The sequence below is a fragment of the Pseudorca crassidens genome, chromosome 15, assembly GCF_039906515.1.
Source record: "Pseudorca crassidens isolate mPseCra1 chromosome 15, mPseCra1.hap1, whole genome shotgun sequence".
Lineage (NCBI taxonomy): Eukaryota > Metazoa > Chordata > Mammalia > Artiodactyla > Delphinidae > Pseudorca > Pseudorca crassidens.
In genome coordinates, this window is record NC_090310.1 from 30,456,045 (window position 1) to 30,600,223 (window position 144,179).

General features: G+C 39.4%; 1 protein-coding gene across 3 annotated transcripts; it reads right to left on the reverse strand.

Annotated features, from left to right (window-relative positions):
• Positions 1–3,004: 3,004 nt before the first annotated feature.
• On the reverse strand, positions 3,005–78,716 carry ATF7IP2 (activating transcription factor 7 interacting protein 2). 3 transcript variants are annotated; one of them, XM_067706653.1, is made up of 12 exons: positions 78,603–78,716; positions 65,224–66,080; positions 64,088–64,212; positions 60,183–60,317; positions 59,524–59,622; positions 48,953–49,113; positions 29,657–29,727; positions 28,491–28,552; positions 27,985–28,051; positions 10,065–10,267; positions 5,152–5,237; positions 4,271–4,550 (listed from the first exon to the last, which is right to left on the reverse strand). In XM_067706653.1, exons 2-12 carry the CDS (start codon positions 66,068–66,070, stop codon positions 4,484–4,486), a joined length of 1,923 nt encoding a protein of 640 aa, XP_067562754.1. In that variant the 5' UTR covers positions 66,071–66,080; positions 78,603–78,716; the 3' UTR covers positions 4,271–4,483. The 3 variants fall into 3 exon arrangements, with proteins under 3 accessions (XP_067562753.1, XP_067562754.1, XP_067562755.1); XM_067706652.1 differs by lacking the exon at positions 10,065–10,267 and having other exon boundaries at positions 3,005–4,550; XM_067706654.1 differs by lacking the exons at positions 4,271–4,550; positions 5,152–5,237; positions 10,065–10,267; ... (1 more) ...; positions 28,491–28,552; positions 29,657–29,727 and adding an exon at positions 38,923–39,006.
• Between the last annotated feature and the right edge of the window lie 65,463 nt (positions 78,717–144,179).

Sequence of the window (144,179 nt, forward strand, 5' to 3'; positions counted from 1 at the left end):
GAGGCTGTCGAGGAAGTGGGATTCACGCACGTCTCATTCCGGGTGGAATCTGACCTTTGACCACTTAGTATCTTAACACGGGCATCCAGAACATCTGCACAATGTTCCAGAAGTTCAAGATACCTATTAGACCCTTACCCTAAATAACTCGTTTCAGCCGATCCCTTAAAGACAAATATTTCCTTTTTGCATCAGTCATAATTCTCGCCAGACCATAACCTTGTGGCTTTTGCCTTTATAAGCCCCTGATTCCCTCTTCCCCAGAATACTCTTTTGGTTTTACCTGAATCTGTGACTCCCGAATTGCAATTCTTAGGACCCCAAATAAGGCTCTTTGTTTTCTGAAGCCTTGATACTGATTATTCTTCAACAGCTGCCATCTACCAGTTAAAGATAAAGCCACCATCTGATGTCACGATGTCGGGCACATCTCACTGACAGAAGACATTGTGAAATGACTGACAGAGGCTTTGCATCTTCCATGTTGGGGGCATAAAACCACCCCCCCAGGCCAACATGAGTGTCTAGGAACACACAGGAGGCCCCACCTCTGCAGCATATGGGGTAAGGGCCAGGTGTCCACGTTTTGAACAAATCGTGGTCCCAGGGAAGAGTGCTTGTGTTAGTTTCCCTAGGGCTGTTGTAACAAATTACCACAAACTTGGTGGCTCAGAACAACAGACGTGTATTTTCTCATAGCTCTACAGACGTCTGAAATCCAGGTGTTGGCTGGGCTGTGCTCCCTCCAGAGGCTCTTCCAGCTTCTGGTGGCTCCGGTGTTCCTTGGCTTGTGGCTGCATCACTCCAATCTCTGCCTCTATCTCCATATTGGAAACGTGTTCACATTATGATTTTTAGAAGAATTTTCTTCTATCTCCATGGCCACCTCTGAGTGACATGCCATCTCCTGCTGACCCTTTGGCCCAGTAAATTAGCAGTTACCTCGGAAACAAGGTATTTCTAATTTACCCATCCCCAGCAAAGGTTTTACGTTTTTGCTTTCTACCATTTACTAATAAAGGACTTGCTTTGTCCTAGGTATTCTATGTTACATCGTTAACTCCTTACAATGACCCTGAATCAGGGCTCTTGAGCTCAGGCAGCAGAACCAGTTAAACAAGGAAAGAGAGGGAGAAAGAGGCAGAAGGAAGCAGTCAGCACTGCCTTCATTCTACACATTGAGAAAAAGCAGGCTCAGAGATGCTGACCTCACGGTAAGTGTTGGAACTGGCTTTCAGACTCAGGGTCTGTCTGTGAATTCCTTATCCCACGAGAACAACGTAGGAGACATTCAGTGTCCAGGACAGGTGGACAAGCTACTGCCCTGATACTCAATTCCCGGGGTGAGGATGCGCCTACTCTGTCTGGGGGCCCTGTGGTCTTGGTGAGGAAGCCATCAAAACCATAGAACTTGGAACTGATTACAGGGGCTAGGCTTGGCCCAGTGTGGGAGAGCTGGTGGAGAAGCCTATGCAAAGTGTTCCCTCTGGGTCTAGTGTTGAGTCTGGAGTCGCCAGAGGTCAGCCAGGTGGCCGTCAGGAAGGAAGGAAGGAAGGAAGCGGACAAGTACGCACTGGAAGCATGTCTGTGTGTGACTACCTCCAGCCTCGAAGCCACAGGAAACACAGCCTATAGGAAAGGCACAGAGCAGCACGCAGAGGTGCCCTTCACTTGGCCAGGCACTTGGCAGGAGCTGTGGGTCTATGAGCCAGCAGAGCATAGAAGCCTCCACGCTCTGATGCCCCGTGTCTATCTTCAGAACATAAAACACAGAACTGATGTTTTGCTTCTGCTCCAAAATGCATGCAGTGTCACGTGACCAACGCTAAACTTGAACCAGCCAGGGAAGGACATCCTTGGAAAGGTAGTTCCAGCTTAGCGACATGGACATCATCCAAAGCCACTACACCTACCCTGAGTGTCAAGAGTAGCGGAGTATACCTCTCACTGACCAAAAATGCCAGAGGTTTACTTTCTTGTTCGCCTTGCAGCTTTGACACATGCCCTAGGATAAGCCAATCTGATATGTGTCTGGGCTTTGATTCTGGAACCACAAGGCAGCAAGGACAGTGGGAAAGGCTTTCTGTTCCGCCCATTGTCCCCACGAGGCCGCACAGCCTGTGTATACAGTCGGAACCCAGGACCAGGGCGCCGCATGTGAATGGGCTGGGTCTCTGTGACTCGGGCAAGCCAACTAAGCTCCCTGGACCTGTTTCCACTCTTTAAAATGGGCAGAAAATATCTTAACATATTATTATGGGGTATAAATTGCATAAACTGTCTCAGGTTTGAAACCTCATGGGAATTTGTTGCAAAGTATCTTTTTTTCCCCTTTCCTGTTTTCCAAGCCAGAGTCTCTCAGCTCCCTGCTGATTCCAGGAACGGCCCCACAGCCTTTTCTCAATATATTCAATTTTAGCTCATCAATCAGGAGTTTGGGTCTGTTGCTTCAAGGAGGCATAAAGGTTTCCCACCAAAAGCGCATGAAACGTTTCCTGGGTGGAGGTGGGGTGTTTACCTTGTACTATGTAACTGTACACTCCTGGGTCTTGTTCTCAGGCCGGTTCTCTTCTGGTGTCCCTGATAGGTAACAGTTGAGGATCTTGCTCCTGCCCCTCCAAAAGGCAAGAAATATTAATGCTTTCTGGGCCACCAGCTGTAAGATGCTTGCTTGCTATCAGCGTTCCTCCTCATTCTACTATTGTGAAGAGCTCTTTTGCTTAAGACTTGTATACCTATCAACGTTCCAGAAGATCTGCTGGTTGGGATGCAGTTTCGCTCTGCTGATGCACACCAAAGTCTTGGCTTTGGGCTTCGCTCAGTGAGTGAATGGCTAGTTGATGCCAACCCAAGGGTGCAGTTGTCCTCAAGTGAAGCCCTTGTCCTGTGCTGCAGGACACCCTCCACTGAAATAGAACCTCACAGAGGGCAGCTCATCTCTTCAAATTCAGGTCAGAATTTGGCTCTTTCAGTCATAATGTTTTAAAAGGTAGACACAGGAGACTGAAAAATAACATCTTTATTTATGACTGAAGATGTGACAGCATTCACAAAATGCCAAGGAAAGCCATTCCTGTTCAATTTTTTAAATCTCAGAGCCTCTGAGGCCTGAACTTTCACTATATACCAGAAGAGAATGCCTCTCTTGAACAGACTTTCACACTAACTGTTATTTTTCTGTTTTCTCAGTGTCCTAGTATTACTCATCCACGGTTTGTCCCATTAGGGACTGACTTACACTTACCCAGTCTGCCCACCCGTCAAGTTTCTTGGGCTACTTGTAGGAGCCACAGCTCACATCAGTGTTCCCTCAGACAGAGGTAAGCAGGACATCTATGGGAGCCCCTTAGTGTTATGTTGTAATGACGGTAGCCAGGAAATAAGCAAAGGGTCTCATTAGGGAATCAGCAAATTAAAGCCTTAAATCTAAGGCAGACAACTCCATTTTCCTCCACTGAAATAGCAGGTTGGGTAATTTTTTATTTTACAAGAGATACTGTATTTTTTGTGTACACAGCATACGTTTAAGTAGTTTTATTACATATGTAAGTATACAAACCGATTTCGGGAAAACCTAGACTATTTCCCTAAATGATTGACATGGCCTAAAACAAAAGGGGGGAGTAGGGAGGGGCACAAATTAATAGCCCTTAGAATTTGAACAGAACGGGAAGACATATTTTCATAAAATCTTGGTGTAGATGCACCCCAAGGATGATCTGGCCTCAGTAAAGAGCTGAATTTTCCTGTACCTATACTGACCACAAGCAGGTCACCAAAAGCTGATATTCAAGAGAGGAAATAGTGGTTGCTTGCATCCTAGGGCTTCTGATAGAAGCAGCAGCTCCATAGTTACCGAATGTATTGTAACTAACACAGCTTAGCGACATGGGTCCATGATGGTGTATGTCTTAGAACATATCCATTGGAAGTATTTATTGAATGCAAATCAGAAATTCATGAAACTAGAGGCCACTTACAACATAGGGAAGAGGACTGTCCCTGTATAAAGGGTTCACAATCTGAACTGGCCCTTTAAGACATTGAATAGGGTTAGAGACCCATTGTAAACAAACAACTGAAGTATGAAAAAAAAATGTAGTACAATATATAATTATCAAATACTTTTCTTACTTTTAGGTAAGGTTTTCAGAAAACCCAGGAATACATTTTATATCACAAAATGGTCCATATCGCCCAAAAATGTCTTTTGACTGGACAGTAAAATAATATTTGTTGGAAGTTAAAAAATGAGATAAAGTACAGGCCATTGGGAGTGGTAAAGCTTTAATTTCTCCAACTTTCTTCCAGCTCATCTTATTATTAGGGATGTCATGGCACAGGAAGATGTGGTAGCTTTCCACGGGGGCACACTTGGGATTGATTTTGGTTATGTTCCAAGTCAGGGCAATGCCCTTGGGTCTCAGCACCCGTTTTACTTTGAGCTCAGGCTTCTGGGGAGGAAGTGTGTCTCGGATTTTGTCTACCAGTTCGGGTAGTAGTGGTGGTAGTTCTGGGAGAGGTGGCAGGTGCTCAAAGGATTCAAGAACCTAAAACACATTTATAAAAAGTTTAGCAAGCTGAATTGGTGGGTTCTGATTTTTTTTAAGTGGTCAGCTGCAGTTCTACAATATATATTTCCCATTCCTCAATCCATTTATCAAAATCATGAGAACAAAAGGATGCTTCAAGGATACGTGAGGCTGGATCCAGTTTCTTTCAAGCATAAGCTTCTTTAAGAGTTAAGATCTCTACACTCTGGAATATCACTAATCCAGAATGGGTTAGGGCCCAGACATTCTGGAGAAATATTCCATCTCATTTCCAAACCTGTGTTCCCAAACATGAAAAGTGTGAGTGTAGGAGAACACCCATTTCCATCCACCTTCATCAACAATGGTTATTATTCTTAAAAATCTTTTCCAATTTGTTGGACTAAAAAATGTAGTTGTTCTAATTCTGTAGCTTCTGGAAAATTCAATTAAATTATTTTAATTGAGTAAATAAGTAGACTCACAATAGCACATTTGAAAAAGCATATTAAAGTGCTTTCTAAGATGAAATGTAACCCAAATGTTTCTTTATGAGTAAAATGGATACTTCCACTCAATTTGGAACGAATATCCCTTACAGAACATTTCATATCAGTACCTGGGCTGCATTTTGTGCCTCTGGGGTTGTCTCTTTTGAGATTGAAATAGCTTTCGTAGGTGACTCAAGCATGGATACTGGACTTTCTGTGAACAACAGAAGGTTTAAAAGTAAAATGTATCTACAATAATCAGTCCCATAGCCTTTAAAGCAAACAGTAGTTTACATCTTGGGTAGTAATTAAATGTGAACTAAAATTATAAAATTGTGAAATAAGAAGATAACTTTTGATATGCAAAGGTATCAAATATAGAGAATTTTTCTTTAATGTGACAAAAATTCCTCAAGGTAAACACTAATGTCATGATGCAACTGGGAACTAGGAAAAATTACCCATGGTAGAGGGATTCCTGCTTAGCAGTCTTAGAGGCAGATTTTGCTCTGTTAGGTCAACAAGGATGTTTGCAAACACAGAACTGTTTACAATCCTATAAGAATGTGTGATACAAACAAGGCCTGGGAATTCAAACTAAAACTCATGCAGGCTGGGGTTGGAGGTATCCCATGGTAGCCTAGAGGGAATTAGACATCAATTGTGGACTGCTGAAAGGGAGGGGAAGGGAGGAGAGACAGAAGAGAGAATGGAAGAAAGAGAGATGGTTAGAAGAAGAAAAGGAGGAAAATAGAGAAAATGTGGGTGTGAGGGAGAGAAAGAAGGTTTAGTAGGCACAAGAATGGTTTGAGGACAACTGGGGAAAGTACCATGGGGATAGTAAGAAAAGTGCATCCATGTTGGAAAGTAATAGGACCAGACAGCTAAAAATTTCAGAAGTTTGAACATATCTAATAAGCAGCAAAAATCATTTTTAATCCACTGTGTGTGCAGTGATATAACTGTTTAACGTACTTTAAGAATCTCCCCCAATAAAATTTTTTACTTGTATTTTTCTTTTAACTGACAAGGATAACTGAGATTCTACACTGTTTCAAAGATAACTTATTAATCGCTTTATTTACTGGTGTTAAAATACGTTTTTGTAAAGGTAATGATTTTACGCTTTTAATTGTAAGAGAATCGATGCATGAGAGATTGGTTCAAAATGGCAGAGTAAAAGGATGTGTGCTCACTCCCTCTTGCGAGAGCAGCAGAACCACAACTAACTGCTGAACACTCATTGACAGGAAGACACTGGAACTCACCAAAAAAGATACCCCCACATCCAAAGACAAAGGAGAAGCCGCAGTGAGGCGGTAGGAGGGGCGCAATCACAATAAAATCAAATCTCATAACCGCTAGGTGGTGACTCACAAACTGGAGAACAATTATACCACAGGAGACCATCCACTGGAGTGAAGGGTCTGAGCCCCATGTCCAGCTTCCCAACCTGGGGGTCTGGCAATGGGGGGAGGAATTCCTAGAGAATCAGACTTTGAAGGCTAGTGGGATTTGATTGCAGAATTCGACAGGACTGGGGGAAACAGAGACTCCCCTCTTGGAGGGCACACACAAAGTAGTGTGCACATCAGGACCCAGAGGAAGGAGCAGTGACCCCACAGGAGACTGAACCAGACCTACCTGCTAGTGTTGGAGGGTCTCCTGCAGAGGCGGGGGGTGGCTGTGGCTCACCGTGGGGACAAGGACACTGGCAGCAGAAGTTCTGGGAAGTACTCCTTGGCATGAGCCCTCCCAGAGTCCACCATTAGCCCCACCAAAGAGCCGGGTAGGCTCCAGTGCTGGGTCGCCTCAGGCCAAACAACCAACAGTGAGGGAACCCAGCCCCACCCATCAGCAGACAGGCAGATTAAAGTTTTACTGAGCTCTGCCCACCAGAGCAACACTCAGCTCTACCCACCACCAGTCCCTTCCAACAGGAAGCTTGCACAAGCCTCTTAGATAGCCTCATCCACCAGAGGGCAGACAGCAGAAGCAAGAAGAATTACAATTCTGCAGCCTGTGGAACAAAAACCATATTCACAGAAAGACAGACAAAACGAAAAGGCAGAGGACTATGTACCAGATGAAGAAACAAGATAAAACCCCAGAAAAAGAACTAAATGAAGTGGAAATAGGCAACCTTCCAGAAAAAGAATTCAGAATAATGATAATGAAGATGATCCAGGACCTCGGAAAAAGAATGGAGGCAAAGATCGAGAAGATGCAAGAAATGTTTAATAAAGACCTAGAAGAATTAAAGAACAAACAAACAGAGATGAACAATACAATAACTGAAATGAAAAATGAACTAGAAAGAATCAATAGCAGAATAACTGAGGCAGAACAGATAAGTAACCTGGGAGATGAATGGTGGCATTCACCGCCATGGAACAAAATAAAGAAAAGAGAATGAAAAGAAATGAAGACAGCTTAAGAGACCTCTGGGACAACATTAAATGCACCAACATTCTCATTATAGGGGTCCCAGAAGGAGAAGATAGAAAGGACCCGAGAAACTGTTTGAAGAGATTACAGTCAAAAACTTCCCTAACATAGGAAAGGAAATAGCCAGCCAAGTCCAGGAAGCACAGAGTCCCAGGCAGGATAGACCCAAGGAGAAACATGCTGAGACACACAGTAATCAAACTGACAAAAACTAAAGACAAAGAAAACTTACTGAAAGCAACAAGGGAAAAATGACAAGTAACATACAAGGGAACTCCCATAAGGATAACAGCTGATTTCTCAGCAGAAACTCTACAAGCCAGAAGGGAGTGGCATGATATATTTAAAGTGATGAAAGGGAAGAACCTACAACCAAGATTACTCTACCCGGCAAGGATCTCTTTAGGTTTGATGGAGAAATCAAAAGCTTTACAGACAAGCAAAAGCTAAGAGAATTCAGCACCACCAAACCAGCTCTACAACAAATGCTAAAGGAACTTCTCTAAGTGGGAAACACAAAAGAAGAAAATGACCTACAGAAACAAACCCATAACAATTAAGAAAATGATAATACGAACATACATATCAATAATCACCTTAAACGTGAATGGATTAAATGCTCCAACCAAAAGACACAGGCTCACTGAATGGATACAAAAACAAGACCCATATATATGCTGTCTACAAGAGACTCACTTCAGACCCAGGGACACATACAGACTGAAAGTGAGGGGATAGAAAAAGATATTCCATGTAAATGGAAATCAAAAGAAAGCTGGAGTAGCAATACTCAGATAAAACAGAATTTAAAATAAAGAATGTTACAAGAGACAAGGAAGACACTACATAACAATCAAGGGATCAATCCAGGAAGAAGATATAACAATTTTAAATATATATGCACCCAACATAGGAGCACCTCAATACATAAGGCAACTGTTAACACCTATAAAAGAGGAAATCGACAGTTACACAATAATAGTGGGGGACTTCAACACCTCACTTACACCAATGGACAAATAATCGAGACAGAAAATTAATAAGGAAACACAGCTTTAAATGACACATTAGACCAGATAGATTTAATATATATTTATAGGACATTCCATCCAAAACCAGGAGATTACACTTTCTTCTCAAGTGCACACGGAACATTCTCTAGGATAGATCACATCTTGGGTCACAAATCAAGGCTCGGTAAATTTAAGAAAATTGAAATCATATCAAACATCTTTTCCAACCACAATGCTTTGAGATTAGAAATAAATTACAGGGAAAAAATGTAAAAAAACACAAACACATGGAGGAAAAACAATACATTACTAAATAACCAAGAGATCACTGAAGAAATCAAAGAGGAAATCAAAAAATACCCAGAGACAAATGACAATGAAAACATGACGATCCAAAACCTATGGGATGCAGCAAAAGCAGTTCTAAGAGGGAAGTTGATAGCTATACAATCCTTCCTCAAGAAACAAGAAAAATCTCAAACAATCTAACCTTACACCTAAAGGATCTACAGAAAGAAGAACAAACAAAACACAAAATTAGTAGAAGGAAAGAAATCATAAAGATCAGAGCAGAAATAAATGAAATAGAAACAAAGAAAACAATAGCAAAGATCAATAAAACTAAAAGCTGGTTCTTTGAAAAGATAAATAAAATTGATAAACCTTTAGCCAGACTCAACAAGAAAAAGAGGGAGAGGACTCAAATCAATAAAATTAGAGAGGCTTCTGGGAAGATGGCGGAAAAGTAAGACGCGGAGATCACCTTCTTCCCACAGATACACCAGAAATACATCTACACGTGGAATAACTCCTACAGAACACCTACTGAATGCTGGCAGAAGACCTCAGACCTCCCAAAAGGCAAGAAACCCCCCAGGTACCTGGGTAGGGCAAAAGATAAAGAATAAACAGAGACCAAAGGAGAGGGACCGGACCTGCACCAGTGGGAGGGAGCTGTGAAGGAGGAAAGGTTTCCACACACTAGGAAGCCCCTTCGCGGGCGAAGACTGCAGGTGGCGGAGGGGGAAGCTTCAGAGCCGCGGAGGAGAGCACAGCAACAGGGGTGCGGGGGACAAAGCAGAGAGATTTCCACACAGAGGATCAGGGCCGACCGGCACTCACCAGCCAGAGAGGCTTGTCTGCTCACCTGCTGGAGCGGGCGGGGCTGGGAGCTGAGGCTCGGGCTTCGGTCAGAGCCCAGGGAGAGGACTGGGGTTCGCAGTGTGAACACAGCCTGCAGGGGGTTAGTGCACCACGGCTAGCTGGGAGGGAATCTGGGAAAAGTCTGGACCTGTTGAAGAGGCAAGAGACTTTTTCTTCCCTCTTTGTTTCCTGGTACACGAGGAGAGGGGATTAAGAGTGCTGCTTAAAGGAGCTCCAGAGATGGGCGCGAGCCGCGGCTAAAAGCACGGACCCCAGAGACGGTCATGAGACGCTAAAGCTGCTGCTGCCGCCACCAAGAAGCCTGTGTGTGAGCACAGGTCACTATCCCCACCTCCCCTCCGGGGAGCCTGTGCAGCCTGCCACTGCCAGGGTGCCGGGATCCAGGGACAACTCCCCCGGGAGAACGCACGGCTCACCTCAGGCTGGTGCAACGTCATGCCGGTCTCTGCTGCCGCAGGTTCCCCCCACACTCCATGGACCACCCTCCCCCTGGCCTGAGTGAACCAGAGCCCCAGAATCAGCTGCTCCTTTAACCCCGTCCTGTCTGAGCGAAGAACAGACGCACTCCGGCGACCTACATGCAGAGGCGGGGCCAAATCCAAAGCTGAGCCCCTGGGAGCTGTGCGAACAAAGAAGAGAAAGGGAACTCTCAGCAGCTTCAGAAGCAGCGGATTAAAGCTCCACAATCAACTTGATGTACCCTGCATCTGTGGAATACATGAATAGACAACGAGTCATCACAAATTGAGGAGGTGGACTTTGAGAGCAAGATTTATGATTTTTTCCCCTTTTCCTCTTTTTGTGTGTATGTGTATGCTTCTGTGTGAGATTTTGTCTGTATAGCTTTGCTTCCACCATTTGTCCTAGGGTTCTATCCATCCATCTTTTTTTTTAAATTCTTTTCTCTTATTTTTTATTTTAATAACTTTATTATATTTTATCTTACTTTATGTTACTTTATCTTCTTTCTATTTTTCCTTCCTTCCCTCCTTCCTTCCTTCCTCCCTCCCTCCCTCCCTCCTTTCTTTCTACTTCTACTACTTCTTTCTTTCTACTTTTTCTCCCTTTTATTCTGAGCCGTGTGGATGAAAGGCTCTTGGTGCTGCAGCCAGGAGTCAGTGCTGTGCCTCTGAGGTGGGAGAGCCAACTTCAGGACACTGGTCCACAAGAGACCTCCCAGCTACACATACTATCAAACGGCAAAAATCTCCCAGAGATCATCTCAACACCAGCACCCAGCTTCACTCAATCACCAGCAAGCTACAGTGCTGGATGCTGGACATGCTATGCCAAACAACTAGCAAGACAGGAACACAACCCCACCCATTAGCAGAGAGGCTGCCTAAAATCATAATAAGTCCACAGACACCCCAAAACACACCACCAGACGTGGACCTGCCCACCAGAAAGACAAGATCCAGCCTCATCCACCAGAACACAGGCACTAGTCCCCTCCACCAGGAAGCTGACACAACCCACTGAACCAACCTTAGCCACTGGGGACAGACACCAAAAACAACAGGAACTATGAACCTACAGCCTGCAAAAAGGAGACCCCAAACACAGTAAGATAAGGAAAATGAGAAGACAGAAAAACACACAGAAGATGAAGGAGCAAGATAAAAACCCACCAGACCTAACAAATGAAGAGGAAATAGGCAGTCTACCAGAAAAAGAATTCAGAATAATGATAGTAAAGATGATCCCCAATCTTGGAAATAGAATGGACAAAATGCAAGAACATTTAAAAAGGACCTAGAAGAACTAAAGATGAAACAAACAACAATGAACAACACATTAAATGAAATGAAAAACACTCTAGATGGGATCAATAGCAGAATAACTGAGGCAGAAGAACAGATAAGTGACCTGGAAGATAAAAACAGTGGAAATAACTACTGCAGAGCAGAATAAAGAAAAAAGAATGAAAAGAACTGAGGACAGTCTCAGAGACCTCTGGGATAACATTAAACACACCAACATTCGAATTATAGGGGTTCCAGAAGAAGAAGAGAAAAAGAAAGGGACTGAGAAAATATTTGAAGAGATTATAGTTGAAAACTTCCCTAATATGGGAAAGGAAATAGTTAATCAAGTCCAGGAAGCACAGAGAGTCCCATACAGGATAAATCCAAGGAGAAATATGCCAAGACACATATTAATCAAACTGTCAAAAATTAAATACAAAGAAAACATATTAAAAGCAGCCAGGGAAAAACAACAAATAACACACAAGGGAATCCCCATAAGGTTAACAGCTGATCTTTCAGCAGAAACTCTGCAAGCCAGAAGGGACTGGCAGGACATATTTAAAGTGATGAAGGAGTAAAACCTGCAACCAAGATTACTCTACCCAGCAAGGATCTCATTCAGATTTGATGGAGAAATTAAAACCTTTACAGACAAGGAAAAGCTGAGAGAGTTCAACACCACCAAACCAGCTTTACAACAACTGCTAAAGGAACTTCTCTAGGCAAGAAATATGAGAGAAGGAAAAGACCTACAATAACGAACCCAAAACAATTAAGAAAATGGGAATAGGAACATACATATCGATAATTACCTTAAATGTAAATGGACTAAATGCTCCCACCAAAAGACACAGGTTGGCTGAATGGATACAAAAACAAGACCCATATATTTGCTGTCTACAAGAGACCCACTTCAGACCTAGAGACACATACAGACTGAAAGTAAGGGGATGGAAAAAGATATTTCATGCAAATGGAAATGAAAAGAAAGCTGGAGTAGCAATTCTCATATCACACAAAATAGACCTTAAAATAAAGACTATTAGAAGAGACAAAGAAGGACACTACATAATGATCAAGGGATCGATCCAAGAACAAGATATAACAATTGTAAATATTTATGCACCCAACATAGGAGCACCTCAATACATAAGGCAAATACTAACAGCCATAAAAGGGGAAATCGACAGTAACACATTCATAGTAGGGGATTTTAACACCCCACTTTCACCAATGGACAGATCATCCAAAATGAAAATAAATAAGGAAACACAAGCTTTAAATGATACATTAAACAAGATGGACTTACTTGATAATTATAGGACATTCCATCCAAAAACAACAGAATACACATTTTTCTCAAGTGCTCATGGAACATTCTTCAGGATAGATCATATCTTGGGTCACAAGTCAAGCCTTGGTAAATTTAAGAAAATTGAAAGTGTTTCAAGTATCTTTTCCCACCACAATGCTATGAGACTAGATATCAATTACAGGAAAAGATCTGTAAAAAATACAAACACATGGAGGCTAAACAATACACTACTTAATAACGAAGTGATCAATGAAAAAATCAAAGAGGAAATAAAAAATTACCTAGAAACAAATGACAATGGAGACACGACGACCCAAAATCTATGGGATGCAGCAAAAGCAGTTCTAAGAGGGAAGATTATAGCAATACAATCCTACCTTAAGAAACAGGAAACATCTCAAATAAACAACCTAACCTTGCACCTAAAGCAATTAGAGAAAGAAGAACAAAAAAACCGCAAAGTTAGTAGAAGGAAAGAAATCATTAAAATCAGATCAGAAATAAATGAAAAAGAATGAAGGAAACGATAGCAAAGATCAACAAAAATAAAAGCTGGTTCTTTGAGAAGATAAACAAAATTGATAAACCATTAGCCAGACTCATCAAGAAAAAGATGGAGAAGACTCAAATCAATAGAATTAGAAATGAAAAAGGAGAAGTAACAACTGACACTGCAGAAATAAAAAAGATCGTGAAAGATTACTACAAGCAACTCTATGCCAATAAAATGGACAACCTGGAAGAAATGGAAAAATTCTTAGAAATGCACAACCTGCCAAGACTGAATCAGGAAGAAATAGAAAATATGAACAGACCAATCACAAGCACTGAAATTGAAACTGTGATTAAAAATCTTCCAACAAACAAAGCCCAGGACCAAATGGTTTCACAGGCGAATTCTATCAAACATTTAGAGAAGAGCTAACACCTATCCTTCTCAAACTCTTCCAAAATATAGTAGAGGGAGGAACACTCCCAAACTCATTCTATGAGGCCACCATCACCTTGATACCAAAACCAGACAAGGATGTAACAAAGAAAGAAAACTACAGGCCAATACCACTGATGAACATAGATGCAAAAATCCTCAACAAAATACTAGCAAACAGAATCCAACAGCACATTAAACGGATCATACACCATGATCAAGTGGGGTTTATTCCAGGAATGCAAGGATTCTTCAATATACGCAAATCAATCAATGTGATACACCATATTAACAAATTGAAGGAGAAAAACCATATGATCATCTCAATAGATGCAGAGAAAGCTTTTGACAAAATTCAATACCCATTTATGATAAAAACCCTGCAGCAAGTAGGCATAGAGGAAACTTTCCTCGACATAATAAAGGCCATATACGACAAACCCACAGCCAACATCGTCCTCAATGGTGAAAAACTGAAAGCATTTCCACTAAGATCAGGAACAAGACAAGGTTGCCCACTCTCACCAATCTTATTCAACATAGTTTTGGAAGTTTTAGCCACAGCAATCAGAGAAGAAAAGGAAATAAAAGGAATCCAAATTGGAAAAGAAGAAGTAAAGCTGTCACTGTTTGCAGATGACATGATACTATACACAGAGAATCCTAAAGATGCTACCAGAAAACTACTAGAGCTAATCAATGAATCTGGTAAAGTAGCAGGATACAAAATTAATGCACAGAAATCTCTGGCATTCCTATACACTAATGATGAAAAATCTGAAAGTGAAATCAATAAAACACTCCCATTTACCACTGCAACAAAAAGAATAAAATATCTAGGAATAAACCTACCTAACGAGACAAAAGACCTGTATGCAGAAAATTATAAGACACTGATGAAAGAAATTAAAGATGATACAAATAGATGGAGAGATATACCATGTTCTTGGATTGGAAGAATCAACATTGTGAAAATGACTCTACTACCCAAAGCAATCTACAGAATCAATGCAATCCCTATCAAACTACCAATGGCATTTTTCACAGAACTAGAACAAAAAATTTCACAATTTGTATGGAAACACAAAAGACCCCGAATAGCCAAAGCAATCGTGAGAACGAAAAACGGTGCTGGCAGAATCAGGCTCCCTGACTTCAGACTATACTACAAAGCTACAGTAATCAAGACAGTATGGTACTGGCACAAAAACAGAAAGATAGATCAATGGAACAGGATAGAAAGCCCAGAGATAAACCCACGCACATATGGTCACCTTATCTTTGATAAAGGAGGCAGGAATGTACAGTGGAGAAAGGACAGCCTCTTCCATAAGTGGTGGTGGGAAAACTGGACAGGTCCATGTAAAAGTATGAGATTAGATCACTCCCTAACACCATACACAAAAATAAGCTCAAAATGGATTAAAGACCTAAATGTAAGGCCAGAAAGTATCAAACTCTTAGAGAAAAACATAGGCAGAACACTCTATGACATAAATCACAGCAAGATCCTTTCTGACCCACCTCCCAGAGAAATGGAAATAAAAACAAAAATAAACAAATGGGACCTAATGAAACTTCAAAGCTTTTGCACAGCAAAGGAAACCATAAACAAGACCAAAAGACAACCCTCAGAATGGGAGAAAATATTTGCAAATGAAGCAATCGACAAAGGATTAACCTCCAAAATTTATAAGCAGCTCATGCAGCTCAATAACAAAAAAACAAACAACCCAATCCAAAAATGGGTAGAAGACCTAAATAGACATTTCTCCATAGAAGATACACAGACTGCCAACAAACACATGAAAGAATGCTCAACATCATTAATCATTAGAGAAATGCAAATCAAAACTACAATGAGATATCATCTCACACCAGTCACAATGGCCATCATCAAAAAATCTAGAAACAATAAATGCTGGAGAGGGTGTGGAGAAAAGGGAACACTCTTGCACTGCTGGTGGGAATGTGAATTGGTACAGCCACTATGGAGAACAGTATGGAGGTTCCTTAAAAAACTACAAATAAAACTACCATATGACCCAGCAATCCCACTACTGCGCACATACCCTGAGAAAACCATAATTCAAAAAGATTCATGTACCAAAATGTTCATTGCAGCTCTATTTACAATAGCCCAGAGATGGAAACAACCTAAGTGTCCATCATCAGATAAATGGATAAAGAAGATGTGGCACATATATACAATGGAATATTACTCAGCCATAAAAAGAAACGAAATTGAGCTATGTGTAATGAGGTGGATAGACCTAGAGTCTGTCATACAGAGTGAAGTAAGTCAGAAAGAGAAAGACAAATACTGTATGCTAACACATATGTATGGAATTTAAGAAAAAATAAGTCATGAAGATTCTGGGGGTAAGACAGGAATAAAGACACAGACCTACTAGAGAATGGACTTGAGGATATGGGGAGGGGGAAAGGTAAGCTCTGACAAAGCAAGAGAGAGGCATGGACATATATACACTGCCAACTGTAAGGTAGATAGCTAGTGGGAAGCAGCCGCATAGCACAGGGAGATCAGCTCGGTGATTTGTGACCGCCTGGAGGGGTGGGATAGGGAGGGTGGGAGGGAGGGAGATGCAAGAGGGAAAAGATATGGGAACATATGTATAACTGATTCACTTTGTTATAAAGCAGAAACTAACATACCATTGTAAAGCAATTATACTCCGGTAAAGATGTAAATAAAATAAAATAAAATAAAATTTGAAATTAAAAAGGAGAAGTTACAATGGACATAGCAGAAATATAAAGCATCATAAGCGACTACTACAAGCAACTCTATGCCATTAAAATGGACAACGTGGAAGAAATGGACAAATTCTTAGAAAGATATAACCTTCCACGACTGAACCAGGAAGAAATAGAAAATATGAACAGACCAATGACAAGTAATGAAATTGAAACTGTGATTAAAAATCTTCCAACAAACCAAAGTCCAGGACTGTCCAGGATCAGATGGCTTCACAGGTGAATTCTATCAAACATTTAGAGAAGAGCTAAGACCCATCCTTCTCAAACTTCCAAAAAACTGCAGGGGAAGGAACACTCCCAAACTTATTCTACAAGGCCACCATCACTCTGATACCAAAACCAGAGATACTACAAAAAAAGAAAATTACAGACCAATATCACTGATGGATATAGGTGCAAAAATCCTCAACAAAATACTAGCAAACAGGATCCAACAACAAGTTAAAAGGATCACACACCATGATCAAGTGGGATTTGTCACAGGGATACAAGGATTCTTCAATATAGGCATATCAATCAGTGTGATACACCATATTAACAAATTGAATAAAAACCATATGATCTCAATAGATGCAGAAAAAGCTTTTGACAAAATTCAACACCCATGTATGATAAAAACTCTCCAGAAAGTGGGCATAGAGGGAAACTCAACATAATAAAGGCCATACACAACAAACCCATAGCAAACATCATTCTCAATGGTGAAAAACTGAAAGCATTTCCTCTAAGATGAGAAACAACAAATGTATGTCCACTCTCACCACTATTATTCAACATAGTTTTCGAAGTCCCAGACACAGCAATCAGAGAAGAAAAAGAAATAAAAGGAATACAAATTGGAAGAAAAAAGTAAAACTGTCACTGCTTGCAGATGACATGATACTAACATAGAGAATCCTAACAATGCCACCAGAAAACTACTAGAGCTAATCAATGAATTCGGTAAAGTTGCAGGATACAAAATTAATGCAAAGAAATCTCTTGCATTCCTATACACTAACAACAAGAGATCAGAAAGAGAAATTAAGGAAACAATCCCATTTACCACTGCAACAAAAAGAATAAAATACCTAGGAATAAACCTACCTAAGGAGGTAAAAGACCTGTACTCAGAAAACTATAAGACACTGATGAAAGAAATCTAGGATAACACAAACAGATGGAGAGCTATACCATGTGCTTGGATTGGAAGAATCAGTAGTGTGAAAATGACTCTACTACCCAAAGCAATCTACAGAATCAATGCAATCCCTATCAAATTACCAGTGACATTTTTTACAGAACTAGAACAAAAAATCTTAAAATACGTATGGAGACACAAAGGACCCTGGATACCCAAAGCAGTCTTGAGGGAATAAAATGGAGCAGGAGGAATCAGACTCCCTGACTTCAGATTATACTACAAAGCTACAGTAATCAAGACAATATGGTACTGGCACAAAAACAGAAATACAGTTCAATGGAACAGGATAGAAAGCCCAGAGATAAACCCATGCACCTATGGTCAACTAATCTATGATAAAGGAGGCAAGGATACACAATTGAGAAAAGATAGCCTCTTCAATAAGTGGTGCTGGGAAAACTGGACAGCTACATGTAAAAGAATGAAATTAGAACATTCCCTAACACCATACACAAAAATAAACTCAAAATGGATTAAAGACCTAAATGTAAGACTGGACACTATAAAACTCTTAGAGGAAAACATAGGAAGAACACTCTTTGACATAAATCACAGCAAGGTCTTTTTTGACCCACTTCCTAGAGTAATGGAAATAAAAACAAACATAAATAAATGGGACCTAATGAAACGTAAAAGCTTTTGCACAGCAAAGGGAAGTATAAACAAAACGAAAAGACAACCCTCAGAATAGGAGAAAATATTTGAAAATGAACCAACGGATGAAGGATTAATCTCAAATATATAAACAGCTCATGCAGCTCAATGTTAAAAAAACAAACAACCCAATAAAAAAAATGGGCAGAAGACCTAAATAGACATCTCTCCAAAGAAGACATACAGATGGGCAAGAGGCATATGAAAAGCTGCTCAACATCACTAATCATTAGAGAAATGCAAATTAAAACTACAGTGAGGTATCACCTCCACCAGTTAGAATGGGCATCATCAGAAAATCCACAAACAACAAATGCTGGAGAGGGTGAGGAGAAAAGGGAACGCTCTTGCACTGTTGGTAGGAATGTAAATTGATAGAGCCACTATGGAGAACAGTATGGAGGTTCCTTAAAAAACTAAAAATAGAACTACCATATGACCCAGCAATCCCACTACTGGACACATACCCTGAGAAAACCATAATTCAAAAAGAGTCATGTTGCTCCGCAGCGGGAGAGGCCACAACAGTGAGAGGCCCGCATACCGCAAAAAAAAAAAAAAGAGTCATGTACCACAATGTCCATTGCAGCTCTATTTACTATAGCCAGAACATGGAAGCAACCTAAGTGTCCATCGACAGATGAATGGATAAGGAAGATGTGGCACATATATACAATGGAATATTACTCAGCCATAAAAAGGAATGAAATTGGTTCATTTGTAGAGACATGGATGGACCTAGAGACTGTCATACAGAGTGAAGTAAGTCAGAAAGAGAAAAACAAATATCATATATTAATGCATATATGTGGAATCTAGAAAAATGGTACAGATAAACCTGTTTTCAAGACAGAAATAGAGACACAGATGTAAAGAACAAACCTATGGACACCAAGGGGGGAAAGTGGGGGGGTGTGGTGGGATGAACTGGGAGATTGGGATTGACATATATACACTAATATGTATAAAACATAATAAGAACCTGCTGTATAAGAAATAAATTTTAAAAATTGTAGGAGAATCTATACACCCTTTTTATAACTGGTTAATTAGAACTAAATTTGTGAAATCATAATCTGCAGCTTAATCAATGCACAAGAGCTGATACAAATAACCTCCTTTAAATTTTCAAGTGAACAGTTTCATACAAAAAAAAATTCTAATAGATATAACTTCCCATAACTAACATTCCTTCTTTCAAGGTAGTAAGTCAACAAGCCCTTGGCAAATTAAAACAGGCTAAGACAGAAACTCAACTTTATAATAAGAGATAAAACAGGATTTTTATCCCAAACCAGTTTATGTTTAGATCCTTTGTGTCAGCAATGTCAATGTCTTGTAAATACTCTGCAGCTTTTACCCTTATCTATATAAAAATGAGTAACGGTTACTTTTTTAAATTTTATTTTATTTTTTTGGCTGTGTTGGGTCTTGGCTGCTGCGCATGGGCTTTCTCTAGTTGCAGCAAGTGGGGGCTACTCTTTGCTGTGGTGCGTGGGCTTCTCAGTACGGTGGCTTCTCTTGTTGTGAAGCACAGGCTCTAGGTGCGCAGGCTTCAGTAGCTGCAGCACATGGGCTCAGTAGTTGCGACACACGGGCTCTAGAACGCAGGCTCAGTAGTTGTGGCGCACAGGCTTAGTTGCTCCGCAGCAATGTGGGATCTTCCTGGACCAGGGATCGAACCCGTGTCCCCAGCATTGGCAGGTGGATTCTTAACCACTGCGCCACCAGGGAAGTCCAGTAATGGTTACTTTAGCACTTTGTATTCTCAAAGCAACAGGAGCCAGTACCCGATTATTTTAAAGTTCCTCCTCATTAAACTGCTAGGTGAGAATTGTGGCCTCTGGTCTCAACTTACCCCTTTGGTGTTTGACCTTTCAGATCCTTTGCTGCATGTATATGCACATGTAGACGCACGTTCACTTATGTAAATATTTATATGATAGACATGATTTTTAAAGTTTGCATTTAAAAATTAACTATTCAGATATAACTTACATACAATAAAATGTACCCATTTTATTTTTTTAGATTTTTTTGGTGTGGACCTTTTTTTTTTTTTAACATCTTTATTGGAGTATAATTTTGCTTTACAATGGTGTGTTAGTTTCTGCTGTATAACAAAGTGAGTCAGCTATACATATACATATATCCCCATATCTCCTCCCTCTTGTGTCTCCCTCCCACCCTCCCTATCCCAGCCCTCTAGGTGGACACAAAGCACCGAGCTGATCTCCCTGTGCTATGTGGCTGCTTCCCAGTAGCTAGCTATTTTACATTTGGTAGTGTATATATGTCCATGCCACTCTCTCACTTTGTCCCAGCTTACCCTTCCCCCTCACCATGTCTCAAGTTCATTCTCTACGTCTGCATTTTTATTCCTGTCTTGCTCCAATTTCTTCAGAACCATTTTTTGTTTTTTTTTAGATTCCATATGTATGTGTTAGCATACGGCATTTGTTTTTCTGTTTCTGACTTACTTCACTCTGTATGAGACTCTAGGTCCATCCATCTCACTACAAATAACTCAATTTCGTTTCTTTTTATGGCTGAGTAATATTCCACTGTATATATGTGCCACATCTTCTTTATCCATTCATTTGTCGATGGATACTTAGGTTGCTTCCATGATGTGGACCATTTTTAAAGTCTTTCTTGAATTTGTTACAATATTGCTTCTGTTTTATGTTTTGGTTTTTTGGCCACAAGGCATGTGGGATCTTAGCTCCCCAACCAGAGATCAAACCCACACCCCCTACATTGGAAGTTGAAGTCTTAACCACTGGACCACCAGGGAAGTCCCCAAAATGTACCCATTTTAAATGTGCCATTCTTTGGGTTTTGACAAATTTACAGTTGTGAAACCACCACCAAAATCAAGACAGAATGTTTTTATTACCCCAAATAGTGTCCCTTCTGGTAATATGGAAGAACAAATCTGACTCCACATTGGATCTGTTTCTTTTACTTTAACCTTTGTATTCTATTGATTTTGCTACAAGTTAAAAATGTTGCCGGTAGCCTGAAATATACAGGATAGCTCTTTCTCAAGGCCCTGACCTTAAAAGGTATAACACTTATCCATTTAAATAGAGGTAAAAAGTTGTAGAACAGAGAATAACATTTGTCTTGTTGGAAGTTTATAGCAACATTGTGAAATGACCTACTGGACAGCTAGCTGCCAAGAACAAAGGATTCCAGCCCCAAGACGTTTGTAGCAACCAACCACACACCCTTCCTCTTTTAGTATAAAAGAAGCCTGAATTCTAATTCGGAGAAGATGGTTCTTTGGGACACTAGTCCACCATCTTCTCGGTTTGCTGTTGCCATTCCTTGACCCAACAATTCATCTCTTGATTTATTGGCCTGTTGTGCAGCGAGCAGTATGAACTTGGTCTTGGTAACATTCTCAATCCCTCTCACCGCTGGCCCCATGAAATCACAGGTCTGTTGTCACTATAGATTGGCCTTTTCTAGAATTTGACATAAAGCAAATCACACAGTATGTACAATTCTTTTGCCCAACATTTTGTTTCTGAGATTCATCAATGTTGTTGCATATAATAATATTTTGTTCATTTTTATTGTTGAGTAAGTAGTACTTAGCTGTAGAGATAGATATGCCACAACCTATTTATCTATTGATGGACATTTGGACTGTTTATAGTTCAGTGCTATTATGAATAAATTGCTATGAACATTTGTGTAAAAGTCTTTGTGTAGATGTAGGTTTTCATTTGTCTTGGATAAATACCTAAAGGTGGAATAATAGTGTCATTTGCTAAGAGTATAGCTAATGTTTTGAGAAACTGCCAGACCACTTCCAAAGTGATTTCACCATTTTACACTCCTACCAGCAAAACATGAGAATTCCAGGTAACTCCACATCCTCACCAACACTTTGTATATTTTCAGTTGTTTTCATTTTAGCCATTTTAGTGGATGTGTTGTGGTATCTCATTGTGGTCTTAACTTCCCTAATGAATAACAATGTTGAGGATGTCTTGTGTTTATTTGCCATCCCCATATCTTCTCTAGTGAAGTGTCATCTACTTGCTTTGGGTTTAATTTGCTCTTTTTAATGTAGAATCTTAGATTATTCATTTTAGACTTTCCATTTTTCCTACTATAAACATTTAATGCTAGCAATTTCCTTCTAAGCACTGCTTCAGCTGCATTCCTCAGATTTTGATATGCTGTGTTTTCATTTTCATTCAGTTCAAATTTTTTTTTTTTTTTGCGGTATGCGGGCCTCTCACTGCTGTGGCCTCTCCCGTTGTGGAGCACAGGCTCCGGACACGCAGGCTCAGCGGCCATGGCTCACAGGCCCAGCCACTCCACGGCATGTGGGATCTTCCCGGACCAGGGCACGAACCCATGTCCCCTGCATCGGCAGGCAGACTCTCAACCACTGCGCCACCAGAGAAGCCCCAGTTCAAAATATTTTTAAACCTTCCTTTTGATTTCTTCTTTGACTCATGGGTTATCTAGAAATGTAATCTTTAGCTTCCAAATATCTAGGGATTTCCCAACTAGCTTTCTATTACTAATTTAATTGTATCTGTAATCATACAGAGTATGTTCTCTAAACTTTTACATATACTGAGACTAGTTTTGTGGTCCAGAACCTGATATGTTTTATATGCACTTAAAATGAATGTGTATTCTTTTGTGGCTGGGTTTGAGCGTTCTATAAATGTCAAGTAGGTTAAGTTGGTTGATAGTATTGCCCAGGCTTCCAAAATTTTACTGACTACATATTATATCAATTACTGAGAAGGCAGTGTTGGAACCTCCAATTATAATTGTCTACTTATAATTTCAGTCCGATCAGTTTTTATATCAGGAATTTTGAAGTTCTACTATTATATGCATAAACGTAGGTTTAGTGTGTCTTTCTGATGAAATGATTGCTTTACTGTTACAAAACAGCCTTCTTTATCCCTGGTAATATTCCTTGTTCTGAAGTCTATCTGATAATAATATAGTCACTCTAGCTTTCTTATGATTAGTGTTTGTATGCTTCTTTTTGTTTTTTGCGGTACGCGGGCCCTCACTGTTGTGGCCCCTCCCGCTGCGGAGCACAGGCTCCGGACGCGCAGGCTCAGCGGCCATGGCTCACGGGCCCAGCCACTCCACAGCATGTGGGATCTTCCCGGACCAGGGCACGAACCCGTGTCCCCTGAATCGGCAGGCGGACCCTCAACCACTGCGCCACCAGGGAAGCCCTGTTTGTATGTTTTTGCATGGCTTATCTTCTTACGTCCCTTTAATTTTAACCTATCCATATATTTATATTTAACATACATCATGTAGTTGTCACATAGTTGGGTCTTGTTTTGTTACCCAGTCCAACAATGTGTGCTTTTTAATGGAGTGTTTAGACCCTCTATACTTATTCTAACTATCAATATGGTTGGGTTTAAATCTACCATCCTGTAATTTGTTCTCTATTTAGTGTCATTTGTTCTTTGCACCTTCTCTTGGATTGAGTATTTTAAAAATTCCATTCTACCTCCACTATTGGTCTATCAGCCATACTTGCACTTAAAAAAATATTGCTCTAGGCACTGCCGTATGTATGTATCTAGTATCTTTAATAACGTATAGTCTATCTTCAAATAACATTATACTACGCACAATGTAACACCCTTACAGCCAGCATACTTCCATTCCTCTGACCATCTTTCACACTACTGTTGGCATACATTAGCTTCTACATAAATTATAAACTCCAAAACATACTGTTACATTCCTCTGTGTAGATCCACTTTCCATCTTATATTTTCCCTTTGCTTGAAGAACTTCCTTTATTTTTGACAGTGAAGGTCTGCTGGCAACAATTTTTGTTTATCTTAATAAACAGAAGTCTTAATTTTGCTTTCATGTTTGTAAGTTATATTAGCTGGATATAGAATTCTAGGTTGACAATTATTTTCCCCCAGCCTTTTAATAATGCCATTTGATTTGTTTTGCATAGTTCCAATTGAGATAACTGTGCATTCTTTGTTCTTCCCTATATATCTTATATATATGGTGTCTTTCTGATTGCTCTAAAGTTGTTGCTGTTAATCACTGGTTTTCAGGAACTGATTATGATGTTCCTCGATGTGGTTTTCTTTGTATTTATCCTGCCTGCAGAGTACTGAAGTTCTTGGTTATGGTGGGCTTGTACTTTTCATTAAATTTGTAAAACTTTTGACCATACATGTATGTTAGACCACTTGATATTGTCCCACAGTTTACTAAAGGTCTGATTCCTTTTTCCCAGTCTTTTTTCTTTTCTTTTCATATTCTTTCTTTAATTTGTATAGTTTCTTTCCAAATTATACAGTCATGTACTATTTCTTCCAGTATACCAATTTGTTTTTCTTTCTCTGGTGTTTAATAATATTTATTAAATATATTTATTAACATTTGATTAATTAATATTTATTAATATAATAATATTTATTCCATTCACTGAACTTCAAGTATTTTTATTTCATTTGGTTCTCTTTTATATCTTTTATTTCTCTTATTATGTTCATGTTTTCCTTTAAATCTCTGAGTGTACTTCTATCAGTTCTTTTAAGGTCCTTGTCTGTTAATTCTGTCAACTGTCATTTCTAAGTTTGTTTCTTTTGACTGATTTTTCTCCTGGTTATGGATTCCATTTTTCTTCCTCATATCTCGAGTGACTTTTTAAAATTGGATGATGGATATTATGAATTTTACATGGTTGTGAGTTGAATTCTGGGTTTGGTTTTATTAGGGCAATGCTAGAGTTGCCTTTGCTCTAAGATGAGTTTACACCCGTATATTCAGTAAGAATCTACCACAATGGCTGGTCAGACCTGAAACATTTCCCGCTGCTGTTTGAGCTCTGGAAATTGTTTAGTGTAAAGGTCCTTGGTCATTCTCTGCCCAGACTCATGCAATTTCACTCTGCATGTGTGACTTAATATTTCCGCAAAGACTCAAAAGGACTCCTATGCTAACCTCTTGGAGCTCTTTCTCCAAGTGGCTTCCTCATCTGATAGTACTCTTCCCCTCATTCCAGTTGCCTCAGCCTCTCTGAATGCCAATCTCTCTTTACCTCAGCAAGACAGCCATTCTCTGCTTGGGATCTCCATCAGTGCACCACAATCTAGGAAGAAAGCTGGGGCAGCCCATAGGGCTCATCTCATGCATTTCCCTTCTCTCAGGGACTGCAGTCCTGTACTGCAATATCTAAAAAATTTTTTCTTATATCTTGTTTAGTTTTCTACTTGTTTACTGAAGAAAAGTTAAGTCTGAGCCCACTTACTCCACCATGACTCTACATATATACTTTTATAACTTTTTTCTCTTGTTATATTATTAACATGTTTACATCAATACATATACTTCCTCAACATTATTTTTAATGGTTGAATATGGTTGTACCATATAAATCTAATTTTTGTAATTAATTCCTTATTCCTAGAACTTTAAGGGTTTCCAAAGTTTTATATTTCATGAATAGCACTGCAATGAACATTTTCGTATTCCCCTATACTTTATTTTCTTCAGGTAACTATTCAAAGAATTGAGTCACAAGGCTTGCATATTTGTAAAGTTTTGATATTGACAGAATGTCTTCCAGAAAGATTAATTTACACTCTTATTCACAGTATATAAACTTACATTTCTTTTAAAACTATTTAGTGGAAAATCTGCATTAATTCAACCCTTTTTTTTTGGAACATATGTTGTGTGCCAAGCACTGTGCTAAAAAGATGAAAACATACAGATTAATAAAAACATTAATGCTGCTGAAACGAATTTCAAGTCCTTTTAGGAAAACAGATATGTACAGAAACAATGAAATAAAGGTATAATATAGGCATGCACAAAATACCAAGGGTAAGGAGAGCAAAGATGACAATTTCTGCCAGAACAGTTTGTCACAAGTGTCTAAACTGAATATTGAAGGATGAGAAGTGGGGTCATCAGACAAGCCTGGGGAGGTACAGAGGGGAGAGCACTCCTGGCAAAGAGAACAGGATATGTGGTGATGGCAAGGAGAGAAGAAGCACTACCTACTGAGAAGCCATCAAAGAAGAGGTAAGGAATCTGTAGAAGATAAATCTAGAAACATTTTCAGGGTTTAAGTCATTAAGAATTTTGTATATCTTGTTAAAGAATTTGGATTTTATCCTAAAGACAAAAACATAACCAGATTTGGATACAGGAAATAATATTTTAGTGGCAACTTAGAAGATTCATTAAAAGCAGTAAGTTAGGACAGAAATATTAGTTATTAAGTTATGGCAATAGACTACAGATGATAGAATTCTGAAATAAGGAAATATATGGACTACATCTGTTAGCTTTTCGGGAGACAACTGATGAGCTTGAAAGCTGACTACACAGTGGAATGAGGCATATCTATGAGTCAAAAGTGACTCTTACTTCCAGCTTGAGAAACTGGATGAGTTGGTGATACCATTCATCAAGCCTGGGAATATGAGAAACGGTCCAAGTTTCATCTGACTAACTAACTATACCCTTATTCAGAACTGAACATTTTACAAGACAGATTCACATTCACATTATCATGAGTTAGCATCATGAATTGGCATGATTTATCTTTCCAACTGCTCGATTTCAAAGTGAACCCCCCTCAACCCCATTACAGGTATAACTTATTTTATCAAACACTGAATGAATCTATGTTTTTATTTTACTGCAACTCGAATACTGTATCGTGTACTTTAAAAAATATTTAGTAATCTTAATTGTTAATATTAATGTTAAAATTGTTAATCATTAATGATACTTCATTATGGACTCCAATTTCATTTTTTAATTCATTCTAATCTTCATGAAATTGGAAACTGAAGGGTTTTTTGATTCTATCATGGGGTGCCTAAAGATTCCAATGGTTCCAACCTTTGTTTGGATCCACAGTTGAGATCAGAGAATGAATTGGACTATATAGTTCCTGTAGTAATCTCCATTTTTAAATATTAATTTACTAATGCTAATAAGTGGAATCAAATATTTCATCAAGAGTACCATAAACATTCAGGTGCAATTAAGAGATGAAACCTTATGATTGATTACCAGCCCCAGAAGACTCTATTTTACTTCTTTTTGTTTAAATCTGAGAAAGAGGGCACTGCTGTCACTCTCCCTCTGCATTTTCATGTTATGCCCTAGCATCCTCTCATAGCCAGTATTGCTATGGTTAAGGAAAAAAGTGTGTCTCACAGGTAGAAAAGAGATTTCTAATAGTCCCAAGCAACCCAGATGTCTTTCAGTGAGTGAATGGATAAACCATTACACATCCACACCATGGAATGCTAGTCAGCAATAAAAAGGAATAGTTACTAAACAACTTGGATGACCCTTGGGGGAAATTAAGCTAAGGGAAAGAAGCCAATATCAGAAGGATACATATTACATCACATTTATATAACATCCATGAAACAACATATAATTATAATAGTGAGGAACAGATTAGTGGTTGCCAGGGTTTAGGGACTGGGAACAAACTCTTAAAAAAATCCTATAAAGGGATAGCATGAGGGAACCTTGTAATGATAGAACAGTTGTATAATTTGAGTGTGGTGGCAGTTACATAAATCTACACACGTGATAAAACTGCATAGAGCTACTAAATACACACACTAACACACACAAAAAAACTTCATAAATGGGTCAAATGTATTTTGAGTTGTTACCCTTCCCTCTTTCTTGAAAAAGACAAATCCTTTACCTGTGTTGCAGTGTGACAGGCCTTCTTTCGTTAGATCAATCACAGAATCAAGTTTCTTCTCTTTAGCCTGAAAAGTTGTTAAAAAAATAAGATTTTGCCTCAACAGAAAATGTTTTTAAAAAATAAAACACATATCATTTAAAATTACTATTTAGAAGCTAGAGATTGAACATTCTATAAGTCTTACAGCTTAATTTAACTCTACTATGAAAGAGAAGCTCGTGAAATACTATATGGTTTCTGTGAATATAACTAAGCAGAGTCTAAATGAGTTAATTTGGTAATAAATATGGTTGTGAAATACGTTTACCATTAGCTGTTTGCTTTTTAATGTTTAAGCTGGACTGAAACCTGGTCACGCTAACTAGGAGACATTAATTTCTCAGAGAATGAATCTCCCAAAGAATGAATGACAAAGATGAGTCATCCAACATGTAGCAACACTAAAGTTCCTAGAACTAACGTATTCAAATAAACAATATTCAGAGACAATATTTAATACCTACCATAGCTTCAGTTTCAGCATCAGGTGAATTGTTAGAATTTCCTGATGTAATTTTTCCAGTATCTGAAAGAAAATTATTAAAATATGAACATTTGACAAGTTTATTAACTATTAAATATTTATGGACTTTATAATATGTGAATGCTGAAATAATAATAATGTGGATGCTACTTAACCATTATATAATCATGGTTGTAACTCAAAAATGTAACTCAATCGACTTTACTTATTCCAAAGACCAATGAACCAGTCCAAAAAAAGCAAACTCTAATTTTGGTTCAAAAGATTTTTTCCTTCTCTAACTTTACAGCTATATTAGTAACTCTTTTTTGAGTATCTATCTGTAAACCACTATAGCATTTGAGGAAATAACTTGGAAATTTACACATTTTTTATTCATAGTATCTTTAGACTAGACCACCTGAGATGGCTGAGGAGGATTCTTCACAGAACCAGTAAAAGCCTCAGATAAATGCTTAATATCCCTTAACTATCTGATTTACAATGTTAACAGCCCAAATCATAGTGGCAATTAAGTAGCTATATAAGTGCAGACAAAGCTTTCTGAAATTAAGATGCAAATTAAAGTCTCTAATGTATATTAAAAATGAAAAGGAAATGGGGAATTTTGAAGGAGAACTTATGAGGCAAAAAAGATAGCTATTTTAAGGGAAAGGAAATTTATTGGAAATCTAAGGTTAAAGATTTTTACATTAAGTGTAATGAGAAACTCTAAAGAGTAACAGAAGTATTATTTATAAAAGTTTAAAAAAATCAAAGATACTAAAGATTAGACAAACTAGTAGACTATAACTCGATAAAACAAAAGACAAACAAAAAATAAACCATCACTATCAGCAACAAGACCAGAGTAAACAAGTACAAATAACGGATATGAAAGGTTAAGTAGTTTTATAATTTACAAAGCCATTAAACACAGTAAAGAAACAAAAGGCCATAAATTGATAAACACAAAGTTAACAAGAAACCTCAATTTTATTAAGCAATCACTGATTTATTCAGGTAATATTAATCACAGATATAAATTAAACATTTTTGAGAGTAGAATTAAAACTTTTATTTTATTAAAAGATAATATTCAATTCTCTATTTTAAACAAATACTGATTTGAGGCTTTCTGATTTGCTAGGTCATATTTTAAGATACCTGTTGGATCTGATGTAATTGGAGTTGTCAAATTAGGACTTTCCACAGAAATCAACATGATATCATCTTTACTGAAATAAATAAATAAATAAATAAATAAAATAAACGTGATTATGCTGAGATGTGCAATCAATGGTTTTAATTCTTCTAATTTAACATTTCATAACTGATATGTTTTAATCTAACAATGGGGAGGATGTGGAATGAAAATGATAAAACCAAGTACCCAAGAAACCCTGTGTATAGCCAATTATTTATATGACCGAAAGTTCATGATATACAATAAACATAGACCCTTAACAGTAGAGGGCTTCCCTGGTGGCGCAGTGGTTAAGAATCCACCTGCCAATGCAGGGGACACAGGTTCGAGCCCTGGTCCGGGAAGATTCCACATGCCACGGAGTAACTAAGCCCATGTGCCACAACTACTGAAGCCTGCGCACCTAGAGCCTGTGCTCCACAACAAGAGAAGCTACTGCAATGAGAAGCCCATGCACTGCAACGAAGAGTAGCCCCCACTCGCTGCAACTAGAGAAAGCCCGCGCACAGCAGCAAAAGACCCAATGCAGCCAAAAATAAATAAATTTATTTAAAAAAACTTAATAGAAATCCATTTACAATAAATCCAAATGTATGAACTATAAGTATTCAACATATATAAATGTACAAAATATACAAAAGTCACTCTAGCACATATACTTGCCTTCTTGAAAATGAAACAATGTATAAAAGAAACTGATTAAAACCTTGTTACTGATGTAGAACTACAAAAAATAAAGATATTAAAAAATTAATTCTGCCACTACTCTATATCACTATAGTAGCAATATTTACTATGCAATGATGATAAAGGATGCTGATTATGGTTACAGAATATTCTGAGTCATGAGACTGTCTTTTGCTCCCATTTGACCCCGACTCCACTTTTTTGAATGTGACATTTAAAATCAGAATTTTTGTTAAGAAAACCTTGACACAAATTTCAGTAAGCCCATTTAATTTGCTACATGAATTTTCTACACACAGGGTTGTACCATTTTCTCATAGATGTTTTTAATTTTTAGCCTTTGTATTTGGCCTATGATCCATTTCAAGTTATTTTTGTGTATGGTGTAAGAGTTGAGGTTCACTTTTCCCCTCTGGTTATTTCAGCAACAGTTGTTGAAACAACTCTCTCTTCCCCATTAAATTACCTTGGCATCTTCGCTGAAAACCAATGGACTCTATATATACTCTCTAATTTGTCCATTGATTTATATTTCTATCCTTATGCCAACACCATTCTCTTAATTACTATAGCTTTATAGTAAGTCTTGAACTCAGGTAGTGTATGTCTTCCAACGTTGTTCTCTTATAACACTGTTTTCACCTTCTAGGTCTTTTGCATTTCATACAAGTTTATGATCAGTTTGTTACTTTCTACAGAGAAGGATGCCATGATTTTGTTTAAGGGTGCATTAAATATACAAAACAATTTGGGTGAAGTGATATTAACAATGAATTTTCTGATTTGTAAACATGGCATATCTCACCATATATTTATGGCATATCTCACCATATATTTATATTTCCATTAATTTTTCACAGCAATATTTTGTACTTTTAAAAATTATTAACTGGGTTTTTTTTTACAGCAGCTTTAGGTTTACAGCAAAATTGACTACAGCGTTTTCCCATATACCCCCTATCCCTCCCACACACAACCTCCCACACAATCCTTTGCCAGTGGGTACTGCTGTTACAACTGATGAAACTACGTTAACATCATTACCCCCAAACTTCATAGTTTACAATAACATTCACTCTTAGTGTTAGGATATTCTGTGGATTCTGACAAGTATATAATGACATGTAGACACCATTACAGTATAATAAAAAATAGTTTCACTGCCCTAAAAATCCCCAGTGCTCTGCCTATTCATCCCTCCCCACCAACCTCTGGCAACATTTGATCTTTTTACTATTTCCACAGTTTTGCCTTTTCTAGAATGTCATATAGTTGAAATCATACAGTATACAGCCTTCTCAGATTGGCTTCTTTCCCTTAATAATATGCATTTAAGTTTCCTCCATGTCTTTTCATAGCTTGATAGATCATTTTTTTTTAAGCACTAAACAGTATTCCATTGCCTGAATGTACTGGGTTGGCCAAAACGTTTGTTCGGTTTTTTCCGTAACATGGATCTAGTAGTGCTTAGATGTCTTTAACTTCATTCAAAACAATTTTGTTAGATTGTATTGTGTCAGCTGCCATATCAGCATGCATTTAAAAAAACTTATCAAAATTGGTAAATTTATGTGAAGCCATTTTGATATTGATGGAAGAAAAAAGCAACATTTTCGGCACATTATGCTTTATTATTTGCAACTGAAATGCAAAAAAAGATTTGTGCAGTGTATGGAGAAGGTGCTATGACTGATCGAACACGTCAAAAGTGGTTTGCAAACTTTCGTGCTGGAGATTTTCTTGCTGCACGATGCTCCACGGTTGGGTAGACCAGTTGAAGTTGATAGAGATCAAATCAAGACATTAATTGAGAACAATTAATATTATGCCAGGCAAGAGATAGCTGACACACTCAAAATATATCAAGCATTGAAAATCATTTGCACCAGCTTGGTTATGTTAATCGCCTTGATGTTTGGGTTCCACATAAGTTAAGCAAAAAAAAAACTTCTTGACCGCATTTCCACGTGCGATTCTCTACTGAAACATAATGAAAACATTCCATTTTAAAAACAAATTGTGACGGGTGATGAAAAGTGGATACTGTACAACAATGTGGATGGAAGGGATCGTGGGGCAAGTGAAATGAACCACGACCAACCACACCAAAGGCCAGTCTTCAACCAAAGAATGTGATGATGTGTATATGGTAGGATTGGAAGGGAGTCCTCTATTGTGAGCTCCTTCTGGAAAACCAAACAATTCCAACAAGTACTGCTCCCAATTAGACCAAAAGAAAGCAGCACTCAATGAAAAGCATCCGGAATTAGTCAACAGAAAATGCATAATCTTCCATCAGGGTAACCCAAGTCCACATGTTTCTTTGATGACCAGGCAAAAACTGTTACAGCTTGGCTGGGAAGTTCTGATTCATCTGCTGTATTCACCAGACTTTGCACCTTTGGATTTCCATTTATTTCACTCTTTACAAAATTCGCTTAATGGAAAAAATTTCAATTCCCTGGAAGACTGTAAAAGGCACCTGGAACAGTTCTTTGCTCAAAAAGGTAACAAGTTTTGGGAAGATGGAATTATGAAGTTGCCTGAAAAATGTCAGAAGGTAGTGGAACAAAATGGTGAATATGTTGTTCAACCAAGTTCTTGGTGAATATGAAAAATGTTTCTTTTATTTTTACTTAAAAACCAATGGAAACTTTGGCCAACCCTATACCACATTTGTTTACCCATTCACTTACTGAAGGGCATCCTGGCTGCTTCCAAGTTTTGGCAGTTATGAATAAAACTACATTTTATATGATTCCATTTTCTCTCCTTTCTTAGCAAACTACACTTCTGTATTTAGTGGTTGCCCCAGAGTTTGCAATACACATTGACAACTAATCCAAGTCAATTGTCAAATAATACTATACTGCTTCACAAGTAGTACAAGTACCTTATAATAACAAAATATTCCTAATTCCTCTTTCCTGTTCCTTTTCAATCATTGCTGCCATTCATTTCACTTATATATAAGTGCGTGAATGCAGCATGCACACACACACACACACACACACACAAGCATACATAATCAAATACATTGTTGCTATTAATTTGAACAAACTCTTGTCAGTTAAATCAATTAATAATAAGAAAGATAAAACATTCTATTTTATCTTCACTCATTCCTTCTCTGATGATCTTCCTTTTCTTTATGTAGATCTGATTTTCTGACATACTATTTTCCTTCTCCGTGAAGAATTTTTAACATTTCCTGCAAGGCAGATCTACTGGCAACTAATACCTTAAATTTTTGTTTGCCTGAGAAAGTCTTTTTCCTTCACCTTTGAAAGATAATTTCACACTGTAAAGAATTTTAGGTTGGTAAGTTTTGTTCTTGCAACACTTTAAATATTTCACTCTACTTTCTTCTTGTTTGCATAGTTTCTAAGGAGAAGATGAATGTAAGTCTTACCTTTGCTCCTCTACACGTATGGTGTTTTTCCTTGGCTTCTTTCAAGATTTTAGCTTTGATTTTCTGAAGTTTAAATATGATATGTCTAGGTGTACTCTTTTAGGTATTTATCCTGCTTAGTATTCTCTGAGCTTCCTGGATCTGTGGCTTGGTGTCTAACATTAATTTGGGAGAAATTCTTAGTCACAGTTACTTCAAATATTGCTTTTGTTCCTTTCTTTTTTCTTCCTGGAATTCCCATTATGCATATATAACTCCCTTTGTAGTTGTCCAAGTTTTTGGATATTCTGGGTTGTTTTTGTCTTTTATTTTCTCTTTGCTTTTCCATTTTGGAAGTTTCTATTGTCATATTCTTAAGGTTGGTGATTCTTTCCTCAGCCATGTCTATTCTACTAATGAGCCCATCAAAGGCTTTCCTCATTCTGTTAGTAGTTTTGATCTCAACCATTTCTTTTTCTTAGAATTTCCATCTCTCTTCTTACATTACCTAACAGTTCTTGCATTTTGTCTACTTTTTCCATTAAAGCACATTAATCATAGTTTAAAAAAATTCCTGGTCTAGTAATTTGAACATTCCTGCCATATCTGACTCTGGTTCTGATGCTTGCTCAGTCTCTTCAAATTGTGTTTTCTGGTTTTTAATATGTCTTTTTTTTATAATATGTTTTTAATATGTAACTTTTTGTTGAAAGGTAGACATGATGTACTGGGTAAAAGGAACTATGGTAAACATGCCTTTAGTAATGTAGTGGTAAAATGTGGGGGAAGGGGAAGCATTCTACTAGTCCTATGAGTAGGTCTCAGTCTTTTAATGAGCCTGTGCCCCTAGAGTATGAAATTCACTAATGCAGCCCAGTCTCCATACCCCTCTTAGGTGGGACAGGATGGCTAGAGGGGGCTAGAGTTGGGTATTTCTCTTCCTCCATGTGGAAGGCTGGAGGGAGTAGGTATTAGATATTTCCTTTCCTCCAGGTAGGTTAATCTCTGGTAATACTTTCTCCTGATGGCAGGCCTTGTTAAGAACAGAGTGCTCTGGTGTATTTCAAAAGTTTCTTTTTATCTTGCCCCCTGCTGGAAGCATGAGAGGATTTTTCTTCAATATTCACTGCAAAGATCAGTAGAGCTCTAGAGGTAAAACTCACAAAATTGTGCCCCTCCCTTACCTGGACCCCCCCCCTTGGAGTTTTTATCTCTGAGATTTATTTACTCTGAGCCTCCAGCAATTACAATTTAGGTTTCCCTACCCCAGCAGTGGTTGCCACGGAGGTTTTTGCTCCACTTCCAGGGCATTTTGATTCTGTTTCCACCTGTTTCTGTCTCCAAATTGGGTGTCAGTAGTTTGCTCTATGACCTTACTTCTCTGGTGGATCAAAGAAGAGTGGTTTTTTTCAGTCTATTCAGCTTTTACTTGTTAGTATGGAGTGATGACACCTTACAGGCTGGACCAGAAATCTTGTTTTGGAGTTAGGTCTTATATGTATTTTGGTAATTTACCCCTATGAATATCATACTCTGATATTACTGTAAATGGTATTAATTTAAAATTCCAACTGTTTGTTGCCTGTACACAGAAATACTACAGACAACCAGTATTATAACATATATATACACACCACATAGTACAAAGGAATAGTGTGATATATACATACATATATACCCTATATAGAAACAATAAAATATTTTATATTTATCCACATATTTATAATTTCCAGCACGCTTCATAACTTTACCTTTGTATAGATCCAAATTTCCATCTGATATTATTTTCCGTCTACCTGAAGAAACTCCTTTAGCATTCCCTGTAGTGCAATTTTGCTGCTGATGGATTCTTTCACTTTTTTTGAGTATGAAAAAGTCCATTTTCTTGTACACGTCTGAAAGATATTTTCACTGAGTGTAGAACTGTAGAAACTGTAGACAGTTCCTCTTTTATTGATTTAGAGATGTCTCTCCATTTCAGTACTTTAGAGCTGTCTCCTTTTCGACATCTCTAAAGTTTGAATAGTTTACAGTGAGAATTCTCATCTTATTTTTTGTTCCTTTCTATGTAATGTGTCTTTTCTCTCTGGCTGCTTTTAAGATTTTGTCACCATTGATTTTTAGCAGTCTGGTTATGATGTGTTTTTCCTTTATGCTTCTGCTTAGCTTTGTTAACCTTTCTTTCTTCCTTTCTATTTATGGGTTTAGAATTGGACAAATTTTAGATATATTTTCCTGCCCCCCTGCCTAGTGATGACTTCAATGATATATACATATATTAGACTACTTGATACTGTTCTACAAGTCTCTGATGCTCTGTTCATTTTTTTGTTAGCCTGTTTTCTCCCCATGCTTTTGTCTGAACAGTTTCTGGTATTTCACTGATATTTAAAAAGCCAGTAATTATTCTGTTATTAATCCTATCCAATGTACTTTTCACTTTATTGTCTTTCTCATCTCTAGAAGTACAATTTGGGTCTTTTTTTTTACATCTTCCATTTCTATCACGTTGACATTCTCCTCTATGTTGTTAGATATGAATAATATACTGATAATTGCTATTTTATGTTGTCTGCTAAGTCCAACAACCATATAAATTCTGTTTCTATCATTTTGGTTTTCTCCTTGTTATGGGTTACTTTTCATATTTTGCATGCTTGGTAAGTTTTTATTAGATGTCAGACATTGTTAAATTCACACTGTTGGATGATGTTTCATTCTATCAGAGTGTTGGACTTTGTTCTGGCATACAGTTAAATTACCCATGATTAGTTCTGACTCCTTTGAGTCCTTTTAGCTTTCTGGGGTAGGTCCACTGGAGTCTTTTAGTCCAGAATTAATTTAGCCTCACTACAGCTATACCCATCCAAGGACTCTACCTGTTGGTGCATGCTAAGTCTCTTCACTACAGCCAGTGAGAAAGCAAAATGTTCCCAGCCCTGTGCAACCTCCAAAAAATGTATGGCCTTCTTCTTTTCAGTGGTTCTTGACCCAGCCTCTTGTAGTTTCATGCTTTGCACATATAGATCTGTATTCAGCCAATGATTCAAGGGGTTCCCTTTGCAGATCTCCAGAGCTCTACCTTTATGCAATTACCTCTCTTGCTTTGCCTCACAAATTCTAGATAATTCATATTCTCCAATATCTGATCTAAATGCACCAAGACCAGCAGGCTGTTTGGGCTCCTCCCACCCCTGCTTTTCAACTTGGGAAATGCCTCCAGGCAGAACTGGCACAATGGTAGGGTGCATTTCTTTTGTTTCTTTTCTCACAGGGATCATAATTGTGTGCTCCCTGTTGAACAATGTCTAAACACAATTTCTTTTCTTTAGTCTAGTTTTCTGTTTGTTTACAGCAAAAGAACAATTCCTGTGCAGTTAATACTTCATGAGCAGAAGGATACATTTCCCACACACTGATTTCCATTTTGTGAAATCAACTGTTTTTCATGTACCCTTTTAAACAAATTCAATAATTTTTTCCATATCAAATTTATCAATAAAAGATTCTGACAAAAGCTATTATTTCTAAGTTCAATTAACAACAAAAAAGTTCAGATCTAAATTTTATCAATAATATTTTACTCTTCTACTCATTTTTGGCCTTTAACACAGCTTACAAAGTTTATTTTGTATATACTTTTTTCTACTAGTATTCAATAATAGTCATATAGTGGATGAAAGACTAATAGCTGTATTTATTTTGTTGCTTAACTACAACTATAAGCAACTCTTTTCATTATACTATAGTCAAAATCTCTTATCAATCTCAAAATTCTTCATTTAATATTTCTATATTTCTAATGTTTTAAATATCTTTATTTGCTGCTACAGTATTTCAAATATAATGTTATTAAGGAGTCTAAGACATTAAGCAGAAAGACTAAAAATCAGAGTGAAATTTTTGGCAATCTCATTGGAATTTTGGGCTGAGGAGGTAAAGGTAAAGATTTAGAAGCCACCGAGGCGGAGAGGCCCTGGTGAACACTCCAAGCTTTCAGCTGGAATCCACTAAGGGCTACATCTTAAAAGCCAGAGTGAAGTAGATATAGGAGACTTACCAAAATAACAACAGGCCTGAATTTATACCATTACCTGAGCAGATTAGGTGACCAGGCCCTACTCTACCTGCCAGAGAACAGAATAAATCTCGTCTATAGAAAGATATTATTCAGAGCCTCACCAATTCTTCAGAAACTATCAAGCACACTAACAGACAGAATCAAATGACTAGAAACAGAGAAAAACAATAGAAACATATGTACAGATGACTGAGGTACTGGAGTTATAAAACAAGGACATAAAAAAAAACTGGGCTTCCCTGGTGGCACAGTGGTTGAGAGTCCACCTGCCGATGCAGGAGACACGGGTTCATGCCCCTGTCCAGGAAGATCCCACATGCTGCGGAGCGGCTGGGCCCGTGAGCCATGGCCGTTGAGCCTGTGCGTCTGGAGCCTGTGCTCCACAATGGGAGAGGCCACAACAGTGAGAGGCCCACATACCACAAAACAAAACAAAACAAAACAAAAAAACCCCAAAAACTATGATGAATAGTTTTAAGAATACTGAGGAAAGATGGGAAAATAGTCAAAACCAGATGGAACATTCATCAGAAAAGCATAATCTATGAAAAAAAAGACTACACTGAAATTAAGAAGAGTCAATACATATAAAGGCACTATTATGAAAGTGGAAAGACTTGGAATGGGAAAAGATACTTGTTGTCAATATATCTGATAAAAAACTTAAGACAGGCAACTCAAAAGAAAAACATGCAAAAGTCTTAGAGAAACTTTATGAAAGAAGATACCCAAATGACTAACAAATATAAAAAAAGTGCTTAATTTCATTATTAGAAGGAAACAAATTAAAACGAATACAGGCATACCTTAGAGATATTGCAGGTTTGATTCCAGACCACAACAATATTAAGCGAATATCTCAATAAAGTGAATCACTTGAATTTTTTAATTTCCCAGTGCATACAAAAGTTATGTTTACTATACTATAGTGTGCTGTATACTATAGTCTATTAAGTGTGCAACAGCATTATGTCTAAAAAAACAATACATACCTTAATTTTAAAATATTTCATTGCTAAAAAATGCTAACCATCATCTAAGCCTTCAGTAAGTTGTAATCTTTTTGTTGCTGGATGGTCTTGTGTTGATGCTGATGGCTGCTGACTGATCAGGGTGGTGGTTGCTGACGGCTGGGGTGGCTCTGGCAATTTCTTAAAATAAAACAATGAAATTTGCTGCATGAATTAACTCATCCTTTCACAAGTGATTGGTTTTCTGAAGCATGCAATGCTGTTTGATAGCATTTTACCCACAGTAAAACTTCTTTCAAAGTTTGAGTCAATCTTCTTAAACCCAACCACTGCTTTATCAGCTAAGTTTATGTAATGTTCTAAATCCTCTGTCGTCACTTCAACAGTCTTCACAGGATCTTCATCAAGAATAGATTCCATCTCAAGAAACCACTTTCTTTGCTCATCTGTTAAAGTTTATCATGAGATTACAGCAATTCAGTCACCTTCAGGCTCCACTTCTAATTCTAGTTCTCTTGCTATTTCTACATCTGCAGTTACTTCCTCCACTGAAGTCTTGAACCTCTCAAAGTCATCCATGAAGGTTAGAGTAAACCTCTTCCAAACTTCTGTTAATGTTGATCTTTTGACCTCTTGCCATGAACCATGAATGTTCTTAATGTATCTAGAATGGTGAATCCTTTCCAGAAGGTTTTCAAATTACTTTGCTCAGATCCATTGAAGGAATCACTATCTATGGCAGCAACAGCTTTACAAAGTACTTAAAATAATAAGCTTGAAAGTTGAAATTACTTGACCCATGGGCTGCAGAAAGGATGTTGTGTTAGCAGGCATGAAAACAACAATAATCTCATTGTATATCTCCATCAGAGTTCTTGGGTGGCCAGGTGCATTGTCAATGAGCAGTAAACTTTTTTTTAAAATAAATTTATTTATTTTTGGCTGCATTGGGTCTTTGTTGCTGTGCGTGGGCTTTCTCTAGTTGTGGTGAGCGGGGGCTACTCTTCATTGTGGTGTGCAGTCTTCTCATTTCGGTGGCTTCTTCTGTTGCGGAGCACGGGCTCTGGGTTCTAGGCACGTGGGCTTCAGTAGTTGTGGGACACGAGCTTAGATGCTCCGCAGCATGTGGGATCTTCCCAGACCAGGGATTGAACCCGTGTCCGCTGCACTGGCAGGCAGATTCTTAACCACTGCACCACCAGGGAAGTCCCCTTTGAGCAGTAAATTTTGAGAGGAATCTTTTTTCTGAGCAGTTGGTCTCAAACATTCAGTTGAGTAAAATATTCAGTAATTCAAGCCTGGATATGCTGTCAGCCAGGCATTGTTCTTCTACTTATATAGCACAGGCAAAGCAGATTTAGCATAATTCTTAAGGGCCCTAAGATTTTTGGAATGGTAAATGAGTACTGGCTTCAACCTAAAAGTCACCAGCTGCACTAGCCCTCAAAAAGAGAGTCAGCCTGTTCTTTGAAGTTTGAAGCCAGGTATTGACTTCTATGTAGCTATGAAAAGTCCTAGATGGTATCTTCTTGCTATTTAAGGTTGTTTCTTCTACACTGAAAATCTTTTGTTTAATGTAACCACTTTCATTAATTATCTTTGGTAGATCTTCTGAATAGCTTGCTGCAGCTTCTACATCAGTATCTGCTGCGTTACATTGCACTTTTATGTTATAGAGATGGCTTCTTACCTTAAACCTCATGAACCAACCTCTGCAAACTTTTTTTTCTGCAGCTTCCTCCTCATCACTCTAAGCCTTCACAGAATTGAAGAGTTAGAGCCTTGCTCTGGACTAAGCTTTGGCTTAAGGGAATGCTGTGGCTGATTTGACCTTAAACTTTCTCTATATCAATAATAAGGCTATTTCGCTTTCTTATCATTCATGTGTTCTGGAGTAGCACTTTTAATTTCCTTCAAGAACTTTTCCTTTGCATTCACAACTTGGCTAACTATTTGGTGCAAAAGGCCTAGCTTTTGGCCTGTCTCAGCTTTCAACATGCCCTCCTCACTAAGCTTAATTTCTAGCTTTTGACTTAAAGTGAGAGACATGTAGGTCTTCTTTCACTTAAACATTTAGAGACCATTGTAAGGTTATTAACTGGCCTAATTTCAATATTGTTATGTCTCAGGGAGTAGGGAGGCCTGAGGAAAGGAGACAGATGACATCAGTGGAGCAGTCAGAATGCACACATTTATTAAGTTGCTGTCTTATATGGGTGTGGTTTGTGGCAACCCCCAAAAAGTACAATAGTGACATCAAAGATCACTAATCACAGATCACCATGACAAATCATAATGGAAAAGTCTGAAATATTGTGAGGAAAAAAAAATATTGTGAGAATTGCCAAACTGTGACACAAAGTGAGCAAATGCTATTGGAAAAATGGTGCCAACAGAATTGACGCAGGGTTGCCATAAACCTTCAATTTGTAAAAAACCACAATATCTGTGAAGCAAAATAAAGCAAAGCACAAAGAAACAAGGCATGCCTGTATGTGATGCTATAAACATACCAGTGTGGCTAAAGTGAAAAAGGCAGATAATACCAAGTGTTGGCAAGGATATAGAATAAGAAAAACCTCATATACTCTCATTGGGAGTGTAACTTGATAGAACTTCTTTGGTATTTAGTAGTATCTATTAAACCTGAAAATACACATACCCTATGACCTACCAATTCCACTTCCAGTCAAAGGTCCAACAGAAATTTACCTATGTATATTCACCAACAAACACGTAAAGGAATGTTCATAGCAGCACTAATCATAATTTCCCCAATCTGCAAATAACTCAGATGTCCATCAACAGTTGTGAATGGAATAAGCTGTGGTATATTCATATGATGGACATTATATAGCAATGAGAATGATCAAATTATTGTTGCTAAGCAACAGCATGGATGAATCTCTTAACACATAAAGTTGGGCAAAAGAGGCAAGACACCAAAGAGTTCATTGAGTATGATTCCATTTATATAAAGGGGAAAAGTAAACGAAAACAACTTATGGTGTTAGAGGTTAGGATGATGTTTACTGAAGTCAGTGTGGTAGGGGTGGGACTTGTGACTGGCATGAGGCAGAACAGATGCCATTGGTGTTGTTTTTTGATCTGGGTGATAATTACAAAATGTGTTTACTTTTTCAAAATTCACCAAACTATACATTTACTGTTTGTGCAGTTTTCAGTAGGTATTATAGGTCAATTAACTTTATTTTAAAAATTATGTGTCTGTGTATGTATGTATGTAAAGCTGCTAATGCTTATCCTGAGAAATTCATTTATACATCTACACACTAAAGATTGGAATTCCACGAGCATTTAATGATACGTAACTTTCATGAAACTGTTCCACTGACTGCTTCCAATGATGGCTCTTTTTTTAATGAACCGTATCTGGGAGGAAAACTGAGGACACTGATGATTTTCATGGTCTTCTAGATGCACCTATTTTTCTCCTTGTATTCTACCTTGGAGAAAAACTTCTGTGTCTAAAATCAGTAATTAAAATTCTCCAGGTAATGTTATAATGTAGTACATAGTTCAATAATGGGATCTGGAGACAAAACTGTCTAGGTCTAAATCCTGGCTCTGCCATTTACTAGCTCAGTGTTTGGGGGACAGGAAACTTGGTTTCCTGATCTGTTAAAGAGGGATATGTCATAAACGTGAGATTAAATAAGTGTTAATAATGAGTAGGAAGGAGCACATGAAAAACAGTGGAAAATTTCTTATAATACTATGGCTGGTAACTACTTTTTTCTCCTTTGTATCTCTGTAAACATTTCTTCACATGAAATTCAATGCAAGACTTATTTTTCAGACAATATTAATGTTTCATTCCATCAACACTGGTGAAGTGGTCTGTTCTTGGGTGCCTTAGACCTTGATGCTTACTTTTCCTCTTTGGAAAAGCTTGCATATGAAAGCCTTTTCTTTCTATTTAAGCAAGTTCCTTCATCAAATATGTGTTCTGGTCCACAGGCCTTCTCTTCTATGAGCTTCTTCAGCTCAGCTGTTACTGCCTTTCCCATTTTCTTCACATTCTAAAAAGAAAATGCTTAAACTTCTAAATCGAACCATGACTATAGACATAGAAAGTTAGTAGTGGCACTAATTCCTTCAACACTTGGGGTATCAGAAGAAACAATTATAAAGCCTCCTGGATTTCTCTAGAGTTATAATAATGGAGAGAAAATAGATCCAATGAAAAGAGGAGACTGGAAAATTAAAAAAACTGAAACTAAGAACTAAATACCTGAGTTTAACAGCCACTTGGATACAGCTAAAGAGAGAATGAACTAGAAAATTGTAGCAAATATCCAGACAAAAGCATGGAGAACAAAATAGATGGAGTGTACACAGAAGAGTATAATTGGAATACCAGAAGGGAAGAAGAGACAGAATGGTGCAGAAGCAATATCTAAAAAGATAATATCCAAGAATTTTCCAAAGATAATGAAAGATATGAAGTCACAGATTCAAGAAAAACTATGAGCCCCAATTAGGATAAATTAATCCCCCCCCACCGCCAGCATCATAGAATATACTGATGAAAACCAAAAATATATAGACTATCTTGAAAGCAGCTAGACAAATAGACACCATCCTCAAAGAAGGAACAAGAAGATGGATATCTAACTTTTCAACAGAAATTATAGAAGTCAGAAAACAATGTAATGACATCTTGAAAGTGCTAAAAATAACTGCCAACCTATAATTCAATACCTATGTTGAAATATCCTTTAAAAATAAAGACAAGGGCTTCCCTGGTGGCACAGTGGTTGAGAGTCCGCCTGCCGATGCAGGGGACCCGGGTTCGTGTCCCGGTCCGGGAAGATCCCACATGCTGCGGAGCGGCTGGGCCCGTGAGCCATGGCTGCTGAGCCTGTGCGTCCGGAGCCTGTACTCCGCAATGGGAAAGGCCACAACAGTGAGAGGCCCGCGTACAGCGCAAAAAAAAAAATAAAGAAAAAAAATAAATAAAGATAAAATGAAGTTATTTCCAGACAAATAAAAACAAAGTTTATCCTGAGCAGAATTTTTAAAATAAATGATAAATGGAATTATTCAGGCAGATGAAAAATTATCCCAGATGGAAATACAGGAAGAAATAAAGAGCAACAGAAAGGGTAAATACACTTGACCCTTGCACAATGAAGGCATCAGAAAATCCAAGTATAACTTTCGACTCACCCCCAAACTAGTAATAGCCTACTGTTGACTAGAAGGCTTACTGTTAACATAAACAGTCGATTAACACATACTTTGTATGTTATATATATTATATACTGTGTTCTTACAATAAAGGTAGGAAAAAAATTAAGAAATCATAAGGAAAATACAGTTGCAGTAGTGTCCTCTATTTATTGATACTATAAGTTTATGCTGTCTGTTTACAAGATGAATTGTCTGTCAGTACCTATATCAATATTGTCCTAATGATATAAATACCATAGATGTTATATGTATTACAAACATTAGACATCAAAAATGAAATGAAAATGTGAAAAAGAAATTATTTGTTTATAGGTACTATATTTATTGAAAAAAAATCCATGTATACGAGTGGACTCGAGTAGTTCAAACCCTTGTTGTTCAAGAGTCAACAACTGTATTTGGGTAACTCTAAGTGAATGACTGTACAAAGTAATGATATTGTCTTATGAGATTTAAAATAATGTAAAACTTAAATGCATGAAACAAACAATGGGAGGGAGCACTAAATGGAGTTAAAAGTGTTCTAAGGTCAAGCATTGCCTATAAAATGGTAAAAGTAGCAATTCATATTAGACTCTAATGTTAGACTCAAGAATACATATCATGATCTTTAGGATAACTTCAAAAGGTACAATGAAAGATGTATAATTAATGAGGTAATGGGGAATGGGAAAAAGAAATCCAAAAGAAGGCTAAAATAAGTAGAGAAAGAAACAGACACAGATAAGGGAAAAGGACCATAAAATAATGTAACAAATAGAAAACAAGTATTAAGATTATAGTTATGACCCCACATATATCAGTAAGATTACATTAAACATAATCTAAAATTTCCAATTAATAATTATTTTCAAATTGGATTAAAAATACATATTCAGCTTAATAAATAATTATAAAGCTAGCATCCATGTAGCCACTACTCAGATAAATACATTTTAACCTTTTTTTTTTTTTTTGCGGTACGGGGGCCTCTCACTGCTGTGGCCTCTCCCACTGCGGAGCACAGGCTCCGGACGCACAGGCCCAGCGGCCATGGCTCACGGGCCCAGCCGCTCCGCGGCATGTGGGATCTTCCCGGGATCTTCCCAGACTGGGTCACGAACCCGTGTCCCCTGCATCGGCAGGCAGACCCTCAACCACTGTGCCACCAGGGAAGCCCCAGATAAATACATTTTAAATTATCAGCACTTCAGAAACCCACGTGCCTCCATCCTGAATCATAAATCTCCTCCATAAATAGCATTTGTGGTACTAATCCCCTTGTTTTACTCTTTAGATTTACCATCTAGCTTTGAATTCATAAATAATGTACTTTTTGCTGGCTATTTCTGAACTTCATTTGAATGGAATCATACTATTCCTTGTGTCTGCCTTTCAGTAATGTTTTTTGTGGGAGTAACATACTGTTACATGTGACTGTAGTTCCTTCACTTTCATTAATGTACAAAATTCTACCGTATGGACTTACAGCAATTATTTTTCTTTTCAGCTGTAGATGGACTTTTTTTCCTCCTGGTTTTTGGCTATTATGGAAAATGCTGCTAATAAACATTCCTCTAGATATGTCCTATTGCACATGTGAACATGTCTCTAGCTAGGGTATATACCAAGGGATAGGACCGCTAGGTCAAAGGATATTCAGATCTTCACTATTTCTAGATAATGCCAAATTTTTTCTAAAATACTATACCAATTTACTCACCCAACAAAATATTAACTAAAACCAATTCCTTTTATTTCAAAACCTCACCAATACCTGGTATTGTCAGATTTTAAAATGTTTTACTTTTCCTTACCTGATATGAAATGGTATCTCATTGTGGTTTTAATTTGCATTTCCCTGATTACTAGTGAAGATGAGCACCTTTTCATATGTTTATTTGCCATTTGGAATTCCTCTTTTGTGAAGTAGATGTACAAGTCTTTTGCCCATTTTTCTTTTGCATTATCTGGCTTTTACTCATTGATTTGTTGAAGTTCTTTATATATATTCTGGGTACTAGTCCTCTATAGGTTATATGTGCTGCAAGTATCTTCTCCCACTTGATGGCCTGTCTTCTCACTATCTTTATAGTGCCTTTTGAGAAAAGAAGTTTCTAATTTTAATGTGGTAAAATTGATCTTTTTTTTCTTTTATGGTAAGGGTATTTGTGTCTGAAGATATCTTTCCTTATCCGAAGTTCATGAAGACATTTTATGTTACCTTCTAAAAGCTTCATAATTTTCCTTTAGATATTTAGTTCCTTAATTCACTTGAGATTGATGTACAGGGATTGGACTCAGGGATCCAATTTCTTTTATATTTCTCACAATATGAACAGCAATATGAATTTACTAAAGTCAATCATTTCCCAATTGATCTGCCATACAATCTCCAACACAAATCACATAATACATTATAGGTATAGGTTTCCAGACTCTCTGTTACACAGCTCTGTTGTCTAGCACTTGCCAATATCACATTATCCTAATTACTGCAGTTTCATAATGTCCTGACATCTGATGGCAAACTCCTTCCATTCTGTTTCTCTACTTAAAGGGTATCTTGGCCTCTTAACCCATTGCATTTATATATACATTTTCGAATGAAATCAGCTTGTCAAGTTCCATAAAATTACACACTGGGAAACTGACTGAAACTGTCCTCTATAAACTAATTTGAACAAAAGTAAAAGCATTTTTAATACTGTATTGTCCAAACCATAAACATAGTACGTTTCTCCAATGAATTCTTCTTCAATATCTCAAAGTTTCGAAATTTTCTTCAGTTATTACATGCCTCGTTAATTGTATTTCTAGGTACTTGATACATTTAATACTATAATATGTTTAAAAAATTTTCATTTCCGAATTTTTTATATCTTATAGGAATACAATTGATTTCTTATATGTTTGAGTTTAGCAATCTTGCTAAACTCTTATTAATCCTAATAATTTATCTATAAATTCCTTTGGATTTCCTACATATATACCCCCAATCATCTAGGAATAGTAATAATATTTATTGTTTCTTCTTTTTGAATCTTTTACATTTTTCTTTCTTTTGTTTTTCTGATTTTTGCATTAGCTAAGATATCCAGTATAACCTTAAAGTGGTAACAGCAGGCATCCTTCTATTTTTATCTCAAAGGGAATATTTCCAATATTTCACTATCAGATTTTAGGGTTTTTATAGATACTCTTTATCAAATTAAGGAAGGTACCTCCTATCCCAAGTTTGCCAAGAATTTTTTTTTAATCATAAACATGTATTTTATAAAATTCTACATCTATTTTGAGCTGATGATGACTCTTCTCCTGGCACATTATGTAAGTTGACTTGCTATTGTTAAACCAATGTTGCAGCATTCCTGGAACAAACTCAACTTTTATAGACTGTTGAATTTGGTTTACTAGTTTCTGTTTAGGATATCTGCATCTATTTTGTGGGTAAAAGTAAACTGTGATTTTCCATTTCTGTAAAATTTTTAAATTGATTTTATTATCAGAGTATCAGAGTTATACCAAATTTTAGCATCTAGTCTCATAAAATGAAAAATATTCCCTCTTTTTTTATTCTTTGGGATAGTTTGTTTAAAAATGGTATTGTTTCTTTCTTAAATGTTTTATAAAATTCACCACTGAACCTACCCATCAGGGTCAAGTTACACAATTGTTACACCTATTCTCACACTCACCATGGGCTGAAACAGTTTCATAAATTGCACATTCTTCCTTCATTATAGAGCATGAGGTGAATTGTTCATATCATGGGTATAAGCCACTGATAAAGTTAACATATCAGTCTATAAAATGTTACTTTAACAGCGCTTTCACTTCCATCAACAGCATTTTTCTTTTTTGTCACCTTATGAGTTTCAGCACAGGCATCAAGTAAGTGGTAACAACAAACACTCACTGAAATGTGACTCTTTCCTTTGTCAACTAAATAAGTGCCTTCTTCACAGCAGCTTCCTGGCTCAAAACTAAAATGCAGGCCTCAATATCATGGAATATTAGGGTTTCTTCTGAAGAGCCAGAACTGCATGTGAATTCCCAAATACCAAGAATCTCCTGTAAATGGTGTCGATCTGTAATGCTTCTCTTTCATTTTATAGCATCCTTGAGTATGCATAGTTATTTGGGGGAAAGAGTGGTGTTCTCCAAACAATGGCCATCATTTAATTCACTTATTTTTAGTTATAAATTTTCCTCTTTTTAAAAGCTGACATATAATTTAACATATAAAAGCAAAACCATAGGACATTTTAGGGAGTGAAATGTTAACAATAAATAATATTATAAAGCTCCAAAACTGTTGAGAATCACCAGTCAAGAGAATTCATTAAAATGTCCCCATCCCCCTATCCTTGAACATCAATCCAGGCCAGGATCACCAATCAAGGGTCTTTGTTAAACTAAACTATTTCTTCCCTATCAGCCCCAAATCTTCTATTAGACTAGATTGGAGATTAGGTGTCTCAGCTGCTTTGTGATCAATCAGACAAATAAGTTAACCTATTCACTATAGTTTGAAGTTATCATGATACTACTTTCCACATTCAGGGAACTAATTTTAGACACTTTTCTCCTAGTCTTACTCCTCTGTGTAATTCTTTAAAACCACTGTTTCATAGGGCCTTGATTCTTCCATGTGTAGAAGTGGAAACTACTGGAGTGATCCAGTTGATCACTCCAGTTGCCATACCAAAGATGGAAAGCATCACAATGAAAAACCTGATCACCTAACCAATTCAAAAGTTTATTTAGTACAGTTAAAACAACAATAAAAGCTTTTGAGAACCAATTTCTTCATAATGGACAAAAATAGCATTCATATAAATATGAAGCTTTAAGGTATTTTATGCTTGAGTATATGTGTTTACAAACATATTTAGATAAGTTTATGCATTTTTATAGAAATGCCTACCTTTCAGAAACAGCCTCATTATGTTCCCATGACAAATTAATCTTTTCACTTGCTTTTTCTGAAGGGTTAGAAGGTTCAGAGTTCACAGAAGTTTTTCTTTCCTGTGGACTATTAACTGACTCTGGATTCTTATCCAAATTCATAGTCTCTGAATTTGCAACCTGTTAGTTGGGTGAGGAAAAAGCAGTTGAGGGGAGGGTTACCAATTGTGCTCTTCCAACAAAATTGATGATAGGTTAAAATTCCACTTGGAAAGTGTTCTCAAAATATTCTTGCATACACACAGTAAAACATATATTAAATTATATGTATATCAATGGCTGATGACCATGATTGCAGTTACTCTGCCAAAATGAATTTTAAAAAATACTTCAAAAGAAATAAAAATAATGACAGCACAAATCAACTTCCTAGCTTGAACGGAAAGAAGGAGAAACAAATACCTAAGTACTTAGACAACATTTTATTCCTATTATACTAAACTTTAGGAATAAACATTAGACTTCAACAAGGAAACTTTTACTTTTGTTATACTTCTAATAAGAGTGAAGACCAGAAATAAATCAATTTTCCAAGTTGCTCTTCTAGTTGATGAGTTTTGGATAGGCTAAGAATTTCCCCAATCAAATCCTGGTTCCTTTTTGCTAAAGTTTCTCCTTCAATTTATCTTTTCTCTCTCACATTTTACTGTAAGAAGCAAGAAACCAAGCCAAACCTTCAACATTTTGCTCAAAAATCTCATCAGCCTAATAAACACTCAAGTTTATCATTTACAAATTCTGCTTTCCATATCACTGTAGGTAACATTTCAGCTAAGCTTCCTGCCACTATGTAACAAGAACCCCATCCCCTCCCCAATTTCCAATAACATGTTCCTCTTTTGAGTCCTCACCAACAGTGCTTTTAAATATCCGTATTACTGCCAACAGTTTATGAAGATTTAGGTATTCTCTTAGACTATACAGGGTTTCTCTACAATGTTCCTCATTTCCTCCTGAGCCCTCACTTGCAGACTTTATCATCTATATTTCTATAATACTAAGAGTCTGATCAAGGCAATCCAGGCTTTTGAAAAATCATGCGCCTTAATATTCTTCCAGCCTCTACCATTCCAAATCCACTTCCACATTTTTAGGTATCGGTTACAACAGCATGCCATACTTCCTGGTACCACATTCTATATTAGTTTTCTGAGGCTGCGATAACAAATTACCACAAACTGGGTGGTTTAAAACAACAGAAATTTATTCCGTCACACTTCTGAAGGCCAGAAGTTTGAAATCAGTTTCATTAAGATCAAGTTGTTAGCTGGCTGCATCCCTTCTGGAGGCTTCAGGGGAAAAATCTGTTTCCTTTTTTCCAGCTTCTAGAAGCTGCCAGCATTCCTTGGCTTGTACCCCTTGCCTCCATCTTCAGTGCAATCATCCAGCCTCTGCTTTCATTGTCCCATTTCCATCTTGTCTTTAACCTTCTTGACTCCTTTTTATAAGGACCCTTGTGATTTTATTGAGCCCACCAGGATAATCTTCCCATCTATAAGCTTCTTTTAGCATATTAAGTAACATACTCACAGGTTCCAGGGATTAGGTCGTGGACATCCTTTAAGGGCCATGATTCACCACTATCAACCATCTTGACACAATTAGCATAGAAGTGACATTTATAGAATATTATACCGAATATTCTTTTCAAGTATACATGAAACATTCAACAAGGGAAAGCATATCTTGGGCTATAAAATAAGTGTCAGTAACTCTCAATGTTGCAATTTTACACAGTATGTTCTCTGACCAAAATGAAATTAGATATCTATAAAAATAAGATACCTAGAAATGTGTGGAAATTAAACATATCCTTCTAAATAACCCATGGGTCAAAGAACAATACCATAAGGGAAACTGGAAATTATTTTCAACTGATGGAAAACAAAAATACAATATAATACAGATTATATTATACTCTCTACACTGAAAAGTACATAATATAAGCATTAAGAAGATGCTTAGACGGTGCTTAGAAAGAGCAGTGCTTAGAAGAAAATTTATAGCTTTAAATGTTTTCTAGTAGAAAAGGTTAAAAATTAATGCTCTTTGTCTCTTAAGAAGCTGGAAAAAGAAGAACAAATTATATCCAAAGTAAGACTGATCAAGAAAAAAAGGAGCCACTTCAGTTTTAATCAGAAACTGGCTGAGGTTGAGTCCAGATCCTAAGCATTTTAAAGCCTAGTTATTCAGAAGCCAAATACACCAGAAATACATCTACACGTGGAACAACTCCTACAGAACACCTACTGAACACTGGCAGACCTCAGACCTCCCAAAAGGCAAGAAACCCCCCCCCCAAGTACCTGGGTAAGGCAAAAGAAAAAAGAATAAACAGAGAAAAAAGGATAGGGACTGGACCTGCACCAGTGGGAGGGAGCTGTGAAGGAGGAAAGGTTTCCACACACTAGGAAGCCCCTTCACGGGCGGAGACTACGGGTGGCGCAGGGGGAAAGCTTCGGAGCCGCGGAGGAGAGCACAGCAACAGGGGTGCGGGGGGCAAAGCGGAGAGATTCCCACACAGAGGATCGGGGCCGACCAGCACTCACCAGCCCTAGAGGCTTGTCTGCTCACCCGCCGGGGCGGGCGGGGCTGGGAGTTGAGGCTCAGGATTTGGTTGGAGCGCCGGGAGAGGGCTGGGGTTTGCAGCGTCAACACAGCCTGCAGGGGGTTAGTGCACCACGGCTAGCCGGGAGGGAGTCCGGGGAAAAGTCTGGACCTGCCGAAGAGGCAAGAGACTTTTTCTTCCCTCTTTGTTTCCTGGTACACGAGGAGAGGGGATCAAGAGCGCTGTTTAAAGGAGCTCCAGAGACTGGCACGAACAGCAGCTAAAAGCACGGACCCCAGAGACGGGCATGAGACGCTAAGGCCGCTGCTACCGCCACCAAGAAGCCTGTGTGCAAGCACAGGTTACTATCCACACCCCCCTTCCGGGGAGCCTGTGCAGCCTGCCACTGCCAGGGTCCCGTGATCCAGGGACAACTCCCCCGGGAGAACGCACGGCGCACCCCAGGTTGGTGCAACGTCACGGCGGCCTCTGCCGCCAGAGGCTGGCCCCACATCCACACCCCTCACTCCCCGCAGCCTGAGTGAGCCAGAGCCCCCGAATCAGCTGCTCGTTTAACCCCGTCCTGCCTCAGCGAAGAACAGACGCCCTCCAGCGACCTACACACAGAGGCGGGGTCAAATCCAAAGCTGAGCCCCGGGAAATGTGCAAACGAAGAGAAAGGGAAATCTCTCCCAGAAGCCTCAGAAGCAGCGGATTAAAGCTCCACAATCAACTTGATGTACTCTGCATCTGTGGAATACATGAATAGACAACAAATCATCCCAAATTGAGGAGGTGGACTTTGAGAGCAAGATTTATGATTTTTTCCCCTTTTCCTCTTTTTGTGAGTGTGTATGTGTATGCTTCTGTGTGAGATTTTGTCTGTATAGCTTTGCTTCCACCATTTGTCCTAGGGTTCTATCCATCCGTCTTTTTTTTTTTTAATTTTTTTCTCTTAATAATTATTTTTTATTTTAATAACTTTATTATATTTTATCTTACTTTATGTTGCTTTATCTTCTTTCCTTTTTTCCTTCCTTCCCTCCTTCCTTCCTTCCTCCCTCCCTCCCTCCTTTCTTTCTTTCTACTTCTACTAATTCTTTCTTTCTACTTTTTCTCCCTTTTATTCTGAGTCGTGTGGATGAAAGGTTCTTGGTGCTGCAGCCAGGAGTCAGTGCTGTGCCTCTGAGGTGGGAGAGCCAACTTCAGGACACTGGTCCACAAGAGACCTCCCAGCTCCACATACTATCAAACGGCAAAAATCTACCAGAGATCTCCATCTCAACACCAGCACCCAGCTTCACTCAATCACCAGCAAGCTACAGTGCTGTACATCCTATGCCAAACAACTAGCAAGACAGGAACACAACCCCACCCATTAGCAGAGAGGCTGCCTAAAATCATAAGTCCACAGACACCCCAAAACACACCACCAGACATGGACCTGCCCACCAGAAAGACAAGATCCAGCCTCATCCACCAGAACACAGGCACTAGTCCCCTCCACCAGGAAGCTGACATAACCCACTGAACCAACCTTAGCCACTGGGGACAGACACCAAAAACAATGGGAACTACGAACCTGCAGCCTGCAAAACAGAGACGCCAAACACAGTAAGATAAGCAAAATGAGAAGACAGAAAAACACACAGAAGATGAAGGAGCAAGATAAAAACCCACCAGACCTAACAAATGAAGAGGAAATAGGCAGTCTACCAGAAAAAGAATTCAGAATACTGATAGTAAAGATGATCCCCAATCTTGGAAATAGAATGGACAAAATGCAAGAAACATTTAACAGGGACCTAGAAGAACTAAAGATGAAACAAACAACAATGAACAACACATTAAATGAAATGAAAAATACTCTAGATGGGATCAATAGCAGAATAACTGAGGCAGAAGAACGGATAAGTGACCTGGAAGATAAAACAGTGGAAATAACTACTGCAGAGCAGAATAAAGAAAAAAGAATGAAAAGAACTGAGGACAGTCTCAGAGACCTCTGGGATAACATTAAACACACCAACATTCGAATTATAGGGGTTCCAGAAGAAGAAGAGAAAAAGAAAGGGACTGAGAAAATATTTGAAGAGATTATAGTTGAAAACTTCCCTAATATGGGAAAGGAAATAGTTAATCAAGTCCGGGAAGCACAGAGAGTCCCATACAGGATAAATCCAAGGAGAAATACGCCAAGACACATATTTATCAAACTGTCAAAAATTAAATACAAAGAAAACATATTAAAAGCAGCCAGGGAAAAACAACAAATAACACACAAGGGAATCCCCATAAGGTTAACAGCTGATCTTTCAGCAGAAACTCTGCAAGCCAGAAGGGACTGGCAGGACATATTTAAAGTGATGAAGGAGAGAAACCTACAACCAAGATTACTCTACCCAGCAAGGATCTCATTCAGATTTGATGGAGAAATTAAAACCTTTACAGACAAGGAAAAGCTGAGAGAGTTCAGCACCACCAAACCAGCTTTACAACAACTGCTAAAGGAACTTCTCTGGGCAAGAAACATGAGAGAAGGAAAAGACCTTCAATAACGAACCCAAAACAATTAAGAAAATGGGAATAGGAACATACATATCGATAATTACCTTAAATGTAAATGGACTAAATGCTCCCACCAAAAGACACAGGTTGGCTGAATGGATACAAAAACAAGACCCATATATTTGCTGTCTACAAGAGACCCACTTCAGACCTAGAGACACATACAGACTGAAAGTAAGGGGATGGAAAAAGATATTTCATGCAAATGGAAACCAAAAGAAAGCTGGAGTAGCAATTCTCATATCACACAAAATAGACTTTAAAATAAAGACTATTAGAAGAAACAAAGAAGGACACTACATAATGATCAAGGGATTGATCCAAGAAGAAGATATAACAATTGTAAATATTTATGCACCCAACATAGGAGCACCTCAATACATAAGGCAAATACTAACAGCCATAAAAGGGGAAATCGACAGTAACACATTCATAGTAGGGGATTTTAACACCCCACTTTCACCAATGGACAGATCATCCAAAATGAAAATAAATAAGGAAACACAAGCTTTAAATGATACATTAAACAAGATGGACTTAATTAATATTTATAGGACATTCCATCCAAAAACAATAGAATACATATTTTTCTCAAGTGCTCATGGAACAATCTCCAGGATAGATCATATCTTGGGTCACAAGTCAAGTCTTGGTAAATTTAAGAAAATTGAAAGTGTTTCAAGTATCTTTTCCCACCACAATGCTATGAGACTAGATATCAATTACAGGAAAAGATCTGTAAAAAATACAAACACATGGAGGCTAAACAATACACTACTTAATAACGAAGTGATCACTGAAGAAATCAAAGAGGAAATAAAAAATTACCTAGAAACAAATGACAATGGAGACACGACGACCCAAAATCTATGGGATGCAGCAAAAGCAGTTCTAAGAGGGAAGATTATAGCAATACAATCCTACCTTAAGAAACAGGAAACATCTCAAATAAACAACCTAACCTTGCACCTAAAGCAATTAGAGAAAGAAGAACAAAAAAACTCCAAAGTTAGCAGAATGAAAGAAATCATTAAAATCAGATCAGAAATAAATGAAAAAGAAATGAAGGAAACGATAGCAAAGATCAATAAAACTAAAAGCTGGTTCTTTGAGAAGATAAACAAAATTGATAAACCATTAGCCAGACTCATCAAGAAAAAGATGGAGAAGACTCAAATCAATAGAATTAGAAATGAAAAAGGAGAAGTAACAACTGACACTGCAGAAATAAAAAAGACCATGAAAGATTACTACAAGCAACTTTATGCCAATAAAAGGGACAACCTGGAAGAAATGGACAAATACCTAGTAATGCACAACCTGCCAAGACTGAATCAGGAAGAAATAGAAAATATGAACAGACCAATCACAAGCACTGAAATTGAAACTGTGATTAAAAATCTTCCAACAAACAAAGCCCAGGACCAGATGGCTTCACAGGCGAATTCTATCAAACATTTAGAGAAGAGCTAACACCTATCCTTCTCAAACTCTTCCAAAATATAGCAGAGGGAGGAACACTCCCAAACTCATTCTACGAGGCCACCATCACCTTGATACCAAAACCAGACAAGGATGTAACAAAGAAAGAAAACTACAGGCCAATACCACTGATGAACATAGATGCAAAAATCCTCAACAAAATACTAGCAAACAGAATCCAACAGCACATTAAAAGGATAATACACCATGATCAAGTGGGGTTTACTCCAGGAATGCAAGGATTCTTCAATATACGCAAATCAATCAATGTGATAAACCATATTAACAAAATGAAGGAGTAAAACTATATGATCATCTCAATAGATGCAGAGAAAGCGTTCAACAAAATTCAACACCGATTTATGATAAAAACCCTGCAGCAAGTAGGCATAGAGGGAACTTTCCTCAACTTAATAAAGGCCACATATGACAAACCCACAGCCAACATCGTCCTCAATGGTGAAAAACTGAAAGCATTTCCACTAAGATCAGGAACAAGACAAGGTTGCCCACTCTCACCAATCTTATTCAACATAGTTTTGGAAGTTTTAGCCACAGCAATCAGAGAAGAAAAGGAAATAAAAGGAATCCAAATCGGAAAAGAAGAAGTGAAGCTGTAACTGTTTGCAGATGACATGATACTATACATAGAAAATCCTAAAGATGCTACCAGAAAACTACTAGAGCTAATCAATGAATCTGGTAAAGTAGCAGGATACAAAATTAATACACAGAAATCTCTGGCATTCCTATACACTAATGATGAAAAATCTGAAAGTGAAATCAATAAAACACTCCCATTTACCACTGCAACAAAAAGAATAAAATATCTAGGAATAAACCTACCTAAGGAGACAAAAGACCTGTATGCAGAAAATTATAAGACACTGATGAAAGAAATTAAAGATGATACAAATAGATGGAGAGATATACCATGTTCTTGGATTGGAAGAATCAACATTGTGAAAATGACTCTACTACCCAAAGCAATCTACAGATTCAATGTAATCCCTATCAAACTACCAATGGCATTTTTCATAGAACTAGAACAAAAAATTTCACAATTTGTATGGAAACACAAAAGACCCCGAATAGCCAAAGCAATCTTGAGAACGAAAAACGGAGCTGGCAGAATCAGGCTCCCTGACTTCAGACTATACTACAAAGCTACAGTAATCAAGACAGTATGGTACTGGCACAAAAACAGAAAGATAGATCAATGGAACAGGATAGAAAGCCCAGAGATAAACTCACCCACATATGGTCACCTTATCTTTGATAAAGGAGGCAGGAATGTACAGTGGAGAGAGGACAGCCTCTTCCATAAGTGGTGGTGGGAAAACTGGACAGGTACATATAAAAGTATGAGATTAGATCACTCCCTAACACCATACACAAAAATAAGCTCAAAATGGATTAAAGACCTAAATGTAAGGCCAGAAAGTATCAAACTCTTAGAGGAAAGCATAGGCAGAACACTCTATGACATACATCACAGCAAGATCCTTTCTGCCCCACCTCCCAGAGAAATGGAAATAAAAACAAAAATAAACAAATGGGACCTGATGAAACTTCAAAGCTTTTGCACAGCAAAGGAAACCATAAACAAGACCAAAAGACAACCCTCAGAATGGGAGAAAATATTTGCAAATGAAGCAATTGACAAAGGATTAATCTCCAAAATTTATAAGCAGCTCATGCAGCTCAATAACAAAAAAACAAACAACCCAATCCAAAAATGGGTAGAAGACCTAAATAGACATTTCTCCAAAGAAGATATACAGACTGCCAACAAACAGATGAAAGCATGCTCAACTTCATTAATCATTAGAGAAATGTAAATCAAAACTACAATGAGATATCATCTCACACCAGTCAGAATGGCCATCATCAAGATATCTAGAAACAATAAATGCTGGAGAGGGTGTGGAGAAAAGGGAACACTCTTGCACTGCTGGTGGGAATGTAAATTGGTACAGCCACTGTGGAGAACAGTATGGAGGTTCCTTAAAAAACTACAAATAGAACTACCATATGACCCAGCAATCCCACTACTGGGCATATACCCTGAGAAAACCATAGTTCAAAAAGAGTCATGTACCAAAATGTTCATTGTAGCTCTATTTACAATAGCCCGGAGATGGAAATAACCTAAGTGTCCATCATCGGATGAATGGATAAAGAAGATATGGCACATATATACAATGGAATATTACTCAGCCATAAAAAGAAACGAAATTGAGCTATTTGTAATGAGGTGGATAGACCTAGAGTCTGTCATACAGAGTGAAGTAAGTCAGAAAGAGAAAGACAAATACCGTATGCTAACACATATATATGGAATTTACGAAAAAAAAATGTCATGAAGAACCTAGGGGTAAGACAGGAATAAAGACACAGACCTACTAGAGAATGAACTTGAGGATATGGGGAGGGGGAAGGGTAAGCTGTGACAAAGCATGAGAGAGGCATGGACATATATACACTATCAAACGTAAGGTAGATAGCTAGTGGGAAGCAGCCGCATAGCACAGGGAGATCAGCTTGGTGCTTTGTGACCGCCTGGAGGGGTGGGATAGGGAGGGTGGGAGGGAGGAAGACGCAAAAGGGAATAGATATGGGAACATATGTATATGTATAACTGATTCACTTTGTTATAAAGCAGAAACTAACACACCATTGTAAAGCAATTATACTCCAATAAAGATGTAAAAAAGAAAGAAAGAAAGAAAAAAAGGAAATACAGATTATACTAGTATCAGAAATGAAATAGAGTATATCACTACAGATCTACAAAGGTTAAAAGTACAAGGGAATTTTATCAATAACTTTATGCCAACAAAATCATCAACTTAGATGAAATGGACAAATTCCTTGCTAAGATAACTTACAAAACTAATATACAAAATGAAATAGGAAAATCTGAATTACTTTATACCTATGAAAGAATTACATTTTCAGGAAAAAGTCTTCCTACAAAGAAAGGTCCTTGCCCAGATTTCAGAGGTGGATTCTATCAAACATTTAAGGAAGTGATAAAAATCTTGCACAAACTTTCAGAAAACAGGGAAGGAAATGCTTCCCAATTGATTTATTGAGGCTAGCGCAAATATGATACTACAGGGAATAAAGACATAAGAAAAAATGCAGTGAATGTATACTTATGATTATTTTAAATTTTTTTTTTTTTTTTTTTTTTTGCGTTACGTGGGCCTCTCACTGTTGTTGCCTGTCCCGCAGAGCACAGGCTCCGGACGCGCAGGCCCAGCGGCCATGGCCCACGGGCCCAGCCTCTCCGCGGCATGTGGGATCCCCAGACCGGAGCACGAACCCGCATCCCCTGCGTCGGCAGGCGGACTCTCAACCACCACGCCACCAGGGAAGCCCTATTTTAAATTTTATATAAAAAATATAAACAGATACTAAACTCTACTTAATGATACCCATGCTGAAATATTTTGGAAGTGTACACTGCAAAGTGTATTTTGATACAAAATACGTTAGTACTTATGAATGTACCAAATATGAACATGGCTTAGGGGATGAGTAGGCTGGCAGATACATGACAAAAATAAATTTATTAAAAGAGTAAAGGTAGAAGTTAGACGTTGATTATACAAGCGTTCACTGTAAAATTCTCTCAGCTTTTCTATGTTTGAAATTTTTCATCATGATAAAACGGCGGGGAGGGAGGCAGTACAGGCAATCACAAATCACCTCTCTACTCACTTTATGAAATAAATACAGGTGGCATTTACTTTTGGCTATCTGAGGGTATCTTCTCCAGAGATAGAGTCAGAGGAACATTCTAAGTATAAATTTATTGTCTTTTAAACCTATGTCTTCGTTGGAAGTATATTCTGCTCTTACAATCCAACTACTTATAATGTGGGGCAAGTAAGTTATTAAAACTCCTATACGTTTATACCAACCTTACAAGCTGTATTGCTGGATACCACGTTTGGTTCCACACAATTCCTTCGAGATAACATTACTGTTCTAATACGTCTTTGAAGTTTTTTTATTTTTGTCTAGAAGAGAAAAACAAATAAATACAAAACCAGAGTACCAAATAATATATCATATAGAGGTGGAGAGAAAAATATTTGCCAATGTAATTTTGTGAGACTTAGGCATCCACCAAATAAATGAGAAATTCTTATGTAAGCCAAACATTTAAATCAGGTTTGATCTACTATAAGATGTTCAACAATAGAAGATTAAAAAAATCAAACTTCTAATTGGTCCACAATAAAATTAATGTTGGTAGAAACACCAATTAGCAAGTAACCCTAGAAGAGTAAAACAAAACAAAAAACCTAAAGAAAGTTTGAAACAGGTTATACAAGCTCTAATATAGAATATATTTTGAACTGACATAGAATGGCTGATGGTTCTACAAGTATTTCTCAAGGGCCAATACAGCTGAGATATAATAACTTATATTACCAATGGTATAGCACATCAGGGTTGTGGCCAGGGATCAGATTTGGGTCCACATTTACTGTTTTCCTTTCCTAATATGTAAAATATCATTAAATTCTACTTTTTAAAAGGACTCAAATGAAATAAAATGAAATTAGAAACTTACAAAGAGTTCATCAGCTATTGCTTCATGTTTACTCCTGCACTGTGTCTTCCCAATGCGTTCAGTCAATTCTTTCAGTTTGTTATCAAATAGTTTGTAATTTATACTACAGATCTCCTGTCGAATCAAATGTCCGACCTAGAATGTTAAAATAAAAACCAAAACACTCCACGTTTCAAATTTAAAAGCAATTTTATTTTCTACTTCTTAAAAACAGCTTTGCTCTTTTCTGGATTTACTGTAACTAATAACAGGTACTTTATTTATGTATTTATATTACTATGTCAATATGGTTTATAAAAGTTAAATAGCAAATTCAGCAGAACACATCTAATATTTAAATATATGGGTAAGTCAGAAATTAAATTTATTCTCCTAGTGTTAATTTTAGTTTCCTACAGTTTTGGTTGAATTCCATAATACAAATTAAAGGAATAGTAAAAGTCTATATATATCCCATTTATACTTTTTAATGACCATAGCTGAAAACTAGTATTCTATGAAAAGGGACTCCACTTATCTGAAAACCAGAGCCCAGTGAAAATGGCTGGTTGATCTGTAGTAGACAGAAAGGAAATTATGAAAATTTGAGCCTTGACCCCACCATTAACAAGCTATATGACCTTCGGGAAGTCACAACATCTCTGAGCTTCATTTGCCTGGTCCACAAATGGGTAGATGTCATACAATGTTGAACAAGTGATGCTCATAGGATTTTCATAAGAACAAAAAGATAATATGCATAAGAGCTCCATAAAATGGAAAACACTGAATTGAAATGAAAGAAATAAATATACAAGATAATCTCCTTTAGTTTTTTTTTGCAGGGGGAGGGGATGACTTATTGTTAAAGTGAAAAAAGCAATTATGTGACTAATGCTATCTGGCATAATGCATGCTATTCTATCAGACTATAGTAGTTAGCACATGAAACATTAATGAATTTCATTATCTGGCTAGTTTTCAGAAAATAGGTTGGCCTATTTTCAGGTAGCATAATTAATCTCAGTGCCTACTGATATTAATGGCTTTGCTGAGCCATACATTCAGAAATATCCACTGCAGGTGTTTGCTCAATGTATATGCCCCTTTTAGCAACTTTCACAACATAGTAGGTAGTCTCTCTTAATAACAAATTCTGTCATGATATATTTAAGGTATTTATTAGTAATATTTATATCTTCCCATATCATCTTGTTTCTTGGTGCTCAAAACTGTAGCACATAGTTTCTATGTTAAACTCCTTTATACTGATGTCACCCAGATGATTAGTCATATTCAGTAATTTTATTTGATTATTCCCAAGGTTTTTCCTTTTCATTCCCTATTGTTCTTGATCTTCAACATTATCATCTACTCGATTTCTTGTGTAATGCTTCATTAACATTTCTACAGTGGTTTCTCAACATTATTAGACATGATTGTCATTTGTACTCTCACAACTTTTAAATATCTGATTAATAACAGCTCAAAACATATGTATTATGTAAATAAGTGCTCAGAAAATCATGCTATTTTTATTGACAGCCATTACCTGTCCCCATGTGTGGTTTTTATGGATTATTGCATGCTTGCCAGTTCACTGGCTGAAGTCAATACGTGAAGTTCATACCCTGATGAATCTTGGAATACAAATTTAACTGTTTTGAATACGGAAATACTGTTTTGCTAAGAAGCAAAAGCCATACAGTGTTCGTCAAACTTCCCTGGTAAGGAAGAATCATATGGAATACTTGTTAAATTCACAAATTCCTAGGACCTACCCTGATTCACCAATTTCCTGAAAAGAGGCCTGGCACCACTAATGATTCTTATCGGGTAAGTCTGAGAAAAGAGAAGCTTAAAACAATTAGTAGTGAGCTGAAGACACCACAATTTAAACAAGTACTCCTGGTGATTCAGATGGAGGCAGACTCTTAAAACTTGGTTACTTTGGATTAACTGCCCTCCAAGGCATGCGTCCTCTAGTGTAGAGTACACACTTGTTCTCATTTAGTGGTTATGGTCTTCATACAGAAGGAAGACACAATAACCTCCACCAAATACCTCATAAATATCTTCTGCAGATGGTAATGTGTCAAAAATTATAGAATCAGATGAAGTCCTAGCTACAATTTGCAGATGGTAGGCAAAGTGGCCTAAAGATTGGAGAAAAACTGGAAATTATGTGTGTATGTGTGTGTGTGTGTGTATATATATATATATATATATTTTTTTTTCCCCTATCGCCTCAACTTTCTCCAATGGTGGGTAGGGTTAACAACTTGGACTTCGGAAGAAAAACCCCTCTACTTCAGTAATTTAATTGGAATCAACCAGGCCAAGATCCTTCTGAAACCTCAAAAGATAAGAGTTAACTGCTCTGGGACTCTCTCAGTAGGGAAGAACAATATCAGAATGGGAGGCCCTATTCCGCTGGGATTCAAACAAGAAAAACAAACAGATGTGGTTTAGAGAGTTAACTGTTCAGACAGGAATTAAAATATCAAGTGAGGGAGAGCTAGTTACTGAGAGACAGATAAAAGATAGGAATTAGCTAAATCCCACGCTGTCGCCCGACAATGTAAGAAACTTCTGGTGGTAGTGGTGGGGGAGGATAACAAATAAACTGCATTCCTTCAACCTCACTGGCAAGGACCATATTCTTTGTTAACTTGGACCAAGTATTTTGTGAGATAGATAATAGTAGTGAATGAAAACCCTGATTTTTCTGTGCCAGTGAAATTAAAATGTTCAAAGATTAAATTTTGTATTTATATGTCCGTATCAGAACTTATTTCTGAAATCAGCTACTAATCACTGGGAGTAACACAGCTGCAATGCCCAACTTCTTAAGCTAGATCCATGTTTAACATAATTCCACTACCCCATCCCTGCAAACAATAGAATATTTACACATTTTTTTATTAATGTCTCCTTTGGTCTTGCAGAAGAAAATAAGAAGTAGAAAGGGGAAGTATTGACTCACCTTTTAAGCTGATTCTGCATGAGTCTTTCAATGGTTTCCATTTATTATGTGAATATATGTTGATATAACATGTAACTATGTAATTGTAATGGCCTGTTTTAGAAACAGTGTTTTTGTTTCTGAAACAGCAGGATAGTTTGGATTGGGACATTTTTTGGTCCACTATAGCTGACGACAATCTATCACATAATGACTTTTAGTTGTGGCATTTCAGTGGTAATAAAATAGCAAAACATGATCATCAAAACAAGTCCTGATACAGGACCTACTAAAATTGAAGCTCATTACACTTAAAGTCAGAGTTGATCAGACATTAATGGAAACTGTAGTACAATGAGATGAAATGGGGCAAAAAGAAAAGGAAAAGTACACTTAAGGATGCTATAAAAGCAAAACGTCAGATAATGCACCATATCTGTGTAAATTAGGGTAAGTAAACCTTTCCCTAATTTCTTGGAAATTAGGGCAAGTAAACCTGAATGTAGCAGGACTTTGTAATGAACTTCCGGGTTGCCTGGGTCTATGAAGTAGTGGTCAATTGTGATAATAAACAGCTATAGCTGCAGATCAAGAACGCCATGACCAGTACAAAAGAGACAGAATTGTTCACAAAGCTCAAGGTCAGGTAGTGTCTGACTTGAAGAGATTTGAGCATAATATTGACTAAAAAGCCCATTCTCTTTCTACCACAGCACTCTACCTTCATGTGATTCTGTAGGTTACTCTGCATAGGATCATTTTGAAGGATCTAGAGATGTTTTGGTGATGTAAACAATTATTTTTCCCTAATATCTCCACCTGCTAATAATTCAGTTTTCATATACCTGCCCTGCATCATGAAAGTTATCTGTACTCATTGTTTAGATCAATTAACTTTTACCATTTTTTACTAATCAAAAGTAAAAGTTTCTGAAGCAAATATTTAAGCCCAATATTTTACCTGTTCCAGCAATGCTGTTTGCTTTCCCAGAGCTAGAGAAATATTTTCATTAACTTGCTCTGAAGTTTTCACACGCTTAACATTTTCTTTGTGTTCTGAAAACGTCCTCTTCTTTTGATTATGGCCTTGGGGAAACGGAAAGATGAGACAGAAAAATACTCCTTCCAACGAAGGAAACAGGGGAATTCTCTAATTTAGGGACCCCTAAGCAAATTAAAAAACTAAAATGTGACCACAGCAGCATTTTTTAGAAAATGTATAAAAAATTCTGACAAACTAATCCTTAAAAAAAAAGAGTATTTTAGTCCTGGTCTCAGATATACTTTCCTTCCAGAGTATTTAATATACACTTAATACTAACAAAAACAATAAATTACAGCATTTGATCTGTTTACAGTTATTTACTTGGTGGTCTTACATTATTTTTAGAGTTACTTAGGCAGTCCTACATATTTTTAATAGGTGATCCTACTATTATTTTTAAGCAATTTAAAATTCACCTTGTTAAATGATCACTCTGTAGCATACACAAGAAAACAAATACAATTTATCCTAGTAAATCAAGTTTTTCTTATATTTCATTAACCTACAAAAACACCCTTTTAATGAAATTTACTTGTGCTATTTTAATAACTTTATAACCCTAGAACTTCATTGGTTAATTATTTGATGTGTTTCTCACTCTACACACAAACCTGTATGTATTCTTATTATCTATCCGCTTACACTTGACATGTGATATACAGGCCAATTCTATGGAAAGAAATGGGTTCAACTATTTAAAAAACCCACTCTGCCTTTCAACTAGCCTCCTTATTAATTTAATAAAACTTCAAAAAAAAGAAAAAGGTGTAAATGAAATAAACCAAGCAATTTCTATAAACCACCTTTTGATTTTGTTGTACTTTCAAAGGAAAGTGATTGATTCCTTCTTTGCCAGAATTTACTTCCCTTTGGACATAGAGGATACCATTCCCCCTCCCCGCCAAGAATGGTTCAGAAATAAGATACTCTGAAATAATTATCACTTACTGTTTTCCTGTTTATGTGTACTCTACTGTTTCTGAGATTATGAAACTGCCCAAAGCAAAGTAACTATTTTAACTTCTCCAAGAGAAACGTAAGTATGCACTTACTGTTATTACTATCAGTGTCAAATGAGGACAGCCACTTTGCATCTGTACTTTCACAACTTAAAATGCTGGAATGACAGGTTCTACAGGATTCTTCACTTTTCAAAATGTCAGCAGCACAGTTACTAGAAATGACTGAATTTACCAAGTTAGGTATTTTATCAACAGGCACAAAAGGGATATCTGAATTTAAAGTTAAAGTGTTATTTTGTCTTTTATCACGAAACTCAGAATTGGAGTTTGTTTCTAAATAGGAAACTATCTTGTCAGTTCTCTTATCATCCAAGGTATTGGTTATTGTAGACTTTGACATCTGAACTACACCACTCAATACACTGGATGGACAGCAAATGGATTTCAGATTACAATCCTCTTCATGTTCAAAAATGGATCGTGTTACAATTGCCTGACATTCAAAATGGCTTTCAGAAGTGTTTTGTGAATCTTCTGCGTCTTGTGTGAAGAGTTTCCTGGGAGATTCTACTGTTTTACTTGGCTTTTCATAAGGGTACACAACTTGTTCTTCAGTGTATTCTAATCTTGTTTTCGAATCAACAATTTCTAGTGGTTTTATTAAGTTCTGAGAAAATACTTTACTTTTTGGTGCACATACTGAATTTTTTATAGAGTCCAAAGAGGAAGCATCATTTTCAGAATGTCTACATTTGCTACTTATGACATCAGTACTTGAATTCTGATTACTACTTGACACATTATTCCCAATTGCTGCTGTTTTTAGTGCTTCAACATTCTTTGACTTATTCAGGATCTCTGCTTGCTTCCGGCAACTTGCAGGCATTGTTTTTCTTGCTTTTAAAATCTTCCGTTTACTTCTATCTGGACTTGCCATCTTTCATATCCTAGAATTTAAGATACCATATTTAAATGAATATCTCTAGCAGACAAAAGTTAACATTTACTTACAATATTAAAATAATGCCGAGACTAATCTTTCCAGATTTAGATAATTATTTTTATTGAAAAATATACCCATTTTCATCTGTCATTGATAATTTTAATTTTGTTCTATAACTCTATATAAAGTCAAAATTTATACTGTCAGTAAGCCTCTGTTTGATACTAAGTCTGATAATTTATCTGGCCACTTTTTGTTATATCACCTCACTACTATAACCATTAAGTTCTGATTTAAATAATCCAAGTAGGCCATACTTTAGATAATCTAAAGATTAAGTTGCATTTCTTCATAAAAACAAAAAACAATGTTTTGTGTGGAATGTTCCATTTTCTACATACCGTGGCACCTTTTTAAAGCTTTCCTAATGTTCAAATTTCCAAATTAATGGTACTGCACGAGTAATTCTCAACAATCATCAGTATGAAATGAGCACTAAAATACACAACGTGATGCTAGTTCAAATAAGAAAGCCAAGTTAGGTTTCAATACATCCTTAATTCTGAATTATTTCTGTTAATTTAGAAAAATCTACTACATAGAAGGGAAAAATATTTTAGTATTTATTTCTCAGTACCCACATCAAGCCTGATCTGAACCATAGGTAAGTAAATGGTTTAAAAGAAAGGAAAACTGCCAAATTACAAGGCACTTAAAGGCATAATACAAGCAAAAAAAAAAAATTATATAATACATGATAGACCAGTTACCTAACAAACTATAGAGCACTTATTAAACTCGAAGACAGAATCTAAGACATTTTAAGGTGCAAATAACCCAGTCAAAGCTACCTGAATAATTTGATTTATCCTTATCTATTTTCTTACTCGAAGTTTTCATTTACTGTATTTTTTTCATTCACTATATCATTTGACCAGGGACAGTTCCAGGATTTGTTAGACTTGAAGGCTAAATAAATATTTATTTTATGTATACATAAAAATCAGGAAATCCAGAAAAACAGCACATTTTCATTAAGGGCCTGATACAAAATAGAACTCTATTTTCTCTATAGGACTACATATTTGACAGCCTTTTCATGAATACAATATTTGTAATATTCTCCAAAGACAAACCAAATCTTTTCTCTAGCAAGGTTGATCAATTTTTAATTTTTTTATTTTGGGTTTTTTTTTTCCCAAACATTTTACTGAAGTACCTACAGAAAAGTGCACATATCATGTGTTCAGTTAAAAGAATTTTCACAAACTGAATACACCCATTTAACCAGAATCAAGATCAATTATAACAAATATACCACTCTGGTGGGGGATATTCATAATGGGAGAGGTTATGCATGTGGGGGTCAGGGGATATATGAGAAATCTCTGTATCTTCTTCTTAATTTTGCTGTGAGTCTAAAACTACTCTAAAAAAATGAAGTCTGAAAAAAAAAGAGCTATAGAAATAAAATAATTTTTAAAAAAGAGAATAATTCCAAGGGTCAACTGTACTAGTAACTGCCTAAAAGGTGAAGAAATAGTTTACGTGTTGTAGTGAGGGTGAGTGAAATTTATTACTGGGAGCATAAAAAGCAACAACTCAGTCTAATTGGGGGATCACTGGCATCACCATCCTGACATTTAGACTTGAGTCCTTTGCTGCAAATAAGCCACATTTCACAGAGGTCTTTGGAATCGTGGCACTGTCCTGCAGCACAAGGTCAGAACGACAGGTCATCTACATTTTCTCAAGTCTTAAAGATTTGTCATTTATAATTTACATCCTCAATCCATCTAGATTTTAGGATATAGTTATAGGAAGGGATGTAATTTTGCTTTCCCTCAGATGTATACTGGCATACCTAGGAGATACTGCAGGTTAGGTTCCAGACACTGCAAATACTGCAATAAAGTGACTCACATGAAGTTTTTGGTTTCCCAGGGCATATACAAGCTATTTATGCTGTAGTGTAGTGTACAATAGACTAAAAAAACAATATACATACCTTAATTTGAAAATAATTTATTGTCCAAAAAATGCCAAAACAATTCCAATAGGAACGTCAAAGACCACTAATCACAGATCACCATAGCAATATAATAATGAAAAGTTTTGAAATATTGTAAGAATTACCAAAATGTGACAGAGACACAAATGAGCAAAGGCTGTTAGATAAATGCTGCCCACAGACTTGCTCAACACAGGGTTGCCACAACCCTTCAATCTGTAAAAAACACACTATCTGCGAAGCACAATAAAGAGAAGCTCAATGAAACAAGGTATGCCTGTAATTGTTTGAAAGCATCCTATTAATTTTGAACTGTAAAAACATAATCTAATCTGTCCCTTTTATTCTATTTTATCTGGTGATGTAACTCATGCTGAATATATTGTTGTTCACCCCACCAACTTTTTTTAGATGTCTCTTATAAAACCTATTGAAAATATTTTAAACTAATGTCTTTTAATAGGAGAATTTAATCCAATTACATTTATTGTAAATGACACATTAAAGCTTTAGTTTACATTTGGTTTTATGCCCTCTGATTTTTATAACTTGTTATGTTTTACATTTTATTATTTATGTTTATCTCCATGTCATTTTAGTATGAAAATGTCTTTTTTTTTTTTTTGAGGTACGTGGGCTTCTCACTGCCATGACCTCTCCCGTTGCGGAGCACAGGCTCCACACGTGCAGGCTCAGCAGCCATGGCTCATGGGCCCAGCCACTCCGCGGCACATGGGATCCTCCCGGACCAGGGCACGAACCCACGTCCCCTGCATCGGCAGGCGGACTCTCAACCACTGCGCCACCAGGGAAGCCCTAAAAATGTCCTATTTTTTAAGGTCTACAAATGCTTTACAATTCTGTGGAGCCTAGTATATTTAAACATTCCCTAAAAGCATTTTTCAGCTAACATTTCATTAACCACTGAGGTCAAGAGATTTCTTTTCACTGAATTTAGAACTTTATATCCCAGGTTTTACTTTACTCTTACATTATATTTACACACACACACTTGATCCTTGAACATAGGGGTTGGGGTTCAACTCTTCGTGCAGTTGAAAATCCACATATAACTTACAGTTGGCCTTTCATATATGTGGTTATGATGCTTTCATATCCACAATTCTCCATCAGCAGATTCAACTGCAGATCATGTAGTACTATATAATATTTACTATTGAAAAATACCCACATAAGTGGATCTGCATAGTTCAAACTCATGTTGTTCAAGGGTAAACTGTACTTTCAAGAATAACTCTGGATATTCACATCTTGCTAAAGAACCAGATTTGGCTATTATAAATAATGCTATGAACATTCACGTATAAATTTTTGTGTGAACAGGTTTTCATTTCTCTTGGGTATATGCCCAAGGATGGAATTGCTGATCATACAGTAACTCTACATTTAACCTTCTAAGAAACAGACTGTTTTCCAAAGGGTCTGGACCAATTTACATTCACACCAGGAAAGTATGAGGGATCCAATTTTAGCACCTCTTCATCCATCAATACTCATTATCATCTGTCTGTTTTAGTATTGCATCTTGGTGTGAGTGATGACTTCACTGTCATTTTAATTTGCACTGCCCTTATGGCTAATGATGATGAGCATTATTTCATGAGCTTATTGGCCACTGGTATATTGTTTTTGGGGAAATGACTATTCGGCTCATCTGTCCACTTCAAAATTGGGTTATCTGACTTTTCATGGTTGACTTGTAAGACATCTTTATATATTCCAGATCTAAGTCCCTATAGACATGATTTCCAAACTTTTCCTCACATTTTGTGGGTGTCTTTTCAATTTCTTGATGGTATACTTTGAGAAACTAAAGTTTTAAATTTTGATAAAGCCCAATTTACTTTTTCATTTGTTGCTTGTGCTTTTAGTGTCATACCTAAAAAAAAAAAAAATCACTGCCTAATCCAAGGTCATGAAGATTTATCTCTGTTTAAAAATTTTATTGTTTTACCTTGGATACATTTGGAGTTAATTTTTATGTGTGTTAGTAATAAAGTGAGGGAGAAGGTCCACACTTATTCTTTTACATGTGGACATAGAGCTGTTCCAGCACCTTTTGAAAAGGCCATTCCTTCTCCCTCATTGTTTTGTTTCTCTCATCAAAAACCAATTGCCTAGGACTTCCCTAGTGAGGCAGTGGTTGAGAGTCCACCTGCCGATGCGGGGGACACAGGTTCATGCCCCAGTCTGGGAAGATCCCACATGCCGCAGAGCGGCTAGGCCCATGAGCCATGGCTGCTGAGCCTGCGCGTCCGAAGCCTGTGCTCTGCAACGGGAGAGGCCACAACAGTGAGAGGCCCGCGTAATGCAAAAAAAAAACAAAAACAAAAACCAATTGTCTATATAAATGTGAAGGTTTATTTCTGGATTCTCAATTTTATTCCACTGATATATAGGTATGGCCTTATGCCTGTACCACACTGTCTTGATTACTATAGCTTTCTAGTAAGTTTTGAATTCAGGATGTGTGAGTCCTCAATGTTCAAGACTGTTTCTGCTATTCTGAGTTCTCGGAATATCTATGTGAATTTTAGGACCAGATTAACAATTTCTGCAAAGAAGCCAGATGGCACTTCAATAGGGATTGTGTTGAATCTTTAGATCAACTTAGGGAGCAATTACCTTCATTCTATCAAGTGTTCTGATCCATGAATATAGGATGTCTTTCCATTTATTTAGACATTTAATTTCTTTCAATAATGTTTACTTTTCAGAGTTAAAGTTTTGCACTTTTCGATACTATTGTTAATGAAACTTCAGAATTTTTCACTGCAAGTACATGGAAATACAATAGAATTTTGTATATTTATCTTGCATCCTGCAACTCTATTGATCTTATTCTCATCTCAGAATAGCTTTTTGCAGATTCCTTAGGATTTCCCTCCATACAAGATCATGTCATTTGTCAACAGTTTTATTTCTTCCTTTCCAATCTATTCCATTTTCTTGCCTAATTGTCCTGACTACAACCTCCTGTACAATGTAGACTAGAAGTGGCAAGAGTGGACATCCTTGTCTTGCTTCCTATTTAGGAGGAAAACCTTCAGTCTTTAATCATTATGCATGATGTTAACTGTAGAATTTTCACAGGTACCTCTTATCAGGTTAAAAAAAATTTCACAACTAACCCTACTTCTTTGCTTTTTTTTTTTTTTTTTTACCATGAAGGAACCTTGGATTTTTGTCAGAATATGCCTTTTCAGCATTAACATGACCATATGGCTTTGTTCTCTATTCTATAGATATGGTACATTCATTAATGTATTTTTGGATGTGAAACCAACCTTGCATTCCTGGGATAAACCCTACATGGTCATGACGTTGCTGGATTCAACTTGCTAGTATTTTGTCGACAATTTTTGCACCTATATTCATAAGAGATATTGTTCTGTCATTTTCTTACAGTGTCTTTGGTTTTGTTACCAGGATAATACTGGCCTCACATAATGATCAGGGCAGTGTGCCTTCCTGTTCTATTTCTCTGAAGAATTTGTAAGAAATTGGTATTTTTACACGCTTGGTAGAATTCAACAACAAAAACCATCTGAGTTTTTCTTTGTGTTCTAATTCAATCTCTTTACTTGCTTTTCAGATTTTCTATTTCTTCCTGAGTCAGTTTTGTTCATTTTGGTCTTGTTAAGAATTTGTCTAGGGCTTCCCTGGTGGCACAGTGGTTGAGAGTCCGCCTGCCGATGCAGGGGACACAGGTTCATGCCCCGGTCTGGGAAGATCCCACATGCCTCAGAGCAGCTAGGCCCGTGAGCCATGGCCACTGAGCCTGCGTGTCCAGAGCCTGTGCTCCACAACGGGAGAGGCCACAACAGTGAGAGGCCTGCGTACCACCAAAAAAAAAAAAAAAAAAAAAAGAATTTGTCTAGTTCATCTATAAAACTGATCAGTATATAAGTGAATCGTTTTATAGGAGTCTCTTATTATCTTTTTAACTTCTGCAAGATCAGTAGTAATGCACCCTTTCATTCCAAATTTCAGTAATTTGAGTCTTTTTCATGGTCACTCTAGGTAAAGGTTTGTCAATTTTGTTGATCTTTTTGAAAAACAACTTTTGATTTTATTAATTTTATTTTTTTCTTTCTTGATTTTACTAATCATTTCCTTCATTCTGCTTAGGTTTAGTTTCCTCTTTCTGCATTAAGATTAAAAGTCAGTTTATTGATTTGAAGTCTTCTTTTTAAATATAGGCATTTATCACAACGAATTTCCTAAGAAAAGCTTTAATTGCACCCAAAATGTTTTGTATGTTATGTCTTCATTTCCATTAATGTGAAAGTATTTTCTAAATTCCCTCATGATTTCTCCTTTGACTCACTCATTATTTAGGAGTGTGTTGTTTAATTTCCACATAGCTGTGAATTTCTCAAATTTCTTCTTCTTAGGTTCTAATTTCATTCCACTGTGGTCACAGAATGTAGTTTGTTGTGGTTTCAGTCCTTTAAAATGTGTTGAGGTTTGTTTTATGGCCTAGCATAATGTCTATTTTGGAAATTTTTCTATGTACATTTAAGAAGAATATAATCTGCTTTTGTTTGGTTGAGTGTTCAAAAGATGTTTCTTAGGTCTAGTTGATTTACAGCGTTATTCAAGTCTTTTCTAATTGATCTTTCACCTAGTTTTCCATTATGAAAGTGTTGTATTGAAGTCTCCAACTATTATTGTTGAAATTTGCTACTTCTCTGTTCTTGTCAATATTTGCTTCATATATTTTGGCGCTAGTTAGTGGCATGTTTGTAATTGTTATAACTTCCTAAGGGACTGCACCTTTTATTACAAAATGTCCCTCTTTACCTCTAATATTTATTTTAAAGTCTATTTTGTCTGAAATTAGTATAGCCACTCTAGTTTTCTTATAGTTGCTATTCACATGATTTTTTCTATGCTTTTACTTTCAACATAATTGTATCTTTCAATCTATGTGTGTCTCCTACAGACAGCATATAGTTGGATGCTATTTTTCCTCTGGTCTGACAATCCGGTATTTGACTGGATTGTTTAATCCATTCACACTTGACATTAATATTGATATAGCTGGATTTCTGGCTACCATTTTACTTTGTTTTATATGTTTCATGTCTTTTGCTCCTCTATCCCATAGGCATTCATTTTTTAATATTCATTTTTTAATACTTTCTATGTGGCATCACTTTAAAATTTCGTTTTTCTGCCTGGTATCATATAGAAATACAATCAGTGCTTTTTTATTGATCGTATCTCCAACTAATTCATTAAATTCACTTATTAAACCAAGTAAGTTCTTTTGAACTTTCTATGTAGTGTCATAATTTTCTTGCTAAGCCTTATTTTTCTTATTGCACTAGTTAGAACCTCCAGTATGCTATGAATGGGTATGCTGTTAGCAGGCATCCTTCACTCATTACCAATCTTGAAAGGGGTGTGCAGTTTCACTAACACCACTATGATTTTTGCTATACGTTTTACAAATGCTCTATATTAGATTAATAAAATACCCTTCTATTCCCAGATTTTATCATTAATGCATTTTCAATTTTATCCTTTTCATATATATTTAGATGATATAATCTCATTTTTTCAATTAACTTCTATCATATTGGTTGATCTCTTAAAATACTAAACCTAGCTTATTTCTGAAAGAAACCTCAGTCAGTCATAATATGCCCATTTTTTTGCTTCATGTTTCTGTATTCAACTTGCTAACATTTTTTTAGGACTTTGTATCAATGTTATGAGAAAGATGAGTCATTCTTTTCCTTTATCAGGTTTTGAAATCAGGGTTATTTTGGCTTCATTAAAAAACTGGAAAGTCTTTTTCCATTCTCTGAAGAGTTTTTGTCTGCAAATAGTATTACTCCTTCCTTAAATGTTAGAAATAATTCATCATAATGCCATCTGGGCTTGCAGTTAACTTAGTGATAAAGGTTTTCAATTATGTTTGAATTTTAAAAAATAGATATAGGAATCATTCATATTTTACTTTTCTGTTAATTTTGTTTTTTTCACACAAAATTTCAAAATTTAACAGAATTTCAAGTTTATAAAGTTCTTCATAATATTCTCTAATTACATTTGTAATATATGCAGGATCTGTAGTGATGTCTCTTTTTATTCTTGATATTGCTGACATGTTTTGTTTTTCTTTCTCTTGGTCACTCTTACTAGAAATTTATCCATTTAATCAATACTGTCAAAGCACTGACATTCTGACTTTCCTCTCTATTGTATGCAGTGTTCTATTTCATCATTTCCTGTTAGTTTTATGATTCAATTTTCTTCAGGCTTGATTTTTGTTCCAGCTTGAGATAAAACTCAAATCTTTTTCAGTCCTTTTTGGTTTTTTGCATTTAAAGCTACAAAATTTCCTCTAAGTCCTGTCTCTTTGTCAAGTCTCACAAATTCTGATAAGCCCTCTTATTACTTGGTTCAAAATACTTTCTAATTTCCATTATAATTCCTTCTATGATCTGTACATTATTTAGAAATACATTTATTTCCAGGCAATTGCAGATTTCCAAGTTGCAGTTTTGTTGTTGAAGGTTAGCTTAATTTAATTGCACTGTAATCAGAGAATGTCCTCTGAATAATTTCCATCCTGTATTATCTGTTGAGGCTAGTTTCACAGCCAATTTTTTCAAAAGCTCCATGTGTATTTGAGCAAAACCTGTATTCCAACGTTGTTGGGTACAGTGTTATTCTATGTCGACGCCAACTAGTTCAAATTTCTTAGCTGTGTTGTTTATAATCTTCCAGCTATTAAAACAGGAGTGTGTTCAGAGTGATCCACTATGATTCCACAACTTGTCTATTCCACTATGATTTGTCTATTTCTTTTAACTGAATCACTGTCTCTCCCCCCCTACAGTATATAGTTTGAAGCCATGGGTACATACTGATTGAGTTTATTTTCTCTATTCCTGGTGCTGGACTGGTTTTTCTCATTACAAAATGTCTCTATCTCTAGTGATCCTTGTTGCTGAGATATTACCTTATTATAAATATCAATACTAAATAAAGCACAATTCCTGTTATATTTTACATTTACACCAAAACAAATCTAAGCTAGGTTGTATAACTTGTTCAGAAAAACACAGTTCAGAGCCAGTATTTAAACCCAGGATTGTAAGACTCAAATCTCATATCACAAGTACAAATCAGATATTATGAAGTAACAAGGTTACCTTTAAGGGATATATAGTGGTCGACAAAAGGACAAAACATGACCAACTTGTGCCAGGTGACAATCTTATGATGAGCATGAACTAATCCTTACTACTCTAAATGTGGTCCATGGACCAGCAGCATTAGCATCTTCTAAGTGCTAGTAGAATTTTGCTTTTACTTAAAAAAATTTTATCAACGTAGTGGTATAAAATTAAGCAGCATAGGGCTTCCCTGGTGGCGCAGTGGTTGAGAGTCCACCTGCCGATGCAGGGGATGCGGGTTCGTGCCCCGGTACGGGAAGATCCCACATGCCGCGGAGCAGCTGGGCCCGTGAGCCATGGCCGCTGAGCCTGCGCATCCGGAGCCTGTGCTCCGCAACGGGAGAGGCCACAACAGTGAGAGGCCCGTGTACCACCAAAAAAAAAAAAAAAAATTAAGCAGCATAAAATGCTCACAGTGAAATAAAGTAGTTGCTTGTCAACACTCAATGCCTAGTAACAATCATTTTAAACTAACTTTTTTTTTAATCTCAGTATTTTAAAATACATTCACAGTAGTATTTCTTGAATTACAAATTTTAGCCACTATCAAGGTCCTATACATACAGATGAGGATTTAGCTCTTTTCTATACCCTATACAGCTTTTCATCACATTTGTAATTAAATCAATACTTGAGTTGTTACAAGCAAATATATAACCAGAGAATCACGACTACATTATCTTTTTTATATTTCCTTTTTCCTGAAGCTATTAAATTTTATCTCTGAATTTCCTATAAACCTATTCTTCACTTTTTTTTCAAATTCATCAGAACGGTCATATACCAAAATTTTCCCTTATTCTCCACTCCTTCAAGGTCTCGTTTAAAGATCATCTCTTCAGAGAAAGACTTCCCCCAAGAGAACTACTTCCTTATCTGAATTTCCCATTAGAAATTTATATTTTAGTCATGATATTTGTGGGCAGAGACTTGTCTTACTTTTATATCCTCAGTGAGATGCTTTTCATGTAGAAGTTTTATTAAATGCTGCCTAAATGAATACTCAACTTATAAAAATGAACCTCTGGAAAGCCACCCAGGGTTATTTTTTCCTTAATAAAGAGTACCAGAACAGGCCTCAGCAAGTTTTGCCATAGCTTTACCATAAGCTATTTCATATCAGCAGCACTATACACAGTAGAACTTCAAAGGTATACTAATGATACCACATTTAGTAGATACATATAGTGCCTCTATATAATTAATGGTTAAATTTAATAAGAGCTGTACACAAACACCCCTTATATGCCTAGAAATTTAATCAGAAATTCAAAAATTCACATTATATCCAATTATCTCCCCTACCCAAACAGTTATGTTTACTTCCCTCTAGATATTACCCGACTACAATCTTTCTGTCCTACTTAGATTGGTAAAGATAAAAAAAGGATACGAAGTTACCTGAGCCTATAGTAATGCATTTTAAAGGTATGGGTCAAGGTTTAATTAAGCTTTAGAGAACAGAATAAGTATTTAAACAATGTAAGGACATGAGACAAAATAAGATAGAAGAATATGTTTCTTTGTATTTTAATATAATCTCACTCAACTTAATGAGAACTAGTACTCTTGTGCATTTAAAATCATAGTTTATTTTTAACAAGTATCCAATATATTATTTAAAATTTGATATCAAATGAAATACATCTGTACACACCCACTATAAGAGAACTACATGATTTGCACATGCAAAGATGCAGGGATCATGCAATATTTTCATACCAGAATTCAAGATATTAAGTAGCAAGGAAATACAGCAGAATTGAAGGTTGAGGTGAAGTACGAGCGTCAATAAGATAAACAGCTGAAAATTCAAGATGTACCTAGATACACCAGTTCTTAAAAGATGCAAATCATGCACTTCTGTTGAGGCAGAAGTCAATCTTAGGATGTAGTCTGTACAAATCTGCAGATAAGACTGAGAGTTAAGTAGATTAATTTGATTACGGTCAGACTCAACATTTCCAAAAATGTATTGAAGGATGAACGAACTAAGAAGACATACTTCAAAAGAGCTGAACTCAATGTAATCAGTCCTTCAGCCAGATGCTTCATTTTTGTATTTTCAATAGCTTTCCTGTGATATAAATTATTTCTATCTTGAACGTTCTTCCCCATTTGTTTTGCAAAAAGTTGTCGCCAGTCATTTACTGGCTACAATATATGACAAAATCATAATAAAGAAGTATGAAATCCCAATCTAGCATAACAGCCCGTTTAAGTGGGTTTCACATAATTCTTCTATTTTTTTAACATTTTATTCCTAATGAATTACTCAGTATGATCATCTTTTTCTAGGTCTTGACCATCTATGAGTCTCCAGAGCAGTGAATACCGGCTCGTCACAAAGCAAGCAACACGTGCTGGCTTACAATGTTGGAAACTTCATCTTCAACACAGTATCACGGAAAGGTGGAAGTCAGTTTTCCAAGCCAGTTTTCCAAGCACAGCAAGGTTGTAATCAGAGAGACAAAGCAAAATAATTGCTTCCTCTGTACAGGACACATTCTTGAACTTGCCAAAATTGAAAGTAGGTGAGGGAAGGGCGACAAGCAGGAAATGGTTTTTTTCTCTTTAACTTCCTCAAAAATAAACTGTGTTAAAGAACCACGCCTGCCGTTACACGGCTTTCATCCTTCAATCACAGCATCCCAACACTGGTGAGCTCCACAGGTGTACTTTACACGTTTGTGCTCCAGGCGCTTTCCTTTAAAAAGGCATGTGGGCATTAAGGCTCGGAATTTTCTGTTTTCCCTGATGTTCTAGTACCTTCTGCATAAAATGTACATCAAGGAAAGCCTCCCCACCACCTGATGAAGATCACTTAACTGTTCTGGCACCTGGTTTCCTCAGATAAATTATAACTGAAACTCCTGGAAATTTGGCGACGGAATCCCAAAGTTGCGCGGAGGACTACTACATTTTCTCCGTTAGTCTGTAAATGTAGTCCGGTAGGGCCCCACGCTTCCACTTACTTACTCGGCGAGTACCAAACCCTGAGGCAACGTCCCTCCGCGGCCCCGACTCGCCCGCGCCGCCGCCCACCACTCCTGCTTTGCCCGCCGCCCGCTCGGACAGCGGGTGGAGACACGTCCTTTCGCCCTTCGCCGTTGTCTTGCCGGCCGGGTCGGAGCCCCAACGACTCCGCGGACACATCTGAGTCAACCCCGCCGCAACCGCCCGGCTCGCGCGGCGCTCCGAGGCCTCCGGAGGCGGGCACTCAGGCGCGCGGCGCGCAAGAAACCTCCGTGCCGGCCAACTGTCGCTCGCGCAGGGTTCTCGCCCGGCCCCAACGTACCTAGAGCGGCGCCGCGCCAGCCGCTTCTCGCCCCACAACCGCCGACAACCGCCGACAACCGCTGCCGCCGAGCACAATAACGCTTCCGCGCGAACCAGCTGAGGTAAGTTTCCCTTGCGCCCAGCCCCGATGGACTTCCGGCCAATGGCAGCGCGCACTTGCGGCAGCCCAACCAATCAGAGACGAGCGGGTGAAGGGGGCGGGGAGAACGCGGCGGGGAAGTGGAAGTCTGCTGAGGGGTGCGGAAAGTTCGCCTTCCCGCGCTTCTTTGTCAGGACGTTAGACCTACCAGCGGGTTACGCGACCAAGCGCCTGAGCTGGGCCTCTACTTTGAGCAACTGAAAGTTTTCCGAAAATCACTATTAAAACTCTGTATTTACAAAAACAGGCGGCCCGTCCGCAAGCACTGGCTAACCCATTTGAATTTTTAAAACACTACAATGAAATATAATTGATCTTGCTTTCAGAGGTTTGTGACAACTCCTTAAATTTTGCAACCCAGGCGAGTGGTCATGGCCCCATTGTGTTCTCTCGAGTTTCCTAAATCGACCCAGGGATCTGCCAAGCTAGGCTGCATCAGACTTAAAGAGACCTACTCTGCGGCCGAATAACCACACTTTTGGTGATTATCCTGGGTTCATTGAATAGTTAAGTACCCTCACTGTACCGGGTGCAGGAAATATCACCATCAGCTAGTTCGATTAAGGCCTCCTCATCATGGAGGGTGGAGCTGCCTGCCTATAACTACTGGCTACTAGAAAAATGAGCCAAGGTCGGACAATCTAGAAATAGGTCATTAACAGAAAAACCTACTCTAACCCAGTCTGTTCCCAAAATATGGTCCAGGGATCCCTGGAGGTCTACAAGGTCATTCTATTTTCATAACAATAGGAAGATGTTATTGGCCTTTTTCATTCTCATAGTCGCAAGTGTTCAATGGAATTTTCCAGAAGCTTCTAGAAAATTTACGTCTTTTGCAACAGATTGAATGCAGAAACAGATGTGAGAATCCAGCTGTTTTACATCAAACACTAGGGAAAATGTAAAATGTTGCCAATCTTTGCACAATTTTTTTGTTTCGTAAAAATTTTTTCTCCCAGTTTTACTGAGATATCATTGGCATACAGCACTGTATACGTTTAAGGTGTACAGCATAATGATTTGACTTACATACATCATGAAGTGATTATCACAATATGTTTAGTGAACATTCGTCATATATAAATACGAAGTTAAAGAAGCAGAACAAAAATTTTGTGTGTAATGAGAAATCTTAGGATTTACTCTCTTAACGTTCACATATAACATACAGCAGTGTTAACTGTGTTTAACGTGTTGTTATGTCACATTCCTAGTACTTGTTAATCTTATAACTGGAAGTTTGTACCTTTTGACCAGCTTCATCTGATTTCCACTGCTTCCCTCCGTGCCCAGCACTGCCCCCCCACACCTGTCTTAACCACAAATCTGATCTCTTGAGAAAATAACAATTTTGAATATAATTGAAGGGTATGTATAGGGTTGCTGAGAGAGAAGGATGGTGTGGGAGGGAGTGTGAGGCAAGTAAACTGGAGCCAGATAAGGAATTTAGACTTAATTCAGTCAATAGTGAGTAAGTAGCCTTTAGAAATATCATGCCTATTTAGGGTGATTGGGTATCTTGTGTGCCATTTTAATAAGAATCGATATTTACTGGGCATTATGTCAATTAAGTTCATTACATGCATTTTTCCCATTTATTTCCACATTTGAAATTGGACAATCTGTATTCAAAATTGTGCTGGGTTACTTATTAGCCATGTAGTCTTGGACAAGATAGGTCACCTCTCAGAGCCACAATGATCTTGTCTCTAAAATGGGAATAATAACAACAAAGGATTTATTGAGTTCTTAATTGTCCCGGACACTGCACTAAGCACTTATCCGTGTTATTTAAATTAATTCTCATAACTCAGTATATGAAGTACTATGAAGTCTCTCAATTTGCTATTTGATTTTTATATTATTTATTATTATTGATGTATAGTTGATTTACAGTATTAAATGTTAGAGGTGTACAACATAGTGATTTACAATCTTTAAAGGTTATACTCCATTTACAGTTCTTATAAAATATTGTCTAGGGGGCTTCCCTGGTGGCGCAGTGGTTGAGAGTCTGCCTGCCGATGCAGGGGACACGGGTTCGTGCCCCGGTCCGGGGAGATCCCACATGCTGCAGAGTGGCTGGGCCCGTGAGCCATGGCCGCTGAGCCTGCGCGTCCGGAGCCTGTGCTCCGCAACGGGAGAGGCCACAACAGTGAGAGGCCCGCGTACCGCAAAAAAAATATATATATATTGTCTATATTTGATTTAAAAAAATACATGGGATAGTAGGGAGAAACCTCCTTGAATATTTCCAGACTTACAGTAGACACTTGGTACATTGTAGTTATTATTATTAAAATTGATAAAGCTGAATAACATGGATGATCTTGAGCAAATCTCTTAACCTTTTGTGTTGGAATTTTTTTGTTTGATAGTTTCTTCCAGTGAGAATTGTGGTAGGCAGAATTCTGACTCCCATGATCTTTGTCCCCTGGTATTCCTCTCATGGTTATGTTACATCTTTGGCAAAAGGGATTTTGCAAATATAATTAAGCTTACTAATCAACTCACCTTAAGATGGAGGGATTAGCTTGGGTTTTTCAGGTGAACCCAATATAATCACATGAACCCCTAAAGGCAAAATAGCAGGTCAGAGAGATGCAGCAGAAAGGAAATTCATAAAGATTTCATACATAAGAAGGACCCAAACCACGGGTGCTGGATTGAAGATGGAAGGAACCACATGAAAACCACACTAAAGAAATGAATTCTGCCCACAACCTGGAACAAGCCTGGAAGCAGATTCTTCCCCAGAGTGTTGGCTGGCTGACACCTTGATTCCAGTCTTAGGAGACCCTAAACGGTGCTCCCAGCTGAGTCCACTAGGCTTCTGACTTAAAGAGCTGTGAGATAATAAGTGGGTATTGTTTTAAGCCACTAAGTTTGTGGTAACTTTATGGCAACAATAGAAAACTAATAATAGCATTCATTCTCATACCCTTCTCAGCTCTCCCCAAGGCATACTGGAATCCTGGGAACTACATTTCCCAGATGCCCTTACCACCAGTGTTCTGGATTCATTTACATTTTGTCAAGTGGGATGTATTTCCTGAGATCTGGAAAGTGGCAGAAAGACATAAATTATTGCTCGGTGTTTTTTGCTTGGGCTTTGGCTTGCTTCCCTGCCAGTTTCTGCCTCAGTAGACAGTCAACAGTGCTTTTCTGAACTTTTCTGGCTTTTGGGTGGCAGCAGCAGCAACTTCTCTATTCTCTGGACCAACCATAGAAGCAGTGGCACAAATGAAAATTAATGTGACATTAGCTCCTTCAGCCCTTCCAAAGGCTTTTAAGCACCTAATTCTCTGTCCTAAATACCATTATGCTTGAAATACCTGGAGCAGTTTCTATTTTCATGATTGAACCCTACTTATAGACTTATCCATGCCTCAGTTCCCTCATCTATAAAGTGAAATTACCAATAATGCATGACACAGAGTAAAAAGTAGCCTCTTAGAATTGTTGTGTGGATTAAATTACATGGATAAATCCATTTTAAGTGCTGAATATTGAACACACAGTACGTGCTCAATAAATGGTTTTTACTATTTTATCTAAAGGGTTATTCATATGATTAACAAAATTGACACTACCAAATGCCAATTTATTGTACCGTTTTCCAAACCTATCATCAACATTCCTATCTTGAAAACACATACATATTGTCACTACTTTACCTATTGAGGAGTTTTAGCAGCCACAAAGTACCTTATAACATAAGAACTCAGGATTATATATAGTTCTCAGCACTGTCAACTGTGAAAAACAACTCTGGGGTTAGACAGTTGATTTTATACCAGTCTTTACTGGATCTTTTTCAAAAGCCATCGGAGAAGTCTGGAAGCCTGCAATGGCAGAGAGAAAAAACACTTTTGTGGTAACTTTCCAGGGAAGTAACCCCTGCCTAGCTAACCATTCTTATTTCTGCCCCCTTGATCTCCAGCCTTTCCAGAGGCTATATTATTATCGAGATAATAATACCATTTTAAATCAAGACTTGGGAATTTGCATTTGTTGCATAGTTGCTCCAACTATTTGGAAAAGTCTTTTTCCTCGTCTTCACCTGACTAATGTCTATTCACATGTCAAGTCAGGTGGTTCCATCTTTATCTACAGCATAACACTTTTTTTTTTTTTTTTTTTGTGGTACTCGGGCCTCTCACTGTTGTGGCCTCTCCCGTTGTGGAGCACAGGCTCCGGATGCGCAGGCTCAGCGGCCATGGCTCACAGGCCCAGCCGCTCCGCGGCATGTGGGATCTTCCCGGACCGGGGCACGAACCCGTGTCCCCTGCATCGGCAGGCGGACTCTCAACCACTGCGCCACCAGGGAAGCCCATAACGCTTATTATACTGTGTTTTGTCTCTTTTTTCATTTGTCTTTTCCCACTGCTTATGAGCACCTTGAGATCGGTGATCGATCTTTTATGTATTATATTAAATAAGATGTGCCTGACCCATAGTATGTACTTAATAAAAGTTTAAAACTACTATTACTAATAAAATCATCATTGCCACCCTCTCGTTATCATTATATATTCCTATTTCCATTATCTGGTACATAATAAGTGCTCATTAAAAGTCCATAAAATGAAAGCAAATGAATGAATTCATTCAGAAGGAATTTTTCAGCATAACATTTATGGTATCATTTCTATTAGCATAAATCAAAATAGAACAACTAAATTTTATTTAAGGGAAAATGGAAGATTAAAACATTGCTGATTATGAATCCAACATTAAGTTATAGGATAAAACTATTATTATCTTGAATAAGTTTTTGTTGGTGTGATTGTTGTGATGGTTAAATTTTATGTGTCAATTTGGCAAGGCTATGGTACCCAGTTGTTTGGTCAGACACTATAAAAGATGTTCCTGTGAAGGTATTTTGTAGATATGATTAACAGCTACAAATAAGTTGACTTTAAGTAAAGTCAATGTGTAAAGATGAAATTTGTGATAACAACAACAGACAGGGAGAGGGAAAGATCTGTAAAAGAGCAGGGTGTCTGTATACCATTGAAGTTAAAGTGGTATTAATACAAAATAGATTGTTATAAGTGTACGAGTCTAATTGTAATCCCCCAAGGTAACCACAAAGAAAATAACTTTTAAAATTTTCACAGAAAAGGAAATGAGAAGGGAATAAAAATGGTACACCATTAAAAAAAAAAAAACAGAAGAAGGGAGTAATGGAAAAATTGAGGTACAACCAGAAAAAAAAAAAGACAGAGAAAACAAATATCAAAATAATAGAGTAAGGAGTTCCTTATCGATAACTACTTTCAATGTAAATGGATTAAACTCTCCAATTAAAAAGAGGGTGATGGGCTTCCCTGGTGGCGCAGTGGTTGAGAGTCCGCCTGCCGATGCAGGAGACACGGGTTCGTGCCCTGGTCTGGGAGGATCCCACGTGCTGCGGAGCGGCTGGGCCCGTGAGCCATGGCCGCTGGGCCTGCGTGTCCGGAGCCTGTGCTCCGCAACAGGAGAGGCCGCAGCCGTGAGATGCCCGCGTACCACAAAAAAAAAAAAAAAAAGAGGGTGACAAAATAGATTAAAAATAACAACAACAACCATGATCTCACTATATCCTCTCTATAAGAGACTCACTTTAGGACTTCCCTGGTGGTGCAGTGGTTAAGAATCCACCTGCCAATGCAGGAGACATGGGTTCGAGCCCTGGTCCAGGAAGATCCCACATGCTGTGGAGCAACTAAACCTGTGCACCACAACTACTGAGCCTGCATGACACAACTACTGAAGACTGCGTGCCTAGAGCCCATGCTCCGCAACAAGAGAAGCCTGCACACCGCAACAAAGACCCAACACAGCCAAAAATAGCTTAATTAATTAAAATTTTAAAAAAGACTCACTTTAGATCCAAGGACACAAGTAAGTTGAAAATGAAAAAGATAAAAATAAATATTTCATGCCAATAGTAACCAAAAGAGAGTTGGGGTGGCTATACTAATGTCAGACAAATAGTTTTTAAGTCAAAAACTGTTGCAAGAGAAAAAGAAGGCCATTGTATATTGACAAAAGGGTCAATCCTTCAAGAATATATAACAATTATATCGGGCTTCCCTGGTGGTGCAGTGGTTGAGAATCTGCCTGCCGATGCAGGGGATATGGGTTCGTGCCTCAGTCCAGGAGGATCCCACATGCTGTGGAGCGGCTGGGCCCGTGAGCCATGGCTGCTGGGCCTGCGCATCTGGAGTCTGTGCTCCACAACGGGAGAGGCCACAACAGTGAGAGGCCCGCGTACCGCAAAAAAAAAAAAAAAAGAATATATAACAATTATAAACATATTCACACTAAAAACAGAGCTAAAAATATATGAAGCAGAAATTGACAGTTCTGAAGGAAGAAACAGATAATTCTATAATAATTGTTGAAGACTTTACTACCTCACTTTCAACATGGATAGAACAACTAATCTGAAAAGCAATGAGGAAATAGAAGACTTGAACAATAGTATAAACCAACCAGATCTAACAGACATATACAGGACATTTCCTACCAAAACAGCAGACTAGACATTTTTCTCAAGTGCATCTGGAACAATTCTCCAGGATAGACCATATGTTAGGCCACAATACAAGTCTCAAAACATTTAAAAAGATTGAAATCACAGAAAGTATATGCTCTGGACACATGGAATAAAATTAGAAATCAGTAACAGAAGGAAAACTGGAAAATTCAGATGTATGTTGAACTTAAACAACATGTTCTTAAACAACCACTGGGCCAAAGAAGAAATCACAAGGGAAATCAGAAAATATTTTGAGACAAATGAAAATGAAAACACAATATACCAAAACTTACGGGAGGCAGCAAAAACAGTGCTCCAAGAGAAATCTATAGCTGTAAATGTCTATATTAAAAGAGAGAAAATGTTTTAAATAAATAACCAAACTTTATACCTTAAGGAACTAGAGAAAGTTCCTAAAACTAATCAAAAGCCAGCAGAAGGAAGGGAATAATGAAAATTGGAGCAGAGATAGAGGAAATAGAGAATAGAAAACCAACAGAAAATAGAGAAAATCAACAGAGTAAAAAAAAAATTGGTTACTTGAAAAGATCAACAACATTGACAAATCTTTAGCTAAACTGACCAAGGAAAAAATAGAGAAGACTCACTAAAGGCAGGGATGATTGTGGGAACATTACTAATACCCTTATAGATGTCAACTGAAAAAAATGTACAACCTGAAAGTTGAGAAGTATGTTTTATTCGGAGCTTTACTGAGGACTTAAGCCTGGATACAGCCTCTCAGGTAGCTCCGGGGGACTTTTCCAAAGAGGTAAGGGAAGAGCCAGGATACATAGGAGTTTTTTCAAAAAACCAAATTGTCAAACATCAAAAGATTACTATTAATTAAAGAAAAATCAGACAGCTCAGGTTAATGAATTTAGCACTTTCCAACTATGGGAAGATGAAAGAGTCTGGGCTTAATGAAATTATTCCTTTGATATCCACCTTAACTATTTAGGGCCAGTATCCTGTTTTTCTCCATCCTAAATCCCCTCAGGGTACACCTTCTGGGGCGCCTGTAGTGGCTGATGGCTTGATGGTCACAACATCCTTTGTTTACTGATAAGACTGGCAACATTCTTGTCCACATAGAAATAAGAAGGATTATAAGAGAACACTATGAAAAACTGTATGCCAACAAATTAGATAACCTAGATGAAATGGAAAACTTCATAGAAATCCACAAACTACCAAAACTGACTCAAGAAGAAATAGAAAATCTGAAGAGGCCTATAAGAAGTAAATAAATTGAATCAATAATCAAAAACCTCCCAAAAGAGAAAAGACCAGGACTAGATAGATTCAGCAATGAATTCTACCAGTTATTTAAAGAAGAATTAACACCAATCTTTCTTAAACCCTTCCCTGCAGATAGATGTGGAACATGTTCTAACTCATGTTAAGCTAGAATTACTGTGATACCAAAGCCAGATAAAGACAGCACAGGAAAATAAAACTACAGGCCAATATACCTTATTAATGTGAATGCAAAATCCTCAACAAAATAGAAGCAAACCATATCTAGCAGCATATTGAAAGGATGAGACACCATAACCAATTGGCATTTATCCCAGGAATGCAAAGATGGTTCAACATAAGAAAATCAATGAATGTAAAGCATCACATTTACAGAATGCAGAAAAAACAAACAACCACTTGATCAGTTAATTGATGCAGAAAAGCCATTTGAAAAACAACCCATCACCCTCTCATCATAAAAACTCTTACAAACTAGGAATAGTAGAGTACATCCTCAACATGATAAAGAGCATTTATATAACAATCCCCAGAGGGCTCTCTCCCACTCTTTCTGCTTTGTAAGGATACAGTGAGAAGATAGCCAACTATGAACCAGGAAGCAGGACTTTGCCAGACACCAAATCTTCTGGTGCTTTGATCTTGGACTTCCCAGCCTGCAGAGCTGTGAGAAAACAGAGGCTGGTGAGGGCTATTATGACCATGACATTGCCTACTTTAGGCTCTTCTGACGAATTTGCAGACAAGGAAGCATACATGTTTCAAGTCTAATCTTGATAAAGGATGATGTGTCTGTTTAGCAATTGAAATATTAAGAGATAATATACATTAGAATGCACTCAGTCCGCCAACTCTGAAATTATTTCGCTTTCTTCAAAGGCTTAGTTTTGGGGGATTCACACCACATGGGTATCAGATTTGGGGACTGTGATGTGTTTAAAAGATGCCCACAGATAGTGTTACAGAATATGAGGTGTCATTGATGGCAAAATTGTAGAGCAGGCAGTTAGCCAGATATGAGCAGAGAAGGGAGGCACGAGTCATGTGACAGGAAACGATACATCTTGTGATGACAGGGGTCCTAGAGGCAAACAAAGAACAGTGGGAATCTCTAGCATCAGAAAGTAACCTTTTGCTCTTTATGCCCTTATTTCAATAGAATTAGCATTGCAACCAGAGCAGTACCCATCATGCACTGACACCATGACAGATCCGAGCAAGACCAACTAAGGACAAAAACTCCTCCTCCCCTTGGGAAGGTGGAGCTGGGACAAAACCTAGGAAATTACCCCCCAAACCCTCCTCAGTGAATATTCTGCTCAGTCATTTTCACACCCCATATAACCAGCTTGCCAGAAGGAACTCAGCCTGCCCACTCTCCCTCCTGAGAGCGTTCCGTCTGTTAATAAATGCTTGCTTTGCCTACTTGGTCTCCATGTCTCATCTCTGAATACCTTCTGTAATGAAACAAGAACCTACACTCTGGTAACAAAGTTTATGGAAACATCCACAGGGTGGTAATATGTGAACAGGTAAAGGTACTAGGTTCTGGTTCCCTGGACGTCCCCAGTGGTTGTATGGCTGTGGATGATAAGGCCCAACAAGAGTGAGGACTCTGCAGGCTACAGATGCTTTTCCCCCTCCTGATTTGAGGGTCTGTATTCATTTATGGCCCCTCCCTAGAGGGAAGACTTAAATTCTATGTCTGCTCGTTTACCATATGCTTATCACAAGTCTCTGGTCTCCAGCGTGTTGATGGGAAATCTATACAGCACAACCCAACACATTTACATTATTTTATGCTTGTCAGTTGGTAACAAGCACAAACCAACTCAGCACTTTCCTGACCATTTACTTAATGGGATCAAGGGTTAGTCTCCAAGGTGCTTATGTCAATAATAGGCTTCAGACCTGTGGTCCATTTCTGCATAGATTATTTCAATATTGTCCTAAAGTGAGACTTTGCTTTACTATTTGTTTCTATTTTATGAGTTCAAGTTTGATTCATTAAAAATCTTTTTCAGGACTTCCCTGGTGGTCCAGTGGCTAAGACTCCATGCTGCCAATACAGGGGGCCCAGGTTTGATCCCTGGCCAGGGAACTAGATCCCGCATGCTGCAACTAAGAGTTCGCATGTAACAACTAAAAAAAAAAAAGAAAAAAGATCCTGTATGCCGCAATGAAGATCCAGCGCGTGGCAGTGAAGATCCAGCGTGCCACACCTAAGACCTAGTGCGGCCAAGTAAATAATAAAATAAACAAATAAACATCTAAAAAAATTTTTTTTCGTTTTTACTTTAAAATCGACTTCATGGGTATAAAAATTACATAAAATAAAATGCACACGTTTTAAGCAAACAATGAGTTCTGCGTAATGTAACTACCACCATTGTCAAGATCCCCCCCCCAAAGTTCCCTGTTCCCTTTGTAATCACCCGCAACCTCTGATTCTCAGCCCCAAGAAACTCCTGATCTGATTTTAATCAAGATATATTAGTTGTGCCTATTCTAGAATTTCATATAAATGGAATTATACAGCATATGCTTTTTATATCTTTCATTCAGCACAGCGTTTTTGAGATCCATTCATGTTGCTTTGTGTTCAGTAGTTTTTTCCTTTTGAATGGGGAACAGAGTTTTATTGTGTAGATGGACCACACTTTGTTTATCCATTCACCTGCTGATGGGCATTTTGGTTATTTCCAGTTTTGTCTATTATGTCTATAAAGTTGCTCTGAACATTTGTGCAAAAGTCTTTCAGAGATCGTATGTTTTTCTTCCACCTGGGAAGGCACGTAATAAGCATATGCTTAACTTCAAGGCTTGGCATACGTTTTCTCTCACCAGAAAGTAAATAATTTAGGCTTTGTGGGCCATAGGGTCTCTGTTACAGTTACTCAGTTCAGCTACTGTAGTATGAAAGCAACCATAGGTGATACATAATTGAACAAGCATGTCTGTATAAACTTTATTCACAAACACAGGTAGTGGCTCAGATTTGGTCAGCAGCCCATAGTTTGCTGAACCCTGGCAACCAACTTTACAATGATTCACACCTACGTTTTCTTTTAGGCATTTTATAGCTATAGCTTTTATATTTAGGTCTAGATCAATGTTGAGTTAATTTTTGTAGGTGGTGTGAAGTTAGGATCAAGGTTCACTTTTTTGTTCATACTGTTTTTCTTGTTGTTTCAGTAACATTTGTTGAAAAGACAGTTCTTTCCCTCTTTGAATTACTTGGCATATTTATCAAAAAGCAATTTAACCCTACGCATATCTATTTCTAGACTCACTATTTGTTTCTATTGATTTATATATTTATCCTCATGCCGATATTCCATGGCTTTGATTACTGTGACTTTATAGTAAGCCTCTAATTCAGAGGGTCTAAATCCTCCAACTTTGTTCTTCTTTTTCTAATTGTTTTGCCTATTCTAGGTCCTTCTCATTTCCATATAAATTATAGAATCCACTTGTCACTTTATGCAAAAAAACTGCAGTGATGTTGGTTTTGACTGTATTGCATACCTAGACAATTGGCACCATAACAATATTGAGTCTTCCAATCCATGAGCAGTTAACATTCTGACATGTATATGTATAATTTTTATTAAAAACATTAATAGTAATCCTCTGAAGGCTAAGATTATAAAATATTTTTGTTCTTTTTACTTTTCTGTCTCAAAAATATTATTTTAAAAATATTTAGCTAGACCAAAAAAGATACTAATTTTGGTTATGCAACAGCTCAATTTAATTTGAATGATTCAGAGACAAGTAACTATATTAGAAAAAGAGAGGATAATTGTTTCTGTCTTTCCAACTAAAATAGAAGGTTCATTACCAAAAGAAAAAATTATTTGATGGTGTGTCCTTAGCAACTAAATTTTAAAAAGACAATTGAAAAAAAAAGAGAATGGGAAACTGCATATTCATCTACACCATGAAAGCACCTTCATCCAAATAACTCTTTTTTTCTTACACTGTGAATTCATAGTCTATTTTCTCTTTTGAAAACAAAAGAACTGTGTATTTCTAACTTTACCCACTGAAAAAGCCAAGAAATAATGACCAATCTAATGGTAACGGACTCCCCCAGGGTTCAGTCTATGTGTTGTTTCCCACTCCAAGAAACTAGAGCTTCTTAGAAAAACAGTTGATTCCAGTTCTGAGCAGGAAAGTACAACTTAACCTGCAACATCCCACATTCAAGAGGGGGGAAATTAAATTTTACCTTTTTTTTTTAAAGTTTTTGTTTTTTTTTGGATGTGGACCATTTTTAAAATCTTTATTGAATTTGTTGCAATATTACTTCGGTTTTACGTTTTGTTTTTTTGGCTGGGAGGCATGTGGGATCTTAGCTCCCCGACCAGGGATCGAACCTTCACCCCCGGCATTGGAAGTTCAAGTCTTAACCACTGGACAGCTGGGAAGTCCGTAAATTTTACCTCTTAAATGGAGGAATATTCTAGAATTTATGGACTGATTTTAAAACCACCACCACCAATCCATTAAATGATTTTGATTTTTTAAAATATACCCAATGATTATCTGTATGCAGCCTTATGAAACACAAACCATATACAAGCATATTCTACTCAGTAAAAATTGAAATCCCCTCTTCACAACTAAACATAACCATACTCCCACTCTAACCTTCCTACCATGACTTTACAGCCTTTTTCCTATATACTTACACATACACACACATCTATACATATGCACGTACAATTTTAGAGTTTTTATTATTACACAAATGGGCCCATCCTACCATTCTCTTTATCCATCAAGACATAATATCTTGAAGCTCTTTCCATGTGAGCATAGACCCAGCTCATTCTTCTTAAAAACTGCACCACATTCTGTTGTGTAGATGTACAGTAACTTATTTAGCCAATTCCCAACTGGAAGACATAGCATGATGCTCCTTCCTATTTTCTTTTATAAACATTATGCAGTGAATATCTTTCTGACTTGTTCCCTAGTTCTATAAATTAAGGAACCAGACGTGAAAAAAGTACTTTGTTAAATGGTATCTATATATCAAATTTTGACATGAATTGCCAAATGGTGGCTTCACAGGGAAGTTGGTCTAAAAGGGAGGTTGTTCCAGGAAGAAAGGACAGACTTTTATCCGTTCAGATGTTTTGCAAATAACAGAAAACCCAAAGTAGCCCAAACATTTAGGAAAATGTAGTCGTTGCAAACTAGTGTTTCCTTTCACCTCCCCAGTGCCGTGACGAAGATCCTGTGGATTCACAGTAACCTGAAATTTTGAGGTGGAAACACGAGGTTATTTAGTGCTAACAACTTCAGCTGATTATGTTAGCTCTGTTTGCTGTTTAAAAGGGGGAAAACTGAATTGTTGCCCCAATTTCTGGCAGACCGCAGGTAAGAAGCCTGGCAACACCTAGAGCCACAGCTCCTCCCACCCCCCGCCACTGTCCCCCTACCCTCCCCCCGTCCCCCCCATGATACCTCCTCCCTCCACCACCATGACCTGATGGCTGTAGGCCTATCTGAGCCTGGCCCCAGCCATACAGGCCGCCCTGTCTGGGTTGGGCCGCGGTGAATCCCCACCAGCCTGCTGAGGACACGTGGCCTTGGGGTGGCTTGCATGGCGGGGCAAGGGCAACGGTGACCAATGAAAGGGTAAGCAGGGCAGGGAAGGCTGGTCTAGGCTGGCATGAGCTTGGCCACCTCAGCGTCAGGCCAAGTTGTCGCACAGATCCAGCACCTGGAGCGACTGATTGGTCCCAAACAACGTGGATGAAGGCTGTCAGGGCCGGGAAGCGAACGGAGCGCATGACAACTAAGGTTGGGGCGGTGGCCCTCAGGACTTGACACTGGAAGCCAGAAATGGTAGAATAACGTACTACACTGGGCCAAGAGGAAGTGCCCACCGTGCTTGAGGAAGATTTGCTGGCCATTTACGGAAGGCCTGTACATAGATCATGGAAAAGCTGCTCTTCACTTCCAACCTTTCAAAGGAAACCTTCTGCTACATCTAGGCCTTCTGGCTGTAAAGTAGTTGCCCGAAATCACATGACTTGTACAGAACCATTTGTTTAAAACAATCTTAAGAACGTCTTCCGGAATGACCTGTTGCAATGGAATCGTTAGATGACCTCTAGAAGCCACATCATGTGCCACACACATCCGTGTTTGTTCTGTAGTTTGGAGGACATGGAGCAGAAGGTGTGAGGAGGAAGAGAAGAAGCTTCTATGCCAGACCGGCCACATTGAGAAGATATTTTCATAGTAAAACCACTGTTCCATATGTGCATTTTATTCCTCACTATATATAGTTGACAATGCTAAGTGCTTTTTTGAAATATATAGTCTTTCTAGATGTTCTGAAGTGCCTGATATATATTAAAAGTAGAGGTAGTGAAATAACACATTTCATAAATATCTTTCTGTTCAAAGTAACAAGAAATATTGCTTGTTTGTTTGGAATGACCAAAGCACTTCTTTGAGCACACATTGTGTGTGTTTGTGCATTGGTTTGGGGGAGGAGAGAGGAGATGCAAATGCAAAGGTGTCTAAGCAAGTGTGTTTATTCTTGGGCAAGATTAACCATTGTCCTTTAGGGTCATATATTTAGTTTTACGTTGCTGTGTATGTAATAGTGCATGTAATGAACAAATGATTCCTGGTTTACAGCATCTAGCCTTTCTAGATGTTAAAGTGGTTGCCAGTCTGTTACCGACCAGGGTTCTTTGCCTCCTTAATCAATAGAAATTGATAAGAGGCCAGACAAGAAATTCAGGCAAGGCTTTATTGGGGCTCCTGCTGCAGCAGAGGGGAGCAAAAACAAATAACAGTTTCCTCTGCTTGCTCCCTGATGGGGGGCGAACTGGTTCTTTATATGGGGTGAGGGTGGGGGTTGGTCCAGGGTCAGGCTGGCTTGGATGGTCTGCCCACCCCCTTGGTGGTGCTGTGTGCAGGGTGCATGCACAGTACCCTGCTTCTGCTCCTGGCTCCTCGGAAGTGACAGTTGGGTTTTTGGTCTTTTTGTATCTTGTTCATAATTTGCCCCAAATGCATATCCGACACAGTTACTTATTTATTTATTTAATAGATCTTTATTGGCGTATAATTGCTTCACAGTACTGTCTGTGTTAGTTTCTGTTGTACACCAAAGTGAATCAGCCATATGCATACACATGTCCCCATGTCCCCTCCCTCTTGAGCCTCCCTCCCATCCTCCCTATCCCACCGCTCTAGGTCATCACAAAGCACCGAGCTGATCTCCCTGTGCTATGCTGCTGCTTCCCACTAGCTATCTATTTTACATTCGGTAGTGTATATATGTTGATGCTACTCTCACTTCGCCACAGCTTTCCCCTCCTACCCCGTGTCCTTAAGTCCATTCTCTATGTCTACATCTTTATTCCTGCCCTGTAACTAGGTTCATCAGTACCATTTTTTTTCTTTTTTAGATTCCATATATATGTGTTAGGATATGGTATTTGTTTTTTCTCTTTCTGACTTACTTCACTCTGTATGACAGACTCTAGGTCCATCCACCTCACTACAAATAACTCGATTTCGTTTCTTTTTATTTCTGAGTAATATTCCATTGTGACACAGTTATTTTTAATCCCTTATAGTTTCTTTGCATTTTGTTGTCAAGGAGACGTTTGTCCAGGTGCAAGCACTGCAGCAAAGGGTCCCAGGTCCCAGGTTCCAGCCTGTCTCAAATTTATGACAAAAACATAGATGTTAAAGTAATACATTTTGTATGCTTTGTGTTAAAATTCCTAGGAAAGATTGTCTCCTGAAAATTTGAGTGTTATAGTTCACTGGGTCAGTGGAGGATGCAGAGAAGAAAGAAGGGTTCTAGGCCAGAATGTTCATATTTAGAAGATACATTTAGATCATAACTGTTGTCATATGTGTGCAGTTTATTCAGGACTGCTGTGTATATAGTGGGCAAAGTCCTTATTTGAAACATCTAGTCTATCTAGATGTTTTGAAGTGCCGGACGTATGTTTAAAGTAGAGGGAGTGAAATATCACTTTGTAAATATCTTTGTGCTAAAGTTCATAGGAAGTACTGTCTTTTGGAAATGGAATTGCTAAACCACCTCTGTGAGCAGTGTCAACCAAAAAACACAGAAGTCTGCATGTAAGAAAAGAGTTTATTTGGAGTCTTAAAATTTGCAATTTGGAAGACACAGATTTGAGTAAAACTGAAAGAGTGTTCCAGGGAAGAGAAAGGATCAGGGGCTTATAAATGCAAAAGGCTGTACTCTGACACAAGAAAGGAAATAATTGTCCTTAAGAGATAGGCTGTCATGAGTTATTTTGGGTGAGGGTCTGATAAGTATCTTGAGTTTCTGGAACATTGGGCAGATGTTCTGGATGCCTTCATTAAGACAATAAGTGGTTCAAAGGTCAGATTCCATCAGGCTGGATGTACATAAGTCACGCTTCTTCAATGGCCTCCCAGCTCCATTTTAGAGAGGTCTCTTAGCAATACCAGCTCCATTTTGATTTTTCCTTTGTCAGGAGTATACTACTGTCTATATCGTTCAATGGTTTGGAGGAGCTGGGAGGGAAGGAAATGCAAAAGGTAATATGGTAATATGTTCATATTTGCATAATTCCAGACAAAACCACTTTTGGTGAGCTTTATGCATTTTGTTTTGCTGTGTATATAGTGTATATAATAGACAAATGAATCCTAATTTGATAACATCAAGTCTCTAGATGATTAAGAGGTTGCCAACGTATGACAAATAGAGTTAGTAAAAATTATCATATTTTACACAGTTCGTGATGAAATTCATAGGAAAGCTTGCCTTCTATATGGGACTTCTGAATATTAATTTGTTCAACCACATCTAAGCATTATACGTGCCCGTACTTGCCCACTGTATTGTGGTAGAGAGAAGGAAGTAAGGAGGGAATGGTTCAAGGCCAAAATGGTCATACTTAGAAGATACCTCAATTATAACCAGTGCTATGTGTGTGTGTGTGCAGTTTTATTTAACAGTATTGTATATATAGTAGACAATTAAGTTCTTATTTGAAATTTCTAATCTTTCAGGATGTTTAGAAGTGCTTAGTATATTTAAAATTAGAGATAGAATGACATTTTGTAAAGAGCTTTTAAAAATTGATGGGAATATTGTATGACTCCACTTATATGAGGTACTTAGAATAGTCAAATTCTTAGAGTCAGAAGGTAGAATACTGGTTATCAGGGGCTTGGGGGAGTGTTCTAATGGGGAGTTAATGTTTAATGGGTACAGAGTTTCACTTTGGGATGATAAAAAGTTCTGGAGATGGATGGTGGTGATGGTTGCACAAGAATGTGAATGTAATTAATGCCACTGAACTGTAGACTTAAAAATGGTTAAGTGGGGCTTCCCTGGTGGTGCAGTGGTTGAGAGTCCGCCTGCCGATGCAGGGGACATGGGTTCGTGCTCCAGTCCGGGAAGATCCCACATGCCGCGGAGCGGCTGGGCCCATGAGCCATGGCCGCTGAGCCTGCGTGTCTGGAGCCTGTGCTCCACAACGGGAGAGGCCACAACAGTGAGAGGCCCGCATACCGCAAAAAAAAAAAAAAGGTTAAGTGGCAAATTTTATGACATGTATATTTTACCACAATAAATGGTTTTTAGAAATTTATGGGAAATATCAGCTTTGCAAATGTAATTGTTAAATCATCTCTACAGTATACTCTTTGTACTCATTCATTGGGTTGAAGGAGATGGGAAGAAAAAATTACAAAAGGTGTTTTGCTGGCATGTAATGGAAGATTTCATATTACACATTGCCCGGTATATTATGTGCATTTCATTTAACTTTAGCTGTACTGTATATAAATCCAGGAATATCTTTTTCAAGGGTCTGGGAGCCATCTCTTTGAAGTGTAATTATCAAGGGATATAGCCCCTGTCCCCCAGCTTCTGTGAGAGAGTAGGAGCCTAGGTTCAGTGTGATCCTACTAAGGTGCAAAACTACCTTTCATCATGAATACTCAAAATAAGCTTATTTTTCCTTTGGATAAAGCCAATTAGCAAACCCTGATGGCTACGTCAATTACCAGGTGAACTTAAGACGGATGATGTGTGATGAATGGTGCTGTCAAGTCCTTGCAATTGAACACTAGTTATCACTTATCTTGAGAACATGGGTAATAGGTTGTATCTGCTTGGCATGAGGAAGGATGCCCTGAAGAAAGGCTGAGGTTTCTTCCTGGCTTTCCAATCTCTTGGTGGCTTCCCTGTGATGAGCATCACATTCTGGTTTAATCCTTATCCAATAATAAAACTGTTTTCTTTCTCTATTATATTTGTGGAGAGGATTTCTGGGTTGGGAGAAGATTTTGTTCTTAAGTATATTTCCCCATCAGTGACAAAAGTAGAGTTAGCAAATGAACACATATTGTTCACTTTGTGTTAAAATTCAGAGAAAGATTGTCTTCTGAAAATGGCTTTGGGAATGAAATCATAAAACCACATCTCATTCAGCTGGTCATTTTTGGAGAGAAGAAATCAAGAGAAATGAAGCATCCTAGACTATAATGTTCCTAACCAGAAGTCACATTCAGATACAACTGTTGTTACACGAGTATAATTTATTCAACACTACTGTGTATATGAGGGACAAACTTAAGTTCTTATTGGAAACATCTGCCTTTTCTAGATGTTTAGAAGTACATAAAATCTATTAAAAGTGGAGGTAGTGAAATAACACATTTTGCACATATCCTTTTGTTAAAATTCATTTGAAATCATGTATTTTGGAAATGGAGTGGTCAAACTACCTCTCTGAGCAGAACACATGGTGTTTGTGCTGGTTCAGGGAGGAGAGAGGAGAACAAAGGGCAAAGGGATCGAAGCCAGTATGTTTATAGTTAGGCAAGATTAACCATCATCCTCTTACGTTCTGTGCATCTGGCTTTATTTCGTGGTGTCTATGGTGTATATAAAGGACAAACAAGTTAAAATTGTATAACATCTAGTCTTTCTAGATGTTAAAGAAGTTGCTAGTGTATGACAAGAGTAGAGTTAGTATAACCCCAATTAACTCACATCTTAAGTTCAAGCCTTCTGGTTTACTAACACGAATCAATACTTTATCAGTTATGTAAACGCAAGCCAATGACATTCCTTGACAGTTTTTGGAATTAGTATTAAAATCCTGCCAAGAGAGGCGTCATTCAGAGCCAGATTATGCTCCTGTCAAGAGATGTTGCAGGTTGATCATATTTTGTTTTTGTTTGTTTGTTTGTTTATTTTGTAAGGTTGAATAAAAAAAATCCCTAGACGGTTTACTGAAAGTGGGAAGAAGACAGGGAAAAAAAAAAGAGTAGTTAGTAAATAAGCTTTTTGTTCATTTACTTTCTTTTTTTTTTTCAATTGCGAATGTTCCATAGTTTATTAAACTAGTTATTAACTATTTCCAACCTTTTGCTACTACAAACCATGTTTTAATGAATAGCCTTGTACATGTAGGTTTATTCTATCAGATAAATTCCCAGAAGTGAGATTGCCAGGTCAAAGCGTTGAATACAATTCATAAACTTGATCCTTTTGGTGGGATTATAGATAGTATCATTTTGTATTTCCATTGGTACTGCATGAGAGTGCTCTTTCTCCACTGCTTCTCCCATAGAAATATGTGGTTCACTTTTGGATTTGGGCAACTGATAGGTAACAATTAGTAGTTTATGTAGTTTACATCTGTAATTATCTTAACTATGAGAGAGGTTGAAGATTTTTTTCATGCATCTAAAATGTGTCTTGTTTTTATATTTCTGTGAACTATCTGTTCATATCTTTTGCCCATTTTGCTCTTAGGTTTCTGACGTTTTTCTTTTTTTCAATGTCTGGTTAGCTCTTTGTACATTAGGGATACTAATGCTTGTCTTTTATATGAGTTATTTTCTGGTGTATCATTTGTCTTCTGATGATTGTTCACGGGTTTTTTTCCCCATGCAGGTATTCTGCTTCAGGATACCACATATCACTTAGTCATCATGTTTCCTTAGGCGCCCCTTGGCTGTGAAAGTTTCTCAGGCTTTCCTTGTTTTTGATGACCTTGTTGGTTTTGAGGAGTATAAGACAGATGTTTTGTAGAATGTCCCTCACCTGGGAATTGTCTGCTGTTTTTCTCGTAATTATATTGGGGTAATTGTTTTCTTGGAGAAAGACCACAGAGGTAAGGTGCCATTTGGTAACATCTTATCAGGGTAAATGCTCTCCACGTGACTTTTCATTCCTCAACAGAGGATGAATCACTGTTGATCACGTGCCTGAGGTCATGTGGTCAACTTTCTCCATTGCAAAATTATTCTTTTTTCCTCTGTTTACATAATGTACGCTTTGGAAGAAAGTGGGGAGTTACCCTTCATGGTGGAGTATCCACATATATTATTAGGAATTCTGCACAGGAGATTTGTCTATTTATTAACTCAGTCCATGTTTAAGATCAATATGAACTAGTGGCTAGTTATTTTTTACTTTGTTTATAGTCCAATACTACCTTATTTATTTTGTTGCTCAAATTGTTTCAGCTTGGTTATTAAATAGAGCCCTTGCAGCTGGTTCCTGTGTCCTTCTGATGTACCCCATTATTGTGTTTTTGTTTGAGTACTTCTTCTATACTTTCTGGTAGTAGAAGATATTCCAAGCTCATCTTACATTTCCTGCCCTAGAATTAGCCATTCTTCCCTGAAGAGCTCTGGTTCCTTTCATTGGAGCATGGTATTAGAAACCAAGATTGGGGGGCTGGATTGCTACTGGTTTCTAATTCCTTAGAGACCCTCTCAGCTGACTGAACAAGAAAATATATATGTATACTAACTCACATATATACACATATCTATAAATATTTCAGTATGTAACCATCTGTGTTTGCATTAAGCTAAGTATTATTTCACACTGATGTCCCCTGCTGTAATCATTATCACATGGAACATTCTAGCCTTCTCCCCTTGCTTGTCTATAACTCCCACTCTAGCAATCTGGCTACCACCATTCTGTACTTGGTCATTGAAACGGTGGGAGAGGGAGAACATGAAGGGAGGGGTCTCTCTGCTAGTATCTCCATATCTGGAAAATAGTCTTGGCTTATATCCATAGTTCTATATGTGCATTTTTTATAAAGCACCTGTGTTTATCTAAGCTTTATGGATATCTTGAGCTAACACTGTATGATAAAGAGTAGAGTTAGGGGCTTCCCTGGTGGCGCAGTGGTTGAGAGTCCGCCTGCCGATGCAGGGGACACAGGTTCGTGCCCTGGTCCGGGAGGATCCCACATGCCGCGGAGCGGCTGGGCCCGTGAGCCATGGCCGCTGAGCCTGCGCGTCCGGAGCCTGTGCTCCGCAACGGGAGAGGCCACAACAGTGAGAGGCCCGCATACTTAAAAAAAAAAAAAAATAGAGTTAGTGAATTAACCAAATTGTAAGTATCTTAAAAGAAGTAATTAATACAAAAGAAGCATCTTGAGCATGGCATTGTTAAACCACCTCTGAGCAGTGAAATGTCAGGACTTGTACATTAGGTTGTTGATGGGGAGGGATGTAGGCATATGTGTTCATATTTACATTTTGATGATAGCAATTTATGTATGTATACAATTCTTTTGGCTGTACTGTAGGAATGTATTGTTAAATAATTCAGTGGAAACATACCTTCCTGATAATGTTTTAAGAGAATATATCTGATAATGAATTCTCTTAAAAGCATTGTACTCATCACTTTTTGTCTCATTTAGTATTGCACATAAGGGAATGTAGTATTTTAATTACAATTCTTTCAATATCTTTATGTAAGAGGCTTGTTGCCATTTTTGTCTTTTATGACATTTTGTCCCCAAGTGTATTAGTCAAGATTCTCCAGAGGAACAGAACCAGTAGGATTGATTAATTAGAATTGGCTCCAGAAATAATATTTAGTCTGGGTACCCCATGACCAGTCGAGTTAACACAAAAAATTAACCATCACACCAAGAGAATAAGGATTTGATTTTATTTTTTCCTGATTGAGTTGGTGTAGGGTATCCTTGGTTATCAAAATACTCATGGTTTTTGGACTGTGAATTGGTAAATATGCATGATCATGATGTGTGGAAATGCATGATACATACTGTCTAATCTCAACTACATAAAAATATTGGGTTAGTTCTATGTATACAAACGTAGGACCTAGAAGGACACATCAAGCTATAAAGTGCGTATAACTGTGGATGGTGTTTGTATACTTTGCTTCCTGTGTTTTTCAGTTTTCCATAATGTACATATTAACTTTTAACCATTGAAAAATGACGCCAACATCTCAGTGATTTCCAGTAACAAAGGTTTGTTACTCACTTGCTCATGTTTACATTGGCTGCTATATAGAGCTACCAAAACAAAGTACCACGAACTGGGTGGCTAAACAATAAATGTATTCTCTCACGGTTGTGGAGGCCAGTAGTCTAAAACCAAGATGTTGATAGGGTTGGTTTCTTCTGGAGGTACTGAGGAAGAATCCATTCTGTTCCCCTCTCCTGGCTTCCGATGGATGCCAGCAGTCCTTGGAGTTCTTTTGTTTTTGTTTCTTTTGCGGTACATGGGACTCTCACTGTTGTGGCCTCTTCCGTTGCGGAGCACAGGCTCTGGACGCGCAGGCTCAGCGGCCATGGCTCATGGGCCCAGCCGCTCCGCGGCATGTGGGATCTTCCCGGACCGGGGCACGAACCCATGTCCCCTGCATCGACAGGCGGACTCTCAACCACTGCGCCACCAGGGAAGCCCTGGAGTTCTTATCTTGTAGCTACATCACTAACCTCTGCCTCTGTTGTCACATGGCCTTCTTCCCTGTGTGTCTCTGTGTGTTCTCTCTTCTTCTTATAAGAACAGCAGTCATATTGGGATGACAGCACACCCTAATCTAGTATGACCTCATTTTAACTAATTACATCTGCAAAGACCCTATCTCCAAATAAGGTCCCATTTGCAGTTACAGGGGGCTAGGACTTATCTTTTCAGGGGACACAATTCAACCCACAACAGTTGCAGGTCAGTGGTGGCTCTACTGCCGCCAGATGTGTCTTTCCATTCTTGGACCCAGACTGAAGGAGTGGCCCCTACTTAGCATGTGTCATTCCTGTGGCAGGGATAAATGGTAGCTCTCAAAGCATCCATTCAGGTGAGGCACGTATCAAGTTCAATTACATGGCAAGTTTGATCATTCCATAACTTGCTCTGCATCATAGTTCCTGCCTCAGGCTTGAGTTTGTCCAAAACCTGCAACGTTTGGCAGTCATGGAGTTCCTGTTAAGAATCAATCTGTTGCAATTCCTGTTTTCTTTTGGTTTTAGTTGATTTATAACCATTCCTCTTTCTGTAACAAAAGTATCCTCTCTTCTATCAATCCAATCAAAGCCCACTTCTTTGAAGACATTTGAAATTTTTCTTAAGAATTCAGATGTATCTTCAAAACTTTAACCGTGGTCATTCTTAAGTCTTTTGTCACTTAGAGACAGTTCTGGGTGTACTCTGATGCTTTTGCAAAAATGTTCCTATAAAAGGATTTCATCTTCAAGGAATTCATGGAAAAGACTCTGACAAGTACAGGTTTCTGGTAACTGACTATACTGCTTAACTGAATAAATAAGCATTTTCAGAACTCTAATGGAAAACTGATGAATTCATAAAAGTGCTAACAAAAAAACAAGATGAAAAAAAATTAATTACATGGGACTGAGTGAACTGATGAGGATGATTATAATTTTTGTGACTTTCTGTTTGAAACATTGGTTCTTCTGTGTTTTGTTTTTCCAGATTTAAGAAAACCTTTTCTCTTAAAAAAAATAATTCGTGTGTATCTTCAGCCAATTAAATGCAAGAAGCACATAAAAAAAATCTCAGCACTTAAGTTTCTGTCAAGAAAAGATATCAGTTTCTGAAATAAAATTAGTGAAGTATTTTCACAACGTCCACATCAATGGGACAAACTCCAGAGGTTGCTTTCAAGTCTTGGTCTACATGGTAGTGAGGCAGGACAAGAACAAGGGAGTTGTTTCCTCTACATCTGGTTTCATTTTGCTAAGCAACTTGGGTGCAGGACCGTAGCAGTGCCATATTGTTATCTGAACGGTGGAAGATGCACAGTCATTTCTAAGAATGGTGGAAGCAGGAAGGGGTTCACCACACCTCTGAACTTCAGGAAGTGGGCAAAGCTATTAGAGGCAAGTGACCTTTAAACCCATTGGTTAGAGGTTTTGGGGACACAAGTTGGAAGCTTGTGTTTTCTTGTTTGTTCCATTTTGCCTTCGGGTTGAAGTTCACATATCCCATTTCACCTAGGAATTGTTACCCATCAGGGTTCTTGGCCTCCTTAATAATAGAAATTGATAAGAGGCCAGACAAGAAATTCAGGCAAGGCTTTATTGGGACTCCTGTGGCAGCAGAAGGGAGTGAAAACAAGTAAAAGGTTCCCTTGCTTGCTCCCCAAGGAGGGATAAGCTGGTTCCTTATATGGGGTGAGTGTAGGGGCAGGGCCAGAGGTCAGGTCAGAGGGGCGGCTTAGGTGGCTTGCCCACCCCTTTGGTGGTGGTGTGTGCAGGGTGCATATGCAGTACCCTGCTTTTGCTCCCAGTACCCTGTTTTTCTCCTGGCTCTTCAGAATTGGCTTTTGGGCTTTTTTGGTCTTTCTGTATCTTGTTGAACATAATTTGCCCCAACTGAGCATATATGCAGTTATTTTCAATCCCTATGGTTTCTTTGTATTTTGTTGCTCGAGGAAACATTTGTCCAGGTGCAAGCACTGCAGCAAAGGGTCTCAGGTCCCTGGTACAGCCTGTTTCAGAATGATCTTTAAACACATGAAAAGGTTCTCAACATAGCTGGTCGTCAGGGAAATGCCACATAGAACCATGATAAGATGTCATTATACACCCTCTAGAATGTCGAAAACTTAAAAGATACAGAAAGCAACAAGTACCTACTGTATAGCACAGGGAACTATATTCAGTATCTTGTAATACCGTATAGTGGAAAAGAATCTGAAAAAGAATATATACATATATGTATAACTGAAGCACTTTGCTATACATGTGAAATATTATGAATCAACTATACTTCAAATAAAAAAATAGATGCAAAATACCAAGGATTGGTGAGGATGTGCAGCAAATGGATCCTTATATATTGCTGGTGGGAGTATAAAATGGTACCACCACTTTGGAAAACAGCTTGGCAGTATTATATATATACATAAAATTAAACGTGTTTATCATACCACTCAATAATTCCATTTCCAGATATTTAGATATCTGGCCAAGAGACAAAAAGTTGATTATTAAGAGATGAAAAAATACCTTACCAGCTATCTGGGTATCCCTTAGCCCAGTCAAACTGACACATAAAATTAACCATCACATGTAGCAACTAGAGTAAGAGACCAGCAGGGAAACTGTAAAGATTCTTGTTAGAAAGTAACTCAAAATCTCAATCAGTGACAGTGGCTTCTCATATTATACTGCTCAGTTTTAGAATTATAGGTTTTGATGGAAGAAATTTTCAGATATTGAGGTATGGAGAAGTCATTCTGGCCTGAACTTTGTGTGAACTTCAACAGCCTGACTTATGTCCTGTCAAACATACGTTGCACATCTGCCTTAACCATTAAGGTAAAGAATTTCCTCTTTGAAGATAAGAATAAATGACTCCCTTCCTATGCATCCAATATTAGCGTTCCCTTGAAGATAAGGTTCCCTTTTCGGACCCCAGGGTCATACTGACTCTCTGTGTACATACAAATCTATCTCTTTTGAAATCTTGAAGGAATGTACCCCTGTCACATTTGATGTATGTTCTTTGTTCTGATATAAAACTGTGCTGAAAACCATGCTTCAGCAGAACAGTTTCTCAGAGCTACTGAGAGACCGCCTCCAGAGCTATAGTCCTCAGTTTGGCTCAAATAAAACTCTCTTCTGTTCCTTAGTATAGATCGATTATTGATTATTTGTATCAACAGTTTTATTCATTTATTTCTTCAGTCATTCAATATATATTTAATGAACATATCTGTGGTGTGCCAGGGTCATGGTGAACAAGAAACAGTTCATGTCCTCCAAGGGATTTGTCATCTGAAATTAAGGTGGACAAGTAAATCAGTAATTTAAAAACTGTATGATCAATGCTACAATCACATGTTTTGTCACAAATTTGATTTCACTAACAGAGTGCCACCAAGGATCATTAGCCCTAAGATACAGCTTACTGCCAAAACACACAGGAGAGGAACACTGTAGACAAGGGGCATGAGATCCAGATCTTTCTACATTCCCTGTTCAGATATGGAGTGGTTGCATATTGATATTGTGATATGCAAGGGAATGTATTCAGGTCAAGAGTTTAGGGACAGCTTCTCTGAGGAGGTGACTTTGAAAAGATCTATCTGATTGCCACAAAAAGGGGAACCGCTAGTGCAACGGCCCTGAGGTAGGAACACGCTGAGAGGAACTGAAGGAAGGCCATGTGACTATAGCATAGAGAGTCCCAGAGGCCAGATCACAGTGGTGTCATCTGGGGCAAGGGGATTAAATTTCATTCTAAAGGCAGCATGAAGCCATTGGAGCACCTTAGGCAGAAATGAGATCTGATGTGCCTTGTGCCTGTGGAGGTGGGGACTTAGTCGTCATTACTCACTTTACCCAACTTCCTTAGTGAGGCAAAGCATAGCAATGCTTGGAACTGCCAAACTTTTGTGGTTAGCAGTAGCTGACAAATGCGTCGTTCCATCTACTTCGCTTAATTCAGAAGAGTAGACTTTAATCATAGATTTTCTTAACTCTTACTTCCCCTTTGCACAGCTCAAACCAACCAACCAACCAAATAAACAAACAAAAAAACAGCAGCAGCAAAAACAAGAACAACGAAAGTCTCAACAGAGCTCTTTAAGAAATCTTTCAGGTGGAGAGAACTTTTTAGCGTAATGGAAATATTCTATGTCTTGATTGTGATGGTGATTACACAGGTGTATACATTCATCAAAACCCGATCAAACCATAGCCTTACAAAAGGGGAATATTAATGTATTTAAATTATGCCTCAGTAAAGTTGCTTTTAAAAAGGAAATTCTCTGGGGCTTCCCTGGTGGTGCAGTGGTTGAGCGTCCGCCTGCCAATGCAGGGGACACGGGTTCGTGCCCCGGTCCGGGAAGATCCCACATGCCGCGGAGCGGCTGGGCCCGTGAGCCATGGCCGCTGAGCCTGTGCGTCCGGAGCCTGGGCTCCGCAACGGGAGAGGCCACGACAGTGAGAGGCCCGCGTACCTCAAAAAAAAAAAAAAAAAAAAAAAAAAGGAAATTCTCTACACACTGTAAGGAAATACAAAGGACGAGCGTTTTGCACTCTTCCAAGAAGTGCAGGAAACTTCTCAAAGGGGATGGTATTGGAACTGCTACTTGAAGAATGAGGAGGAGTATTGTGGCTATTCAAAACATTTCAAAATTCTGTGACACTCCTCCCATCAAGGTCTGTGACTAGTACCCTGTAACTACGTGATCACGGAATAGGTGGAAGTGATGCTGTGCTTTAGAAATGGACAGCTTCCACTTCCTGTCCCTCAGTCCCCTTCTTGGAACCCAGCCACCATGTTGTGAGGAAGCCCGTTCAGCCCGTGGAGAGGGTCTCGTGGAGAAGCTCATGTGGAAAGGAACTGAGTCGTCCCCTCCCTCGGCCCATCCTCAGCCTCGACTGAGTTCCCAGCCAACAGCCAGCCCACCTTGCTGGCCATGTAAGTGGGCCATCCTGGAAATGGGCCCTCCAGTCCCAGTCAAGCCACCCCAGCTGACCTGGTGGAGCAGAGGCCAGCTCTCCCTGCTGAACCCTGACCAAACTGCAGGTGTGTGAGCTAAATCAATGATTGTTCTTTCATCCACCAAGTTTTGGCATGGTTTGTGAAGCAGCAATAACAACCGATCAATTAGCTGGATAAAAGGGGTGGTGACAGGGTGAGTATTCCGGGCCCAAGACAATTCCAGTATCTGCCACAGGTCCACACTCACTTATTCAACATCCTGAAGGTGAGCTATATTTTAGAATTCAGAGGTTTTAATTGTAGAATGATAATACAGTACCTATACATATTTTCATAACGTCTCAGTGGGTAATGCAAAATATTAATTCATCTGTAGGGAAAATGTATAAAGCATGTACTAAGCATGACCAATTAAGACCATAAATAGCCACCAGTCAGTCATTTGCTACCAAATGAATTTGCTGTGAAAGAAAAGAAAATGTTTAGTTGTCAAAACCATTTTGGATTTTAATTTTTGGAATTGCACTGAAAGGATGATGGATGGACCTGTAGTTTGGTGTGCCTAGAAAGTAGAGGAAGAAGGGAACGGGGGTGGGGAGGGCGGAGAGAAGGCAGGAAAGATTAGTGTGTTGCAGGAAGGGGGACCCCCTTCCAGGATCCGAGAGCGCGCTCTTGTCTAACACTTGGAAATGAATTGTCCGAGGAGACACACGTGCTGACAAAGCAAGAGACTTTATTGGGAAGGGGCGCCCAGGAGGAGAGCAGCAGGGTAAGGGAACCCAGGAGAACTGCTCTGCCACGTGGCTCCAAGTCTTGGGTTTTATGGTGATGGGATTCGTTTCCGGGTTGTCTCTGGCCAATCATTCTGACTCAGGGTCCTTCCTGGTGGTGCGCACATCGCTAAGCCAAGATGGATTCCAGTGAGAAGGATTCTGGGAGGTTGGTAGGACATATGGACTGGCGTCTCCTTTTGACCTTTCCCGAATTCTTCTGGTTGGTGGTGGCTTGTTAGTTCTGTGTTCCTTACCAGGACCTCCTGTTGTAAAGTAACTCCTGCAAATGGTTACTGTGGTGCCTGGCCAGGGTGGGCGGTTTCAGTCAGTGTTTCCCGCAACAACTGGGTACAGAAGAGTCCTATAGCCTGATTTACTGGGCTGTGAACCTGAAGTTTATCCTGCAGATGGCAGGGAAGCAGGGAAGTATCGTCAGGGGAAGATTGTTGGTTCTGGTGTGGCACATGGAGTGGACGGGCAGGCTTGAAGCAGAGAGATGACACACGGTGGGGACCACAGTCTTGGTGGCCGTGGATGGAGAGGAGAGGACCCAAGTGGCAGAACACACAAAGTGATACTATTCATCCTGTGCACTGGGGCACTGGGAGGACACTGCTCACAGATTGAGGCACTGGCCCTGGGGATCCGCCCCTCACCTCCTCCAGCTGCCCCACGGGTAACTCAACCCACCCTAACCAGGTCTGGGGCACAGCAGTGCGCAGGGCCCGCTGGTTGGGAAGCTCTGGATTTAAGAACTAAACAAGAAGGTAGAAGCCACTGGGCTTGGCATTCAATTTGATGTGGGGGACAGGAAAGAGGGTGAAATCAGGGGGTGATACTCAGGTTTCTGTTTGGACATTGGGGTGGATGATGGAGCCACTCTTGGCTGCCAGTCTTGCTAAGACACATCTGGATGCTCTTGGCTATAGGTTGGATCCCTGGGGAGAGCTTCAAAGTTATTCTAATGAAGGTGGTAATTGAAGACTTTGGCACGCGTGTGATAGGCCAGGAAGAATGTTTCTGGTGAGAAGGAAGGGAAGGGGAGGGAGAGAGGAAAGAAGAGGGAGAAGAGGCACTCTTAATATCTTTCCTTTTTTTTTTCTTTTTATTGGCCACGCTGCGTGGCTTGCGGAATCTTAGTTACTCAGCCAGGGATTGAACCCAGGCCACGGCAGTGAAAGCGCCGGATCCTAACCACTGGACCACCAGGAATTCCCAGTAGCTTTTAATTTGTCAAAATTCATCGATACAAGCCCAGAAATCTTAATCAGACCGGGCCTCCGTCACAGATCTTCTAGATTCACTGATCAAGCTGTCAAGGGTAATGTCTGGCAAGGTTTAGCTTTCAGATAAAATTCCTTATAAATAAATGTAAAACCTCATACAATAAATGGCCTTCAGTGCCCCAGACTTTGCTCTGAGGGCCATGACATCGTTGAGGTGCGGAAGACCCAAGAAGCCAGAGGACCCACCCAACCAATCAGATCACTTCTGTCCTTGTTTCTTGATATGCATAAAAAAAGGCAGAGTCACTTCTGAAGGGAGGAGTGGGGGCAGGGTGGGCTGTGGGTGGAGGGTGGCGGAGGAAGAAAATTTTACCTTTTAATTCTATATACTTCTGTCTTTTTCGAAAAACTTTACAGGAATGTGTTTGCGTATTACTTCTGTAAGTATATAAAGACGTATACTATGTAAAATAGGTCCCGGCAGTTTTCACGTGATTTGTTCTGAAAGATGGTTAATAGCAGTTGCAGGAAAGGCAGGAGCAGGCTGAGTCAGGGTGACATGGTCAAGCTTCCTTTGTTTAAAAAAAAGGAGGGAGGTGATTGCCTCTGATGGGTTCAGGACACGCTACCTTAAAACATGGCACCTTGACATATTGAATATTTTAAGCTGAAGAAGTTTGAGAAAACAGCAGAAAGGAAATCGCTCTGACCTCCTTCCCCCTCTGGCCGTCCTTTCCAGAAACAGGCCATAAAACCCTCAGGTGAGAGGTGCCCTCCCTATACCTGGGAAAGGAGCACTCTTATCTCTGAAGATAAAGGGACACCAGGAAGAATCCTAACCAACCAGCCTTGCTAAGTTTCCCCCAATTTACTTGTTAGACCTCACACTCCTTAACTTGTCCCCCACGACTGTCCACTCTTCCTCAAACCCAGCGTAAAATTACACTAGTCTAACTGTCTCTTTGGGTCTTCATTTCCTTATGAAGGCTCCTGTGTCACGGAAAACTTGTACTAAATCAATTTGTATGCTCTTCTCCTGTTAATCTGTCTGTGTTGGTTACATTTTTAGACCTAGAGTCACTAAGAAGGTTCAGGAGACCTTTCCCTCCCTGACACCTCCCCTCCCTCTTCTACTTGGGATGTCTCCTGGAAACAGAATAGGCCCCGTAGGAGGGCCAACCTTTTGATTTTGCAGTGCAAATCTGTGCTTTCTGATCCTTTGAGCTGTAAACACACATGCCTCCGGGGCTAACTTTGAAGGTATATGGAGACAATCCCAGAGGTGAGAGTAGTTTTAATTATTTTTGCCTCTACTTTTCTATGTACAGTGGTGTGAAATTCCGTTCAGACTTTGTAGACACTTCTGTGCTACCTTGCATGCGCGTAAATACTGTAACGCTTACTTCATATTAAACTGGTATGGAAGTTTCTTTGGTTGGCAAGATTGTTTTATTTCTCCCTGAATTTGTAGACAAACTGCAAAATAAGCTAATTACACACACAAATACACACACACACGCACACACAAAACAGACTGTCAGGTAAAGTCATATGATAGATACTCAATTTAAATGAATAAAGCTCAGGAGAGAGAGCAACTGATACCAGCAAAAATACTAAAACTGTTGCCCATGATTCTGCCCCACTTTGCACTCAATGGCCTGTGTCCCTGTCCATCCTGAGCTTGAATGGGAGACAGGGATCTACTGAAATTCCCAGGCCTCACTTTGGAAGTGGTGCTTGTCATAGAATGAATATCTATCTCGTCGACATGAATGTGATTCTAGTATGTGAAAAGCAGCCGTTTCTGTTTGGCATGCTTCCAAACACAAGCCGAGTGCTTCGTCTGGTGTTCGTGAAAGTACAACCTAATCTAAAGTTGGAGAAAAGGCTCACTACGTTGATTGTTTTGAGAAGAGAGCAAAACTTGTAAGGGAGCAAAACTTGCCAACCCAAAACGTCTCTTTGGCACATGGATTATTTAGAACTGAAAACATCCAAGGCCCAAGACTCAGGAAGAAACTTTGACCTTTTCCCTAACTGCCTAAAAGAATTTAGATAGAAGACATATTCCCAGAGTAGAGCTCTCACCAGAGATACCTGAAAAGAATATGGAGTAGGTGTTATGGGGGAAACTCTTTGAGACCAGAATCCACTCTGTGTCCCATTGACTGCCTGGCCCAGCAAACACTTGTTTAAGCAAACATTTGCTTTTCCATCTCAATGTCAATTGCCTTCCTCACTTTTGAAGTCCTAAACCACTACCCCTAAAATTCTCTTCCGTCTCTAATCTCTTCTTTTGCATTTGAGGTGAGGTTTTTAACCCTTTTGGTGAGTTACTCAGTTTTCCTGGGTCTCTCCCAGGTATACATGTTATTAAACTTTTCTTTGATTTTCTCCTGTTAATCTGTCTCATGTCATTTTAATTCTTAGACCAGCCAGAAGAACCTAGAAGGGTAGAGGAAAATTTCTTCACCCCTGATAGTCTCCAAGATGGGACATTAGTCTAGAATCAGATGTGGAGGGGAGAGTGGTCACAATGCCACGTCTGCTCCCAGCACTCCTGGCCCCTTCGCATACTCTATTGTGTTACCCTATCCAATGCCTGCCAGTGAAACCACCAAGAAAAGACCCAGGTCCCAGGGCCTATAAAGCACCTTGTCTTCCTTCCAGGCCATGCACACTCCCCAGTCACAGCTACAGATTCAGTCTTATTTAATTACTCAAGGCTTATGCCTACCAGTTGAAACACCTCTGACAATGACCATGAATGACTATAACTCCCTGGAATAGACTATGTGTCCTTGGGCTATTCTAACTGTCTAAACAGATAGCCATATTTAGTGAATATGATCTTCATTCTGGGGTAGCCATCCACGTTTTCCAGGACTCCCAGGATCCACACCAGCCTTGGGCCTGGAAGTGGTTGTTGTACATAGTACATGAAACTACAGCTTCACATGGGGCTTCATTTCTGGGTTGGGGGATTAATGAACTGGTGAGATCCATATGGGATCTCTCAACTGCTAGACCAACTAGCAAGTGAAGTGGCTCAAGTCCCAGTGTCCTAGCAAACCAGATAAGGGATGGATTGTACCCTGACCAAACTGTGTTGCTTAGATTCACACTGGTGGCAAGGTAGAACAATCAGACTCCTGTATATAGAAACAGGTAGCATGGCTGAGTAATGTGCCCAACCAGCAGCTTAGAACCTCTTCTCTTGTCTGCTCCGGCATCCCTTGGTCCCTGGTTTTGCGGAGGACTTCAGGTGTTATTCTTGACCTTCCTTTTCCTGCTCACTGTTCTAACCATCCTTCATTGTCTACTACAGCAAAGCCAGAGACTAGCTTTACAATCCTATGCGTTCAACGGGTACAGGTACAAGTCTGCTAGTGGAACAGACTATGACACATAGAAGCTATCCTTCAAAATCAAGCGGTGGCCCAAGAGGCAAGGATTAACTTGTCCAGACGTTGCTTCCCTGCAGACTGGCCTCCTAAGGAGGAAGTTGGCTTCCTCTGGGAAGAGTCTGTTTCAGTTACAGAAACTAGTTAAAGCTCAGAGTGAAAAGAATAACCTTTCTGGAAGCATGCTGATGTGGTGGAAAAGGGCTGAGGTGGTATGTCATATCAAATGACTGTATCTGAAAGACTTGGACCACAGACCAAGGTCACATGGAAGGGAGCTGTGGACCTGGTGAGCGCAGAGGTTAGGTTCATCTCCTGGACTCTTATCTGACTCTGCAAAGTCTGTTTTCTGCCCCTTATGAAAAGCGACGTTGGAGGGGAGTGGAGTCACACGCCTGCTACTGTTCTATCTCTATAATTTCCTCCAATAAACACTGTTCCAGGCTTGGTGTGTGTACTGTCATCCCATATGCTTTATTGAAGTATAGTTGATTTACAATATTATATTAGTTTCAGGTGTACAACATAGTGATTCAATATTTTTATAGATTAAACTCCATTTAAAGTTATTACAAAATAATGGTTATATTTACCCATGCTGTTGCTCATCTATTTTAAACATAATAGTTTGTATCTCTTAATCCCATACCCCTGTATTGCCCCTCCCCCCTTCCCGCTCTCCACTGGTAACTACTGGTTTGTTCTCTTATCCGTGAGTCTGTTTCTGTTTTGTTATATATATTACTTTGTTTTACTTTTTAGATTCCACGTGTGAGTGATAACAGAGTATTTATCTTTCTCTTGACTTATTTCACTAAGTGTAATACTCTCTAGGTCCATTCACATTGTTGTAAATGGTAGAATTTCATTCTTTCTTAGGGTTCCATTGTATTTTCTGTATCCATTCATCTCTTGATGGATGCTTAGGTTGCTTCCATATCTTGGCTATTGTCAATTATGCTGCTATGAACATCAGGGTGCATGTATCTTTTTGAGTTAGTGTTTTAATTTTCTTTGGCTATATACCCAGGAGTGGAATTGCTGGATCATAGGGTAGTTCTATTTTTAGTTTTTTGAAGAACCTCCATACTGTTTTTGAACAGAAGCACTTTTACAAACCTTTCCACCAATGTTTAAATCTTTTATCCCAATATGTTTTAGAAGGTAGAGATAGTCTATAGAATTTTCACAAGTAAAACTTAAGCCATCCTAATTGAACCTTATTGCTTGCCGCCTAGCACCCATTCCTTTCCACTGGCATCAGTCCACTGGATTTCCTTGAACAAAATTAGCCAAACAATTTAGGTAGGATTGACCCCACCTATAGACTTGGGAGTGGCACCTGATCAACTTAAGGCAATCAGCAAACACAGTTTCATTTCTCAGGACCCACAATTGTCTTAAGAGTGTTTGTCCACGTGACCATATTTGGGCAGAGAAGTGAAAATGAGATGCTGGTAAATTCTGGGAAAGAAGTTTCCTTCCTTTTCTGAGAAAAATTCTGGGAAAGATGTTGTTTCATCTAATAGGAAAAGAAGTATGTAGCCCTGGGGCTCCTGGCAGGCATCCTTGGACCACATTGGGAGGCAGATGTAGGGTAGAAAAACTTCCTTCTACCCTCTTAGGTCCTGTAGCTGAGCCTAAGAACTAAACTCATGTAAGACAGGTTAACAGGAGAAAAGCATACAGATTTTATGTAATATTTTTATGTGTACATGGGAATCTTTAGAAGGAAAATGAAGACCCGAAGAATCCGATAGACCCAAAAGCTTACAAATGACGATAAATTGTGGGGTTGAGAAAAGAGACAAAGGAGCCTGGTCTAGGGTCAGTAAATTGTGGGGCAGTGACTAGGAAATATACAGGGAAACTAATGGAAGATAAGGGTTATGACAGTAGGTTGCTTTGCACAGGTCCATTTTGGTGTCGACTCCCTGTCTCTGGTGATAAGAATGTTCTTCTCTCCCTGGTGCAGGGAGGGCACCATTCTCATGGGAAATTTTATGACCTGATTTTAGGTAGAAAGGGGAGGTCAGAGAGCCCTTCCTGCATCTGCTGTTTCTCAAGTGCCGGCAACTCAAGATAATTGATAAGTCAAAGCGGCGTATTTGGGGTTGGCATGTTCTGCGCCTCTTCACAGCCTTAGTTTGAAGCCAATTTTAGAGAAATTGAAGAATAACCAAGAGAAACTAGGTCATTGGTGACATGGCTGAGCTGCTGAAGTCTGCTCTGTTGCTGGGCTTATTAATTTTGTGGGGTGATACATTCTCATTACTGTTCAAGACAGTGAACATGGATCTCCATTGCTTGCTACTCAGAGGATCGTAACAGATATTGCCATTACGACTGATGTGATGACAAGAAAACCATTCAAAACAGACCAAGAAAGAAGCCAGAAAGGCAAGGATATTATAATTCAAATTTTGATGTGTGTAATATTTATATCTGTGTGATATTAAGGGTCAAGAAATACTGCAAATTGAGTTTGTTGGTAAGAAAAATTTTATGTGTTATGTGTTCGACAGGCTTTAATTTTAAGAATGGTATCTTTATTCAAGAAGCTAGGGTGTGGGAAGTGGATGGGGATGTAAAGAGGATTATGTGTTGAGAAGATAAAAGTTGTCCAAAAATGGAGACAAGGCCACGTTCCACTGTGCAGATAACTGTAACAAACTTGAGCAACTTGTCGATAGAAGAGGAATTTTGTTGTTTGATGTCTTTGTTTATTGGTGGTTATATCTGATTAATGGCCCAGTCTATGAAATTAACATTTACCCCAAACAACTTAGTCATGAGTTTTACTGCCTAACAATCTTTAACTAGTTTGTGACTAGACTCAACAATCTTTAACCAGGTATTTCTTTCTAGAACCTAATCTTGCAATATAATCCTCCCTCTTTTTTTGTATTAAGACCTCCTTCTTGAAAAGCACTGTGTCAACTTCTTTTTGCTTTTGTTGGTTCCTTCTGTTAAAAAGTTGACATGTGATTTGTGGTAGTTCGTAAGAGTAGCTGCAGCTACTCCCTCCCCCTCACCCCCTCTATATGCACATTTGCAGCAGGATTCTCTCTGCATCTAAAGGTGGAGTCTATTTCTCCACCTGCCCCTGAGTTTGCACTGGCCTCTGACTTGCCTGGGTCAATAGAATATGGTTCTGAAACCACACAACTCAGATTGGGACTTGAACCCAATGTCTTTTAATTGAAATCACACACCTGCTCTCGGGATTTAATGAAGCTCAGGTTCTTTATGTCTTGTCGCAGAGAGAATTCAGTGAGAGACAAAGTGATAGTTAAGAAGTGGATTTATTTAGAGAGATACACACTCCACAGACAGAATGCGGTCTGTCTCAAAAGGCAAGAGCAGCCCCCAGGGCATGGGGTCATCTCAGAAAGTGAGAGCAGTCCTGAAATACGGGGTGGTTAGTTTTTATGGGCTGGGTAATTTCACAGGCTGATAAGTGGGAGGATTATTCCAACTATTTGGGGGAAAGGGCAGCGATTTCCAGGAATTGGGCCACCACCCATTTTTGGCCTCTTATGGTCAGCCTTGGAGCTGTCATGGCACCTGTGGATGTGTCTCGTTTAACACATGCTAATGAATACAATGAGCGCACAGTGAGGCTCAAGGTCTACTGGAAGTTGAATCTTCCACCATCTTGGGAGTAATTGGTTCTAAACACTTTTTATCGTGTCCTCAACAGCTCTGTCATTCTTTAAGCGTTGTTCCCTGCCCCCTTCCCTCCTGTTTCAGTTCTAGAGATGTTGTGCAACTTCTGGGCCCAGGCCTCAAGGGGTCTTGTAGCTTCTGCCTTTGCTGTCTTGGAATGCTGCCTGAGCCCACCATGTAAGGAAGCCCGTGGAGCCCGCGGATGAGAGGCCGTGTGAAACCACACAGGGAAGGTGGCCCGGCCAATAGTAGCACCAATTGCCCAACATGTGAGTGAGGCCATCGTGGACCATCCAGCCCGGTTGACCCCCCAGCTGAATGCAGCCACGTGGGTGACCCCAGCTGAGACCAGCAGAAAGAATTGCCCACCCGTCTCACAGAATCATGAAAAACCATACATCAATGGCTGTTTTAAGCCACTACGTTTTGGTGTGACTTGTTAGACATAAGAAATAACTAAGGCAATTCTCCAGATCAGTTCTGCTGAGAAGTCTGTTTAAAATGTAAAGGCAGGGGACTTCCCTGGTGGTCCAGTGGTTAGGACTCTGCGCTTCCACTGCAGGGAGCATGGGTTCAATCCCTGGTTGGGGAATTAAGATTCCGCGTGCTGTCTGGCACGGCCAAAAAATAAAAGCAAAGGCATTGTAAAGTTTGAATACCAGATGCTATTAAAATCTGAAGAAATGGGGACTTTCCTTGTGGTGCAGTGGTTAAGAATCTGCCTATCGATGCAGGAGACACAGGTTCGATCCCCGGTCCGGGAAGATCCCACATGCTGCAGAGTAACTAAGCCTGTGTGCCACAACTAGTGAGCCTGCACTCTAGAGCCCGTGAGCCACAACTACTGAAGCCCATGTGCCTAGAGCCCGTGCTCTGCAACAAGAGAAGCCACCACAGTGAGAAGGCCGAGCGCTGCAACGAAGAGTAGCCCCGGCTCGTTGCAACTAGAGAAAGCCCACACAGCCAAAAATAAATAAATAAACAAATAAATTTATATTTAAAAATCTGAAGAAAGAAACTGCGTACTATCCAGTCTAATGCATTCTCCCAACCCTTTAGGCTCCAAACCTCAGAGTGGAGACATCAGGAAATGTGACCATACCACGAGAGTGGTCTTCTGTATAAACAGAACCAGATGTCAAATTATTTGTTGTTTCACCATGCAAAAAAGACTGGATGGAGGGAGGGTGTGTTTAAGACCATCTGAATTGTGTAGGGGAAGAAAAAAATCTTTTCCCTCTACCCATCCTAAGAGTCTTCAGCTGGGGCCCTATGAAGGAGACCAACAAAAGACCAATTAACAAGGGAAAATCAAAGAGAAGTCTGCTAGCATGTGCATTGCACATATACATGGGAGAGAGGTAAGTAGGTCAAAGGGGTGGTTAGAATTTGAGATCTATATTCCTAACTTAGTAGGGGAAACAGAAGTGGGAGAAAGAGTACTTATAGAAAAGCAAACAATGTTTTGGAAAAAGCTCAGTGAGCCCTTAAAGGACTAGATGGGTGATAGGACAGTCTTGTGACAATGTTTGTCTGAGTCGGGTAATGACGTCTCACCTCAGGAGGTTAGAGCAGCTCCTGGAGAGGGAACTTAGGACAGTTGTGTTCTTTCAGGAGGTTCTGCTTTTAGGTAGATAAGGGATTTCAGGAACGCAAATGCCTTCAGCTCAAAATGATTCTTTTGCCAAAGTGGTATATTTTGGGGTGGCTTATCCTGATCCCCTTCACTTGAAAAATGTGGATTTCATTTCGGGAGGCCTTGGAGCATTACCTCGAAGATGTAGTTAGTCATTCTCCAGGAGCTGAAATTGAGGTACAAGGAAAGGATCTTGTGACCGCTGATTGGAAAGAAGTAGCCACGTGTGCAGTAGATTAATGTAACCACACCGCGCCCTCCGTAAAGTACGCTGCCTAAGTACGGAATGCTGAATCCATGGCTGGCCGGACTTTCTATACCTGTGTTCTCATTTGTAAAAGGGAATAATACTATCTATCTCATAGAGTTGTTTTAGGGTTGACAAAGGCCCTCTCCTTAACCAAACTTTAATCGGGCTTCTCTGAACTCTCTTCCCAGCTAAGGCTCAGCTTTTGGGCTTCCACGCCCTTCTTCACATGGCCCAGTTTTAGCGAGACTCCTGTCAAGTCAGCTTAGCCAGAATCCCCGACCCTCAACCTCTGATCACCATCAATGTCTGACCAAATTCCTCACCGCCTCCACCGTCCCTCAGGTGAAGTCTGATCAGCTCGGCCCACTTGCGGGGAGAATCCTGTTAGGCTGGTTTAGCCAGAATCCCCAGTGTTTCCTCTTAGTGATTTTCCATCCCCCAACTCTCAACTTTCTCCTGGGCTATGAATCCCCACTTGTCCTTGTTGTATTCCGAATTGAACCCGGTTCCACCCAGAAGTCTCTTTCCCCCTGTTGTGATAGTTCTGAGTAAATCTGCTTTTGCCACTTTACCGTCCAGCTCTGAGTTTTCTTTGACAGGGTTAAATGGTTTAATGTATGAAAAACACTTCGAATGGTACCTGGCACACAGTCCTAGCTTTATTATGAATTTTGCAGCCTTTTCCATCAGTTTCCCAACCGATGGGAATAAAGACACATCCCTGCTGCTGAGGTCCAAGAAGCAGCTTCAGACTTGGGTTACAGCTCCCTGACACCCCCTCCCTTCTCTCTCTAAGCTGTTCTTCCCTTTGCCATTCAGACCCACCACCTCCTCCTCTCCCTGCCCAAGGGTTGAGGGGTCCTGTTTTCTATCGCAACACAGGCTCGGAGTGTTTACTTATCTTGTTCTTTAATGATCTCTTACTTTCCCAGAGACACGTGATATTTTTCGGCTACTTATTCGTCTGTCTTTCAAGGACCTTTATCTGCTCCACTCTCTTCCACCCAAGGCCAACCACACTTATTATCCTCAGAGACATGCTTGTTTTCCATTTTCCTTGGACAGAGCAGCTGGCCCCTAAATAAAATAACTAAATTCTCATGCAGCTTTAAGGAAAGAGGCTTGAGAAAAGGGGGGACTGAGAAAATATAAAATTGGGGACCCCTTCAAATATATCTTCAAAAGCCGGGGTCATGTGGAAAGCCAAGAACTTTTAAGAGTTCTGTATTCCTTTTTGAGTTTTCAGGGCCGACAGGGTCACTGAGTTCTCTCCCCTCACCAGAGTGCCACCCCCCGCTCCCCCAGCAACCCCTGTTCTTGACTATAGGTGTATTTGTACAGAGAACATCAGAATTAACAAAAATCTGTAGTTATGACCATTGTCAATAACCAGTTCTGGAGAGTCTCTGTGGAAAGACCGTATTACCAGACAAAACACTTACCTGCACATAGGAATTTAGTAGTGGCCATTTCAAAAACAAAGTCTCTAGAAAGATACTCAAATAGAAGGGTGTACACCATCACCACCACCACCACCACCACCAAGCATATTTGAAGTGATTTTTCAATGGAAAAGGACAGAAACACAAGCCAGACTGGCGTAAGCAATACATATAGAATTTTTGACTCACATAATTGAAAAGTCTATTTAGTGTAATCAGGCACAGCTGGATCTGGGTGCTCAAATAGTGTGATCAGATGTCCTTCTTCCTTCCTCCCTCCTTTCTCCATTCATTTCTTGGCTGGCTTGACCTTTATGGTTCATTTTATTTAACAAATATCTATTGAGTTTAGATATAGCAGGCACTGGGGATATTTCAATGAACAAAACTGACAGGGTTCCTATTCTCGTGGGAGTCATGTTCTATTAGAGAGAAGGACAGCAAATTAGTGAATGGACAGAGACATAATATACTTAAAATGTGGGGTAATTATGATGAAAACAAATGAGGAGCTGAGAGTTAAAAGGGACAGGGCTGGGGGGAAGATTTGTGGTATTCAGGGTGGCAAGGAAGGTTTTTCTGTAGGTAAGATTTTCTGCCACCTGAGGGAGGATTAGAAGTCAGCCATGCAAGGATCTGGGGGGAGAGCATTCCAAGTGGAAGGAACAGCTATGCAGAGGTAGACAAAAACCTTCCAAAGATGAAAAACTGGTTTTGGGGAGACTGGTACCAGGTAAAATTGTTGAAAGAGCCAGGGGGCAGGTATGCAGTTAAGGCTGTTACAGGAAGATGGCATTGATGGGTTTTGTATACAGGGGTGTGATGGTGCCTGTTGCTGTGTGAAGAATGGAACGGAGCAGGGTGGGAGTAGAAGGCCTTCCTGATCATATCAGCAAAAGGAGGCTGATTTCCACCTACCTCAGCTTGTTATGGCATTGGCTGAAGTCACCAAATCATGGTGCAGTTGTCCATCTTACAAAGGGAAGTGATCGTCATGGCAACAAAGAGAACACTCACAGTCCATCATCTTACCCCTGTCAATAGACAACCAAAAATATGTCACATCACACAATTTTCTTCTCACAGACCGTGCCTTTTCACGTTTATTCACTTGGTACAATATGGCCGTTTTTCAAAATGTCAGAGGCCATTATCTTAAACACTTGGGTCCCAGGAAAGCTACTTGTTCTTGTGAGCAGTGCATGAAGTTTTTCTAATTATAGCCCTTCTGGATTCCTTGTCCTTGCCTTTAAATAAAGCGTCTAGCCATATGTTCAGTGAGTAGTATTCTAAGTTTTATATCTTGCCTTATTTTCTTCGGAATCCGTCCATGTCAGAGCTTTTTACAGTGTTATGTACTGAACGTTGGTTGAGAAAACTAGCTTTTCTGAAGATAAAGTGATTTTTAAAAGAGGTTGTGTGGGAGTCTGTGTCCTGCTTGCAAAAATAGTGAAATCAGGCCTTTCAATTAATTCCCTACCTAGAATTGAGCTAGCTTTTTCAGTGTTGTGTTGACTGTTTTGCCTGGATTTAAACACACTTTGTTTGCAGTTCAAAATCATTTCATACTTCTAAGAAGTAAGGTCATGGAACATTTCACCCGGAGACAGCTGGAGTTGGAGAAAAGGAGGGGATAAATAAAACAAGTTGAATATATATGAGAACGGAAACTGACATAATTTCCTGTGTCTGAATTAAACCATACTGGGACCAGGAATATGTTTCCATGCTTATATTAAATAACAGAGAAACCAGGCCTAAAACAGTTAGCTGTTGATTTCAGGAAATACTTGCTCTTAGAAGATAAGACTGTGAACCAGCTAAAATAAGGTGGTCATCAAGATCTGCTCTTAAGACTTTAGAATCACTGGGCCCACCTACCCAAAGCTATTATGTCATAAGCTATGCCCAATCCTAGATGGTCCCCTACCTTGCAAAAACCACATTAAAATCACCCAGCCTAGGCCCTAAAGTCCTATAAATACTCTCTGCTAATAAAGGGGATCAGAATATGCCACCCCAAAACATGCCACTTTGGTGTAAGGATTACTTCGCCCTGAAGACAGTTAAGAGTCAATAGATGCAGGAAGAGTTCTCTGCCCTCCCCTTATCTGACTGAAAGCAGGACAAAAATTATCCTTTGAGGATGGTGCCCGCCCCCTCTCCCCACTACTAGCAAGAGAAAAGTGACTCTTATCATTGAATGTGGGGAGTCTGTGCCAAAATGAGTTTGCATACATAGACCTTATTAAAATAACTCCCATTCTCCCATTAGTTCTCTCCATATATTTTCTAGTAATTTCCCCATAATTTATTGTCTCTTGAAGCCCAAGCCCTCTTTCCTTTGTTAGAAGGGTACATAAACCCCTGAACAACTTTTCCAAGTTTTCATTTCTTTTCTGTGAACTCCCATGCACTTCAATATTAGTAAAAATTGTGTGACTTTTTTCCCGTTAAATTTGCCTTTTGCTAGTGTAATTCATGAGAGCTGAGATAAACAGCCTAAGAGGACAGAGGAAAAGTTTTTCCTCCCCAACACTAATTTCCCCATTTTAAGATACTACCAAGACTGTGTTAAGATGATGCTCTCCTCTACTGTAGTACATCCAATCAACAGCTTTGCTTGGACAACAGGTTTTATCAGAGGTCCTTGGAGAGTCAATCACCAACTTATATATACTGTGTGTCTGTGATGTGTAAATGTGATAAAATCCCCACCAAAATGCAATGGTCCAAATGATCTGATTGCATAAAATGTGAGGTTGTGTGATTGCAAGGATAATGAAATTCCCTTTTGTATGATCAATTTTTCCATTTCAGTTGTGATCCAACTACACTTACAAACATGATCTAGCCTTACAAAGTTTACTCAATACTCATGAGTAAAAAGTTTACTCATACTCATGCTCAAAGTTTACTCAATACTAAAAATGTGTGGCAGCTTGATTGCAAAAACGATAACTCTTTATCTCTTCCTGTAACAACACCCCTTACAATGTGACTCTGCAGCTCCTCCCATCAAGAGATAGAACAATTGTTTCCCCAGCCCTTCAGTCTGGGCTTGCCTGATGACTTGTTCAGGCCAATGGAATGTAGCAGAATTGAAGGTGTGTCAGTTTTGAGCCTAGGCCTTAAGAGGACCTTCCAGCTTTTGCTGCTTCTCCTGGAATCCCAACTCTGTCATATGAACAAGCCCAAGTTAGCCTGATAAAGAATGAAAGACCATGTTGGGAAATTAGTCAAGCCACCTCAGCCTACAGCCAGCCTACCTCTTATCATGTGAGAAAGCCCAGCCTAGATCAGCAGAGCCACCTACCCAACCCACACCTAACACTGATGTATGTATGAGCCCACTAAGACCAACAGAACCACCCAGCTGACCTACAGACTCCAAATACCTATTGTTTTAAGTCATTGAGTTTTGGACTAGTTTGTTATGCAGCAATAGCTAACTGATACTGTGGCTGAACCACACTGACTCCATTCTGTCAGCTCCATCTTAGGCCCTCAGTCCTACCCCTCCCCTTTCTGCATGACTGAGCTTTAGCCTACTCATAAGGAATGTGCCCAAGCCAGATAAGTTCCCTATCAGCTTTTACCCTTGCCTTCATCTGATGTGAAAACTGCAAGAATGTCTTTGCTGGCACAGGTGGTTAATGGTCATGAGACCCCTGGGGTAGGAAAAAAAATCCCTGATTTCCATCATTGTGTATGTGCTTCTCCCTTAGTGGTCAGATTATATCTTCAGTTTTGGCCCCTGTTAATCTCCCTGTACCCCTTTTGGTGGCTCGGAGAGCAGCTGTGAATGCCTCTGGATTGTCATCTGCCTGATCCTGCCTGTATGTAAGTTACCCACGATAAACCTCATAATTGTACTTCATGGAGTTGCCTGCTTGGTTTTTTGCTCTCAAAGTTCCTTCTCAGTTCATAGGATATTATTCAATATCCCTGCCATTCAACAGATACATGTACTGTGGCAGACGTTGTTTATTGCCTAAAAACATATCTCCCTCTCTTCTTCCCAGCTAACAGAGTGTAAATTTTGTTCAGATTCCTTGACCTGGGAAAAGGTAGACAGTGGCCAATAACATTATGCCACATTGCTGGCTACAAATAGGGATGGCACATGAGCTATCCTGGCTCCTTGTGAGACATTGCTATGGTCATTATGATGAGTCAAAGATGAGCATCTGAGTCAAGATATGTGTCTTAGTCTGTTTGGGTTGTCAAAACAGAATACCAGAGGGCTTCCCTGGTGGCGCAGTGGTTGAGGGTCTGCCTGCTGATGCAGGGGACGCAGGTTCGCGCCCCAGTCCCGGAGGGTTCCACGTGCCATGGAGCGGCTGGGCCCGTAAGCCATGGCCGCTGAGCCTGCGCGTCCGGTGCCTGTGCTCCGCAACGGGAGAGGCCACAGCAGAGAGAGGCCCGCGTACTGCAAAAACAAAAACAAAACAAAACAAAACAAAAAAACAGAATACCATAGACTGAGTGGCTTAAAAAAACAAACATTTATTTCTCATGGTTTTGGAGGCTGGGAAGTCCATCTAAGTTCAAGGCAGATTCAGTGTCTGGTAAGAGTCAGCTTCCTCATCCATGAACAGCTGTGTCCCCATATGGCAGAAGGGTGCTCTTAGGGGTGCTCTTTTATAAGGGCACTAATCCCAACCCAAGGTTCCCACATCTTAATACCTTTATATTAAGGTTAAGATCTCAACGTATGGGGGAACATAAACGTTCAGTCCATAACAGTATCCCCATCAGAATTCTTCCCTACAGTTTTATATATGGAGGTTAGAAATGAGAAAAATGTGCCTGAGATGGGGGCTAAGTCCGATTGATCTGTTTTAGAATAAAGCATGAGAGATGAATTTTATGTCTGAATATTTTAGACAAAATTTATTTCTGTGTAATAAATTTACCAGAACAGTGAATTTATATGTCACCTCCCTCAACATACAAATTGCGTGACAAGTTATGGTCAGCCTTTGGACTTCTGGAAAGACAAATGCCACATTAAAACAAGATGATACATAATCATTTTTAGGACTCCCACTGAAATTTTCTTTTTTGCCTGGCTAAAAACAGCTGAAGCAATGGATGTTTATAATAGGTGGGAGAATCATGTCAAATGAACTCATCTCCAAGGAGATTTAAAATGCTTTTGAAACTAAAAATAGAACTACCATATGACCCAGCAATCCCACTACTGGGCATATACCCTGAGAAAACCATAATTGAAAAAGAGTCATGTACCACAATTTTCATTGCAGCACTATTTACAATAGCCAGGATATGGAAGCAACCTAAGTGTCCATCGACAGATGAACAGATAAAGAAGATGTGGCCACATATATACAATGAAATATTACTCAGCCATAAAAAGAAACGAAATTGAGTTATTTGTAGTGAGGTGGCTGGACCTAGAGTCTGTCATACAGAGTGAAGTAAGTCAGAAAGAGAAAAACAAATACTGTACGCTAACACATATATATGGAATCTAAAAAGAAAAAAAGATGGTTATGAAGAGCCTAGGGGCAGGACAGTAATAAAGACGCAGACCTACTAGAGAATGGAGTTGAGGACACAGGGAGGGGGAAGGGTAAGCTGGGACAAAGTGAGAGAGTGGCATGGACATATATACACTACCAAATGTAAAATTGATAGCTAGTGGGAAGCAGCCACATAGCACAGGGAGATCAGCTTGGTGCTTTGTGACCACCTGGAGGGGTGGGATAAGGAGGGTGGGAGGGAGGGAGACGCAAGAGGGAAGAGATATGGGGATATATGTATATGTATAGCCGATTCATTTTGTTATAAAGCAGAAACTTACACACCATTGTAAAGCAATTATACTCCATTAAAGATGTTAAAAAAATTAAAAATAAAATAAAATGCTTTTGAAACCCTCTGTGATACGGACCCAATTTTATGCATTTGCTTTGAACTCTATCATTCTGGACCCTGTTTGCCAACTTGTCTTTGCATTCATGTTTTAGACTAAAGCTCCATCTTCTGGAGAGGAAATGACATTTAACCACTGCCTGGCACATTGACTAACTGTCAAACTTGATTTGGAAGTTTCTGAGAAGATGTCTTTCTTAGTTATCCAAACGATTTCTCATTGGCAGCTCATTTTCGCCTTTGGGAAGAGTGTCATCTCAGTGGGGCAGTGAAACTAGGTGCATGCTATCGATCACCTCCCCTTTTTCAAAGAGAGACTCATGGCATAGTTTCATCTTTATATTTATGGTTTCTGCAGCGGGAGACTGATTGGAATAATTTCCCTTCCCTCAGCTTGTTCTTTCTTTGATCCCTCATATCATTGAACACCTGGGTATTATCTTCTTATTCTATGGAGAAATCAATTTTGCTGTATTTTATTCATGTGGTCTATTCTGAAGCTCCTTCTTGAATGCAAATATTTTAAGAAATATTATACATTAACTTTATATTTTTGAGAGATTGAAAACTGGTCAATTTTTTGTTTTGAAATAAAATTAATTTTTTAAGAATAGTTTTAGATTTAAAGAAAAACTGTGAGGATAGTGCAGAGAATTCTCATAAACCCTGCATTCAGTTTTCCCTGTTAGTATCTTACATTAGTATGGTATATTTGTTACAACTAATGAACTGATATTGATACATTATTATTAATTAAAGTCCATATGTTATTCAGATTCCCTTAGTTTTTACATAGTGTCCTTTTTCTGTTCCAGGATCCCACATTGCATTTAATTGTCATGTCTCCTTAGGCTCCTCTTGACTGTGACAGTTTCTTACATTTTCTTTGTTTTTGATGACAGTTTTGAGAAGTACTGGTCAGGTATCTTGTAGAATGTCCCTCTGTTGGGATTTGTCTCGTGTTTCTCTCATGATTAGACTAGGGTTTTGGGCTTGGGGAGAGGAGGACTGCAGCGGTAAAGTACCATTTTTATCACATCTTATCACTGTGGATGCTGACCTTGAAACAGGGTTTGTCAGGTTTCTCACTGTAAAGTTACTCTGGTAGCTTTAAAGTCACCCACTGTAAAGGCTCTCTGTGACCTTGAGCGGCTGTTTTGGGGGGAAGGAGAAGCATAGTGCTTTGCTGTCTGTCTTCGCTCAGCTGGTGCCGCACAGCCGGGCTGCTCCTGGCCCCAGCAGAGAGAAGCAGCATGGATGATGGGGTCCATTTGATTCAATCTATTTTATGCAGCCATGGGGAAATGATGACCTGGGAGGACAATATGAAAAGGGAGTCAGGAAGCCAGAGTTGAGATGTGTCTCTAGACTTGGAAATTCTTTTGTTTCCATCACCAATACGTTACTGAATGCAAGTTTGTGTGCCCAACACACAGTGAGGCCAAACATTACTGAAACATCAGAGTTTGGAGCAGAGAAAGGTTTGTAGCAGGGCCACGCAAGGAGAACAGGTGGCTCAAGCCCCCCCAAACCCCTAACTCCCTGAAAGTTTTCAGCAAAGCATTTTTAAAGGCCAGGTGAGGGAGGGGCGTCCCAGGGTATGTGATCAGCTTGTGCACAGTTCTCTGATTGGTTGATGTTGAGGTAACAGGGTGGTGTCACAGAGGTTAACATTATCAATCCTTAGGTGCCAGAAGGTCTGGGGGCTACGTGCTCATGGTCAAGTAGTTAATTTCTCCCATTTGGTGGTGGTTTTTAGCATCTGAAAAATTCAGGAAAAATCCATGAGGTACTATTATCTGGGTACTTCAGAGAGGAGATACAGCAGAGGATATGGTGGAAATGAAACCATGCAACTCAGACTGGGACTTGAATCCATGTACCAGGCCTTGAACCCAGCCTAAACCCAGATTGGGACTTTTTTTTTTTTTTTTTTTTTTTTTTTTTTTGCTCTATGCGGGCCTCTCACTGTGTGGCCTCTCCCGTTGCAGAGCACAGGCTCCGGACGCACAGGCTCAGCGGCCATGGCTCACAGGCCCAGCAGCTCCACGGCATGTGGGATCTTCCCGGACCGGGGCACGAACCCGTGTCCCCTGCATCGGCAGGCGGACTCTCAACCACTGCGCCACCAGGGTGAAATGCCCAAGGTCGCGAGGCCCCTCCACAAGACCACCAGAGTCGAGAGTCAAAGCCAAACGGCAAGGGTCATTTATTGCAGGTTCGAACCTGGACCTCCGCGCACTCGTTGCCGGTGACGCTAAGAGGTCCTGGTGGAGTTTAGTACAGCTCTTTTACAGACAGGTACAAACAAGTTCGGGACGTTCTGCGGGGCTTTCCAGGGGTGGGGAGTACTGATTGGTTGACTTTTGAACAAAGACACTAGTCGCCGTCTGATTGGTTACTGATTGGTTGACTTTTGAACAAAGACACTAGTCGCCGTCTGATTGGTTGGACGGTTGCGGGGGGGCGGTCAGCAAGCGTAATTACAGAAGCGAGAGCGGCTGGTTAAAGTTTCGGTTTCCTGAGGTTTCGTTTCTCAATTGGAAATACTTAAGACGGGGCCATGGTTGCAAAAAGAAATAGTGCAAACAGGAAGACTGATGCAACCCTAGCCGTGCTGCGGCCTCCACCAGCCCAACGGCAGGGCGGCGGGAGGCTGTGCGCCCAACTTCAGGCGGGGCTCCCAAATGTGGCAAGACCAGCGCCGCGCCCTGGAATGGCCCTTTTTCGGCCCTTTTCCTCCGGAAAGAACAGAAAAGAAACTCCAGGAAAAGCACAAATTGAATGCAGCGCGTCAACTCAGTCCTATTCCCACCAAAGTAGAACATAGCCCCCTCAAGGGAAGCCCATTGTTTTTTTGTTTTAATTTATTTTATTTATTTTTGGCTGTGTTGGGTCTTCCTTGCTGCGCGTGGGCTTTCTCTAGCTGCAGAGCAGGGGCTACTCTTCATTGCAGTACGCGGGCTTCTCATTGCAGTGGCTTCTCTTGTTGCGGAGCACGGGCTCTAGGTAGGTGGGCTTCAGTAGTTGTGGCTCGCAGGCTCTAGAGCGCAGGCCCGGTAATTGTGGCGCACAGACTTAGTTGCTCCGCGGCACATGGGATCTTCCAGACCAGGGCTCAAACCCGTGTCCCTTGCATTGGCAGGCAGATTCTTTACTACTGTGCCACCAGGGAAGTCCCCTATGTAGCCTCTTCTGATTGACTTCTTTCACTTAGCCTTTAAGTTTCCTCCACGTCTTTTTATAGCTTTATAGCTCATTTGAGATGTCTTTTTAAGATGCAAATCGAATGTCCTTTTCCTCCTTCATCTCTTTCTGCTCTGCCCATGCCTGTGTTCCTTCTGTCCCGGATACTTGCCCCTCTCCCTCAGGCCCTCTCCCACATACCAGTTCCCTCTTCCTAATCACTCTTCCTTCCTCTCTGTACTCTCATCTTTCTTAAGCATCATTTCATCAGGGGAGCCTCCTCTGCTCCCTCTGGGTTAAAACCACCGATCTGAGACCCTTTCATTCAGTACCTATGAGGTGAAACGTTTGTTTTTGTGTGTCTGTTAAGTATCTGTGTTCTTTATTTGACAATATGCTCCTTGAGGAAAAGTATCATATCTGGTTTTGCACCAGCACCAAGCACATGCTTAATAAATATTTGTTGAGTGCATACATGCTGGCCAAATCTAGTTAACTCTGAATCTTATAGACCTGGTATTTCTTTGACATTTTTCCAGATATCACTGTCCAATGACATCCAAGGCCCGGTCTGGTCCCCATCCCAGGACAACTCTGAGTCTTCCTCTTTGGTTAAGATGCATCTTACCTCACTCTTTACATTAGAGTTTATTCCTTTGGCCACCTTATAGTCTTTATTTACAAAGACCACTAAACTGAGATAAGAGATTAAAAAAAATTAAGAAACTATGTTTTTCTTTTGTATTTGTTTTTCTCCTAGATTGAATTTTCCAGAAACACGATGTATATTTATAACACCATTAACCAGCTCACCTATCACCAAGTACCAGCTTAGCAGTCATGGCCTGAATGATGCTACACTTCACTTTTTCTTTTTGAGTCATTTGGCCAATAATTTCCATCTAGGGTTTTGGACAAGAAAGAGATCTGCCATCTTATTTTGGCATAAAGCCCTCGTTTACTCAGTGTATTCAAAAAGCCATTTTCCAGAGTAGGGGGATATGTTAGAGTTGCTCAAACGCTCCGAGGCATACTTTTTGCATCAGTTGTCTGTGGTGCTTTGGGGCAGACATTAATCAAATTCTTGGCAGAGGTTTGTAGGATATTCATGTTGGTTGTGGATTTGAGCCATTGTCTCCTTGAAGTGGGAGGAAAAGATAGCAGACAGGAGACAGGCTGCCCAGCAAAGGCTGAATGAATCTCAGGGTAATTTAAATGGAAAGGATTAACCAGTTCCCCTTTATGGAGGATGAAATGCAAGAGCTTTGAGAGCTAATCCCTGAGGGTCTTTTCCAACTGCTCCTCAGTGCTTGAGCTGAGACTACACTTTAAGGCTCCCAGTTCATATTTAGGAAATCTCAGCTGCAGGGCTTCCCTGGCTTGGCCTGAAAGATCCAACTTCTAGATGCAAAGTAGAGAATCCCATCCATATCCAGATGGCACTGAGGATATGGGAGTTTGATGGTATACTGAGGGGCCGAAGAGTTGTCTTTTATTTGGATTGATTGTGAAGGCACTGGGTTTCCCTGAGTGCACTGAAAAGTTAAACTTCTCTATCCCCTCCTGCTAGCTCCGAGATAAGGTGCCCTCAGTGACAGGGAGGCTGGGATATTATCTTTTCAGAAGTTTACATTTCAAAAGGGAAAAATCCCAGACCTTTGAAAAATATTTCTGGGTCGTAAAACTGGCCAGAGGCTTAATTCCCTCTAGAGATTATAGACGCAACAAAAGGTTAGGGAGAGGATTTACAACCACTCAGTTTCTCCTGGCACTGTTCTGGCAAGGGGAAGGGAGAAATGATCTCTTTTCATTTCAACAGCCTGGAAAATTCTCCCCTCTCCCACCCCCACACTAGCCCCTTTGAATTACCTGTAAGACAGGTAATTTTCAATGCCCCTAAAATTTTAGAATGATTAGAAGAAATAAAATTTATTGTTGTTTTACTTGTTTTTGGTCTATTTTTTCCCCCAGAAAGTATTATTATAAAGGTAACACAATTTCACTGTAAAGAAATTGCATTAGTAAAGAAACTCAAAATCACCCTTTGAGGTTCACTATGAAAGTATGAACTAAATTTGGGACTGCTTGGGAATTATGTAAATATTCTGTTATAATTAAGAGTGAACTCTTTTGTATTTTTCCATCATCAAAGCCAGCTCAGTATAACTGAATAAAATATATACCAAACGAAATATGTGTAGACTAATGGCAGGAGAACCAAAGGAAGCGATTATAATTATCACTAACTTTCTAATCATCACACCAGCACAACACCTTCATTTATATAACAAAATGCCAATGAGTGGAAGGTACAGGAGGAAGACGTCACAGAAGAAAGGGTAACCTAAGGATTACGCTCTTTTAATTCCCTTTTTCAGAGATCCAGTTCTGCACTCCCTGCACCCCACCACCAATGGACCATCACAACTGCCTTAGTTTATCCTATCTCTGAATCTTAATTACACTGCTGATAGGACTGTTCCATCTGACAAGTCAGATTGTTTGCCATTTCTTCCTCCTCTGCTACTCATCTGCTCCACAGATATTTACTGAGCATTTTTCTGTGCCATCCCCTGAAACTGAGAAGTACCCTGTGGGGCTCCTGGGCACAAAAGACTTTCTGTGTACCCCCCATTCTTGATTACAGAAAATAGGCTTCATCCAGCCTCCATGACCTTCCCTGCGTTCCAACCAACAGGTTCAAACAGTTGCTAATCAGGGAAGGGAGGCGAGAAACAATAGTGCAGCCTTGGGGCAGGGTCCTGGTTCCCCCTCAAGGGACACACATAATATCCTTGAGCTGTTTTGCAGGTACTGAAACCCCCACCCCGTGGGAGAAGTTAACTGTATGCTGCCCACAAGCACGTAGACCCCAGACCTATTGGAACCAGAAGGTTGATGATGCTGACTCACACTTACCTCACCACCAACCAATCAGAAGAAAGTCCATGAGCTGATCACACCCTCCTCTTTGAACCATTACTATAGAACTCCTCACTACCCCCTCCAGGTCAGGACACACAGTTTTGAGGGCATTATCCTGCTGTGGCCCCTTTGCCTGGCAAAGCAGTAAAGCTCTTCTTTTCTGCTTCACCCAAAACTCTGTCTCTGAGATTTAATTTGATGTCAGTGTACAGAGGCCAGTTTTGGCATCACCACTAGTCTAGGAGCTGGGGCTACAAGTGAAACAGCAGGGAAGGGGGCAGGGCACAACCTTTAAAAGAATGACATAGCCTGAGGAAATGGCATAAACTGGTTAGAACCAACTAGGTCCAAGATGGCGGACAAATCGACTTCCACTAGACATTGAGTCTCAGTATAGGCTCACTGTAACACATCAGCACACTAAATGACATACCCTCAGGTGCCATGACAGTTCCAAGGCCGACCATAAAAGGTCAACAAGTGGGCAGTTGCCCAATTCCTGGAAATCCCCACTCCTTCCCCAATATAGCTGAATACGCCTCCCACCCATTAGCCTATGAAATTACTCACCCCTGTAAAAACTGACACCCCTGTACCTTGGTGCCTCTCACCAGTGTGTGAGATGGCCCACACTCCGTCTGGGGAGTGTGTTTCTCACTAAATAAATCCACTGCTTACCTATCACTTTGTCTCTCACTGAATTCTCTCTGCAACTAGACATCGAGAACCTGAGCTTCATTAAGTCCTGAGACCAGGTGTGTGATCTCTGTTAAAAGACTGTGGGTTCAAGTCCCAATCTGAGTTGCATGGTTTCGCAACCATGAACAAGATTGGCATGATCCATCCTAACAATGTTCTCCTCTTCCCTTATTGCCAAATGCAAGTTCATGTGTACAGTGAGGCCAAACAAACTGAAATGTCAGAGTTTGGAGCAGACAGAGATTTATTGCAGGACCACACATGGGGAACAGGTGGCTTGGGCTCAAAAGACCCAAACTCCCTGATGGTTTTCAGAGAAAAGTTTTATAGGCAAAATGTAGAGTGAGGGCTGCAGAGCGCGTGGCTTTCTTCTGATGGCTTGCTGTTAAGGTAACAGGGTGGTGTTTCAGAAATCGTGTGCTCAGCCTGAAATTACCATCCTCCACCTGGGTGGGGGCGTTAGTTCCTGTAAAAGAACTCAAAGATATATTGTTATATATATTCCTTGAGGAGAAAACAGGCCCCATTGCTGCACTATTCTTTCTTGACTGCTCCTCCTTTGTTTCTGCATTCCCTCCCTTCCCTGATAAGCAAATTGTTTGGATCTGCTCTCTGTTCCTCAGGGAAGGTCTAGGAGGCTGAAGCCTTTTCCCTACAAACTAGAAACGGGGGACACAGAAAGGCTTTTGTACCAGGAGCGCCACACAGGTTCCTGCTCAGTTTCACCCTCTCCTATAATCTGCTTCTCTCCTCTTCCATCCTTACCCTCATTTCACTACTTGGGGCTCCAATATGAAGACCTTTCTAGATTTCTTTCATCTTTGTATTCCTAGGGCACAGCACAGTGGGCCATATTTCATACATTTTTCTGTAATGAATAAATGAATTCTCCTTCACTAGAATTAATCAGAGCCTGGATGGTAGAGCTGTGGCAGAAGGAATTTTAAAGCTCCTTGGAATTGTTAGGGGAGCAGAATTTGCCACCCCAAGATATATCTCTTTGGCATATTACTTATTTTAAGCTGATTATTTTCTAAGAAATAGCAGCCATGGGAAAAATTCTGAAAACCAAGTAGGAGTTACCCTTTCGTTAGAAACATTTACATTTGCAAGGGCAATTTCCAACTGTAAGAGTGTCTCCCTCTCTGTACCTGGAAGAGGAGGATGACCAAATCTCTAGAAACTCTTATCGGTGGAGAAGGCGAGGACTTGAATTTGCATAACAACCTTACCCTTGTTTATTGTGCTTTTCCTGGTCACCTCCCAGAACTGTGCCTCCTACCTTTAACATCCTCTTGTCTTTAGCTGAGGTTGGTGTTTAAGGTGAGGGTTTTGGCTATTTGGAAGAGTTACTCAGTTTTCCTGGGTCTCTCCCATGTATACGTGTTATTAAATTTTTGTTTGATTTTCTCCTGTTAATCTGTCTCATGTCAGTTTAATTCTTAGAACAGCCAAAAGAACCTGGAGGGTAGAGGAAAATATCTTCCTCCCCAGCAGAATCTTTCCATTTTTATCTGGGTTTTTTTTTTCTGCTAAATAAGGAGTCAAATGAGTCAACATAATAATAAAATCACTCCATAAATAAATAAAATAGAAAGTGAAACTCCTTCACATCCCTAACCTCTAGAGATAAATGTAGTTCACAATATGATGTGTACTTCTCCAATTTGTTTCTTTTTTTATGTAGCTCTATCTATCCATATACACACCTACATGTGTATATTTATATCCTATTGCCAATGAAAAAATTAATATTCAATCTAAGAAAGAAGTGGAAAATTTTATTCAAGCCAACCTGAGGGTTATAACCCGGGAGACAGTCTTTCAGAAAGCTCTGAGGACTGTTCTGAAGAGGTAAACAAAGAGGCCAGTATATATGTGATTTTGGCAAAGGGGTACGTGCAGTCAAGCACACATCTTGGTAAAAGGTTACTGCTATTCACAAGGAACAGATAGCTTAGTTAATGGCTTTAGTGCTTTTCTAAGTACGAGAAGATGTGAGAAACTGGATTCAAAATATTTTCTCCTGAAAATATCTGACGATCTGAGGGCCAGTTCTGCCAGTTTTCCTAGAGCACGAAGTGCCTCATCCTGACTTTTGCCCTGAATTCCTTTCAGGGTGTTATTGTAGGTCAGTGAGTGCAGTGGCTACTAACTTGACTCGTGTCGAACTGGATAGTGGGCAACATTATTTTACAAACCATTCCCTTTTGGCCTTAATTTTTTTTTTTTTTTTTTTGGTGGTACACGGGCCTCTCACTGTTGTGGCCTCTCCCGTTGCGGAGCACAGGCTCCGGACGCGCAGGCTCAGCGGCCATGGCTCACGGGCCCAGCCGCTCCGCGGCATGTGGGATCTTCCTGGACCGGGGCACGAACCCGTGTCCCCTGCATCGGCAGGCGGACTCTCAACCACTGTGCCACCAGGGAAGCCCCTTGGTCTTAATTTTTATAAAGGTTTGGGAGGCATTTAGGGACCAGTTTGTCCTGTGATGCTAAGAATGCTCATTCCCAGGTCAGGGAGGATTTTGCTGATAGGTCACTCAATGTGTTGTTACAGGACTAGACCCTGTTAACAGTAGCCAAAACCTCTGGACCACCTGTCTTACTAGTCTGTTATGGTCCAGGAAATAGTTCCCTCTTGTTGCTTCTTCCCATAGCTAGAGTTACACTATTACAGTCATTGATCTTTCAAGTTGCTTAATCATCACTAATTTTATCTAAGACTCAGTCACACATTTGGTAATGCAAGAAACAATGGTCTTGTAAAATAGGCAGAATACAAGTAATACAGCTAGTAACATTAATAAGGTCGTAAGTATTTAAGCTGAGAACTTCCATTTCGTGTGGCCCAGTATCTCCCCAGGTTGTCTGACCAGTCTGTTCTGCACCAATCGCTGTCTTTAAGGGAAATGATATATTAGCATTGTACATAAAGTTCACCAAAGATGTCTGCACATATAAGGCAAGTGGCGGGTCCTCGTGACCCCTTACAGGGTTGAGAAAGGAATGTTATCTTCTAAGGATAACTGGTGCCAGAAGAAGAAAAAATGATCTTTATGGTTGATCAGGTATTTTTGCCATTGGGGAGGCTTGGTTAATGCAGATGCACAATGCACACTAGAGGGGAGGGAAGAGGCCAAAGGGCAGAGAAAAAGTTTAATGTTTAAATTTTTCTTGTGCTGCCTTAAAATGTGGATTTTTTATTACATCATTATATATAATTTAAAAAACCCAAACAAGATCGTAGTAGTCAAAGGAATCTTCAACTATCTTTTTTTTTCTTTCTTATTTGATAGTATATCTTGACTTGAATTTCCTCTAAATTCCTTTCCAGCTTTAAATTGTATGCTTTTGAATCAAAGGCAGAATCTCCCTTATTTTTATTAACTAGCTCTCATTATTATATATGTACATGGTAAGTGTATTTAACAATACAGAAAGGAATAAAATAAAATGTAAAGCCTCCCTCCTCTTCACAACCTGTTCTACTCTTCGAAGTTAATTATTTATAATAGTCTTCTGAGTATCCTTGAAGAAATTTCCGGGGCAAATAAATATATATATTTAAACAGATAAACATATATGTCCACCCACACACATATATATCCACAAAAGGAACTCACCTTTTTCACTTGTTACATAATTCAATGGAAAGAATTCCAAGTATTTAATAACTTTGTCTTGGATAAATGTCTCTTAAATGAGCCTCTGACCAAAAAATCAGTAAAATCATCGATCAGGTCTGTATATTGTCAAATACTTGGCTATCTAGCGATGGTACAAACTGCTTTCCATTCTCTAAAAGCCATTCTCCTTTTCTCTATTAAGAGATCCAGAAGTTTGTTTTTTTTTTTTTCTGTACAGTCTTCCCAGTATGAAAACTACATTTCCTAGCCTCCTTTGTAATAAAGTATGTCCACAAGACTGCATTTTGTCCGAAGGGCTGAGAGAGGAAGTGTTGTGGACAGCTTCTAAGTTATGCTTTATAATGTAATGTGTGGTCCTTCCTTTTGTCATTTTCCCCTCTCTACTGGTTGGAATGTGGACCTTGGACCATGGGAACAAGGACGACATCTTAGAGATGAAAACACCATAAAGTGAAAGGCTCCTGGGCTCCTGACAGCTTTGCAAAGCAGAACCACCAAAACTACTTGCATTTTGGGGGGAGAAGGAGAAACATATTATTGTCTTTGCTCTTATAAGACACCATTATTTGGAGTTTCTTCTGTACACAGGCGAGTGTCTGTCCTTATTATAAGACATTATTTCAAGATATTTTAAAAGTTATTATTTCCCTGTCTAAAGGCCCATTTTTCTGAAACAAAGGACCAGGATTACATTATGAATGTTTTACCATGTTGGTTCAAATTATTCTGGGGAAATTAATTACAAGGGAAAATATGTGAACATCAACAAGGGGAGAAATAGAGACATGTAAGCAATTTCCCCCCACAACTTCATCTTTAGTCTCCTCCCCAGAAAACAAGGGCAGGACCACAGGGGCCCCTTTGAATAGAAGACTTTTTGCTCATGGTACATTTCCCAATTAGCCAGAAGCAGATTTTCTGCTCATTTGCCTCTGAACACCATGACTTTCCTTGGAGGCATTTGACTTTCCAACAGAAACTGAGGTTAATAAAGAAAGACAGTGAGAAGAAGACATTTTAAATACAAGAGTGGCAAAAGAGGAGAGTGAAGTTACCTGGAACCTAAGTATCCTGCTATCTGTTTGCATCAGGAGTCTCATCCTTGAAAGCTGATAGGAAGCTCTCACGGTCTCCAGCTCCTGACCAAGCATCAGACTTATTGCCTGAGGATGAAATAAAATTCATATCGTATGGCAAGGCAAGAAGAATTTAAACATAAAATTTTTCTCTGCCCATTGGGTCTCCTGCATTTACCAGACCTCCCTAGGAGATAATGAAACCACTAAGTGGCATTTCAGGGGGCTCCAAGGAGCTCCAGTTCTTTATGTCTCAGTGCAGGAAGAATTCAGCGAGAAGCAAAGTGATTTATTAGAATAGGATGCTTATGAAGCTTACAAGTGGGAGGGCCAGAGGATGCCATGCCCCAAGAACTTAGTGGGCCACAGTTTTATAATCAAAGGAAAAGTGGGGAGGGGGAGAAGACCACCTTCTTCCTCATTCTTGAGTAGATGTCACACTTCCATCATCAGTTCCTCCTCCATATCAGGTGGGGGAGTTCTCTTGTCTCTACACAGTCAAGGTGGGACTGTCATGGCACTATGGAAAAATTATTTCAGGTCTCAGTACAATGAGGGTCTTTCACTTTGAAATGTCACCCTTCCATAAATTATTATTATTTTTTTAATGTGTGCAGAGAGCGTGTCCTAGGGGTCATTAACTACTGAGCTCACTGGGCAGGATGTGGGTCTCAATTGTGTGCCACAATTGTTTTATTGTTTTTGGGGCACGTCTCATGCTTCTGTTGCATGGTTTTGTTGCTAAGCAAGCCTGCTTGGTTTTGTGGTTAAGCAAACATGCTTTCTCGAGTGATCATTAACTTACAGGTGTCTCCCATTGTTTTTTTTCTTTACTTACAATCCCCTAGTGGGATTAACTATTTACCTACTTTGTCCCTTTACTCTGTCCCTATCAATAACATTCCTTCCTAATCTTGTAAGGGGTCAAGATGACTCATTACTTGCTTTGCACATGCGGATCTGGATTGTGTAAACCATCAATATGTCATCTAACGTATAACCCTTTATCTCAAAAATGTATATAACTGTGCTTTGACCTCTAATAGGCAGAACAGTCCTCAGAGCTTTCTGAAAGACTGTCTCCCAGGTTATAATCCTCAGATTGGCTCTAATAAAAATTTCTATTTCTTTCTTAAATTGACTATTTTAAAAAAATTATTTATTATATTTTTATTTATTTTTGGCTGCGTTGGGTCTTTGTTGCTGCACACGGGCTTTCCCAAGTTGCGGTGAGCGGGGCCTACTCTTCGTTGCAGTGCGCGGGCTTCTAATTGCGGTGGCTTCTCTTGTTGCAGAGCATGGACCCTAGGTGCGCGGGCTTCAGTAGTTCTGGTTCATGGGCTCTAGAGCGCAGACTCAGTAGTTGTGGCGCACGGGCTTAGTTGCTCCGCGACATGTGGGATCTTCCTGGACCAGGGCTCGAACCCATGTCCCCTGCGTTGGCAGGCAGATCCTTAACCACTGTGCCACCAGGGAAGCCCTTAAATTGACTATTAATTAATTTTTCAGTGACACTGGGGTGATAGTTCAACATCTTGATCCTGAACAGACTTGGTAGCAGCAGGGAAAAGAGACCACAGAAAAGGCCAAGGATAGGGATAGTTGGGGATTCTGATGCCAAAAGTTTGGCCTCTGTGCACCAGTGGTGAATCAAATCTTGGAGACAGAGTTCTGGGTGAAGTAGAAAAGAATAACTTTATTGCTTTCCCAGGCAAAGGGGGACAAAGCGGACTCCTGCCCCAGAAACTGTGTGTCCCAACCCAGGAGGATTTGATGAGGAGTTTTATAGCAGCGGTTCAAGGTTGGGGTTGCTGGTAAGACTAGGGTGTGTGCAGGGTCTGCACTCCTTTAATCTTGTCTCAGGTGGTCCATCTCCTAATCTTCTTTTTTTTTTGCGGTACTCGGGCCTCTCACTGTTGTGGCCTCTCCCGTTGCGGAGCACAGGCTCCGGACGCGCAGACTCAGCAGTCATGGCTCACGGGCCCAGCCGCTCCGCGGCATGTGGGATCTTCCCGGACTGGGGCACAAACCCGAGTTCCCTGCATCGGCAGGTGGACTCTCAACCAGTGCGCCACCAGGGAAGCCCCATCTCCTAATCTTGATGAGCTTCTCTGGTCGCCTTAATCTTACCTCAGGTGGTTTCTTGGCTGCTTCTCCTTTGATTAGCAACTGTTTGAATCTGCCCTTTGGAACTCAACGAAGGTCATGGAGGCTGTTCCCTATAAACAAGAAGTGGGGGACAGAATGTCTTCTGTGTCCAGGAGCCCCACAGGGTCCTGCTTGGTTTTAACTGCTTGAGAGGACCAAGGAACAGGGCCTCATCACCATCTACAAAAACAACAATAATAATATGAAGGGTAAGACTTGCTAGGGAGAACCATCTAAAACTAGGAAATAAGGCAGAAATATGATCATGTAGGGGAGCAGAATTTGCCACCCCAAAATATGTCTCTTTGTCATCTTAACTATTTTAAGCTGGTTAGTTTCTAAGAAGTAGCAGCCATGAGAAAAACTCTGAAAACCAAGTAGGAGTTACCCTTTTGTAACAAATATTTACATTTGCAAGGGAAAAATCTCTATTTGTAAGGGTGTCTCCCTCCCAGTACCGGGGAGGGGAGGATGACCAAATCTCTAGAAACTCTTACTAAGGAGAAGGCAACGGCTTAAAAATCATCACAACCTTACCCTTGTTTACTGTGCTTTTCCTGCTCACCTCCTAGAACTGACTTTCCCCACCCTCAACATCTTCTTTTGTCTTTAGCTGAAGATGGTATATAAGGTGATGGCGAGTTCTGGGGATAATAAGCATGGGATGGAGAAGCCACTGCAGGGCTGAGCAGGACCCAAGAGGGCTGCTGCATGGATCACTTGAGAGGTGAAATGATGGAGGTGTATCTCACGTAACCTGTTGCCATTGATTTTTAGCCGCGCTTCTTGCCATCAGTGGTTTGTATTCAGGGCTCTGACAGGCAGCGCAGCCTGTTGGAAAGAGCTTGCAGTGGGAGGTGGGAGACCTGGGTTCTACTACTTGTTTTATCACCAGCTTGCTGTATCATCTCAGGCTCTGTTTCAGGGAAGCAATTTCACCATCTCTGAAGTGGAGCTGATATTGCCAGGAAAGAAAATGAATATTAGGTTAACAAAGGATCATAATTAGTATCTAGTGATTGAGTGAAGCTTTGTCATCATGAGTCTTAGTCCTTCTTCCCTCATTTAGGCATTTTTATTTATGACTCATTGAATCAGCCTCAGTTATTCACTCAGATGCTAGGCAACCATGCACCCCAGTGTCTCTGCCTGCCCCCAGTTGTGACCCTCATGCCCAGCTCCCACCCAGGTCTTTTCCTCGATCTTGAGCCAAAGTAAAACCATGCCTGGCTCCAGGGGTGGTAACAGAGGCTGTGGCTCTGCTGGAACCTTGACTTTCAAGGAGCCAGGATCCATAAGGAGATGAGGTAGACCACTAGATCACCACTGGAGCTGGCCCAGGGCCCAGCTGGAATGTAGGAAAGCCTTTCCCTGGACTAGTCTTGCCTTTGAAAAATGCAGTGCAGGAGAGTGTAGTGGGTAAAAAGCAAGCACAAATATTCCTGGCCATCTAACTTTATTTGGGAAATAAATGTTTGTATAGCAGGGATATCAGTAATCTGAAGTCAGACCGGGCTGTGTTAGAATCCCGCTCTCCCACTTCTAACTGAGCCATCTTGGACACCTTATTTACCTTAGCTTCTTCATCTATAAAATGGGAATAATAGCCACCTCAAGGAGCTATTGCCATGAGACAATGCGCCTGAAGGGCCTGAGAAGTTTTCAACAAATGTTAACAATGCGTGTCTGGCTACACACTCCAATATGCCTACTACACAGGGCCGGCTTTGGAGGGTAGCTAAGGCTCTGATGAAGTACGAGCTGCTGGCTGTTGGGAGGCTGTTCTCCATGGGCCTCTTTTTCATACCTTATGAAGAGGGCAGTAACTGCCTTTTGCTCTGGACTTTTCAAGCATGTTTGTGTAATGAAGATAGAGACGGTATGTCCCCTCAGGTCAAAGGGCAGGCATGCTTACTGTCCAACATAATTAAGATAATGCCTCTCTCTGGAGCAAAGGGCCGGCTTGCTTACTGCCTGTTATAATAGGTTCGGGCTCCCTAAGCTAAGGGGTCCTCTCCTATATTGCAACCCACCGTGTGTGCAGCTGTAACCTGACCCTCTTCACGATGCCCTGTCAGAATTTGGGTTGAGGGAACCAGCACGAAAAATGTTCATACTCTGGCTACTTCTGTGAGGAATAAACTGTCCTTTTTTTCTGAGGCAGGAGTCTCATGTCTTTTACCAATATCCATAAAACTATGGTTGACTAACTTGTTAGCATGCAAGAGGGCTAAAATCTCTGACCCTCTGCAGTTCTTGACACTGTCGTGGTCTCGGATGTCTGCTGTCATCTAGAGAGGAGAGAAGAGGTGGAAGCAGGAGGGCAAATCTTCCTCTTCCCAAATCTTGAGTGTGTGCCAGGGGCCTCCCTGGGAGTGCCTTCTTTCTGCTCCAAGGCCTGCAAGTCCGTCTGCAGAAAAAGCATTTCTGGAACAATTGGTGGGGTGGAGAACGAGAGAAAACATAGGACAATATATCAGGTTTCGCCTTTTGCACAGAAAAACGGACCCCAAACTCCAGACGTTTGAGTACTACCTTGATGTTTATTTTAGTCATATTTGTCCACAGACTCCATAACTGCTTTCATGTTACTTTTAATTGACTTGCCCTTTTATTTATTCAGATAATTCTTTTAGCAAGAAACTTGATCTCACTATGATAAATGGAAAACCCTGGATTGCTTGGTATAAACAGAAGACAACTTGGCAAATAAATACGATGAAAACAGAAATAACATTATCAAGTAATAACCAGATACAGTTGCCCCCGAAGACCTTGGTCCTGTTCCCACTGTTACAAAGGGATATGAGCCAGGGTTAGAGAGGGTTTAAAAATAGACTTTCACCAAACAGACTTTTCCCTCGATGGAACAAGCAGCCCTGGGAGATGAGTGAAGAGGGAGGTTGTCTGATGCCATGGGAACTTGCTACCCCAAATTGTCCAAGTGCTGGCAGAGGTTTGGGTGCTGCACTTTGGGAAACACTGGCCAGAAGTGATGCTTTACCAAAAGGGCGTCCTGCTCCTTGAGTGTCCTCCTTGCTTCCACCTCAGTGCTGGCCCTGCCTCCAGTCTCTACCTTCCTCCAGAACGGCCAAAGGAGGCTTTGCACGCTCCAGCTGGACTGTCACTCACGTCTCAGGACTCCCTGTATCCGTAAGATCATGTCCAAGCTTTTGAACCAGCAGTCAAGGTCATCCACTAGTTCTTGTCTATCCCACACATGTCCTGCTTTCCAGTCAAACAGGACCACTTACAGTTCACTCCTTCATTCAGCAGTTTATTGAGTTTTGCTAACTCGTGTGGTGTTCTAGATACTGGGGCCGTGGGCACCTTACCACCTTATGGGTTCTAGGCACTTTTGCCATCATGGGCCTCTTTCTCCATAAAAAAATACAAAAATAATATTTTATAGCTGTGTTGGTATAGAGGTGAATAAAACCCAGGCTGGAATCATTGTTGTCATATTCATTTGTTTCTTCTGATTTTAAAATAAAATTCAAAAATGATACTTAGGAATTCCCTGGCTGTCCAGTGGTTAGGACTGGGTGTTTTCACTGCCAGGGCCCAGATTCAATCCCTGATCCCTGGTTGGGGAACTAAGATCCCGCAAGCCGTGCAGCACAGCCAAAAAAAAAGAAAAAGATACTTAGGGCTTCCCTGGTGGCACAGTGGTTGAGAGTCCGCCTGCCGGTGCAGGGGACGCGGGGTCGTGCCCCGGTCCGGGAGGATCCCACATGCCGCGGAGCGGCTGGGCCCATGAGCCATGGCTGCTGAGCCCGTGCGTCCGGAGCCTATGCTCCGCAACGGGAGAGGCCACAACAGTGAGAGGCCTGCATACCACAAACAAACAAACAAACAAACAACAACAAAAAGATACTTAAAGAGTCATGGGCCCTAGGTATTGTGCCCGCTGTGCCTAATGGGAATTCTGCCCTGACGGGGGCATGAAGAGTGAAGACACATGGACACAAACAGAGACAGACAGGCAGACACACACACACAGTACTTATATACCTGAAGCTACTATCCAGTTCCGTGAGAGTTTTCTGCTTTCTCACCTCTCTAAGCTGTTGTCCGCTCTTCCTTACTCCATTTCTTCCCTTCTCTGCTCCGCGGGTAGTGCTCAAGCACACCCTTTATAATGTGTGGGCTGAGGTCTTGGACATATGTGTGCTGCCAGGTAGATCAGCACTGGGTCCTCCAGCCCATGGAGTTGGCTTTTCACCGTAATTCATTCACTTTGATCAACACAATTAGGGGGTCACTGGTCGATGCCTCTACCTTCTCAGCTTCCTCTGGAATTGTTCTAGGATAGCTGCAGCCAGGCCCAGAGCACACCCCAGCTCCCAGTCTTCACTCTTCAAGCCTTCAAAAATCCTGGACTATAACATATAGAACCTGAGTTTTGCCCTAAGGCAATCCTGTGTTTGTTTATCTTGTGCAAAACTCTCTAATTGCTAGGAGTCAGGAGCCTACTGCCCTGAAAATAGGATGTGAATGATCTAAGGAGAGACCGCAGCTGAGTAAGCTAAGCTACGTGTTGGCAGCCCCTCTCAGGCTGATCGAGTGCCCTCTGGAGAGAGCTGCAGGGGCAGCATCCAAGGAGGCAGATCCAAGGTCCCTAAAGGCCCAGGTGTCATCCCAGCTTGTTCATTGCATAGGAAATATTTACAGAGCGATCACTTTGTGATAGACAATGTGCTAGGGCTAGAAATAATGTGCTGGGCCCAGAGGAAGCCTCTCCTGGTGGCTGTCTCCCTCCCCAGAGGTTAGGTGTCCAAGAAATGTTTTCATTTTATTACTTACCTTTCTGCTGTGTAACAGTTTCATTACTTATCTCTTCCTGAAGTTGTAAATTCTTTGAGAGAGGAGAACACTTGTATATTTTTGTCTGGCACATGGTGTATGCGCAATAATTCTATATGAGACGTCTTAGTCTGTTTGGGCTGCTCTAACAAAAATACCATAGCCTGGGTGGCTTAAACAACAAACGTTTCTTTCTTACAGTTCTGGAGGCTGGGGAGTCCAAAATTAAGGTGCCAGCAGATTCGGTGTCTGGTGAGGACTTGCTTCCTGGTTCATAGATGGTGTCTTCTTGCTGTATCTTCACATGATGGATGATGGAAAGGGAGCTTTGTGGGGGTCTTTTTTATGACAGTACCAATTCCATTAATGAGGGCTCCACCCTCATGACCTAATCATTTCCCAAAGGCCTCATCTCCTGATACTATCACACCAGGAGTTAGGATCTCAACACATGAATTTGGGGGGACATAAACATTCAGTTCATTGTATTAGACGAACACCTGAAGTTCCACCATTATTAGTTTATTCCATTGGGTTTTGCATCGCCTTCTTTCAAGGTGCTTCTTAATATGCAAATCATTTGTATTTGACAAAAATACATTCAGGTCCTGGGTCCTTAGTTATTTAATTTTGTTAATTTATTTAAAATAGGTGGTATATTCCTATGCTTCAAAGTTGTGAATGGTACATAACCCAGCATCCTGATAATATCTGGTGACTACAAAAACAGAGCTTGGAAACAGAGACGGATGGAACAGGGAAAGTGTCAGCTGGGGTACAAATGTGGCTGTCTTTGTCATTTTGCTGTCTTGTGTTTTTCTTCTTACTCTGTGTCTATGTTATATTATGTGGTTAATCAAAAAGCAAACAAAACACCTTTACTATCAAACAAAAAGTCATTGGTATCACTACATGATTAGACATGGTAGAACACCTTTATACTAGACATCTTTGTTTGTTTCCAAGTGATAAACTTAATATTAAAATACACACACACACAAATACCATTGAATGACCTAACTGAAAAGTTTAGAGATCTTCAGGCCTGGCTGGATCTAGGTGCTTATGTGGTGAAATAAACAAATA

What these genes read in the sequence shown, in the direction of transcription:
- ATF7IP2 (XM_067706652.1), bottom strand. Translation starts at nt 66,070, where the DNA reads ATGGCAAGTCCAGATAGAAGTAAACGGAAGATTTTAAAAGCAAGAAAA. An exon ending in TGACACTGATAGTAATAACA is followed by an intron (nt 64,213 to 65,223) that starts GTAAGTGCATAC and finishes CGTTTCCCCAAG; the next exon opens with GCCATAATCAAAAGAAGAGG. An exon ending in CAATAGCTGATGAACTCTTT is followed by an intron (nt 59,623 to 60,182) that starts GTAAGTTTCTAA and finishes TTTCTCTTCTAG; the next exon opens with ACAAAAATAAAAAAACTTCA.